Here is a 144,179-nt window from a genome sequence, read left to right as displayed (position 1 = left end):
AAACCGAAGAATACACGTTCTTTTCAAATGCACATGGAACATTCTCCAGGATTGATCACATATTAGGCCACAAAACAAGTCTCCATAAATTTAAGAAGATTGAAATAATACCAAGCATCTTTTCTGACCACAATGGTATGAAACTAGAAATCAACTATAGGAAGAAAATCAGAAAAGCCACAAATACGTGGAGATTAAACAAAATGCTACTGAACAACAACTGGGTCAATGAAGAAATCAAAGAATAAATCAAAAAATACCCGGAGACAAATGAAAATGAAAATACGACATGCCAGAATTTATGGGATACAGCAAAAGTGGTTCTAAGAGGGAAGTTTATAGCAATACAGGCCTATCTCAACAAACAAGAAAAATCGCAAATAAACAATCTAACAATGTACCTAAAGGAACTGGAAAAAGAAGAACAAACAAAGCCCAAAGTCAGTAGAAGAAGGGAAATAAAAATCAGACCAGAAATAAATGAAATAGAGACTAAAAAACCAATAGAAAAAGTTAATAAAACCAAGAGTTGGTTCTTTGAAAAGATAAACAAAATTGACAAACCTTTAGCTAGACTCACCAAGAAAAAAAGAGAAGGCACAAATAAGTAAAATCAGAAATGAAAGAGGAGAAATTACAACAGACACCTCAGAAATATAAAAGATTATAAGAGAATACTATGAAAAGCTATACGCCAACCAATTAGACAATCTGGAAGAAATGGACAAACTCTTAGAATCATACAACCTTCCAAAACTGGATCAAGAAGAAGTAGAGAATTTGAATAGACCAATCACCAGTAAGGAGATCGAAACAGTAATCAAAAACCTCCCCAAAAATAAAAGTCCAGGACCAGACGGCTTCCCTGGTGAATTCTACCAAACATTCAAAGAAGACTTAATACCTATCCTTCTCAAATTCTTCCAAAAACTTGAGCATGGGGGGAAGCTCCCTAACTCATTCTACGAAGCTGACATTACCCTGATACCAAAACCAGACAAGGACAAAACAAAAAAGGAAATTACAGGCCAATATCACTGATGAACATTGATGCAAAAATCCTCAACAAAATACTAGCAAATTGCATACAACAATACGTTAAAAAGATTATACCCCATGATCAAGTGGGATTTATTCCAGGTATGCTAGGATGGTTCAACATTCGCAAATCAATCAACGTAATACACCACATTAATAAAATGAAGAATAAAAATCACATGGTCATCTCAATAGATGCAGAGAAAGCATTTGACAAGATAGAGCATCCATTTATGATAAAAACTCTGAATAAAATGAGTATAGAAAGAAAGTACCTCAACATAATAAAGACCATATGTGATAAACCCACAGCTAATATCATCCTCAATGGTGAAAAACTGAAAGCTATCCCTCTAAGAACAGGAACCAGACAAGGATGCCCACTCTCACCACTCCTATTTAACATAGTACTGGAAGTCCTAGCCAGAGCAATCAAGCAAGAAAAAGAAATAAAAGGGATCCAAGTTGGAAAGGAAGAAGTGAAACTCTCACTATTTGCAGATGACATGATTTTATATATAGAAAACCCTAAAGAATCCACCAATAAAAATTTAGAAGTAATAAACGAATACAGTAAAGCTGCAGGATACAAAATCAACATACAAAAATCAGTTGCATTTCTATACACTAACAATGAAGTAGCAGAAAGAGAAATTAAGAATAATCCCAATTACAATTGCAACAAAAAGAATAAAATACCTAGGAATAAGCTTAACCAAAGAGGTGAAAGATCTGTACACCGAAAACTATAAAACATTGCTGAAAGAAGTTGAAGAAGACACAAAGAAGTGGAAAGATATTCCATGCTCTTGGATTGAAAGAATTAACATAGTTAAGATGTCCATACTTCCTAAAGCAATCTATAGATTCAATGCAATCCCTATCAAAGTTCCAACAACATTTTTCACAGAAATAGAACAAAGAATGCTAAAATTTATATGGAACAACAAAAGACACTGAATAGGTAAAGAAATCCTGAGAAAAAAGAACAAAGCTGGAGGTATCACACTCCCTGATTTCAAAATATACTACAAAGCTATAGTAACCAAAACAGCATGGTACTGGCACAAAAACAGACACACAGATCAATGAAATAGAAAAGAAAGCCCAGAAATAAACCCACACATCTATGGACAACTAATATTTGACAAAGGAGCCAAGAACATACAATGGAGAAAAGAAAGTCTCTTCAACAAATAGTGTTGGGAAAACTGGATAGCCACATGCAAAAAAATGAAAGTAGACCCTTACCTTACACCATACACAAAAATTAACTCCAAATAGATTAAAGACTTGAATGTAAGACCTGAAACTGTGAAACTTCTAGAAGAAAACATAGGCAGTACGCTCTTCGACATCAGTCTTAGCAACATCTTTTCAAACACCACCTCTTACCGGGCAAGAGAAACAATAGAAAAAATAAACAAATGGGACTACATCAAACTAAAAACCTTCTGCACAGCAAAGAAAACCATCAACAAAACGAAAAGACAACCTGACAATTGGGAGAAGATATTTGCAAACCATACATCTGACGAGGGATTAATCTCCAAAATATATAAAGAACTCATGCATCTCAACAACAAAAAAGCTAACAACCCAATTAAAAAATGAGCAAAAGACCTGAACAGACATTTCTCCAAAGAAGATATACAGATGGCCAACAGACACATGAAAAGATGTTCAAAATCATTAATTATCAGGGAAATGCAAATCAAAACTACAATGAGATATCACCTCACGCCCGTCAGAATGGCTATAATTAACGAGACAGGAAACAACATGTGTTGGAGAGGATGTGGAGAGAAGGGAACTCTCATACACTGCTGGTGGGAGTGCAAACTGGTGCAGCCACTATGGAAAACAGTATGGAGATTCCTCAAAAACTAAGGATAGAACTACCATATGATCCAGCTATTCCACTGCTGGGTATTTATCCAAAGAACTTGAAAACACCAATGCGTAAAGATACATACACCCCTGTGTTCGTTGCAGCGTTATTCACAATAGCCAAGACTTGGAAGCAACCTAAGTGCCCATCAACGGACGAATGGATAAGGAAGATGTGATATATATACACAATGGAATACTACTCAGCCGTAAGAAATGATGAAATTCAGTCATTTGTGACAACATGGATAGACATTGAGGGTATTAAGCAAAGTAAAATAAGTCAGATGGAGAAGGTCAAATACCGTATGATTTCCTTCATTAAGTAGTAGATAATAACAACAACAAACAAACACATGTAGACAGAGATTGGATTGGTGGTTACCAGAGGGGAAGGGGGGAGGGAGGAGAGCAAAAGGGATAATTCAGCACATGTGTGTGGTGATAGGTTGTAATTAGTATTTGGGTGGTGAACATGATGTAATCTATGCAGAAATACAAGTATAATGATGTACACCTGAAATTTACACAATGTTATAAACCAATGTTGCTGCAGTAAAAAAAAAAATAAATAAAAAACAAAAAAAATAAAATAAATTCTTTCCATGAATTGCATTCATTTAAGCCTTTCAACAACCCTATGTAGTGACTATTATCCTACCATTTTGCAGACGACCAAACTGAGTCCCATGGTGCTAGATAACTGGCCCAAATGATACACAGACAGCAAGTGGTAGATCTTACTTAAATAATGAGGAATCTGATTCCCGGGCCTAGGCTCTTTACCATTGTGTCTTTCTGTCTGTCACACTAGACACATCAGACCTGAGCCCATATATATTCTTGTATGAATAAGAATATTTAGCCATTGTTTGAAAGCCTTTTCCTTGTACATAAGAAAAAGAATGTGCACAGAGAATACTGCCATACATATCCTTGTAAATATGTTATTGACTCATTTTGTATATCTGAATACAAAATTATTTGCTGGGTCAAAACGTAAGCATATTTGTAAATTTGATAAGTCTGCCAAATGCCCTCTTGTGGACTCTTATCAATTTATAATCCCCCAACAATGTACAAAAGGTCTGTTTTCCATCTCTTTGCCAACAATGTGATTTGAAGCTCTTTCAGCTTTGCCAAATTAGTCAGTGAAATATAGTATATCATGGTAACTTAATTAGCATTTCTTTTATTATGGATGGTGTTGTTCGTCTTCTCTTGTGTATTAGAACCATTTGTATTTCCTTTTCTGTGAACCATCTCTTCATATGGTTGCCAATATTTTTCTATTGGAATGTATATATGTATATACATATATATACATCACTTCCAATAGCACTTTAATATATTAAGAATTTAGCATTTTGTCTGCAAATATTTGCTAGCTTTTCCATGTCACTTTGCTTTGTTTGTGCTGTTTCTGTTATGCAGAATAAAAATTTTTTTATAAAACCAAGTTTTTTTCGTCTTCTGAGTTTTCCGTCATATTTAGATTTTTCTCCACTCCAAGATTATGAAAATCATCTCCCATAGTTATATTTTATAATTTTAAGAATTATGCAAAGTTTCCCGCTCCCTCTGATTGATATAAACTTTTAACATTAGAAGAACTCACAAAAAAACGTTGGGGAGATCTGCAGCGCTGACCTGCTGTCTCACGTAGAAATGCTTAGCTGGAGGTGAGTCCCAGCCCCTCCTCTTTGGACAGGACCTGTCCTCCTCCCTTCGCCGTGCTCCCTCCCTTGCCCTTTGTGCTCACAAATGTGTGCCCTTTGTGCCTATATTCTAAGCACTGCTTCATGGGAGATTAAGCTCACTACTCCTGCATTAGATCCCTGTGTGAGGTTAGGGGTGGAAGGTCTGAACTGGTGAAAGAGCTGGGCTCTCTTTCCACAGTAGTCTGTTTCTGTAAGTTTTCACATTTCCCTCCTTTTTAACATAGTAATGTGGTGCTTCTAAAAATGGGATCCACACCCATATCTTGGGAATAGGCAAAGACATAATGCAAATGTAGTACATCTTTCTGATGGACACTTTGACTCTGAAATTGGTGGTGATGATGATGATATATAATTTAAAATATTGTTGCTAATGACAAGCATCAACTTAATTTGGAGGATAAATCAATATTTTAATGACTTTTTTTTTAAGATTAAAAAAAATCTAGCTACATCTCCAGGTCTCATTTATGTATTCATTCATCTCCGATGTTAGGGTTACTTAGGAGTAAAAGTTTGACACTGTTGAGTAATGAATTCTATAACAAGCCTAACTATAGGTAAATTGCACTGCCAAGTCAAGTCTTCCTGCACTTTATATAATCATCTTATTTCAAACAGCTGATGTTGGGCTGGTGCCTGTTAATTGAGTTTTCAGGTAAAAATGTGGTTACTTGGTTCCTGAAGCCAGAGGAGTATTTTGAATTAACATATTATGAATAAAGACTGTCTGTTAACCAAAAGGAAATATTTCTATGTGTGAGAAAAGGAGTAAAAGTGGGCGGACAAGAGGGGAAATTATGTTGTTTCTATAAGTCTTTTCAGAATTTTATTCAAATAATAGAGAACAGATTTATTTCAAACAACAAATATTTATTAAATGCTTAACTTGTGCCAGGAATGACTAGTTAAACAGAATAGAATAGCTTGAGTATTTAGAATCTGATGGGGAAAGAAGGATGGCTCATAAATAAATAATAACATTAGCCCAAAACACCATAGACTCTCTCTCTATATGTACCCCTCCAGGTGCAGAACATTTAAAATGCTGAATAAAATATATTTTAAAATAAAACATTTAAACAGCACAACTGAGCTGACAGTAAAAAAAATAACCCAAGGCAAGAAATGATGAGAAAGCACCTTTTCTTTCCCTGTGTGCATCTGTTGATACACAGTGGCCTAAGACTTGATTTTAATGGACTACAGCATGTAAATCAAGAGACAAAGCCTGGGTCCCAGAGAGGGCAGGAAGTCTGATTGGAGAACTCTGTTTAAAACAGGACCCTAAGGGGTGACGCTCACCATGGGCAAACTAGAAAGCCCAACCTCACAAAGGGACTTGACTGTCTTGGACTTTGTTCTGAATGCTATGAAAAAAGAAAAGAAAAAAGAAAAACTTCATCTGAGAATTCCTGCTGCAAGCCTGAGTTCACTTGAGTTTGAAAGCCATAATTTATTCTATCTGAGTGGTCTAACAAAATTTCAAGACAAAAATTTAGTGAAAATTGATCTTGGGTTGATAAGTTACCTGCAGGCAACTGGTGGAAGCAAACAAATCCTTTCTTGAGGAGTATACTTTAAACACAGGTTTCAAAGAATTTCCATAGATAAAGTCTAAGGAACATGAGCTCACAATAAAAAATTTTTTAAAATTACTAAACATACAAGAAAATTGGATACCATACAAGAGAGTCAGCAGAAAGCAAAGTAGAATCAGATTTTCAAGAACTGCAGAATCATCAGATATAGACTATAAAATATTTATATTTCATACATTTAACTAAATAAATGAGGATATTGAAGGGATTGTAAAGGAGTAAGAAACTATCAATATTGATTAGGCAGATTTTTATAGCAAAACCAAATAAAATTTCCATAAATAAAAAAATATAATAATTAAAATTAAAAAACTGAGTGGGTAAATAGCAAATTGAAAGCAGCCAACAAGAAAATTAATGAACTGGAAGATATCTCTGAAGAAATTACCCAGAAAATAGCATACAGAAATAAAAAGAAAGAAAATATAAAAGAAGTTAAGAGACATGGAGGATATAGCAAAAAGGTCCAACAAATGTCTAACTGAAAACCTGGAAAGATAAAATAGGGAAAATTGGAGAGAGATAATATTCAAAGAGATAATAGCTGAGAAGTTTCCTCAATTTATGAATAACTACAGTGCTTAGATTAAGGAAGTTCAAGGAATCTCAACTGGAATTAAAATGAAATCCCACCTGAACATATCCTAGAGAAACTGCAGATCACCAAAGACAGAGATGATCTTGAAAGCCATCAGTAAAAGAAAAAGCAACTGGAGAGAAAAGAAGGGTTATCTACAAAGGTGTGTTAACTAGATTGACAGCTATCTTCTCAACGGCAACAGTGGAACCCAGAAGAAAATGTAATAATATTCTTCAGTGTCTGAAGAAAAAATAATTGTCAGCATAGACAATTAAATATAAAATGGAATATCCAGTGAAACTGTCTTTAAGAATGACGACAAAATAAAGACATTTTTAGACAAAAACAAACAAGCAAAAAAAAAAAAAAAAACCTGAAGGAGTTTACTACCAATGGCTCTTCATTTATGAAAGTCTAAAGAATATCTTTCAGGAAGGAGAAAAATGAGCCCAAAGGAGCACCTGAGATACAAGAAGGAATGATGAATAAATATGACATACTTATGGGTAAATATAAATGAACACTGACTACAAAAAATAATTAAAAATCTAATTTATGGGTATATAAAATCGATACAGAAATAAAATCCTCAAATACCTAATACGTAAGTCAGAAGGCATGTGATCAATGTTCAAGTGCACTAAGGTTCATATATTGTTCAAAATGAAGGTAAAAATATCGATTAACCTCTACTTTTTAAAGTTAAATATGCATATTGATCTTTTCTAGGATACCAGTAACAGAATAGACATATAAAGTAAGATTTTTGAATTAGAAGAGGAAAATAGTAGAATGAGAGGGAAAAAGGCAACACTATTAAGCCAAAAGGAGGCAAGACAAAGGGTAAAAATTAGGAAGTTGGACAAAGAGAAAGTATAAAACAATGTGGTAAAAATTAATCCAAATGTTTCATTAATCAAAACAAATATTAGTAGACTAAAATTTATAGTCAAAACAAAGACTGTCACACTGGATGAACAAACCAAAAATAAACATCAATGCAGCAGGTTCAGACATGGACTATTTACAAATCCACATAAAAGAAGACAGAAGGTTGAAAGTAAATGGGTGGAAAAAATTATACCAGACAAATACGAGCTCAAGATGACCGGTATAGCCAGACTAATATTAGAGAAAATCTATTTTAAGGCAAAAGACATTTTGGAGATTATTATATAACGCTGCTGAAAAAGCTTCAAACCTTGATGAAATCACAGAAATAGACAAACCAACCATCATAGTGGGAGATTTTCAGACTACTCCTCAGGTCTTTATAGACAAGGCAGATGAACACTCAGTAAATGTCTACATTAACCAGGTCTAATGGACATATCTGGAACATTTCCCCAACCAGTGGAGAACATACAGAGGATTTACGAAAACTAACTTTGTTCTTAGACATAAGGCAATTCTCCACAAAAATTAAGAATGAGTGTCATTTAGACCATGTTATGTAAACAGAATGCAATTAAGTTAGAAATCCACAACAAAAAGATAACTTTAAGACATACTATAGGTCGAGAAATTTAAAAATACACTCCTAAACCTAAAATGAATCAAAGAAACCAAATGGAAATTAGAAAATTATGTGAAACCAGCATTTAATGAAATTGCTGTTTATGGAAATTTCTGTACAGTTGATGTTCAATTCCAGTTGGTGACGCCGTGTGGAAATGGGGCCCAAAGACACCAGAACTTCTGATTTTTTTCAAAGGATTCTGGGAACCTGGGATTTTTAATGGGAAATTTTCTGATCTTTACAATAGTGTGTGCGCTCTCCCCCACCCCCACTAAGACATTGGCAGGCCCATAGGTCATCTGTTGCACTTCCCAGTGTGGGAAGTGGGAAATCATTGAAAGTTTATTGAACTGGAGAATGACATGATCACACTGGTCTGATTCGAAGCACTCAAGGGATAGTAATATTTTATACATATATTATTTCATATATATTTTATTTATATAAAATTATATAATATATATTTAATTTATGTAAAATGTATACATATAAAATATTGTGTATATGTGTATATATGTGTATTTTAAATACAAATGAATCTGGCACAATCCCTCACTGCCACAGTTGACATAAGGTGTGTATCACTTGATTTTGGCACTTTATCACTTTCCCTTGGGTGCACAGAATCTCTGCAGTTTTTGCAGCCCGGGAAAATGAAGAAGGCCCGTGGTCCTAAGTCTCTGGTGATTGCTGTCACTGTCGATCCTTTGCTTTGATCGGTTAGATTTTGACACGTAGTAAGCATCTAATAAGTATTGGTTGTTTTTGTGATTATTTCTGAGCCCCATCAGTAAATAGATTTAATAATACCAACATTGTGTTGCTGGTCTGAGGTTGTCCGACACTTAGGACGGAGGTGATGACCAAAGGCTAGAGCCCTTTTTGAGTGTGTTGAATGAACGAATCAAGAAGCCAAGAAGATGGCCCGCTTAGTGGAAGGCCTGGGCTGGGAGGGCTGCTTCAGTACAGAAACCTCGATCTGTAGCAGAGGCAGTGAAGAAGGAAAAGGAGCAGTGTGATGTGGAGGCCGCTAAGATGGGACGTTAGTCTTCCCAAGCCTTCCTGTCAATGAAATTTCAGTTTGTGATGTCATCTCCGGAAAGGACTTCCCCGATCACCGGGTTACTTCCAACACATGGCCTTATTCTAACGATTTGGAAAGGATTTCTTGTAATCTGACATTTTCTTATTTGTTGATTTGTTTCCTGTTGTTCACATTCTGCTAGAGTAAAAGATAAATGCCTGTCTAGTTTGCTGCTGAGTCTCCAGAACCTAGAGACTTCTCTGCACACATAGGCTTTCCATAATATTAGTTGGCTGAGTGACTGTATACTCTAAATTTGCCTGAGTCCAGCTTTGCTTTTATTTATGTACATTACGAAAAGGAGAGTCCACAAATATCTGGATTCTGGCAAGATAGGAAATGCTAGTAGGGACAGATTAACAATTGCATTTACAATCCCCATCTCATCTCCAAATTCATGTTGGCCTCGAGGCCCTGGACTATAGTCCCAATCTCCTTTTGAAAAAGGTGAAGACGGAGGAACTCTTCTTGGAAGCTCCTTTTTGACTGAGGCTATTGTCTCCCTGGAGAACAGCACTCATTTCAGAATGCAGAGAGACTTCTAGATCAAATGGGGTGGTGCTGGCTGCAAACCAAATTCAACAAAATGTGAAGATGTGCAAATCTCTAAACTGTCCTTCCTTCAGGCTCAGATCAGAGGAGAATTGATAACAACTTCCTTTCTTCCATTTGATTCTGCAGCTCAAACAAAACTTTCACCCGTGCCAAAACCCTTAAACACAGAAACGTGGTGTTAAAGCAGTTTTGGCAGGAAAAGAAGCTAAATGTCCTCATTTCGTGATGAAACTCTTAGTGTTGTTATAAATAGTATATTCTACTGTTCATATAAGCCTTGATTTCATATACATTTACCATTCCAAAGTGCTTTTTCCTTTCCATTTCACTTTATCTTCGAACATTCTTAGATGTAAGTTATCAGCCCCATTTTAAAGGATACGAGAGCTATGGCTCAAAATGATTATATGCTTTGCCCGGGGGCAATTAGCTACTTATCAGAAGTCCTGGATTGTAATCTTGGCTTTGCTGCTAAGTAATGTTCCATGCTCCTATCTCCATCTGTGCAATCAGTCTCAAAGCTAACTCTTTCCTAAGAAATTGGAAGCAACCCAAAATCAGAGCAATTAAAATATGAATTTAGGGAATGGGAGGAAATACTCTTGGATTACTTGGTCAAAGAAGGCTACATTTTACAATTATCCAGGTATGTACTGATTATCACTGACAACATCATATGCAGTAATTAACAAATTACATTTTATATGGGGTATTATAGATCATAGTTATAAGGGGATAAAAATGATTCTTATAATTGTGTTGTGCTTTCATCTTTCCAAAGAAATTTAAAATTTATTATTTCATTTTATCCTTACAAATGATGCTTTGAATTCTGATAATATGGTATTTTTACCAGATTATAGAGTCAAGTGTCTCTTAATAACATTTGCAAACTACTGCAGAAAGCCCAAGAGGTTGCTTATGGTAAAAAGGAAGTTGAGTTGCCCTTAAAAATACCTGGCAGCAAATTAAAAGTGGGGAAAGAAAAATCCTACACATTCAAATACCCAGCTATCTAATTCCCTTGGGATTTCAGACCCTGTTCATAATAGTGAATCTTTTGGCATCAACTAAAACTGCAAGTTGTGTTTATTGTAGAATAGAGTGAAATGTCAGTGAGCGTTGTTGCTCTCACTTGTTGCTGGGATTAAGACCACACTAGTAATTAGCTATAACTCATTTGCCTCAGCAATTACCCACAATTATTCATAATCTCGTGGGTAATGGAGCACACAGTGCAGTTGGCCCATGTTACCTTTTGGGTACTGACCTCTTGGGTGAGAGGTCATCCCAGGCATGAGGAGGGATGGTCTTTCAGCAGAGTCAGTGGGTCTGGTAGACAACATGTGAAAATAATTTACTAGAGACACTATAAAGACATTATACACACAGGGAAAGCTTTATAATTTCTCTTTAAGTGAAAAAACAGAAACTATTTTTGACTTTGTTGTTTGAAAGGAATGTTCTGGAAAACAATATGGTGGACTTTCCTTGGAGTATGTAATGCAGACTCACTCTAGAAAGAAACCATGTATCTGTTCTGGGAAAACTACATGGGAGAGGGGAGTGTGACTGAGCCAAGAGCTCCTTGGGATGGAAAATTGTGGAGTCTCAGTCCACAGCCCTTTCAGAAGCAAACATACACTCAAACATCACTTTACCTTATTCTATTCAGAGCCCTAAAGGCGGCTTACAAAGATCTCCCTAGCAGGGTGGTAGATTGAAACGATGGGTTTCTAGGAATTCTGTCACATGAGGACGTGCTCATTTCAAGGCTTTAGTCTTTTTTTAGTAAGAGAATGAATTACTCCTGAACTAGTTGTCATAGCTTAGATTTATATTCTGTATCATAGTGGTTAAGTGTAGAGATTTATGGAGTGATGTAAAACTGTGTTCCAATCCTGGCTCTATTATACACCAGCTGGGCAAGTTGCTTAGTCTGAGTCCTAGTTTACTTTTCTGTAAAATGGGTAAAATAATAAGTACTACCTCACTGGGTTGTTGTGAGGAGTAAAGAGATAATGTTAAAGCTCTTACCATAGCACTTGGTATTAAGTGTGCCGTATATCCTTATTGTTGTTGTTAATGTCACTACCTTATAAAATGATATGTCTTATCCTATTTGTTCCATACAATCATCATCTCCATTTGACAAGTGAGGAAACTGAGCCCCAGAGAGGGTGTATGCTATACTGAAGTTAACACAATTAGTAGGTTGAGCCAGAACTCGGAACTCTGGTTGATCAAGTCTTCCATTCATAAGGCTCATGGATTCAAGATAATGGCATCAAATATATTCTATTGTTAACCAGAGCTCTATGCTTTCTCCACATCTAATTGTCAAGGAAGCAATTTTTTTCCCTTTAGCTCTTTCAGCTCTACTCACAACTCCTTACAAGCTACTCCCCTTTTTAGTTAGTGGAGCAGTGTGGTAGGCAGAATAATGACCCCACAAAGATATCCATGCCCCAATCCCCAGAACCTGTGAATATGTTAGGTTACATGACAAAGGAAAATTAGGGCTGCAGATAGAATTAAGGTTGCTAATCAGCTGACCCTAAAATAGGGAGATTATCTTGGATTATTATTGGGCAAACCCAATGTAATCCCAGTGATCCTTAAATGTAGTAGAGGGAAGCAGGAGAAGAGAGCCAGAGAAGACGTGACAATGGGGAAGTCAGAGCGAAGTGATATGAGAAGGATTCCCACTTTCACTGGCGTTGAAGGAGGAAGAAGGGGCCATGAGTCCAGGAATGAGGGCATTCTCTAGAAACTGGAAAACGGAAAGAAATGGGTTCTCCCCTAGAGCTTCTAGAAGTGAACACAGCTCTGATTTTTGCCCAATGAGACTGTTTTGGACTTCTAACCTACAAAACTGTAAGATAAATAAGTTTTTGTTGTTTTAACCGACAGGTTTGTGGTAATTTGTTAGAGCAGCAATGGAAAATGAATACAAGCAATGTCAAGTTTCCTTGTATGTGTCAGAATCAAGGATCAAATGCTAGTTAGTATGCATAGCAAGGGAAGATGGAGAAAAAAGGTGGTAAACTATGTTTTTGGTTATGTTGAATTCAAAATATAGCTTGCTTCACCCCCAACCTTTTGATTAAAGTCTTCTATGAACAATAAAATGTTAACTGAGCATTTGCTTAAGAGCACTTAGGTGCTAGATCTTCAGTAATATTTAAATAGATTATTTTATTTAGGTGTTTTTAGGGATGTTAATTGACTATACAATAGCTACCCTTTCTTGAGGGCTTTCTATGGTGTTCATTGAGGGCACTATGCTGAGAATATGAATACATTTTATAATTTAATTCTTATAATGAACCTGTAAGGTAGGCACCATTATCCCCATTTTGTGGGTTAGAAAAATAAAGTTCAGAATCCAAAGTCCCACAGCTAAGGTGTGGCAGAGCTTGGAATTAAACTCAGCTTATTTGATCCTAGAGCCTGAGCTTTAAGGCTCTTTATTATACTGACATCAGCCAAAGATGGCTTGCCCCTGCCAACTCACCACAGCATGCAGAACTAGATTCCCTACAGAGGCGCCACAGCATGGAGGGGAGAACTTGGCATTCAAAGTCAGTCACACTCAGTTTTAGATTCCAATTCTGCTTTTCATTAGTTTGAGACTGGAACTTTACATCTCTGAGTTTGCATTTGTTCATCCTTAAAATTCAAATGACATCCCCCGTACTCCCTGCCCCAGCCCAGATTGTTGAATGAATTGAAGATGGTCTGTAAAACGCCAGCTCACATGATGGTCAGAGTTATTGCTCTCTTGAGCACAAATGGTTTTTAAAGCTGCCTGATTACTTATATAATTGTTTTAAAGTCATCACAATATTCTAGTTCTCACTCCATTTTGTGTTTTGGAACTATAAATGTTGCTTTAGTGTTAGTCTATTTGTGGTTTTGATTCCATTAATTCTACTCATGAGTTTTGAGCAATTAAAGTATACAGGTTGTCATTCTTGCTGCAGTCTAGGTTCAAGGATAGTCAATGAACAATTTCTCTTGGCTTGGAGGTGGAGTTAAACCAAGCACATAAGAGACTCATGCAATGTAATCGAGGATTATGGTGGAAAAGTACAAGGTACTATGGAGTATCAAAGAAAGGGAGGAGCAAGCCCTATTAGGGGTGGTCCTGGAAGGATTTCATAAAGGAGCTGGTACTTGAGCTGGGCATTGAAGGATTTATAGTGTGTTCAAGGGCAGAGAGGTTTAAGAGGGCATGGGGCAGAAGAGACGACATGATCCAAAGTATGGAAGAAGTCAAAGTCCTCCAGGTTGATTGGAGATGAGGGTCAAGTTCTGCGGTAGGAAGATATGAGACTGAGAAGTCAAGTCTCGTGTAGTGAGGATTTGTAGGAGGAGCTGGAATGGTAGAGGGAAGTATGGCTGGGCAGCTGAGGATGAGAAGAATGAAGTGGAGGCCAGTCAAGATGCCTCTACTCCAGTATAGACCAGTGTTCCTCATGCTTTTTTTTTTTAATGATTGCTCCCCTAAGAAGCTTTTTCAGATATTTTTTCTCCTAATGGCCTCCTCCATGACTTTTAAAATACTACAGATATGCTGTAAATCTGTTTATATACTGTATGTGTATCTGTACTTTAAGCATAAAAGGAGATTTTAAAAGAAGATTTTCCCATCCCCCTAAGATCCAATTTCCGCCCCCTCAGGTGGGCCCCATTGAGAATGCGTAATATAGCAGAGGTAAGGAGAATCTGAATTCGAGGTAGGTGATAGAGCATGGAAGGTGGACAGAAATGGGAAGGCTTTGAGGGAGTATAGGTGACAACTCTTGCAAAAGAGGAGATGTGGAGAGAAGATTGGAGAGGAGCATGGACCACTCTTCTGAGGGGAGAACACTCGTACACAGCATGGTGACCTTCCCTCTCTCTACACTCACCCTCAGTGTGTCAACCTTCCTTCCTAGAAAGCTGTGGGTAGGTCCTCACCACAGAATGGAGGCTGAGAAGGTAATTCCCTAGAGAATCTGCAGAACTTCAGTGTTCTGATTTTGCAAGAAGAGGAATGGTTGTCCCTGGCCCACAACCTACCTTATAGATTCTGTCTCATTTTGTATTCATGGTCTAGGCTAATGGCCCATGGGAGGACTTCTTGGAACAACTGGTCACAGGTCAGTTTTCTTCCAAGCCCAGAGGGAAGCTCACCTTGAACTAGCTCAGGTCTATGCTTGGAATGCGTGCCCTGCCCTGTGCTGTGGGAGGGAGCATTTGCGGCAACTTCTCAGGGGTCCTGCTTGTGTTAGGGTGTGGATGGCTGAATGACACCCTTGCTTTCTTACCCTTGGTCTAGAATGCTCTTAGAACATTGAAGCTGACTCACACTAAAAAAAATAAAGTGCTAGAATGGGAAGCATTAGAATGTGTGTTTTAATTATTTGGATTGAGAGAGAGGGGCAGTGGATTGTTTTCTATTGGTTTTTCTTGGATCCATAGATGAAGTTGCAGCCCTGGTAGGTGCACTGGTTTGGTTGTAGGATAATTAGCCTGGAAATGTTCTGAACATTAGGAAAATTGTTGGTCTGGGAGAAAAATACACCCTAATCTGTATGTTTCTAATGTAGACTTTATTAAACTTGAATGCAGGAGACATTCTTTCTTGTACATTTTGTTAAGAACTGACTGACCCCACCCTCTGTAGTTATGAAATTGGGTGTTTCAGTTGTTTGTTACTGAGAAAATGTAGTAGGTAAGAAGTTTAGTAAACTAAGTGTCAAAAGATCTGATTTCTCATCTTGGCTTTATCACTTACCAGCTGTGTGATTCTGGGTAAGACATAACATTTTCTCACTTTTAAACAAGACACTAGGACTTATCCTACCTGCTTCATGTGACTGTGGTAGGGCTTAAATGGGTAGAGGCTGTACAGTTGTTAAGGGAAACTTTTCTTGCCGATTCAGTCTCTTCCAAGGCCCCCAAAGCCAGAAGCGATTGGGACCAACCAACGCCCTGGGCATGCTAACAGGCTGTGCGGGCAGCTTTTGAATAGGTAAGGGAAGGCTAGAAGATTGAAGGAAGAGCCCGATGGGGAGGAGTGAGAGTTGTTGACAGACGGGGTGTTTCTATCACCCATGGTGGAGGGAGGAAGTGCCCCAAGTGAGGAGGAACTCGAGAGAACCGTCTAGAAAGCTTGACTCCTACCCTTTGGAGTGTGGGGATTTGGGACTATTACCTGATTTACACCTGAAAAAAAATATTTGCAGGCTGTGGCTGAAGCTGCCGCAATGACAGAGAAAGGAGACAGGGCTGCAGTGGGAGGGGTCTGCATTCCCACTGAGGGCACAAACTTACATGCTTCCCTGGGCCAGTTGAGGAGCTTGTTGAAGGTGCCAGCCCTTAGGAAGCCAGTAGGGATGGCTGGATGCCAGGGGCTAAGGGAGGCACAAGAGGAGTGGCTGTGCATCTGCTCTGCCTGGCGCTTCCTGGGTTATGCCTGGGTGCTGGCCCCCATCCAGTGAATGACACCCCCTTCACTCCCAGAAATAAGCACGGCAGCTCAGATGATACATGAAACAGCTACCCTAGGCATACGTGGCAAGTCAGGAAAGGCCTCTCAGCGATCAGAGAATTACAAATGGGGGTTCCCACGGAGAGATCTCGGTGGGAAAGAGTCAGTATTTGGACACTGGGCAATTTAGAGAACCTAGTGCCAGATCATAAAAGTCCCAGTGAAGGAAGATGAAAATCTATAGAATCCATAGAATCTGTCATCTGAATCAGTCAGGGTTCCACCAGAGAAACAGTATCAGTAGGAGATAGAGAGTAAGAGATTTGTTGCAAGGAATTGGTTTATGTGATTATGGAGACTTGCAAAGCAAGTCTGAAACCTGGAAGGTCAGGCCATTAAGAAGGGCAGGCTGGACTCCTGGCAAGGGTGAAGGCTGTAGTCCACAGGCGAGTTTCCTCTGCTGGAAGCCGCCGTGCTGCTCTGAAATCCTTTCACTGATCAGATCGGGATCACCCAGATTGTCTACGATAATCTCCATTATGGAAAGACATGACTATGGACATTAGTCCACGTGTGTGTGTGTGTATATATATATATATATATATACATATATATATATATTTTTTTTTCCTGAAATTGGGATGCATCTTAACAGCAGTGAGTACATTTAGGAGATGATATCTTCCTTCTTTCCTCCCTCCCTTCCTTCCTTTCTCCTTCCTTCTTTCCTTCCTTCCTTCCTTCTTCCTTCCTTCCTTCCTTCCTTCCTTTCTCCCTCCCTCCCTCCCTCCTTCGTCCTTCCTTCCTTCCTTCCTCCCTCCCTTCCCTCCCTCCCTCTCCCCTTCCTTCCTTCCTTCCTTCCTCCCTCCCTCCCTCCCTCCTTCCTTCTCTTCCTTCTAAATAGCTGCTATTGAATCTATAGTGTATCTTACATCAGAACTGAGGGATTACTGCAAGTTCTCCTGTTTAATCCAGAATTCCTGACTTGTGTATGAGATTTTCCTAATGCAAGACGGCTTCTTAAGAATATATATTGAAGCATAAAACTGTTCCCTGATTTCTTTTGTGTTACCAGGCTAACAATTTCAAACCAAACTAGGAAATGGAAAGCTACATTTCCCCATCTTTAGCTATCTTTTGACTTATAAAGGCAGATTTCACCTTTTATGCAAAACATTTGCGCCTGTAGTGGATTTTCCTTTTTCAGTATGGCTCCAGAAAGGGAAAGGAAAAAAGCAGGTCATTTCTGTAGGAAAAATTGGAACCAAACTGACAACCTATCTATTAACTTTGCCTTTTCTGTTTTTTTTTTTTTTTTTGTGCAGTAAATGGTAGAACCAGATTTAGGTTCTTCAAATCTGAAAAACAAAATAATAACAATGGCAACCACCACAAAACATTCTCATTTTAGACAAGCTATGTACAAGTTTCTAACTTATGTGATTTAAAAAGGAGATTTAGAGTCCTGAAAAGATGGAGTTTCTAATGGAAAGGTTGACAGACCCTTAACTACAAGCATGTTGCCAGGCGCCACCATAATAAAAGGTGGCAAGGGTCCAGGAGTGCTCGCCGTGGCAGGCCTGAACTTTATTAAACATCTAACTAGAGTCTGCAGGCCCTGGCCAGCTTGTAACTCATTTCTGGCTGACACATTCCAGCTCATAATTAATGTAGTACTCATATGGTCCTCGATTTTTAGTTCTTTTCCTGTAAAACAGGACTGTTCCAAGAGACAAGGATGCACGTCACTGGGCAATAGGGGAAATCCGTAAGATTGGATTCTGTGGGTGCGTGCGTTTGGCTGGGATCTACAGGGAAGGGAAGTAAGTTCAGCTTTCTTCTGCATCCCCGCAAAGCAGCATACACATCTCCAGATTTTATTTCAGCCTCTCTTATCAGCCTCTTTCCTTATAAAATCTTATTTTTTCTTTGACATAGTAAGGCGTTGACCACCTCTTTCCCTTGATCTTACTCTTCGTGGACAGGTGGAGAAAGATGCAGCCTGTCAAATGGAATGACCGGAATGTGCACAGACTCAAACATTTTGATAATGGGTCTGCAACTAACACATTTCACGTTTGTCATTATTTCCTCTGTTGCTGTCCTGGATTGGTAGTGTGTGTGCTTAGCTGAGGTGGAACTACATTTCCCAGAATTCCCCACCTGCATAGATCCAGGTTGATTTGAGTGGGAGGCAGAAGTAGCATGCAGCAATGTTCCCCCGTCCCCCAACAAGTGGCTGCTCATCTCCCTTGTTGGTGGCTTCTCCAGGTCCGCTGGATTATCCTTCAGCTTCTTCAACTTCTACACCAAGTGTGTATTTTGCTCTGTGGATGAAAGGCATCAGAATCACATCATTTAATTTGAATTTTTGGAGAGACCAATGTGGATTTCAGTCTGTCCTTGTGGGTTCCAGCTCATTGTCAGGGGTTCCAGTTTGTCCTTGCTCTCTCCTCCTTCACCTCCATCTTTCTTTCCTAACTGCCTGCCTTGCTGACTTTAGAGCTAGTGCCAGACCCAACAACAACAGCCTTACATAGACTGTTTAGTCACCTAACTATGTAAGGTCAAATTCCCATGATAAGTCCCTTATTTTATATCGCTCTTAGCAATTATGCTCCTCTGATCACACTCTGCCTGATACAGTTGCATACCTCTTAACAAGCTAGCCCGAGAAGGGTGCCCAGGAAGTATTCCATCAGTTATTGTTACTGAGACAGACAGACCAGGCATCTTTATTCTTTTACAGCAGAGGAAACTGTGGGCAGAGAGATTCAGTGACTCGACACAGCCAGGAAATACCAGAGAGAGGATTTGAACTCAGACCTTTGAGACCATACCTCATAAGCCCTGAGTGAGCACCATATGTAAATTGAAACCAAAGAGGTGCATAATGTTACCAGGAATCATGGTCACATGAGGAGAGGCCACTTTCCATCCACTCAGGTGGCAAAAGTTTTGATATGAACAAGAGTCTTCTCCATGAGCAGAGGGAATTCTCATGAACTGCTGGTATCAACCAATATAGCTACTTTGGAGGATAATTTGGTATTTATTAAGATTTAAAGGATTCATATCCACCACCCAGCAAATTCATTTTGCGCTGTCTACTCCAGCATACATTTCCATGTGTGCACAAGGAGGCATTTTCAGAGATGTTCAGTGGAACAAATGAATGCTCATTAACATGAGTAGGACTAAAAGTATGATGGTACATCTGTAGTATGGAACAATGTAGATCTATATGCACTGATGTGGGAAGATCTTCATGAATATTGTGGAATGAACAAGAAGCAAATCACAGAATGACATGTTTAATAGAGTACAATTCATGTGAAGATACACAGATAAAACAGGGCTATGTATTTTCCATAAGCAAATGTATGTAAGTAAGAGCATTTTAAAAAATTGGCAAGCTAATAATGGTGATTAGAAGAGACAGGGAGGAAACTGACATTGGGAGTGATAAGGTTGAGTTTAACTTATGATGTTTTATTTCTTTCACAAATAAAATATACTCATATATGACCTGTGTAATTAATTTTTTGCTTAAAAATATAAAAGCAATATGTCTGAGAAAAGAGTTATAGACCTCGTTGAGTATTAAAAGAGGAATGGCATGTTTGAAATAATTTAGTTAACACTTTTCATTTTATAGATGAGGAAATTAGGGCTCAGAGACATGAAATAATTGACTGAAGGCAGAATGCAGTAAAAATTTGAAATCAGTTTGTCCAAGAGTTTCTGGAATTTTTTGTTAATAATCTCTGAAATACATTGATGAAACCAGAGTTTATCTAAGGCCATCCATGTGCGGACCTCCTGATCAAACCAGATCCAGCTTCGACGTCCATGATTTGGTCTTTTAACCACGTTGCCCAAGAACTTGGTTAAGATCATGCCAACAGCATGCTATCCTCTTTAAGTCTCCCAGTCTACTGCCAGTTCTGTGTTTTTCCAACATCTTCAACCTTCATCACCTCAGTAAGTTCACTTTCTCTGTAGCATGTCCAGGAGTAGTTCCGTCTCTGTCCTTGTTTAAGAAGGCCCATGTCTGCAATATCTCCCTAGAAGGCACAGAACTCGGAGACCGTTCCCTACAGAGCCACTCTTTAGATCAACAGAAATATGTTGGTGGTAAATTCTAAGAGTGTTCTGAGGTCTCTGGAAGGAGAGAATTGGGTTTTCTTCTACAAATATGATTGCATCTGGCCTTCTCAAGATTGCAAAATAACCACAGAACAGCCCAACAGGTTTGGCCCACAGCCTAATTCCAGTCTGCTTGTAGGGATCTTTTTGATAGAATCTAATAGTATCCTAACTTTTACTCATCATTTCAGTCCTATACATTATCCCTCATTCTAAAGGTCTTCTCTTAATCCCTGATCCTCACCCACCTCTCTACCTTAGGTGCCAGGCTCCAGATTACTGGAGAGACCACATTTGTGTTATAATGACCCATGCTGTGTTTTTCTCCTTCACTATATTGTGTGCAGGGGGAGAGTTAGGGCGGGCTGGGGCTGGTGGGAACTGGGTTCAGAGATGAGGGGCATTGTCTCTACCTTCCCTGTGGGTCTCAGGATCTTCTATTACTGTCTTTTCCGTACTATCTTTTTGTCATAGTTCCAAGAACAACCACGCAATACGGTATTTAAACAAAATTGTTTAAAAGATGCCACTTTTGGAGAATATACTCAGAACAATGACTTTCCTTGTTGCCCCCTATCTCTCCCTAGCTATGTGTCCACCTAGCAGCCTCTCCATCTTGGACAGCAAAGTCTTTCCAGGGCTACCATTTCCTTTACCATCCTTTCCTCAAGAAGAGGGAAAACCTTCATGGTTGCTGCCAGAGCAATTCTATGTTTCTCCTTTGAATCTGAGCCCTTCTCCTCAGACATAGTTCCAGCATGCAGAAATAAAGGCACTCAAGCAATTGTAACTGCCTACAGTTCTCACAAAATATTTTATTGCATTAAATATTTTCATAAGTTTCACTCTCCTCTCCAACAAAAATAAACACTTATTTTTTTCTGTGCCTCAATACCCAGGGGTGAAGTATTATGCTAGATGCCTTTTTTATCCTCTGAAAATTAGGAGGGGTGCGAGGTCGTGGCCTTGGCTTAGTCTCTGTGCTGAGTCTCAGATGAGCCAGAGTCTGCGGTTGTCCGGCAACCAGCCCCTCCAAGTCCTATTTATTTTAGGCTGACATTTCTGAGCTTTGGTTCAACAAGTATCAACATACACCACAGATGTTACTCATATTCTTCAACCTACTGAAAAGAAAAATACCCCAGCCTACTGTGTTACCGGAACTGAAGTAAACATTGGCGACAAGTATGGAAGAACTGACTGACCTTCTTGTTTAATATTTTTCCATTTCAAGTTCTTAATGTGCATCGTGTGAATCATCTAACACCAAAATGTCATGTTCCCCATGAGGTTTCTCTGCTAATTATCCAGCGAGTTTTGCCTTCACAGTCATATTTTGTGTGATTGTGTGTATGTGTGTGTGTGTGTGTGAATGTGTGTGATTTTCCGCCATCTTTATTGATTTTAATTGAGAAATAAAAATTGTATATATTTAAATTGTCCAACTTGATTTTTTTTTTTTTCTGAGGAAGATTTGCCCTGAGCTAACATCTGTGCCAATCTTCCTCTATTTTGTTTGTGGGTCGCTGCCACAGCATGGCCCCCAGCAAGTGGTGTAGGTCTGTGCCTGGGAACCGAACCCTGGCTACCAAAGCAGAGTGCGCCGAACTTAACCTGTAGGCCATGGGGCCAGCCCCTTGATGTTTTGATATATATGTACATTGCAAAATAATGGCCACAATCAAGCTAATTAACATATCCATTACCTCACATAGTTATCATTTTCTTTTCCTTTTTTTCTTGTGATAAGAACACTTACGATTTACCCTCTTAGCAAATCTCAAGTATATGATACAGTATTGTTAACTACAGCCACATTGCTGTACATTAGATCTCCAGAACTGCAACTTTGTACCCTTTGGCCAACTCTTCCCCTTCCCCCTCTTCCAGACCCCTGGCAACCACCATTCTACTCTCTGCTTCTACAAGTCTGACTATTTTAGATTCCACAAGTAAGTGCAATCATGCAGCATTTGTTTTTCTGTGTTGGGCTTATTTCACTTAGCATAACATCCTCCAGTTTCATCCATGTTGTTGCAAATGGCAGGATTTTCTTCTTTTATAAGTCTGAATAATATTTCTTGATTTTTTAAACGTCAAGGGTTCCATTGCTTAGTTCTTGGACAAATTTATTGGAAGATGAAGCTCCTGATGTCTTACTTATCCACCTGGTCCTCTGAGGTTTGATTTGCTATATTTATAAGAAAGAGAGATCCCACCAATGAAGTGAATGGGTATGATTTTCTGTAAGTAGATGATGGAGAAAGAAGAAAATTAGTTGGCATTTGATCAGAAGTAGCTTATTCTACTACTAGTAAAATCAATTAAACTTGTACAAGCATCTCCTGTGTGCTAGTTACTTTGGGAATAAAAACCATGAATAAAAGGTGGTCTTATTTCCCTTGAGGGGATATTTACATGCACTTGATGAAAATCGATAATTGCCAAGCTCTGCCACTACGCTGTTGGGCTCTGCACTGTCGGCAGCGTTAGGGGAGCCTGCTGTGTTCTGTCCTGTCTGTCTCTACAGACCCCATCCCTGAGGTGGTGCCCTACACTGAGCCCAGCCTAAACCTCTCAGGGAGCTGAGGACAGACAATCTCTATGCTGAACCCACAACCTCATGCCAGGAATCAGGACCACCTCATTCTTAAGATGACTGCATGGACTCACCACTCCAGCTGACCCCACAGCTCCTTGTCTCTCAAATCAGTGGTTCACAAAGTGTGGTCTCAGAACAGCGACATCAGCTTGGGAACTTGTTGAAAAAACAAATCCTCAGCTCGGAGCCCAGATCTCCTGAATGGGAAACCCTGGGGGCGGGGCCCAGCGATCTGTGTTTCAACAAGCTCTCCATGTGGTCCTGATGCCCTCTGAAGTTTGAGAACCACAGTCTTGAGCACTTTCCTGGGTAGAAGCCCTGCTGTCCCGAGTGCCCCAAACACAGGGCTTCCCCTTCCTTCCATCACACACCTAGGAGGGGCCAGTCTCCAGAAGGACACTCACATTTGCTCATGACCTCCCTAGCCCTTTCCCTCAGCCTTGTGATATATTAGTTTAGACATCTTATTTTACCTTAATTGTCAGATGTATGTATTTATTATTTTTAGATTTTGGTGGCCATTGACTGTGCTTTGGACTACCTAACCCGGGCTGGAAGCAAACATAATTTTGATGAGTCCAATTTTATCATAGTGCAGAAAACCTATTGTTTGAGCTAGTGTTCTCTCCAGAGGTTACTGCAAAGGATGTGCCAAGTAGCAGGCTCCAGGTCACCTGCCAGTTTTCTTCAGGAATCTTCAGTTATTTGAGATAGAATTTCATGTGTTTCCACCTCTGAGGCTAGTGGAGGCCAGTTATAGGGGCCTCAAATTAGTATCAGGTAGTCCACTTTCATCAGTGATCATGACAATGTTGTCACTGCCTTTGTTGTAAACAATCTGGTTGTTAGCACACCTCCCTAAGAGCCCTCGGAAGACAGCTTTGGTGTGTGAGAAAGTTCTCAAAGGAGAAGGGAAGGAGACCCTTATGAGAGCTCGGATGAGCTCTCCTGCTTTTCCGACCACCTCTAGATCTTTCCCTTTTCCTTTTCTGCTGGCTGATCCTTTTTGGCTTGTCCTTTAAAGATGGACATCCGGTGGGGCCGGCCTGGTGGCGCAGGCAGTTAAGTGCGCTCGCTCTGCTGCGGCGGCCCAGGGTTCACCAGTTCGATCCCAGGCGCGCACTGACACACTTCTTGGCAAGCCATGCTGTGGCGGCATTCCATATAAAGTGGAGGAAGATGGGCATGGGTGTTAGCTTAGGGCCAGTCTTCCTCAGCCAAAAAAGAAAAAAAAAAAAAAAAGGATGAGCATCTGAATTCCTCACTTCTGCCCTGTTCTCATTCTCCACTCTCTGGGAATACTCCTCCATTCCCACATCCACATCCCAGAACTGAATGTCCCATTCCCTGCCGGGTTGTCACCACAGGACCATCCTGTCAGAACCTCAACTTCAACATATGCAGCACAGAGTCATTGTCCCTAAACCCCAACTGTTTCTCTTCTCACCACCCAGTTTACATAGAGTGCGGAGCCTTCAACTACCCCTCTTGCTGTGTGTCTACCAGTCAGTGGATTGTGCCTGGGCACCTCCTATCTCTGCCCTCTCACCACTGCCCTACTTCAGGCTTCCTACAATTCTTGCTTTATTATTACAATAACCATTCAACTAGTCACCATCCCTCTAATCTCTTACCAAATTTGTACCTTCTCCACACCACCACAAACTACCTTTCTAAAATACAGATCATATTATTTCTTTCTCCTTGTTGAAACATACCATGGTTCCTTACTGCCCTGTAATTGAATAAAGTTCCACATGCTAAGAAGACATTCAAAGTCCCCTATGATGAGGCCACTTACCCTGCCTTTATGGCCATCTTTCCCACAGCATCTTGTCACATAACTTCCATGAAGTAGTTACAGTTTTCCAAGCCCCTTGTACATTTGTGTCTTCCTATTTTTTTCTTATGCTATTTTCTGCACATTACCTCTGGAAGCCCTTTCTTCTCTTGTCAAAATTCTTCTCATCCATTAAAGTTTACTGTAAATATCATTTGCTTCCACAGTGTCTGTCCCTCTCTCTGTCAGAGTGAATTATTCCATCTGCTGGACTTCCTGCTGCACTTGATATGCTGTAATAACATCGAATTAACCTTATTTTCCTATTAGCTTGTCTCGCCCACTAGATCCCTTATCTCTGGGGAGCCCAGATATCACTTTGTCCCCTAATTGCTTTGAATGTCTCCCTCTCCACTCTTTGGCTGGTGGAAGTATAAGGCCCTCCCCAGATTTCTGCCAAATGTAAGTGTATGTGGAGGATGGTGTGTGTGTGTGTGGAGTGTGGGGGTACTGCATTCTCTTAACTTTCTCTGCCTCTCTTGGCTTTGTTCACACGCTAAGTTTGATGGCATAACTTTGTTCCCAATAGGAAACAGCTTCTTTGGTTCCATAATGAGAGATGTCCTTATTACTTACACTGAGCCTTTGTGAATTTTTATAGGCTTTCTGGAAAAAGAAAATTGTTGCATGGAGTGGTTCTGAAGAAGACCACATCATTTAGTGGCCAGCCTCCCACCAGTGAGAACTCTTTTCCTTCCTCTCCCGTCTCTCCCTTGCTCTCTCTCAGACCTTCCTCTAACGGGTTGTCTGGTTGTCCGGGAGCTGCAGTTCACCTCCTTCCATTATGCAGAGCAGCTTCCCTTCCCCTCTAAGACCTGGGACCAGTGCTGCTTACAAGCCTCGCCTTTGACCTCAGTGCTTATCAAAGTATTTAACTTAACATTCACAGTTGCTTCTTAAAGGAAATCCTGGTATCAGCTGTTAAGATCTTAAAATTTTCTTTTTCTTGTTACATCTATATTATCACATTTTCTAGTATAATATTGCTAAGGACATTTGGAAAAAAAAATATTTGGCTTCCCACCCTCTGAACACTTTCCTATTTTGGGAGGAATTCCAGGATTAATGGAAGTTGATGGGGTCAGATATTGAATTTCCAGAAGGTCTTTGGGAAATGATACAAAGACAAGGGTTAATTAGAGACCATTTGTGGCTGCTGCTGCAGAGGCTGGTGTCCATTACCGTGGACTGGAGGGCCTGTTGGTGGAGTGGTGGTGACAGTGAGTTTCCATTGTCCCTGGTACTGCTGGATATGTCCTAATGACATAGTATCTGTGGCTGGATCATGGCCGCTCTTTCTCTTCCTAGGTTCTCTCCAAGTCTTGTTCTCCAGGCTTCTCATAGATTCCCTGAGCTACCCAACTCCCATCCAATGAGTTCCTTTTTCTGTTTAAGTTAATCAATGTCCGTTTCTGTTGCTGGCCAGCAAGAACCCAGACTGGTACAAACATTTTGCATATGGCTTTCACCTCAAGCTGTTTTTAGATGAGTATATTGGATACTTAAAATTACCAAAATTTTCAGTGATAGTCTTTCTTATCATTTGAGTACTATCAACTTGACCAACATTATCCCATATTTTTCCTTTATCCTCATGTTTTATCCTCTGTAGAGTTAAGACTAAAGCAAATTTTTTATTTGACTGTAAAAGGGCTTATTTTTTATTTAACTCTAATAGAAGTTAAAATGTCTGGATATTATTAACCCTGAAGATATACTGATTCCTGCTATTGTAGTTAACTCTAAGAGATGTGTCTGGGAAATACTTAACCTGTTTTCTTGAATGGAGCAAGACTGCTTCTAGACAAAGCATTGCAGCGAAAGTCCCACCGTCATTGGCAGCCATGAGTCATTGCCCCACTTCTTCCTAAGTTCCTCATTTTGGCAGGCCTGGACCACATGCTGTCCACAGCTGTTAAAGGGAATGTCTCTGAGCAACAAAGAGCTCAAAACTCTTGAGTTTAGAATTTTAATTAAGTGTTTCTTGTAGCAAGAGTTTTAAAACTGTGCTCTGCAGAGCCAAGGGGGTCTCATGGAGCCTCTTTGGGGATCTCATGGGGGGTGTGCACGAGGGGAGTGAGTAGGGCCAGAGTCTCTTCATGCAGAACAGTCTCTTTTTCTTCTACTTAAGAACTAGGTTTTCACACAAAGCAATGGACTCCTTTGAGAATATAATGGAACTATGGACCTCTCCTCCCTAGAAAAATGCACATACACACATAGAGAAATACTTTGCATATAATTTTAGGATGTTCACAGACCCTCTGATGGTCTTTGTGGATCTTCATTCCATAGGCTCCCAGATTAAGAAGCTATGAGAAGAGCTTTCTTAGTTGAAGGCTGCTTTTACTTAAGAAAGATAAAAAAGGGAAGCTACTGATCTATCTCTATTCATATGTGTTTAGGCTCCCTTAATATTTTGATATCCGGTCAATTCCAAACAGCTGCCTTTTCATGGCCCTTAGAAAATAGGTTTCATTTGCACACAAAGGTGCATATACAGCAGCCCTGCCCTTGGACAAAACCTGGCCTCTGTTTGCTAAGAAACGTTTCTCTGTGGAATATGTCTTCTTGAATACCCTTGTGCTGGAGACGACTCGACTTTTCATAGGAACAGGCTGGTGTAAGGAGCTCACAGTCTGGAAGGCCTCCTCAGGAGTCCTCAGACCCAAGGGAGCTACGGGATCTAGATAAACAGTAGAGGAAAAGCCAGAGAGAGCACCAAGAGAGCCAGGTATGGGGAAAGGAGGGAAGAAATATGGGCAAGTGCAGAAAGAAGGAAGAAATAATGAGCTTGACAAGGGTCAGAAACTAGCTAAAGCACTCTTTCCTTCCTCAGAACCTGTGCACATGTGGTTCCCTCTGCCTGGGCCTCTCAACCCCTCTTTTATGAGGGGGCTGACTCTCTTTCACTCTTTGTATCTTAGATGAATTGTCATCTCCTTTTCCTCACCCTCCAATATAAGCTAGGTTTCCTCAGTTATCTTTCCCCATAGAATTTAAAAAATTTCTCTTAAAGTACATATCACAATTTAAAATTGTATACATATAAATACCACACACATGCACACACATATATATACACACACACAATTTTTGAGGGTAAAAGTGTGTGTGTGTAAAAATAATTTACACATGAAATATATATGAAACATTGTGTATGTGTGTGTGTATCTCTTTGTTCATTGGCTCTCTCCCTATCTTCTATTGTGAGCCACCACAGGGGCAAGGAAGGTGTCTCTTTTGTGCTTGACAAAGAATACAATTGTTTAATAAATAACTGTTGAGTGAGTGAATGAACGAGTGGGTCTCTAGAAAGTCTTAATGCCAGGAAGTTGCACAAAGTATGGTTCTCCCTGGACTAGGGAAAGAGCCATGCTCCCCAATGGCCGCAGGATGGATGACTTAGACTCAGAGAGTGTAGAATTGGTGAAAGAAGAGAGTACAGATTTTTAGAGAAGACCTGGTCAGAACAAAGCTGAACTCGGGAATTGCTTTGTTCTGGATTTCTGTATCAAAACCCCAAAATGAAGACCACTCTAGTGAGAATATAGCCTGTTCTTGCTGGAAATTGCAGCTTCTGTCTCTAGTAGGGTCTGTACCTCTGAGAAGGGGTACAGGGAGGGAGAAGAGAGCAAGGCCACTTTCTGCAGTCCACAGTGTTGAGGGAGCAGCTCCTGAGACCTCTCACGGGGGCCGTGGAAATAGTCATGAAGGCGACCAAGCCTGCCTTCTCTTGGCTTTACAGGGAGTGGTCCCCGCACTTACGTGCAGCTCGTGGCATCGGCAGCCAGGAAAAGGGAACACTGTTGAGAATGAGTAAGAACTTCACAGTGAGCGTGCACTTTCCATCTTTGAAGTCTGCTCTTGAGTCTTGAATCTTCAGCCCTATTGACCCCAGTCAACACTTGAAAATGCGAGCATTCAAGGAAGGCATTCTGTGCTGCAAGTGAGAACTAGAAAATTTCCCTTTTGCTAGGACTAAATCAACACAAAAGGGAGACGAGGGCTAGAAAGGCAGATATTCCTCCTGAAATGGAGATGAGAGAATGGAATTGATTATATTTTGAAAATTTCACATTTTGTAGTGTCCTCCTTCCTGAAGTGTATTAACTTCCTTATAAGTAATGAGATGGATGACATATAGAAGGTACCAGCATCATGTTTTCTTAGTTGGAGTTCACAAGTTGACTCTTCTTGATCAGTTAGAGGGAAAATATGGCTCTAGTCTTTCCTGAATTACCTGAATATCCCAGAGAGTGATCCAACATTCCATTTCACTTTATGCTCTGTTGATGTTGCACTGGCAAACTGTATATATATTCTTTGCAGTAAAAACTTCAAGAATATTTGACTTTTAAAGGACCTTGAACTCAAGGAGTCAGAAATGTAGTTTTGAGTCCAGTCTTGCCACTTACTAAGCAGATGACCCTGGAGAAGTGACCTAGTGACTGGTATCTGTGACTAAAAAGGAAACATTGGTTTAGATGGTCTTCAATCTCCTGTTATAAGATTTTGTGATATTCTTTGTGAATCCAGGAATTTGTGTTGATGTCCTCCTATAATTTAAAGAAGAAGGAGGCTGACTAGTGAGCAATTTACCTATGTTTTCCCATTTACCTACCCTTGGGTCAGCACCATGGGAAAGGTGAATTACTCCTCATATGTTCTAGCACCCTCCCCAGGGAGGGCTAAGACCTGTTCAACAAAGGGTTTCAACCATCTTGATAAAACTTATGAGGAGAGGGGAGGAAGTTTATGTGTGTTTGTTGAGTAAAAAAAATGTATGGAAACTTAATCCTAGTCTAAATCCTAGCTTCCATGTTCAGCCTACTCAGAGAACGTGTTTAAGAGTTGAAACGGACAACTCCACTTAATAGAGAATTTCACAATGAAACCTCTTGGGTGCTGAAGCAAAGTCATTTATAGCACTGTTTCACAATTTAATGATGTGAGGGTTGAAGCCAAATTTATATGCAGAACAGATGGATCCACAGCTAACAGAAAGGGAAAAATTGCTCCAAAATAGACTTGTTAAATATTATTATCTCTGAATATAAACAGGGAGAAAATGCATTCTGTTTGGAACAAGCTAAAGATATCTTAGGATCTTTCGATTTCATGGTTGTTCCTTTCACACATAGATAAAAGAGCTATCAGTGATGGGATGCTGGCCAATCTGACAGTACACCTAACATTACTTAATTAACAAATTCAGCTATCTCTTATAAAGTGTTCTATCTGAAGACATTATCTCTGAGAGAGATATTAAGAAACTAAGGACAGCTGAGGAAGGGTGGACCAAGGTTGGCTTTTCTAATCTGTTGAATGGGTCAGTGACAAGTGATTTAGAAACCAGGAATTTCCCCCTTGCTCCTTGCAAACATTTTCTGACCTGTCTGTTCACAGATTCTTGAAATTTCTTTCCCAATGACTTCCTTTCATTTTACAATTAAAAAATGAAATATGAGACACAAGTACTTCTACAGATGTAGCACCTTGACTAAAGTTCTTACTAAGGAGTAAATGACTGATAGGAAAATTTGTTCTCAAAGGATGAATTTCAATGGGATAGCTGGAGAAGGTCATGTAAAGAGGGCACTGGCTACCCAGGAGGGTAGAGGGGGTGTAACATAGACCAAGGCTTGGAATGTTGATTGGGTTAGAGACAGGCAAATGTTACTTATCTGGCGTTTTTGCATAAAGCTTAGTTTTAGCTGATATGAGAGATTTGGATAATTATTAGATTTTGCCAAAAGCTGGGTCTTCAATAATGACTTTCAAGGAAAGATCTGACCTGTAAGATGTGATAACATCACAGTGTAATATATTAGGGACACTGAAAAGAAGCAGTGGTCCCAGATAGATACATCAACCCTTCAGTTAGTGTCAGAAATATCTGTTTTTAAATTACTCATTTACTCAACAGATCTTCACTGAGCACCTACTATGTGCCAGACACTTTTCTGAGGGTTAGAGTTACCAAGGTTAACAGAATACCCAAGGGTGCTGCTTTTACAGAGTTTACAATTTAGTGGGGGAAAATACCCAGATAATAAGTAAGTAAATAGACAGATAATGTTATTCTAGATCATGATAAGCTCCATCTACTATTGGGGTGGTAAGACAGAGAGTCCCAGGGGAGTGGGAGTGATCGAGTGGTCGGGAGGCACTTTTCTGGGGAGAAGGAGGGCGACCTGCCACCTGAATGGTGAGTGGTCAGCCACATGAAGTGGGCAGAGGCCATTGGGCATGGGCACAGCACTTGAAATGGCCCCAGGGTGGGACAAGCTTGGCTTGTTTGAGGGATCGGAGGAAGGCCGGTGTATGTGGAGGACAGTGAGCAAAGGGGAGAGAGGTGGGAAGTGGGGAAGTCAGCTGGGAGGGAGCAACCCCATGATTGGTCTATCATTTGGGTTTTACACAAAGTGATAGGAAGCACTTACAACTGGTTGGCTCTGAAGATGAAAAGGTGTGGATGGTTTAGCTCCTGTCTCATGGGTTCACCAACTGGCATGATCATTCCTGAGCCTTCTTGTTTGGCCCTTAACCAGGCTAAACATTTGCTGTGGTTCTAAGAAAGGAGCAACACCTAAGGGTGAGAGAGGTTAAGAGAGTCTGCGGAGGAAGCTACGCTTGGGCTGGTCATGCCAAGGGGAGAGTTCAGAAAGGATCCCACAAGTTGGAAGCGGGCTGCCCTTCGTGCTCTCTTAGTTTCCCTAATCAGCAGGACTCACTTTTCTTACCTTTGCCTGAATATACTTAATGCCTGAATATACTTTATTTATCTAGAACGCCCGTGCCCCTTGAGTGTGTGTGTGCATACATAAGTGAGTATGCGTGTATGAGTGTGTGTGTGTTAAGGCACTCTATACTCTTTGGAACCAAAAGAGATTTGTTGGGAAGCTTATCAATGTTTTCAGCTCTACCAGTGGGACGGTGGCCTTGTAGCCTAGCATAAGCTTTTTGGGGGTGAAAATTGTCATTTGATCTTAAATGCTTGCCCTGTTGGTCCTATAGACAGATATCTCTAGAATCTTTGCAGTAGTGGCGCCTGCTTGGCCCCATTCATCAAACATTTGCTGAGGGCCTGCTCTGTGCAAGTGCTGGGTGAGGCGCTGTCTCAGCAAAGATGGGCAATTTACATGTCTTGCTCTCAAGAAGCACATCTGCAACCAAAATCAAATATCCTGTGCCAGCTTATTCTGCATTCTCAACATCTGACATATGCTTTAGTTCAGGTCCTTCGACTTCCTAAAAGTCCATTTGCACATTAGCTCACTCCCATGCAATCCAGACTCACTGCCCAATTGAGAGAGGCTCCACGTTGCTCTCATGTAGCCACATCACTAGGAGAGCATGCAGGAGTCGGAGGTGCCGGAGTCAAGAGCTGGGTTTTATTATAATTCTCAAGTGGTCGTGGATAGCTAGAGCCTTTGAAATGGACACAGATTATTTATGGATGGAGAGCATTTAGAGGATAAAGTCTCGGGAATGAAAATCCAAGAGGAGAAATAAATGGGGAATGCATCCCGGGGAGACGAATAATATTTACTAGAGAACGTTTGTTTCAAGGCAGATTCCTATGTTTTACTACTTAGAGTGGTAATCTTCGTGAGAAATTTCAGGCTTCAAGAAAGGATTTGTGGAGGGAGTCTGATTTGTGAAATGCTACATCCTTGGCATCTGTTGGGGAAGGGGCTGAGTGGCTTCCCTGGGACACAGGATTCTCATATTTGCCTAAGGCATAGTCTCTTTCCTTCTCCACTTTTCTTAAGCTTTCTCTTTAGCAAATATTTTCTTAAGCATCAATTATGTACCTAGAACTATGCTAAGCAAAGGGGATACAATGATGAGCAAGTTATGCACAGGCCTGATGGGGAGACAAACATGAGGCAGTGGATTACCAAGTAACTCACTGATTTTACTTACAAGGAATACTACGAATGTGATGAAGGAGAAACACCTGGCAGTATACATTTGACCACCTTGATATGAAGATGGAAGCTTTCCTGGTTGTGTCCCGGTTCTGGACCCGAGCTTGTCTTCATTGACTCTGAGCAGGATCTGGTCAGGTTAAGTAAGGAGAACTGCATCCTCTGCTGCTCCTCTGGCCCTGTGGTTTTCTCCATCTCCATCTTTCTCATCACTCCCATCCTGCTCCTCTTAGTCCTACACAGACTGTGAACTCCTTTAGGTCAGAGATCGTGGTCTTAGCTCTGAGTACCAATGCTCTGCACAGTGACTGGTGCACAGCAGGTGCCGAATCAATGTGAGTTCCATTGAACTGCAGACCTTCCTGCTGCTTCTCTACCTCCGAGTATCGGCTTCAGCTGGGCAGAGGGGCTGTGGGTCCTACCCAGGTGTTATTCTTCAGTGAGGTCCTTCGTCGGGCACCCCTCACCACAAGGTCTGGCTGAGAGGCCTCAACAGGTGCTTTCAAGGTGAAGATGGCTGCTTGAGTGAGTGAGAAGGCTTCTGCTCCAAGCTCTCCCCGTCCTTTACAGGGTGAGGCAGGTTTTGTGCAGATCCTTTCTACCAGGCTCTCAAGGGATGAAAGATCTGGATGTCAACTTTACTCCTGAAGGGTGTCAGAATCAGACTGATGGCTATATCTCAGCCAGCACCTTCTAGATTCTCTCTGAGGGGACTCCAACATACCCAGATGGAAGATGTCAGTGTTTCATGGAAAACACAATGTAATACAATCTTAACTCTATATTCCCCCTGACGAAAAATCAGTTGTTTTTCCTTGCATTATTTGGGTCACTACTATCCACCCAATACTTCACTGCTGCCTAGAACCCAACTTTCTTCCCACCACTACTGGCTTTCCCTCCGTGCTCATATGTCCTACTGCCTCTACCACCTAAATGTATTATGCATATCTCCCTCCTCTCAATCTCTGTTACAGATTACTTAGAACAGACAACTGGTCACCCTGCCTCCAGCTCATGCTGTCCCCAGAGATATCTTTTCAAATTCAAATTTATAATGACTACCCTTGAGTGTATGCTTTCAGTGTAAAATGCAGAGACCTTAGGAGGGCCTAAAAAGCGCTTGTAATCTGATCCCAGGCCACCTGACTGTCTGTGTCCTGCATTCTCTCTCTCTTTTCAGGCATTCTCAGCTCCCATTATACCAAACCAAGTGTGACTCGGAACCATGCAACACTCTTCAGGCCTCTGTGACATCATGTGCTATCTCCTTGAATACCCCTTCAGCGTCTTGCCGCTACTTTCTCCGTGTCAGCCTTGTCAACATCTGCTTATCATTCAAGATCCAGCTCAAGCTTCCTCGCTTCCTCATAGTTCTCTCAGTCTTCCCTCCCATGCACCCTACCCCATTAATCATGTCGTCTTCTGGGACCCCATAGTTTCTGCATGACTCTGTTTTGCGGTTTATCACAGGTGTTAGAATTTTCACTGTCTGCCCTTTTGTTCCTTGCCTGTGTCTTGTTCAGGTTTAGGTTCCCAGAGCCTCACACTCTCCTTCTTATTCACTAAGTGACCTTGGACACATTGTATAACCCCTGTCTACCTCATTTTCAGTTTAAAGGGGCTAATAAGATCCACTTTGGGGCTGGCCCTGTGGCTTAGCGGTTAAGTGCACGACGCACTCTGCTACTGGCGGCCCGGGTTTGGATCCAGGGCGCACACCGACGCACCGCTTCTTCAGCCATGCTGAGGCCACGTCCCACATACAGCAACTAGAAGGATGTGCAACTATGACATACAACTATCTACTGGGGCTTTGGGGAAAAAAGTGAGGAGGATTGGCAATAGATGTTAGCTCAGAGCCGGTCTTCCTCAGCAAAAAGAGGAGGATTAGCGTGGATGTTAGCTCAGGGCTGATCTTCCTCACAAAAAAAAAAAGAGATCCACTTTATAGACTGTTATGAAAGGTAAACGAGATGACACATATAGCACAATGCCTGGCACACAGTAGCTAATAAATAGCATTATCTATTAATATTATCTATTAGCATAATATCAATACAGATAGGAATTGTCTTCTGGGTCTGGGTATGTCATCAGAAGGAAGGATTTCTTCTGTGCTTTGGGCTTGAAGTAGCATATTTAGAGGAGTGGGTACAAGTCCACTGTTACCATCAGCTGCTAAAGGGAGATTTTCACTAAGCGACCAGTGTGCATCCTGGAGAGAAGACAGACATGAGGTTTGACTGGGCACCAGCCTGGAGCTGCTGGTGTGGAGGATGTGGGGTGCCTGGAAAATGAACAGGCGCTGTATTAGTTGTGCCACCATAGGACTTTCAAACCAAGATGGATACAAACTGGACAGAATCATAAAAAATATTACATGGATATATTTGATGGATTTGAGTTAACTAATTGAATGGCCACTATGAATCTAGCCAAAAGCAGTTCAAAGTATTGTTTTGGCCTTAGGTTATTCAACACCCGTCCACCCCTCCATTAAGAGAGAAAGCTACTTTTATTTTGTGTAATCCCAGACACATGATCCAGTCTGGTGTGATACAGACTCAGTCCTCCTGGAGTTCGGTGAAAAGTGAGGTCAGCATGCACAGAGACCTGGGAAAACAAACTGATTTAAGGTACTAAACTGGGAAACACTGTTCCATATCCTTCTGAATGGAGTCCACAGTGGTGCTGGAAAACCATCTGGAGAAATGCAGCCCCAGGAGTAATAGCATGCTGTAATGAATTTGATTAAAAAGAGGAAGGAGAAAACCATGGTGTGTGTTATCCTGGTGCTAGGATTGGGGAGCAGGCAGCCTGCGAGTCGTGGTCCAGGGAGATTTCGCCTGGATTACTTTAAAAGTACTTTTGCAGAGCCAGGCAAATGAAAGTCATGTGTATTCATCAAGAAGACCTTCTCTTGGGGATATTTTATTTTCAGTGCTATAAAGAGGCAAAACCTCCACATTTTTTTTGTGTGTGTGAGGAAGATCAGCCCTGGGCTAGCATCCATGCCAATCCTCCTCTTTTTGCTGAGGAAGACCAGCCCTGAGCTAACATTTATTGCCAATCCTCCTCCTTTTTTCCCCTTTTTCTCCCCAAAGCCCCAGTAGATAGTTGTATATTATAGCTGCACATCCTTCTAGTTGCTGTATGTGGGACGCGGCCTCAGCATGGCCGGACAAGCGGTGTGTTGGTGCGCGCCGGGATCCGAACCTGGGCTGTCAGTGGCAGAGCGCACGCACTTAGCCACTAAGCCACGGGGCCGGCCCCAAAACCTCTGCATTTTTAATCTTCCGTGCAAGAACTTCTAAGCACTCGAAAAGCAGTGACGGAAAAATGAGATTGGATGTCTCAGAAATCCTGATAAAATTTAGGAACTTGTCCAGGCTCTTTGAACTTTTTGGCTGTGCCATTTTGGATTCTGTGTCTGTGGTAGTGTGTACATTTCTCAGGCTATTTCAGTGTTTTTATCAAAGGCTTGGCCAAGCCCCAGAGGAGCAAAAGTAACACTGAGACATTCAGTTTTGAGTGTGGGGATGTTTGAATACCCCCAAATTTCCTTGGGAGCGTGAGAGACATGCTGGGGTCACTTATTTCATCCAGGGGGGAAATTTTCTATCAACCGAAAATGCCCTTGAGGGATTTCAGTGGTCCGTCTCAAAGCTTCTCAGTCAAGTGGTGTCAGCCCAGCACAAAGGGTCTTGTCATAACATCATAGGATTAGTGGAATGAGACCTTCCACTTCAATATTTGGAGACTTCAGAAGGTTGAAACTTCAACTCAAGAAGCCAATGCTGCTTTGTACCTTTGGTTTGGACCATGGGAAACCGGGTTCAACGACAGATAGTCAACTTCAGCTCTTGTGATTCTCTGTATAGGCGTGGTGACCAGTCATGAAGTTTCTGGGCACCTGGTACATGTTTCTAAATGTGCCAAGTCTAGAAAGGGATGGAAAGGGGCTTTTATTTCCTTGTCCCACTTAATTTTGTGTGCCATTGGACACACGAGGGCAAGTGGAGTTGTTTTTGAGGTAATATGATTCAGGAGAGAAAAATATGCGTTAGTTATCTATTCCTGCATAACAAATCACTCCAGAATTTAGCAGATTAAAGCAACCAATAGTTATTATCTCACAGTTTCTCACAGAATTCTGGAGTGGCTGAGCTGGGTGGTTCTGGCTCAGAGTATCTAGTGAGGTTGTAGTCACAATGTTAGCTGGGGCTACAGTCATCTGAACGCTTGACTGAGACTGGAAGATCTGCCTCCAAGATGGCTGCTGCAGGAGGCCTCAGCTCCCTGCCACATGGGCCTCTCTAGGGGGCTGCTTGAGTGTCCTCATGACATGGCAGCTGGCTTCCTCCAGAGTGAACCGAGAAGAGAGGAAGAGCAAGAAGGAAGCTACAGTGTCTTGACTAATTTTGAAAGTCACACACCTTTTTTCGACCATATTCTCTTCATTGGAAGTAAATCACTAAGTACAATTTATTTTTAAGGGAGAGAAATTGATGTCCACCTTTTGACGAGAGGAGCACCAAAGAATTTGTAGATGTATTTTAAAACCAACACACCATGACCCTCAGAAGTCATTGATGTGGTTGTGAATCTCAAGTCTGCCACTTATTAACTGTGTCACTGGGGACAAATTGATGAGTCTCTGAGTTTCAATTTACTCATTTGTGAAGTGATGTCCAAAATATCTACTTTGCAGTGTTATTGATAGGATTAGAAATTATGCTTATGGAATACTTCAAATAGCCACTAGCCTTAAGTTGGTGCCAAATAAAAAGTAGATACGGTAATGATAATGACAATCATGGTGATGATGATGAACAACCTTGGGCAAGTGACACAGTCTCTGGGCCTCATTTGACTTATAATACCTACTTCATGAGACTATTGTCAAGATTAAATAATATAACTTTTGAGAAACCAGTTCCTAGCACAAAGTATATTAGTTTTCCTAGTCTTCTGGAGAAACACCAATGAGATGATATTTTAGTTGTTCTTGTTGCTAAAAAACATCATATTTAAAATGGAAACATTAGCTGTCATTAATGTCATAAGTACTAAAATTGCTAGAGCACACCCACTGAATCAGAGGGGACTCATACTCTAAAATCTTCTCATCTAGACAAAAGAGTTCCTCTCTCCTCTGTTAGAGGGACAATTTCCTGCAGGATTCTTGGCACTGATTGGTTTTCTGTGTCAGCCAATCTCTTCAGAGCATTGCACCTTGAGATGACATTTGTCATGCCCTCTTACAAAGAATGGTATAGAGGGGATCATAAAATACACACGTACACACACACAAATCTGTCATTTAGTGTGCCATTTAGTATATTGCCATCACCTGAATACAGTTGTCCTGTGGATGGTTATGTGATGGATATGAAAAGGGATGAAAAATATCAGAGTGAGGCATTTGGTGGCAGATGGTTTTTACTGTTTTAAAATGATGCTTTGGCTGGAAGGCAGGGGGACTTTTGGTGTGACAAGTAGGCCAAACAGTTGCCTGGTGTGGCGTAGCTGCCAGTGGAGCAATCAGATCTCAGACCCCAAGCTCGGAACAGTAGCAGGGTGGCCCAATCAGCACTAATTTTTTTTAAAAAAAACTAGGTCCCTTGCCTCCCAAGAACCATTTCATTGAGTTGTATTTGAGCAATTCCTGGCAAGGTTGCTCCAGCAAAGGCCTGTTTATACGTGGTAATTTCAAGGTTCCTGGAATTTAAGGTAAAGTTGGCAAAGCTACCATTAAGTTGAGGAGCAAGGGAAAGTAGTGTTGTAACAGTGACACAAATGTAGGAAGAACAGAGACCATTATCTTCATGTCCTGGGAAGACACTGCTTCCCTCCTTTCCACCTCCTATTAGTCAAAGGCAGGGTGGGTGGGGAAGGTTCCAGTTTTCACTGGAATGGGTTGTCAAAACTTTCCCCTCCAGGCTTGGAACACGTTCCCCTCTGAGCCGTTCAGCACGTTGTCAAACCAGTCTTTACTTGAAAGTCATATGGCATCAACATGAAAGATGTCACATAAGTGTGTCCCTCCCTCCCCCACTTTCTGAAAGATTTCAAAAATCTGGTACATCCTGCTTCTGGGGCCTGCAGAATGAAGGCTGCGGAGAGCAGGCAGTCCTGCAGGGGACGCTGCCAGGGGGCCAGAGACCCATGTGGAGAAGGTCTTTGGCTGGTTTCTGTAGAGCAAATGAAGGAGGAAAGCTATTGACAAGGGTATGGGTTGGGGGAGACAAAGCAGGCAATGGATAGCCTCGGTTTTATGGAGCTTGCAAACCTGAACTCAAATATTAAAAATGCTTTCATCAGTCTCCTTAATCCAGAGAAATTCTTTTTGGCTTAGATGGGAGGAAAAATCAGTCCCTTAAGGGGAAAGCAAGAAGAGAAGGAGGTAATAAGGATGTGAGTCAGACGCAGGGAATTGCTGGCAAATGCATTCGTTGTAGGAGGTGGAGGAGGGCGGCTTGCCGCCGATCTAATGTTGCAGACCGATGATAACGCTGGCCTGCTTTTATTGATTTCTCCCTTCAGTTATGAAAAGGCTGGGCTCCATTAAGTGGGGGAAAGGTGAGAGAGAAAGAACCATTTCTTTCTTGTTCACTTCTCCCTCTCTGGGGAATAAACGGCACTTGGGCTCCCAAGCTGTGTTTTTCTTTGGGTTTTGCCTTTTAATAGGGGTTGAAGAAAGTGGTTATAGACATTTGAGGGGAAATAAAGCCTGTGGTTTATTAACAGGGCTGGTTTTAATCAGCGGTGATTTGACTAGGGTAACATTAGAGCTACAACACTGATAACTGATACTATGATTTTCTATGCTTTTAACCCCAAACTGAAGGCTTGTGGATTCCCTGACAGAAACGCATTTGTTTCCCTGGCCAGGCTGTGGCCAGTGAGTGTTTTGTGAGGACAGCCTCTGATGAGGACGGTCTGGGGGAGGAAGGGGGCTGGGGGCTGGGGCAGCTTCCCCAGGGAGACTTCTCAGTTGGAATTCCAGCTGCTGAGGAGCAAACCTTGGAGACCCAGGGCTTCTTCAAGAGGCCATTGGCAGTGAGGGAAGGAGTGGAAGGCAGGTTCTAGCTCCCGTCTGGCCCCTCCCCGTCAGGACCCAGATGTTCAAGTATTCATGAGCACGTTTTCGCAGACCTGAGGAGATGTCTTAGATCGTGACACTGCACGTTTTCCAGATGTTATAAGTAATGTTGTTTCCTCCCTCTGTTAAGAAACTTGAAAAAGTCTAGGCCACTTCCCAGGCAGAAGGCTGATCTCCAGGGTAACCCAATGCTGTCCTACCCGGAACAAAATCTCCTGGATCTCTCCCACCCAGTACATTAGTTAGCATGGCCTCCCCAAATCACTGCCAACATCCCAACAAATTTACAGTTTGACCTGGAAAACCAAGGTCAAACTTCTGCATTAGTCAGCAGATATGGTTTCCGTATTTGCAGCTAGCATTAGCTATAGGGTTTCTGGGAATGTTCTCTGCAAGAATAAGACACTTTGTTTTCCAGGGTATTTTTTTAAAAGGAGAGACAGGCTCAGCATTTACCTTTCTACAACCGACTGCTTAGAAGACAAATAACATGATGCAGAAAGCTCCTGGAGAGACCTGTGGGGGAGGGCAGTGAGAAGATGGACCCTTCCCCTGGCAGTCCTCCTGATGCTTCTGTAATGCTCCATGTTCCTGTGTTTATATGTATACAAGCTACTCTTCCCAGCATAGAGACTGCTTTGGGTGTGTGCAGTTTCTTTCTTGTTCTCATGCCAGAGAGGCACTGACCAATCCCCTGTCTCTCCCTTGGTATTCCTGGTGAAATGGGATGGCATCCCAAGGTGACAGTGGAACCAGGCATGTGGCCAGGGAGGAATCTGAGAGTCTGCTCTGCTCTAAGTCTGAGTTGGCTCAGCTCCACCCATCCTGCACCCCTTGCTTCCTCTTGCCCCTCCCTCTCTGACCACATTGCCCTCATGTACTCTTGGGTAGGCATCTCCTGGGGAGGCTGCCTAGTTCACAGCACCAACTCCTTCTTGGGACCTGCCCCTGACTCAGAGGGGGAAGCCTGCAGAAGCCATGAATTACCACCCTTGATTGAGAAGCACATGCCCAGCTCTGGAGCAACAGAGTCTCTCTCTTAGGAAGAGGAAATCATAATTGGGAACCACGGAGACTAAGATGTGTTAGAGCTGAGTCTCCTTAATGGCAGTGTTTGAGAGCAGTAGTCACCAAGCATTTTTTCCGTTATACATGGGTTTAAAAAATGGAACACGTATTCCCAATATATTTATATTTATGTATTTATAGATTATATACATGTACTACTATTACTAGCTAATATCACAAGACATATTACATACTTAGGGCTTTTTTGTTTTTTTTTTCTGAGGAAGATTTTCCCTGAGCTAACATCAGTGCCAGTCTTCCTCTATTTTGTATGTGGGTCACTGCCACAGCATGGCTGCCAATGACTGGTGTAGGTCCAAGCACAGGAACTGAACCTGGGCCGCTGAAGTAGAGCACATGAACTTAACCACTAGGCCACGGGGCTGGCCCCTACTTAGGATTTTTTAAAAATGAAAAGTCAATATGGTCCCAGTAGCAACAAACACACCTAATGCCTGGATCTTGGTTTTTAATACCATTCTCCAATAAAAAGAAGCAGACTCCTCAGATAAATGGTTGATTCTAGGACTGGGGCAGGAAATATGTAAGACTAGTCTGGAGAGTCTTGTAGTGCCAGAAAGTAAGGAAGCACTCAAACAAAACAAAACAATACTGAAGGCGTGTCAAAGTGACACGGGAGCCAACTGAAAGAGCTCCCAATGGCCAAAGCTGGAACAATTTGAGCAACAAAGTAAATAAAATAATACAGTCATGTGTTGCTTAACGATGGGGATATGTTCTGAGAAATGCATTGTTAGGCGATTTCATCGTTATGCAAATAGCATAGATTGTACTTACAGACCTAGATGGTATAGTCTGCTACACACCTAGGTTACATGGTACTAATCTTGTGGGACCACTGCCATATATGTGGTCCTTTGTTTACCGAAACGTCATTATGTGGCACATGCCTGCATAGGGTTATAATCCAAAGCATAAAATAAATATCTATGAGTCCATACTGATATAAATAAATGATTGAATAAATAAATAAATGAGGAAGAAGAGGCAAATTTCATGTACAGAAGCATTCCAAATAATTTATGTAGATATTCCACTATATTCCAGAGGAGCTGGAACATGACTCCTTACTTCTTAAGTGTGGGCTGTGCATAGTGACTTCCTTCCAGAAGGAATAGTATGGAAAATGGAGGGGGGAAAAAGCAGCTTTACAATGCAAAGAAACTTGAGAATCACTACCTCAGGCAGGTGATCAAGGTCAACATCAACAGGGATAAGTCATGTTGACAGCATGTACCCTTGATGTGATGTGATGAAAAGACACTTTACCTCTGTGGTCTTTCCTTCAAAAATCCATAAACCTAGACTAATCATGAGAAAACATCAGACAAATCCCAGTTGAGGAACATTAGACAAAACACTTGACCAGTACTCCTCAAAACTGTCCAGGTCATTAAAACCAAGAAAAGTCTGAGAAACTGTCGCAGCCAAGAGGAATTGAAGAATAACAAGGAGATGCGATGACTAAATGAAATGCGATAGACTGGATGCCATCACAGAACAGAAAAAGGACACTAGGTAAAAACTAAGAAAATCTGAATTAAGTATGGACTTTAGTTAATAATAATGTATCAATGTTAATTCATTAATTGTAATAAATGTACCAAACTAAGGGAAGCTGTTAATAATGGGGAAACTGAGTGTGAGGTTTATGGGAACTTCCTATACTATCTTCATAGTTTTCATGTAAATCTAAAATTGTTCTAAAAAATAAAGTTTATTATTTAAAAAAGTACATATGGAATAAGAGTTGGGCTAAAACACAATTCTCTGTTGTGGGGGACTGTCCTGCGCATTGTAGAATGTTTAACAGCATCCCTGGCCTCTACCCACTAGATGCCTGTAGCATCCTCCCGGTTGTGACAATCAAAAATGCCTCCAAATATTGTCAAATGTCTCTTGGTGGGCAATTTTGAGAACAACTTGGCTTAATGAAAGACTTGATTGAGTGGGAGGGCTGGTATGGAATAAAACATTTAAGAACATTCTCATGGATAAAAAATGGCCACCCTAATTTTGCCAATGATGTGTGTGTGTGTGTGTGTGTGTGTGTTTATTTATTTATTATTGTTAGTTGGATTAGAGGATCCTAGACTAGCTGATTATTTATGGCTCTTTATGTTGTGTTGAGCTGGTACAGAGGGCAAGATGGCACTGTGACGGAAGTGAGGAAGAACAAATGACAGAAGACCTCAGGAGTGTGAAGAGCAAAGGAAAAAGGAGCAGTGAAATCGTAAGTTGTCTGAGTGTCTGATAGTGGGTGATGTAGCTCCTCGTGCTGGTATCAAACTCAATTAAACAGACATTTATCAAATGCTTGCTCTGAACCAGGCTCATGCCATAGCTGGGCCTCTGTGTAACCCCCTTTCACACGCCACCTGCTTCTCCCAGACTCATTCCTTCCCTTAAGGTTCTTGTGATGCTGTCTAGCAGCCTGGGACACCCTCCTAGTCTCCACAGTTAGGTCTGACTCCTCAGAGACAAGCCGCATGCTCAGGTCTTTCCCTGTCAATAAAAATGTCTGAGACTCCTTATCTCTGGCCTCTGCTGTATGAAGTGTATACACACACACATACACACACACATTATTATTATACACAATATATGCTTATTATTATATATGTATAATAATATACACAGTACTATGTATATAATTATATATAAAATTGCATATATATTCACACTATTATATCTATGTTTAATTTGTATATTTAATTGTATAAACTACATGGGTTATCTCTTTTTTTTCCAGTTTTATTAAGGTATAATTGACATATAACATTGTGTAAGTTTAAGATGTACAACGTGTTGATTTGATACTTTTATATATTTTGAAATGATTACCCAGTAGAGTTAACACCCTCATCATCTCATATAATTACTGTTTCTTTTTTGTGGTGAGAACACTTAAGACCTACTCTCTTAGCAATTTTCAAGTATTTAATACAGCATTATTAACTGTAATCATCATGTTGTATGGCAGATCTCCAGAACTTATTCATCTTATAACTGGAAGTTTGCATCCTTTGACCAATATCTACCCATTTCTCCCACCCTCCAATCCCTGATACCCACCATTCTACTATCTATTTCTATGAGTTCAACTTTTTTAGATTCCACATATAAGTGATAGCATACAATATTTGTCTTTCTCTGTCTGACTTATTTCCCTTAGCATAATAACCTCAAGGTCCATCCATGTTGTTGCAAGTGGTAGCATTTCCCTCTTTCTCATGGCTGAATAGTATTCCACTGTAAAAACCACATTTTCTTTATCCATTTATCCATTGATGGACATTTAGGTTGTTTCTATATCTTGGCTCTTGTGAATAATGACGCAACGAACATGGGAGTACAGATATCTCTTTGAGATCCTGATTTCATTTCCTTTGGATATATACCCTACGTGGGTTATTTCTGTCCTCCTAAATCTTACCCTTCTATGAGTCATTCCCCAATTTCCCCAATCAAAAGTAGTTTCTTTTTTTCTGCAAACTCCCATAGCTCTCCTAGTGCCCTGACAAAGGTACAAAGATCTTACATATCTCTTCCCTAATATATTGTACACTACCAATGTCGTTAGGGTGTCATTATTATCGTTGTTGTTGTCATTATTATTTTAATCTTTGTATCCTTTGTTAACCCAGTGCTCAAAAATTTGTTACTTAAACAAAAAGCTATTTTAACTAAGGTATAAATTACCTTTAATAAATTAATATGTTACCCTATCATCCTGTTGACATATTTGCATTTCAACAGGAACTTTCTGGGAAAACAATCCTGAACTTAGAAGAGTTGAGAGTGGGCATTTAAGGTATGAAGTCAGGTTAGTCATATTAATCAGGGGCAGGCTTCATTGCTTACTCCAAATTCCATCCTGTGAGTAAAGGCCTAACCTACTTACGCCTGAGACTTGCTGTGCCTTTATTCTTAATACATGGGGATGGAAGTTGAGGAACTGAATTCTTATGGAAAATACTCCTTTTAGACATTGTTTCTGTTAGCCTTTTACGTGTTACAAACAACTGCCAAACTTTGTGGTTTAAGATGACAACGAAATATTATTTTTCAAGATACTGTGTTTGGCCAGGCAGTTCCTCTGCTGGTTTTGCCTGGGGTCATTCATGTAGCTACATTCATCTGTGGGGGTCACCTGGGCCAGAGGGTCCAAGATGGCCTCACTCATGTGACTGGCAGATGATGCTGGCTTTCAGTTTGGGTACCTGGGTTCTCTCTCTCATCCTCCAGGAGTCTAGACCAGGTTCCTTAAGTGGCCGTTTCAAGGTGACGTTCTAGGATGGCAAGAGCAGAGGCTACAAAGTCTCTCTAGGCTAAGGCTCCAGAATCCATACAACATCAATTCCACAACATTCTATTGGTCGAAGCAAGTCGCAAGGCCAGCCCATAATGAAAAGACTGGGAAACAGACTCCACCTCTCAATGAGAGGAGCTGCAAATGCTTTGTGGCCCTACGAAATCTACCACCAACAGCTATGCAGCATCTCCATGATTCAGACCCCAATAACTGAGATTACCACCCAGAACTTTGCAGAAGTCCTCTACTTATTCAGCTCTCAAAGGGACAGAGGAAGGAGTACCAATGGTATGATTTCCTTGAAGACTTCTCTCTTTGCCCAGAGATAGGAGAGTTTGAGCTGTCTCATTTGTGTGGGAGAACTCTATCTTGGCTGACCACCATGTATTTCAGGAGAACTAACCACTTACCTCTAAGAGGTGGCGGGATACTTTCCACACTGCCAAACCGTTTCTCGCAGGTGGTGGCAACTTCCTAAAGATTGAATCTCTAAGCCTAAGAATATGAAGTAATGAGAAGAGCATCATCATAAAACTGTATTCTAAAATGCTGAGGTTATCTGAGAGGAACTCAGAGATGAGAGAGGGAAGATTCTATCATCCACAGAAAGTTGAACAATTCTCTCAAATATAGTCTTTTCTTTGCCCCAACAGTTTGTAATAAGAATGAGTGAAACGCAGTGAATTCCCTGGTCATGCCCTTCCACTCAAATATGAGGGAGCAGTTCATACAACCCTTTGCACAGGCAGGGAGGGCAAATGAGTGGTGAATTCACCCAGCACCTCATTCAGCCCTCACAGCCGTGCTCAGACGGATGAGTTAGCATCGCACAGCTGAAGAAACGGTGTCTGAGAGGTTAAGAAATTGCCCAATGTCTCGCAGCTAGTAAGAATTGGAACTGGAATTTGTGCTCAGTTCCAGGTCTGTCTGGAGCTAGACTCACCACCGCCCTATCTCCCAGGAGGATGTACACAAAAGATCTGCCAGATAGATCATGCCTTGGACAAAGGAATGCAAGAAACCAAGGACTTGGAAGAAAAGAATTCCAGAGAGTTAAGTGTTGGAGGCAATTTTTGAAATGGCCTTGAAGCACAATGTTACTCCATTCCTATCTTTAGAAGAAAGATCCGACAAAGAAAGAAGATTCAAGTAAAAGGGTGGAGAGAGAGAGAGAGAAGGAGTGGCTGCAAACTGAAGATGTGTGCTCCGGCCTTCAGGAAGGTCTCCGTGACCAAGAGGCATTTCCCATTAGCCAACAGGAAGTTCAAAACACTTTCTGTTGTGGTGTCCAGGCTAGCCTGGGTTTTCCAGCCAAGCATGTGATACAACTAGTGTAGTTTAGGGTGACCCTGGGAAAAGCTATTGGTTAATTCCACTCAGTTCAGTCTGGCATTGCATAGGGAAATCATTTATCTTCTTAAGTAAGACCTTGCGCTTTGCAGAGTACTGTCATCCTGTACAGCATATACATAAGTATTTGGGGACAATCTATTAGATATTAATTTTTGCCTTGTTTTCACATATGATTTTATGCCTTGTTTCACTTTGAATGGGGTTGTCAAAGACCCGTGCCCATCCCACACAGACTGGGAGGAAGCGGGGCCTCAGAGGGAAAGTCTAGTGGCTCCCTGGACACTGATCTCCAACACTGAGGCCTTGAAGGGGGAAGGGAGAGTGTCCCATTGCCCAGCCTGGGGCTCAGCTCCACACCTGGAGAATGTTGTATTTTTTGGCCTATCCTGCGTGCGCTCGTGACTGACTCACGATGAAGGCAGGGCCTGCTCAACAGCAGTCTTAGAAGCAGAAGCGGGTAGAGAACCCAGTCTCTCACAGACTAAAGGTCAGGATAACAGGGATTCTTCTCTAATGTGATGGAGGAGAGAAGGGAGTCCACAAATACTGACATCAGTTGTTCTGCTAGTCACGTAGGTGGGAACCTGGAACCAGATTTATCTGCTCTGGAAGAATAAGAAAGTGGTATATCTCTTATATTCATGTGTTGTGGGGAAACATAACCTATATATACATTTATATACACTCTCCTATGGTATTTTCTGATTATTTCATGTTCTTCAGTCTTATTTCTCTTGCTGAGTTCTTGGAGAGGCTGAGATCATTTCTTACGCTTGCATATTCCTTGGTTCTGGGCTCATAATATTTGCCTTAGTGGACATGTGTTGCTTTTGATGATTTCAACATATTGAAAGCTTATTAAAAATTATTAAAAGATTCTTAAATTTCCCAATTATTTTAACAAGAGGAACCAACCTAATAGCGCAGCTGAGGGACATCCTGCTCCTTCCAGCAGCTGGCATGTGGAGCTCAGCCCCGCCCTGAATTTACCATGGCAGGCGTCTTGGCACTCACTCTGGGGAGAAGCCAGCTGACTCGACACACAGACACCCCGCTGCCCTGCTGCAGTAACATTTGTGATCACGTGGAGAGATTTTTGTCCAGCGTTCGCCTTTAGGAAATACACTGCCCCATTAGTCCTGTCTTCCTCATTCCTTTCACTCCAGCTACATCTGATGGCCCCAATCCTCTAGAAATCGGCACCAGTTGCCTTGCAGCTTAGGATTCTTCTTTTTCAATGTGAAGGTTCTATGTGCTAGATTACGTTTATAGGTATGCTTGGTGTTTCAGCAAGGCAGACTGGGCTCTGCTGCTGTTTTCCTTTCTATAAAAGGGTGATGGGTGCTCGAGCACGTGTGGGTGGATCAGGGCTCCTCCAGCTCTCAGAGGCCACATTTCCATAGAGGGTGTTGGGAAATCATAGCTGTCAAATTGAGCCACTCAGGGTGATACTGAATTCTCCACATGCTCTAGTGTGTATGTGAGTGTGTGTGTGTTTGTGTAGGGGAGCTCAGAGTCCATTTCTCCACCTACTCTGAAAGTAATTGATAAGTAGAGATACAGAATTTTGGGGAGAAAGAGTTTTATAGCAAGTCCACACAGGCTGAATGTCTCTAGCATAGTTGATACCATCAGATTTGGAAACTGGGCTTTTCCATTTGGGAAGTGAGAAAGTAGGGTGGTTTACTTACAGGATGTGTTTTTTAAAAAAAATGTTATCTTTCTGTTTTCTAAGCACATAGATAATATATTTTTATTGTAGAAAAATTGGAAGAGCAAAAAATACAAAATTAAAACCACCTCTAATCCTAATATTACTATTTGTGTGTAAGATTATAATAAATACTACATATACGTGGTAGGCATAGTATATAATGTGATGTGATGTGTAACATATACAATATCATATTGCATTATATTACTACTTTTTCCTACAAAATTGGGGAAAAATATATATATAGTGTATCACAACTTAAGTGATATGTAATTTCAGATTCTCTTAAGTGTGAATAATATGAGTAAGTAGTTGATGGAAGAATAAATGAACGAACTCATACATTAATGAACAAACGCATGAACAGGTTCATTTTCTACTTGGTAGGGGAGGACTTACAATCCACCTGAAAATTTTAAACTAGAGGAAATCTGAGAGATTTAGACTAACTTCCTCATAATGAAATGGTATTCCACTTCATCCTGACCCCATCCCCAACACACACACACACACACACACACACATCATTTAAATACTAGCTCTAGTTTATCTCGCTGTGAACTTGTCTGGAATAAGAAATCTGGTTCTATAAACTTAACTCTCACAAATACCAGCAATGAACCCCTCCGTCTCTCAGTCTCTCTCTCTTATACTGCCTCTCTCTCTTTCACACACATACACACACATGCACACACACCCATCCTACCACCATCACCAACTTTCCTGAAGCATAAATAAATCACTCATGTGGGAAGCCCTTATGTAATTCCAGAGATTTCAACATTGCTTATGTTGGGCTGAATACTAGGTGTTATCTTTCTTTTTTTCTTTTTGGCATCATAATCTTTCTCTTCAGAGATAAACTATGATTTAATAAATAAAGCTTCAAATAAAAACCTGCTCAGTTCTTTTGAGGTCAACTGCCTCTGACTCAAGTGAATGCTAAATTGCTTTGAGACTTCAGCTGGACTCCTCTGCCTTCCAAACATTGCAGAAAGATAAAAAATGGGAAAACAAACATAAGTCAAAAACATATGAGATAAGAGTAAATCAAATCTCATTTCCCTCTCCTCCAATTTTGTTTAGAGGTTAAGAATGGTGCTGAGCAGAGAGGTCTGATGTGAATCCTGACTTTGCCTTGCTAAGCTGTGTGACCTTGAATATTGACCTTGACCTCTTGAAGTTCCAGTTTCCTCATTAATAAAATGGGGATAATAGTAGTCTTATTTTATAAGATTATTGTGAGGATTAAACAAGATAGTGGATGTGCAGCACTTAGAGCAAGGACTTTTAAATACTAAGTGTTAAATACTAAGCAATTATCATTTTATTATTATTATTATTATTATTAGTCTTTGCTTGGTGTCAATATTATTGGGCTAGCATTAACTTGAAACTAGACAATTGCATAATAAGCCACAGAATTCACTATAAATTTCCTCCTTAAATACTGATTTAATTTTTTTGGATCTTTAAAATGAATACAAACACGGATAACATCTATGAGGGGTTGGTGGGAAGCATTCAGACAATTTTCTGCTTATGAAAGGAATCTAATATGGTAAAAACAAATGAACACCCAATCAGACTTTCCTAGGATTTCCAACTACAACACATCGTGATCCATTATACTCTTTCGTCTCTTGGTTTGAGCACAAGGTCCAGATTATAAATTAATGGCCCTGATTGGCAAATTACCCAGTGCCGTCAACAGTCCTTCATGAGAGTGGTCATGAGAGAAACCTAACTCTGTTCAATATCCAGTTACAAAGGAGAATGTCAAAGCCGATGAGGTATGATGCTGTCATGGGATTGGGTTTTAGCACCATGAAACTGATCATCCATGAGTCATTTTTTGGCTCAACCACGGGGAGCCTCCCAGGAGCACTAACAGGATTTGCAAGTGTTCTGGCCGCACTCTTGGTGCTGCGTGTTCTGCCCAAACTGCACAAACCATGAGACGAGAGCAAGGGAGCCCAAGACGGATAGTATTTCAGCTTAATTCTCTCTGGTATGTTCAGAGCATCAGAGCGCGGGAGAACATTGTGTGGGTCAGTGTCTGGTGTTGAAGGAGACGGGGGGAGGAGACAAGACGGCACTTGGTGGTTTCACCCTTCCTCTGTCCACGAAGACATCCAGCTGGGCCAGAGAGCTCACCAGCAGCTCGTGGGAGAGGCGCAGGATCAGGGCTGGAGAAAGAGGAATCCTCCCAGGTCTCCTAAGAGTTTTCAAGGGATATGAAATAGACAAGAGAGCCAAGGAAGAAAGAGACCAGGGCCAGACCATGAAGTGCGTCCATCCCCAGTGCACACTTCACGGCTCCTCCTGAAGGTCTGTGACATCCCTCTGAGCCATCTGCAGCAAATGAAACTAGAGTTTTCCAGCAGACTGAGCTGAAAGTGAACCGAATGTGATAGCACTTTTTCTTCGCTCGTTTTTCTCCTTCATAAATGTGTCAGTTGTCCCCTGGCTATCTTGGTCTCCTCTCTCCAGCCTGCCAGAAATGGCCTTCTTTATCACAGGGACTCTTATTGTACCTTTATCAGTGTGACTAATCCCATAGTGGGCGTGACAGAATCCCCCGGGTCTTGTTCCTTTCATCACATCCTCATGTTAGTCAGGGATGGGATGAGTTCATTGCTTGAACTGGAGGACCGTTTCTTCATGGGCACACATATGTCTATTAGTGCTCTTGCAGCCATGTTTATTGTCAACCAGGAAATGTCAAATGGCTTATGCATTGAAGAGGGATAGCCAACCAGTCAGTTAGATATCCTGAGAGACTGGCATGACAGCCACTGATTTCCACCATGGCTTTCCAATGTGCCTTCACAGGTGGGCCACTAAACTTCTCTGGATCTCAGTTTCTGAAGGGAGTTGAGCTTGAATAATTGCTTGATATGATATGTATATATCACACATAACAAGGAATATATATATATATATATATATATATATATATATAACAACCAAGAAGTATATATACTTCTTGATTGAGGATTAAAGAATTATGATGTAAAGTCAAATTAGGATGTAAAGTCTTCCAAGCAGAGTGCCTAGTGCATAGGGTCTCAATAAGTAAGTGATGAGTGAGTTAAGATTTCTGTGCACATAGGCTCACATCCACTTAGGCCACCTCTGACTTATAAACCCTTGGCTGAGCTTAGTCCTTGTGCATGAACATAACTGAAGGGATCTTCCTTTGACCATGATTTGACCTTGTTGGCCACCTGACAGGGCTCCCATCTGGTTCCATGGAATGCAACCTGAGGATTGGAGGTTGAGGCAGTTCACTTGCATCTACTCAACACAAGAGTGAGAGCCCCTCCTCCCGCTGGTGCAACAATAGATGTGGATAATTTCCTGGCAATCTGACTTGCTCCTTGGAATGAGTTTTCCCGTAAGACAATGTGTTACATACTACTTGGTTTTTGGAGCAGTCCACAAAATAATCTTGCATGAGTCAGGGAGGAAACACATGGCACTCAAGTTGGGTAATTTAGGAGAGTTTAGTAAGGGGACTGTTTACAAAAATGTGGGCAGGATATAGAGAAATCACAAGGGATAGTGCAGGAGCCTGGAGAATGACAATGGGAAACTTAGGTGCCACCCCTAAGCCTGAAGAGGCAATGGGAGTAGTTATCAAAACTGGGAGGCAGAAGGCCTTGTGGGGAGGGCCACCAGCCAGGCCCCTTCAGTAGAGAGACACCACCAGATTTGCCACCTGGACAGGGAGTCAGGGGAGTCAACGTATCCACCTCATTCTCCCCCCCGCCTTGGGCGAACCCAAGCAGAAGCCAAAGGACAAGGGTGCCAGTTGATGCAGACCATTCAGGTCAGCCTTTTGGGATGGAGCAGAGTGGAAGAGAGCAGAGTGGGGATCCCCAATCATAACATGGTTTTCTAAAAGGTCCCAAGAACCCAACGACTATTGCTCCTTGGAAAATGCATTCCAAGTTCCAAACACATATTTGCTTAGCTTGAACACCACTTATTTGTCTCTCTCGTACACATATGTTTTGTGTATACATATACACATATGTGTAATAGTGCTGATACATGCATTAATATAATTAGGATAACCATTTAATTTAATTTTTAGAGTGAAAGGAGGGGGTGTTATTAATAATTATACTGTTGAACAGGTAAACTGTCACTGTTCTGGGCAAACTGGGACATATGACACTCTAACTAAAATGCAATGTGGTGGATTCTGTAAGGCCAAGTGAATTTTAATCTCATTACTTTATAATCACTTGTATGTATTGCATATACAGTAGTCCCTCGGAATCCATGGGAGAGTGGTTCCAGGACACCACCTGCCACCCTCCTCCCACCTCTCTCTGCAGATACCAAAATCCACGGATGCTCAAGTCCCTACTCGGCTCTCCTTATCTGCGGGTTCGTCATCCACGGATTCAACCAGATGCAGAACCCGCGGATACGGAGGGCGACTGTATGTTACGCTTGCTTGGCAAGCATTCCTCTCAGATAATGGGTGTACACGTGAGGTACAATGTGAGAAGATGTCAGTTAGGCCCCATGCTTCAAATTTCCCCGTTAACACAACTATTGTGTTGAGGTATTTTTTCCCATGGAAATAATGTCCCTAAGAAAGATTTTATATTAGGCTGCTTTGGCTGTTGATAACTTACTGGCAACAAGTTTTTTAAGTTCTGACCATCCTGAAGATGGTTTTCTGTGTGGAGAGGACACATGGAAAGATGAGAGCAGGTGGCTGAAAGGTCTTGAGTTGTTGGGCTGTCTAGGAAAACATCTTGTGGTCAGGGTGTCCCAACTCTAAACTACCTCCTGCCTCATCTGGTCCCTAAGGCAGCCTCAGCCCCACTTCTAGCTCCATCTGATTTATGATCACAAATCTTCTTTCTTTTAGAGACAACCAAAGCTCTGTTTTATGGGTTGTCTGTTAATTCCCCAAAGTGTGGGCTGTCCTCCACTGTGATCCTCAAGATGATTTTGAGCAGAGTTCAGATGTGTTATTAAATAACAATGAATCGGGCCGGCCCCGTGGCTTAGCGGTTAAGTGCGTGCGCTCCGCTGCCGGCGGCCCGGGTTCGGACCCGGGGTGCGCACCAAGGCACCGCTCCTCCGGCCATGCTGAGGCCGCGTCCCACATGCAGCAACTGGAAGGATGTGCAGCTATGACAGACAACTATGTACTGGGGCTTTGGGGGAAAAATAAATAAATAAAATCTTTAAAAAAAAAAAAATAACAATGAATCCACACTAAAAGAGTTATTCCCTGTAGCTGACACTGCTGCTTGCCTGGTGAACCCCAGCTTCTTCAGGTAAACACCCATCAGAGGAGGTGACCCTGTGTCCAATTCAGGGGGAAATACAGATTGCTCTAAAAAATCATGATAATCCCAATACTCTTACATTGGCTTACCAGAGGGCATGAGACCAGTTCTAGCCAATGACCCACAAGAGGGAGTGCTCTGGGGCTTCTGAAAGAGGTTCTTAACTTCCTGAGCCTGCTTCTTTTTTGGTTGAGTGGAGGTGATGATTTTGCCCAAATTTTCTCCTGCTGCAGCCTCTGGGAAGACTTGCATGACACCACTACGTACTTTTACATCTAGTGATAGCGTGCTTCTGGGAAGAAGACCCAGACCTGACTCTGTTAATTTTTCTTTCTCTCTCTCCAACCATTATTCTTTTCCTCATCACAACTTCTTACACTCATGCTACAACCAGCAGCAAGTCTTTGTCCTCCTAAGACAGCCCCCTGACCCTGCCTCCTCCTCAAGCTGCTATGCTTTACCCTTCCCAGCGCTGCCCAGCTTCTGGAGGGAGCTGGCTGTATTCTACGTGTTTTCTTGATTCCCATTTTCTCCTCAGCTCTCTGCATTCTGACATCTGCAGTCATGCCCCACTGGAACTGCTCTCGTAAAATTTGATGAACCTTTCCTAATCAACAGAGTCAATCACTTTTATCAAAGTCTTCCATTATTATCCTCCAAGCTTCTGCACCACCCCTTCTGAATTCCCTATGCCTTGCCCATGTCTTTGTAAATACAGAATCCTTTTGTTAAACCCTCCTAAATTACCCAGTTTGAGTATGCCATATGTTTCCTCCCTGACTCGTAAAATAGGCTTCTGTGGACTTCTCCCAGAAACTAACATTGTCCCATGGGAAAACTCATTCTGCTTACACCTCCCTTTCGAAGTTCTTCCTCCCTCCACTTCCGTGTCATCAATCTTATTTGGGTTTTCTCCTCTGACTCTGCCTGCTGCTCTCTCGCTGGCCCAGTTTCTTTCACGCAGACCTCAGCATTGATGTTCTGCAGGTTTCTGCCCCTGCCACTTCTCTACAGCTTGTCTCTGGGGTTCTCATCTACACACCCAGCTTCAACTATAGATTCCATGGGTCGATCTGTGGGGGTTATCTCTTCTCACTTCTGCCGGGGGGTCTAAGGAAACCTTAAACACAAAAGATCCTCAGTTAGACTCATTCTCTCTATCTCAGGCAATGACCTTCCATCCACCACTCATCCAGGCTGGAGACATCAGAGTTGTCCAGGACCCTCTTTCTGCAGCTCCCACTCGGGGTCCTCCAGGTTCCGCCCCTTCTCCTCTTATATTCTCTCATCATATTTACCCCTCAACATCTCCACTCTCATGCCTTCAATTAGATCCCTCTTCATATTTCACATGAACTACTTTTGTGGACTTCTAAGTGACCTCCATTCTTGTCCATCTTCCAAGTGGCCCCACTGTTACCTTCAACTTGGATTGTGTCTCCTGTTTTAAAATTGTAAATGCCTTTCTTTTGCTGGTGGAGAAGTCTCAGCTCCCTAGCATGGCACAGAAGGCTCTCCACAGTTTATTTGGGCTACTTTGCAAGGCTCATTTTCTACCATTCTCCTTTATTCATCAAAAGTGTTAGCCATAAAGAAATTCTAGCTGCCCCCTGAATGTACACTATGTACTTTTTGATGTGGGCACCTTTGAACATGCTAATCCTTCTTTCAGGAATGTCCTTGCCAAGTATCTCTTCCTACTTAATTTTCAAGGTCAAACTTAAATTGCTCTGGACTCCATAGGTCATGGGATAGAAGGTAGATGCTAGAAGCTGGGGTTCATGAATTGGAATTCTGCTGAAATGGGACCTTCAGCTAAATAATGGCTTTGCTGCTGTGTGCCATAGCTGCATAGTCCTGGCCCAGAGGACGGGCTCAATACTCTTAGTTGAATAAATAGCGAAGTTTTCTTCCTAGAGGCATTGCTGATCTTCCTACTGCCTGTGTCTGACCCTCCTGCTCCACAAAGGGCAGTTGGCCCTACTCTGTGCTAGGTACTGTCCTAAGGGGTTGGGTTATGGTGAGGAACAAAGCAGACCAAGGTCCCTGCCCTTGGGGACCTTACATTTTATCAGGGGGAGACTTGAATTCAACAACACGCATATCAAGTGAGTAAACTGCCTAACCATTAAAAGAGGGTAAATGCTAGGAAAAATGATAAAGAAGCACAGGAAGAGAATGAGGCTACAAAGGCTGGACGGGCAAGACACATTTCATGAAGATGACACTGAGCAAAACTTGAAGGAAATGGGGGTCAGTAATTAAAATTCTGCTGAAATATAATCTCATTTGGGTAATGTCAAGGATTTGCCAAGTAGCTATCTGAAGGAAGAGCATTCCATGTAGAGAGGGCAGCTGGAAAAAACTCTTAAGACAGAGTGTGCCTGGCACTGTCTGAGAACATGGAGGAAGCCAGTGGCTGGTGTGGAGTGAGTGGGTAAAGGGGCAAGAGATAGGAGGGGATTTGGAGAGGAGATGGGCATCCTGTGACCTTGGGCAGGGTCCCAGCTATAAAATCCAAGTGACCTCAAACATGTTGTTTGAAGATTAAATGAACCCCTACCAGGTAAAAAGAAAAAAAACAAAAACAGGCAAATACTGTAGATATCTGTTAAATATTAGTTCAGCTGCAGTAAGTCTGTATATGTTTTATAATAAGTGCTAAAGAGGAAAGATGATCTCATCCACTTGATACTACATTGAGTGTAGCAAGGTATAAACAGATCATTTATAAACTTCTGTTGTGATTCTCTTAATGAAGGAAAAAAGTTAAAACATCTTTAGCTCTGACATGAAAAAAAAAGATTAAATGAGATGACAGTAGAAAAAGTGCTCAGTGTGCTAACACAGCCCCGTCCAATGGAAACACCATGCAAGCCACGGCTGAGATTTTCAGTTTTCAGGTAGCCACATTAAAAAATTGTATTAAAAAAACGTGGAATTAATTTTGATAACATTTCATTTAACTTTGTGTATCCAAAATATTGTCATTCTATCATATGATCAATATGAAAAATTATTAATGAGGTATTTTACTTTTTTTTTGACAAAGTCTTCAGAATCTGTGTGTGTTTTACACATATAGCACACCTCAATTCCACTGGTCACAGTTTATGTGCTGAATAGCCCTGCATGGCTGGGAGCTACCATATAGGACAGTGCAGGTCTAGTAGATTTTTAATGCTTAATAAATGTCAAATGTTATAATTAAGAACAACAGGAATTGGGAAATCTGCTTGGCCCTGGTTTTGAGGGAGGAGGAAATGGAAACTTTGAAGGCATCAAATAAAGGCCGATGATCTTGTCTGCTGGTTTTCCTCCCTGCTCCTTGGCATGCCTCGCACAGCTGACCATCGTCAGATTTTTCAGCTTAAAGTGACTGTAGAGATAGATCCACGCAGGAAGGATCTAGGGCCAGCCTGTGGGTGACTTGAGGGGACAGGAATGTGGGCTCATCTGTCACCGTTGGCCCAGCTCCTACTGCACTCGTGTCTCACCACACCATGGATCAGCTCATCCAGGTCTCTGCTTTGCCTTGAGTCACACCCAGAATATCCAGCCGGGGGGTTTCTCCATGGAAGGTGTCTGGTTTCCAGATCTGGGCTGTGTTTTCAAATGACATTTCAGCACCTTTGAGAGTGCCGTCATGGCAAGAGTGATGGTATTAACTCAAGTGTTGGTACTGGGATGGCAAGGGCTCAGACGCCCGGCAAGCTGGCTGCTCAGAGAAGGGTGTTGGGGAAGCCCCACCTCTTCGCTATGTTTTTCCACTGAAGATTTAATTAAACCACTGCTGTGTCAATATTCTTTGCATGCTCTTCCCTTGGATAGAGACATTCCTGGGTCTCCAAGCATGGAATTCAGAGGGTAACTGGAACTCCTAGAAGAGAAAGCAGGCTCGGGAGGTGGTGTAGAATTACTCCCTGGGGAGGGCTGTGTGGCGCAGGGGTTCTGGGTGCCTCATGGTTTCTGATGATGTGGGCAGGACAGTCGCAGGCTCTGGACACAGCTGCACCCCAGCCCAGGGATAAGGGCCTCCACCTCTGCTTCAAAGGCCTCCGTCAGAATTACTTCACTTCCTTTTCTTCCTCCACCAGCTTCTCTTCCTCTCGGGAAAGAATGTCCAGTGGACTGGCTGGGGTTGCCCCCTTGGTTCCTTAGAACACAATTCTTAGCCCTTCTTCTGTTGGAGCAGCTCTTTATAACAACTTGAGCTTTACATCTGTCACGTCTCATCCTCTGCAGGGCTACAAGGGAGGTGGTGGCACAATCCTCATTTTTAAATGGCTGGGAGGAATTGAGAGGGTGAGTAGCTTGCTCAAGGTCACTAAGTCTCAGACTTGGGATTTCACTTGACTGATGCTTTTCAAAGTAATAGTAATAACCATAAAAATAATAGTGGCAATATGTAGTAGGTACCCAATAAAAGGAAGCCATTATTATTGCACAAATTAGATAAATGCATAATTGGCGTGTTGGCACCTCATCTCCCTGCTGCTGGGCCAGAAATGCTATCATTATACAGACTCACTTTGCATTTTAATGAGTAAAAGCAGATTCCCAAGGAAGCAGTGTCTCCTTCAGACGTTATTAATTCTTGAGTGACGGAGAGCCAAATCCCGAGGAAAGGCGACGGGTTAGGAACTGGAGTTAGCAGAGAATAGGTGGAAAAAAAAGGGGCACAGGCCACCAGGTAGGAAGGGTCCAACGGTGGATTCCCTCTCTTTTATTCTGCACGTGGCCCACTGTGGCAGAGGTGGTGACTGCTCACTGAATGTTCCACAGGCCCCCCTGCATTTTCTGGCCTACCTTGCAATTAGATTGGGTTACATGACTTGTTCTAGTCAATTGAAGTGGGGGTATTGTGTACCTCTCCCTGGCCAAGAGGCTGTTTATTTCCTCCATCCCTTCCTTCCCCTACCTTGGCGATCTTGGAGACCCCGTGCTCCAGAGGGCTGCACGGTAGAGGATGGCCATCCGAATCCCCTCAGACTTCTATATGATCAAGAAATTAAACTTTCTTGTTTTATGTGACTGAGAGTCCAGGGCCTGTCTGTTACCGCAGCGTGGCCTGGCCTTACCCCATGCTAACCGTCACACCTCTCCACAGTCAGTGTGTCTTCACTGGCCTATCCATGAGCCAGCCTCTGCTTCTCAGGAAGCAGAAAAATGGTGCTTTGGCCCAGGTCTGCTCTTCAGAACCCTGGAATGCAGCCATCCTGAGAGTCTTTTCCCAGAGGCAATAAAGTACTGCCAACATTTCTTCTGCCTCTTTGGCATAGAGCAGAGATGATTCCTCTGAGGAGGACAGAGACATTGTCTCAACGTTCTCTTGGCTTCCATGTCTTCATACTCTCCTGGTTTTCTTTCTTCCTCACTGGGGATCTTCAATTTCCTGCTGACCTCCTTCCCTTCTCCATGTCTCAACTTTAGGGCGCCCCCAGAGCTACATCCTGGGACCCCTTCTCTCTGGGGCCCTTGGTCCTATGCTCTAAAGACCATCCATATGCTGATGACTCTCATGTTTACATCTCCATCCCAGAGGATTAATTTATCCAGATGCTTCCTTGACATCTCTACTCTGAAAGACATTGAAAACTGGTGATGCCCATAAGAAGCCACAGATTCGCCCACCCCTTTCCTTTTGCCACGTCTCTGTTAATGAAACTACTCTACCTAACTGAGCAGACCTGCATCTGGGACTCATCTGGGAATTCTCTCTTTACTTTATCTTCCACAATTAATCCGTCGCCAAGTCCTCTCAAGTCTAGCTCCAAAATGTATATCCTGAATTTTTCCACGTCTCTCCACCTTCACAGCCACTGACCTAGTACCAGACGTGACCTTCTCTCACCCGGACTGAGCCTCTTGCTTGGTGTGCTTGCCTCCAGCCACTATGTCCCCTCTTATTCTTTTTGTAGCAGTGTAGGATATTATTTAAAAACATAAATCAGGTCACATCTCATCCTGCCTTAGATACCCAGTGGCTTTTCATAACACTTTGAACAATAATCTAAATACCGTGAAATATAGGTACCTAAAAGACCCTCCTTGATCTATTGTTGGTATCCTGCCTGTCCTCACCTCCTGCCCCTTTCTTTTTGCTCACTAGGCTCTAACCCACTGTTACTCTAATACCATAATCTTTCTCCTGCCTCAAGGCCTTTGTACCTGCTATCCCCTCTGCCTCCAGGGCTTCATATGGCTGGCTCTTTCTTGATGTTTAGGTCTTAGCTCAAATGTCACCTCCTCAAAGAGGTCTTTCCTGAACACTCAACATAAATGAGCCTGCTGATCCCCGCTCTCTCACTCATTACCCTGCTTTAATTGCTTCCCAGTGCTTATCATCTTCTGAAGTAGCGTTGTTATTTACCTGTCCAGTTACCACTGCATGAAGCAAGAATCTAAGTGCCATGAAAGCAAGGACTTTGTCTTTTCACCCCTGTATCCTCATCACCTACAAGAATACTCGGCATGTAGTTGATGATCAAAAATTACTTGTTGAATAAATGAGCGAATGAAAGTGTCTACTTGAGTTCAAGTCCCAATAATAGTCTGTAAGTTCACCAGCTGGAAGAAAGGACTTCACCTGGGAAATGTTGCCCTCACCCGGACGTGGACAAAAGGGACCTCTGTCCTGGGCCCCTTGCTTTATAGGGCCCTGCTCTGACCTTCCTCTAGCCTTGCTCCTCCTTGTCGGATGAGGACATCAAGGAGTTGGGATGTGCCCTCCCAGGGTGTAGTCTAGAAGGGGGTATGACCCTTCTAGACCCCCCTTCTAGAATGCCCCTCTTCTAGACCCCAGAATTCCCTGTCTGGTGACCTCAAGCTCATTTCCAGGGTCTACAAGGGACTCTTCCCCGTGTCTGTCCTCTCAAGGCAGACAGGGGTGCATGGACCCAGGCCTGGCAGTGGCACGGGAGCAGTTGTGTGGGTTTAGGTGTGGACAGGTCTTAGACGTGCAGGCAGGGGATACACTCACTCCTTGTGCTGTGGGATGGAGTCTGGGGTGGCAAGAGAGGAGGGGCAGGTGGAGAGCTGAGGGCTGCTTTTCCCCATTGCCAGTTTTAGCATGGAACACCAAGGAATTTGAGAAATCTGCATTGAAACCTGGCCTTCTGGATCACGATGAAGGGAGGAGGATAGATTATGCACCAAGCAGTTTGTGAGCTTGGTTTATACCTTCTAAGGATTTATGTGTGGCCTCCATTTGGACTCTCCTGAGCCTGCAAATGCTCCAGGCAGGCCTGCTCAGGTGTGTGGAATGCTGACTTCCCTTGCAAACATAAGTATAAGACTGAGTGGCAGCCCGGGAGCAGCCCCTTGGTCGGTGAAGCAGAGGGACCTCCCTAGGAAAGAGCCAGGGACTCAGTAGGATGCAATAAGCCGTGTTCCTTTCCCACCTTTGTGTTTTTGACATTCCCTGCTTGCTTTCCCTGTGGTCATTAACAGAATTAATGGTGAAGGATTTGTGAACAAGTTAAATGTCCTGTAACAGAGAATGAGATCAGTAAATTAAGTGAATATGTCCAATGTGATACTCTATACCTTTTTTTTTGTGAGGAGATCAGCCCTGTGCTAACATCCGCCAATCCTCCTCTTTTTTTGCTGAGGAAGACGGCCCTGGGCTAACATCTGTGCCCATCTTCCTCCACTTTATATGGGATGCCGCCACAGCATGGCTTGCCAAGCAGTGCGTCAGTGCGCGCCCGGGATCCGAAACAGCGAACCTCGGGCCGCCACAGCGGAGCGCGCGCACTTAACCGCTTGCGCCACAGGGCCGGCCCCTCTATACCTTTTAAAAACATTTTAGAAACATACTTGGCAGCATTGGAATAATAACAATAATAATCATAACAACAATAATAATAATACCAGCTCCCCCTTCTTGGGCGCTGGCTCTCTGTCAGGCAGTGTGTGCAGCAGCTCACCTCACCATCTCATTTAGGCCTCAACCATGTGGTGGATTGTTAGTTCAAGGTATCAGCGAGGGAACTGTGTTTAGGAGAATTTAATTATCCCAGAGTGTGTGGACTAGGGAGCTGTTCTCTGAGTCTCTTGAACTGGACCCCCTCCCTAGGAGAAGGGACATCTGAACCCTTTTTTTAAATTGAATATAATTGACATACAAGGTTTAATAAGGGTAAAGTGTACAATGCATTAATCTGGTACATTTATATGTTGCAATATGATTACCACCATAGCATTAGCTAACAGCTCTATCACATCTCATAATTGTCGTTTCTCTTTTGTGGTGAAAGCATTTAAGACCTAGTCTCTTAGCAACTTTGAAGTTTATAATACAGTGTTGTTGTCTGTAATCACTGGGCTGTGCATTAGATCTCCAGAACTTATTCATCTTCTAGTTGCAAATTTATATCCTTAAACAGCATCGCCCCAATTCACCCACCCCTAGCCCCTGGTAACCACCATTCTACTCTCTATTTCTACGAGTTTGACTCTTAGATCCACATATAAGTGAGATCAGACAGTATTGTCATTCTATGTCTGGCTTATTTCATTTAGCATAATACCCTCAATGTCCATCTGTGTTGTCGCAAATGGCAGGATTTCCTTCTTTCTTATAGCTGAATAATATTCCACTGTATGTATGGATACATGCATACCTTAGGGTTAGTCATGATTCACCTATTTGTTTTTCACTCTCTCTGTAGGTTCCCATTTTTATTCTCCTTTTCTCTGATACTGGTTGTCAGCTATTGAGTTCCTCCTGGTGCAGGGACCAGGAGGTGGGGTAAATGGCTTCTCCCATGGTCCATTCTTGGGGGAGCATTGTGAGACAACCTGGAACTTCCATACCACCTGCCTGAAGTCCTGCTGCAGCTCTCCAGCTTGGTGTGCTCAATGATTTGATCTCAGCTCCTGTCCTGTATTGCCTACCAAGTCCCTTCAGTATGACCAGGGCTCAGGCACAGGATTGGGGAGGGGGGAGGGGACTAGGAAGTGAAGAAAAATGAAATAAGACATATATAAATCAGGATGCATAGAGAAGGATCTGAAAGGATCTAGACCAAGGGATTAACAGTAATTATCTTTGGGTGGTAGAACTATGGATTCTTTCCTTTTTTTTAAAATATTTGTATGTATTTTCTACTTTATTCTAAAAAATATGCATTTTTTGATAAAGAAATTTTGCGCTTGTCATCAGGGGAATGAGGGAGGGTAGAGACAGAGGGGTGGCCTCCTCTTAGGTGGTTGGTCTTGGGCCCAAAGGACCCTAAGGTATAGAATAGGGGCAGACAAAAGAGGGAGTGATTCACGGAGAGGTGCTGGTTGAGATGTGGAGAGAGTGGGCATTTGGTGAGTCCCTGTGGGCCAAGCAACACCAGCCTGCCAGCAGCCAGGCCTGTGAGGAGGCCCCAGCACACACCAATAAAACCACAACAGGATGTCAGCTAAAGCACTACCTTCAGTGAATGAACAGAGGCAAACATGCTTTCTCCTTTAAAACAGTTTTGCCCCTCATGAACATAAGCAGATCGCTGCCGGAGATAGCGTGGGAACCAGCTGGCACTCAGGCAGGTCTGTTCTGCCATTTTGCAAACAGGCATACCTATTTGGAAGTTCAGTGTTCACCCAAGGGGGACTGGACATCAGGCAAGTCTGATGGCAAATTGATACTTCTCTACCCATGGGCCATGGTCTATTATCCATTAGGATGATTTGGTCACAAAGTGTTTTTTAATGGCCTGGTTGTTCTGCCATAAGTTTCCATCCCTACAGCTGCTCACCCTTTGTACAGAAGGACATTCATGCACAATCGTGGTATTTGTGTTTCCTTTGTTCTTTCCATGGAGCTCATTACAGAGTCTGGAATGTGGGATCTCTTCCCTTATATCTGTCTCTGACAAATGTAAATATAGAGCAAGAGGCAATTTATCTCTCTTCGATGCATTTCAGCAGGCTTCTACCACCATGCCTCTTGATTTGTTCCTAGGAGGGTGTCCCATGGACCTTCCTGTAAGCCTCTTGTCAGCTGTGGACCTCTACGTGGCTCTCCCTCTGTCCCTCTAGCCTTCTGTCATTGGCAACAAGAGAAGCCAGCCATGGGAACCTGTCATTTTCCTAATTTATTTTTTAATTTTTCTTATTATTATGTCCAATGGGCAAAAGGCAAGATCAATAACTGACAGTAGATGGAGAAATGAGACTAGAATGGTTTTGCAGTTTGGATTCACTGAAGTGGAAGCTGAGACAGAGTTTGGAGTGCAGGGTATTTATTAGGTATCAACATTTGTGGTGGAAGAGAGATGAACTGTGGTGCAGGCTGGACAAAGTCTTGGCCAACCCACTGGGGAGTTCTGGAAGGTATGTGGCTCCAGCAGAGCTGTGCTGCAGAAGGGCAGACCACCCTTGGGAGGTTGTGACCTTAGGAGGCTCTGTGTAGGTGAGGCAGACCCTCCAAGGGCCAAGGGCTGTCTGCTGACCACACTCCCAGCAGTGAAGACAGCAGTTCTTCCCCTGAAAGCGAATCTGGGGAGCCCGCTCCATGTCCACCACAAATGGACCACACTGGGCCGCCCAACCAGATGTTTGGACTAACAAGACAAGTCAGTTAAGGTGAAATCCCATCCCCTTTACACAAACACCTCACGTCAGTCCAGGATGGACTCGTTTGACAAACTTACCCAGTTGTTCCGGTGTTGTATAGAACCACTTCAACCCGGACGGTTTTGTTACACTCTAGCTACTCTAGGCAACGTCTTAATAGATGGATGAGTTGGAACTATATAAACCTATTCAGTAACCCAAACATATTTTTAAAAACTAATGCTTCCTCTGTTCTGCATTGCAAATTAACTTTAAAGTTACCTACTTCATCAAGATCCTATCGTCATTATTGTCACCATCATCTGTATCCCTATCAACAACAACAACAAAAGTAGAGTAAAACTCAACATTTGTGCTCTCTAAGAACTCACCTCTAAATTCAAGAAAACACATGAGTGCTGCTCTCCCCGTGCTCTTCTCCTTCTGTGGACCCTCCAGTGGGAGGCTTGAATGTGCGGCTCCCGCTCTCCTTTGGATAATGTTTCCCTCAGATTAGCAGAAACTCCACTCTTCTTACTTATTGTTTCTATTCAGGTTCTCTGGGAGCCTGTTCCCCTTCCCACGAAAGTTGTCTGGCACTTTTGAGGGGCAGTGATTTCAGGTTAACTTGGTTGTCTCCGTTTTCAGTGCAGGAAACATCCGTGCTCTGAGCTGTGCTTGACACTGTGCGGGAGACGGACGTGCAGATGGGGTAAAGGGAGTGTCTGGCCCTCAGATTGCACCTTGTCAGGCAGATCTATTTGAGGCTCTTTCTAATTAGATAACTAGTATGTAAGAATTGTAAAACAAGCAAAAAAAGAGGAAACTATAACAAAGAAAGAGAAACCATTCAACTTTCGACTAGAGAGAGATATAGCCTCTATTCGATTTTCTGGTACCTGTTGTGAAGGCACATGTTCTAATGCTAAGGGCATAGACCCCAATTTCCTAGATGTGAATCCTATCCTACCACTTGTCAGCTCGTGACCCTGGTCGAATTGCTTGTCTCAGTGTTCTCATCTGTAGCATGGAGATAATACAAGCGCCTCTGTCACAGGGCTATGATGACGAGTAAAGGAGTCAGTATTTGGAGAGTACTTAAAAGAGTAGTCGACTTAGAGTGAGTACTATATAAGTGTCAAGAAAGTAGTAAACAAATTAATAAGCATATCCAGAAACACGTCTCTGTGCACATAGAGGCGATCCCACCAGTCCGAAGGATCTGCACTCTGCTTTTCAGTGTGTGCCAATAATCTTCAGATCTCTTGCCAGATCAAATAGTGCCAACTTGCATTAGCTTTTTAGTGACAGTGTATTATTCCATTTTATGTATGTACCATGCCTTCAGTTTTTCCTTGTTTGTACCATGATACACATTGGTGCAGTGATCCTCCAGATGCACATATCCTTTTACATAATTTTTTGATTATGCCCTTAGGTGGGAGTCCAAAAAGTGGCATTGCTGAACATGAAATTTTATGTTTTGATACACTATGTCAAATCGCCTCCTGCAAAAATTACGCAGGGTACACTCCCGGAAACAATGCTGTAAAGTGCGTGTTTTCATCATCCTCCCCACGGTGAGGATGGTTGATCATCTTTTATTTCCGTTGTGTTATATAGGAACAACATCAGCATTGTGTTCATATGTGGATCTCTGACTACAACACAGTTGATATCTTTCTCATTAGTTTATCATATTTTGCCTTCTCTGATTATCTGTCCATATTCTTTGCACATTTTTCTATTATGATGTGTATCAGTTAAAGTTATGTTGCAAACAATAGAAACTAATTTAAGCAAATGGGAAATTGATTTTTTAGGGTATGAGGTGACTCATGGAATTGACAGGAAGGCTAAAAAATGAGGCTCAGAAAATGGGCAAGGACAAAAGGAAGGACAGGAAACAGTAACCACAGCCAAGGTCATGGGGGAGGGCGGTGGTGAATTAAGCTGCCACCAATGGACACAATTCTTCCCTCACTAAACTGCTGCCAAGGGTCACTGGGCTCTCAAACTGCCCAGTCAAGGAAAAGGCCCACTATGGGATATCTGTCTTCTCCTCATTGGTTGGTACTAGTTCTTTCTATATTTGGAGTATTGATCCTTTGTATGTCTTCATACATGTATGTCTTGGAAAAATTTTTTCTTCCATTTGTATTTGACTTTTAACTTTCTTCAGAGTGGTTTTGGCCATATCAAAATTTTAAATTTTCTTTAAACAACTATAAAACATTTTTCAGGTGCTCATGTTCTTGTGGTTGGCCCCTAAATTCTTCCTTTTTAACCCCAGATTCTTCCACAGCATCAGATAGTTCCTATCTGTGGTAGATTGTTGCAGTAATGGCCACCAATTTCTTCATGGCTCATTGTATTCATCCTTGGCTAGTCCCCTCCCAGATTAATCAGTACTTGCTGGTATGACTTGCACTGGCCCAATAGGACAACAGCAAATGTGATGCAAGCAGAGGCTTAAAAAGTACTCACACACTGAGGTTTGCTCTCTTGGAGCCCTGCAACCTACAACACTAAGGAACTGGGCTAGCCTGCTGGATGATGTGCAACCCATCGAGCTGATGGCAGAGATCATCCAGGCCAGCCCAAACCAGAACTGTTCAGCTGACCCATATAATTGTGAGAAACTGTAATTGTTTGATATTTTATGCCCCTAAGTTTTGAGGTGGCTTGTTACACAGCAAATGCAAACTGATACACTGACTATGCATACAACTCCTTCAAAAATTCTATTAATGATAACAGCTCCCAGTTTTTTCCTGACTATAGCTTCCCAAACTATACAACCTGCAGGAGAGAATAACTCAGGACCTAGAAGAACCCACATGTAATTCAATGTCCTCTACAATAGACTTTCTACGACATTCATTTCCTGGAAGCTCTTCTTAGAAGAATGACACTGAGATCAGTTCTCTCTCACTAACTTAAGAAGAATTTGCATTAGGTGATCCAAAGGCTCAGATATTCAATCCTGCTTCTATTTTTTGAAAAAGGTAGAATAAAAAATATCCATTTTCATTTGTTGAAAGGCTCATGGTGTGCTCAGGTCTCTCAAGTTGTAGGGGGAATTCCTCTGGCTCCCCTAGTCTCTTCCCAATTATCTCCTCACCCCAAAGCCATGCTTGAACTTAACCTCTGGGGTGACAAATATCCATCCCTGGTCCTTCTTATCATCTAAAGTTGTCTTTGCTCTGGTCTGAGGGTTCTATCCACAGGAATATCAGGCCCGTCAGTTACTCAGCCCAGCTTTGGGTGCAGTAACCCGGGGAGGATAATGTGGGGTCAGTCTAGCTTACCTCTTCAACATCAGTCTTGAATTCACCAACACTCCTCAGATTGCAGGGCTGGGAAAATGCCTTTCGGTAAAATCATAGAGTGGTAAACGTTAGGGACCTTTGGATCCACGTAATGTAGTCTCTGTGCTCAAGGACACAGACTTGTTAGTGACAGAGCTAGGGCTAAATTACTTAAGCTGTTTCCTCCACCAGCTACATATCAACTGCGTAATATGGACATGTTGGCAGTTCCTGGGGCTCCGTCCTGGCCCCTTTTCTCACTCTGTGCTCTCACACCAGGTGAACTCATTCCTTCCCTGATATGTAAGATCCGCTTAATGCCCCTGACTGCCAATTTATGCTTGTAAACTCCAGACTCATGTATCTAACTGCCTACTCACCTATCTCTCTTTGGACATCGTGCAAATATATCTGGATGTTACCCCATGTGCAGTTGGAGAGGGTTGTAACAGTAATCATGATATGATCTGGTTTATATAATTAGAAGATTATTCTAGGTGCTGTATGAAGAATGAGCTGGAGGGTAACTAAAGAAAAAGAAAGAAAATAATTCAGGAGCTGTTAGAATAGTCCACGAGAACTCTTGGAATAGTCCACATAAGCGGTAATAGTGGCCTGGGTGAAGGGCAGTGACATGGGGCTAGAAAGGGTAGACCAGTTGACAAGTAAAAGTTTTGTTTTGGACATGCTAATTCAAAGTCCTCACTGTGCCCAGAAGGCCCTCATGACGCTGCCCCTGCTCCCCTCTAACTGCACCCTCTCACAGTCTCACCCTTGGTCTCCCATGCCCTGCCCTGGGTCTCCAGTGATGCTGTTCCTCTGCTTGGAAGCACGCTTCCCTCTCTTCCTCACACTCTAGGCCTCAGCTTAAATACAATAGCCTCCAACGAGCCTTTTCTGATGACTTGCTCTTCTCTGAGTCAGTCTTTATTTGTTCTTTTCATAGCACTTATTGCAATTTGCCCTTCTTTTATCAATATGTCCTTTTGCCCAAACTCATTTATTGTCACTACTCTGTAAGTATTCTGAGAGCAAAGCCAAATCTGCTTGCCTACCTCAGTATGCTTGTTAGATGAACCTCGGAAGTCATCCTGCCTCCCAGCACCGGCTTATCATTGCAAAGCAGGGTCTCAGACCTCAGCTGGAGGGTTTTCTTTTCCCATTTGACCTTCATAGACAGAATATTCTTTTCTTTCTGCTTAGAATTCTGCTTTCTTTTCATATAAATACAGGAATTGGAGGGCTTGTTTGGCAGGAGCTATGCTCCTGGCTTATTTACTTTACTTTAGAAAGAATGCAGATGCTTAGTAAACTGCCAAAGCCCATAGACTTATCTCCATGCGTGTTTTGAAAATAGCCATCCATTCTTTCTAACCTCCTTCTCTGTTCATTGCTTTGGAGAGTCCCAATTCAAGGAGACAAGTTAGAATCATTGTTTACAACACTCTGAGCCTCATGGTCTTTAATGACTGACCCCGAGCCTTTACTTTCATAGATGTAAGCCATATAGATAAATCAGAATGGAGCAATACTGCAAGAGAAAGAAGGGTTTGAAGAATCCCCTGGGAAGAGTCCATTTGCTGGTCAGCAATAATGAACTTAAGTCACGTGGTTTGTCCCTTCCCCAGAGGGTGAGACCGTGGAGGCAGGGGGATTTGCAGAAGAGTCTGACTCTGTACTGACCTGGTCATCTACTTGGATAAATTCCAACCTGGCATTGCTTCCTTTATTATATGTATTTCAGATTAGTCCTAGAGGTGATATGAGCCAGAGAGGCTCAAATACATGGGTTTTTCAAACGGACATCATTTTCAAAAAACAAACAAATCCCCGAGTTTCTAGAAGCAGGGTTCTTCAGTGTGCTCCTGAATATGAGAGCACAGCCTGAAGGTTCGTTGAAGAGTTCCTAGGGCTGTGACTCTTTGTGAAGCTGAGAGGGAGGAAAGAATTGGAGAACACAGTGTCTATAAAGGAGATGAGCGAGTATCACACCATGAAAGAACTCTTCCAAAGTGAGAGGGATCGCCCCTCCCAAAGTCCCCATTGAAGACTTTCTTGAATTTTTCCAATCTGCAGGATACACAACATACGGGTTTCATCTGTGCCAGATCATAAAGTCCCACGAGTCTGTGTCTGTGAAGCTGCTCTGTTACGAAGTGCGCCTATGGCCATGCACCATATTTTAAATACTTATCATTGACACACCTTAAAAAGTAGGAAAAAACTTTTTGAAAGTCCAAATAAGTGTTTTCTTAGCTCAGAAAATAGGTGACTTAAATCCGGCCCTGTCTACTGCCTTGTGCAAGAAACTCAACCCCATTTTCCACATTTTAACGCAAAATGTGTTTTCGAACATAGGTTGCCACTGGCAAAATAAAGCAGCACAACTGCCCAGGCAACCCGATTTCACTTTAGCCATTGCTGAGGTTGGCCCGGGCTCAGCATCTACACTGGTGCGGCACACCTGCAGCCCGGGCGCCTGCTCCTCCCTGAGTTCCCAGGCAGCCCTGGGCAGGAGGCACGGAGAACAAACACTCTGTTTCCCGGGAAACCTCCCCAGCCCTGCCCCAAGGCCAGGCCTTCCTCTTCCTCTCTTGTCACCCTGCTGGGAGCCTTTGGAGGCCGGCCCATCTTCGCATCTTCCCACCACAGGGAGCAGTGGATTTGAGACATGGTTTGTCTGCTTCCCAGAGGAGGAGGATTTACAGAGCCTGGTTTTGAGGTTGTTTGGGGCTGGGGACCATTGAGGATCTTCAAGCTGGTAGAGCCAATTGTGCCCACCTCGTCAGTTAGCCTGGGATAAATGCCACCCTGGGTTTCCTTCTGTTCACGTAAGGAAAATAATGTCAGAGTGCAGGCTGAGGCCCCAGCAGGAGAGCTGACACCACGGAGACGATTCATTAGCAGATGCTCTGCCGCACTTCAGCTGTTCTCACTGTCACAGTGACATCGCTGTGACAGGGAGATATTTGTTCAGGTGATGGGGCCAGAGTGGGCCTTGGGCCAGACCTCGCATCCCCGGGGACCACCCTTCCGGCTCTGAAAGGCATAGAGTCTCCACACTGGCTTAATCCTGTATCCTCTCAACCCGAAAAATCTGACCAACTTCTCTCAATGACACTTTGAGGTTCTGGCAGCTAGAGCGACCTCCCTCAGAGACACTGGAGGCCAGGCGCAGACCACACGGGCTGGGTTGAAAACCTGCATTTGAAGGTCCACCCCGCAGGTGGGTCTTCTTGCCTTTCTCCGAGTGGCGAGTCACCCTGCTGGGGTGGAGCGTCCTCGTGACCCGGTGGTGGTCTTGTGTTAGAGCTGCTAGTCTCCAGAGGGCTGACACTCACGCATTTGCAATTGATTTTGTCAGCTCACTGAATTATCTATCCCTGGTAAGGCCTCTCAGATCTTCAGGAATTTTTGAAGTTTTGAATTCCCAATTTTTGAAGTTCCCTGTATTTAGTAAAAGGAAGAAACACCAAATAGGTCTTAAGAAAAACTTATGAGAGCCAGCCCTGATGGCCTAGTGGTTAAGTTCAGCGTGCTCCACCTCGGTGACCCAGGGTTCGGTGGCCCAGGGTTCGGTGGCCCGGGATGGTTCCCAGGCGCGGAACCACACCACTCGTCTGTAGGTAGCCATGCTCTGGTGGTGGCTCACATAGAAGAACCAGAAGAACTTACAACTGTACACAACTATGTACTGGGGCTTTGTGGGGGACAAAAGAAGAACAAAGGAGGAAGATTGGCAACAGATCTTAGCTTAACACAAATCTTCGCCTGCAAAAAAAAAAAAGAACAAGCTTGTGATATATTTTAAATGTTCAATCTACTTGGTATATTTCCAGAATTGTAGGATATCCCTAGTTAGAAATGACAACAAAGACAAAATCGGAGACCTCATGAATGTGAAGATTGGCCCGAACAGTTACTCTGCCCTCAGCATCTCCCCGTCAGACTTCAACCTGCCCTTCCCCTGTGCGCTGTGGCTCCTGGTCTAGACTCTTGACGGGCACTTTGGTATCACCCAACTGAGTGGTTCCTTGGGGGCCTAGAAGGTTGAAGAGGCCTCTTAGCCAGTATCTTGGGCTTTACTGTTAGAGGCTGATGACTTCCCTGGTAAGTTTTTAGCCAGTGGTGACTGCCATTTCCTCTTTATTTTGTTTTTGAGATTCCTATTTGCTAGGGGAGCAGGGACACCAGGGGCAGCCCCATCTCAGGTGTTCTCTTACCCAGATCCTGCTATCCACCACTCCAGGTTCTCTTGAGACTCCAGGGAAAGAAAAAGAGTCTTCTCTTTGGCGACTACTCTTCATAAGAACAATGAACTCACCACTGCGGTGGTCTTGGAATTTCCTGACAAAGAGTGATTCTAGAAAGGATGATGGCACAACACGCTTTCTATCTGCTCTCCCGTATGTTCCCTTGTGGTTAGGCAGGTCACGTGACTAGTTCTGATCAATGGGCTGGAGGCGAAAGTGGTTTGTGTCATTTCTAGGCTAACGTGTAGAAGAGTCAGAACATGACCCTTCTCAGCTGTATCTTCCCCGGATCTGGAGATGTTTTAAGTAGTAGAGCCTGGTTCCTGCAGAGTAAAACCGCCCGCCCTGCCATATACCTGAACTTACAGCAGAGTGAGAAATAAACTTTTAGTGTGCAAAGCCTTTGAGATTTCAGAGCTCATTTGTTACTACTGCATAGCTTAACCTATCCTGACTCATACAACATGTATTCTAAGTAAATTTTATTTAAAAAATTGAACTTAAAATATTTAAAATACCTCATGTATGCATATTACTGTGTAAGGGAAAACATACGATTGAAAAGTTTTGGCTCATAAAATTCTTTTGTGCAAGAAACAAAATAAAGCAAAGTTAGCATCTATTTTTGTCTTTGTATGTATTAAGCACATGATAAGATTGTTACCCACTGTGGGTAGTGGGATTAGGAGTGTGTAAATCAAATTTTTTCTGCAGTGAATGAAGCTTGAAACAGTCTATGTTCCAAGGAAGCTCAGAAGAGTGGGAAAAGGCCTAGAATAAGAATCAGGAGATTTAGAGGCTACAGGATATTCAGGATTGCTGTTGGAATCGAGGCTTAATTCATCCTCCAGGATCCTGCCTCACTTATGCAGTCCCACACTGCTCTGTCCGCTTCTGAACTGCTATGGCAGTGGTCATCTGTGCTTCACTTTAGTTATATTCTGTCTCACATTGTTCATCCATTCATTCCACAAGTAGTTGCTGAGCCTAGAATGGGATCCCATGTTAGGTGATGTGGACTCACAGACCTAAGGCAGCCATTAGAGACCTCACAGTCTAGTGAGAAGTTCCCTTACAGTCTACTCAGAGATTCAGAGTTGTTTGGTTTGCTCCTTCCTTGTGGGGGAGAATTATGCCTTTCATTTCCCATTTATCTTCCACATGCCCTGGCGTGATGCTGGCAGTGTGGAGGTTGTTTCGTAGACAGTTGATGCATGTCTCCGCTGGGCACACTCATCAGCCAGTGCATCTCTCTTGATTTTTGTTAAAACCCATTCCCAAAACAAAATGGTTTTCCCGGTTTTAGTTCAGATCCATTCACCTGTCCTGGATTACTATGGTCTGCTTTGGGTGCTTCACGCTGTGTAATTCTGGCAAAGTCGTCTTCATTTTCCATTCCTAAAACTTGCCCAAGGACAGCCAGGTTTTGCATTTGATAGCAAGCAACTGTGTAAACTTGTACATTTGGTGGGAGTAAAGGCTGTGAGGTGGAAAAACACCCAGCGGAAATCTGACCTGCACATGAATATGTTCTCTTCAAGTGCCATTAGCACGAAAGGCAGCATTTTGCGGGAAGACCATCTCAAGCATCCTCCTTTTCTTCATCACTGACATTCAACTTGAAATGTATTCCTTCCGTATACAAGTCAGAGCAAGACTTTTCCAAGTGTCAGCATCACAAGCTCAAGCTAGTTCTTGGCAGTGAACTGGGTTTCCTTTTGCCCCTGGCAGAGTGTTAGTAACCAAAGCACAGCTAGCTGAGCAGAGCCACCCCAGTGGACTGGGGCCTCCCCAGGGGCAAAAGAACATCTCGGTCCCAGGCTTCCCAAATCCTCTAAAGACATCTACCCCTGGTCCCGAGGGGTTCAGGGTGTGCAATCAAGGATGACACAGCTATATCCTTTTTTTTTTTTCCACTTTTGTGGGGCAAAGAGCCAGCTTGTTCCCTGCAGCAGAGAACAGCAGCAGGCAAACAGCCAGAGCTTCTCAGCAAGCTGTACCAACAAGACGCAAGAGACGGAGCCCAGCAGAGGAGGGCGGCTCACGGGCTGATCATGCCCAACCCCGTCCAGTAATTCTTTGCAAACTCGATGCTAATCAATGCCACCCAAGGGCACCAGATGTGCCAAGAAAGACCTCTTGCACCTTTGGCTGAATGTGGCTTGAGACTGGCATTTGGTGAGAATATCTGTTGTTTGCAGGCACTCCAGACTGCTGAATACAAAAGTGACTCTTTTGCTATTGATAAATAATGTGACACATGATTCCCCCCATAGAAAGTGTGCAAATCCTTAATTATGAGAGCACTTTCTCAGGGGCACATTAGAATATTATGCTAAATTAAGTTATCTTCACCTTTGCCAAGGCTTTTGTAAAACTGCACAGTAAGCTGCCCTTAGAAGTTTCTGCTTTTGTTTGTAAATCATCGGTTCAACTTGCGCTAAGGTTTCCAGGAATTAAAAAGAAAAAAAAAGTCCAGAAAAAATTACACAGAGTGAGACTCCTAAAGTAGGTTTTTCTTTTTCTCCTTTTGGTGAATGGGTCACAAGACTGCAATTCTAAACAATCTTCTCACAATTAATTCTTGAGCTATGCAGTCCAATTAGAACAAATGCTTCCTTTCTGGTTTAATTAGAGATGAGTACGCGCCTGTGAGCTTATTTGTATAAAATAAGTGCTCATTAAACGAGGTTTGGACCAGGTTCAGCTTGTTAGAAAGGCCCTGAAAAGGGAGATTTCTCTCACTGTCTGTGGCCCCTTTAACCCCTTAAATACCTCAAATGAACTTCTTAGATGTGAAGAATATAAAGAGCATCTTTGCGGAAATCTGGTGAACTTGGAAGAGTGGATGTGCTTGCTGGAACTGTTGGTAGACAAGCCCATCCTCTCATCTGTGCAGACATAGCATCTTCCTCTCCACTTCCAGACACTGTAGGCAGGAGATCAAGTTGTGTGTCTGATGAAGGCCACTCTGTTGTAGAAAGAACAGGCTTCTGTTGATGTGTGTTCCTTCAAGTCTCACTGCTCAGGTGCTAGCCTCCGGCTAGCAGCAGCAGCAGAGTCACCTGGGAGTTTGTCAGGACACCGAATCATGCACGGGTCCCTATCCCAGACCTGGAAGAATCTGCATTGTAACAAGATCTCCAGGTGAGTCTTGTGCACATTACAATTTGAGGAGCACTGGTCTAAAGGCAGCAAGTGATGGGGATTTGATTTTACAAGACAAAGGGCCCTTGGGAGCCCCTGAGAGTGCCACTTCACTTGAAGAGAAGCCAGCCCCTCTCTACGATGAGGGGATTGCCACTTTGTCCCCTCAACCTCTCTGCTGAAGACTCAAACGTGTCCTCTCCTGTCTCATCCTCTGGTAAGCTCCCCGGACTAGAAGGACCCAGGTCAAGGGGCAGCCCCTCTCGGTATCTGTGCCTTGGGCCTCTTACCCACCCCTTCGGTGTGTTACTGAGCCGCTGCTGTGTGTCAGAGACCCCGCTGGCTCTCTGGTTGCAGGGGGAAAGGATTCCTGCCCTCGAGGGGCTCCCATTCTCATGGACTGCTGCTGGAGGGAGAGGGGGATGAGTAGGAAAAGTCACGGGATCCCAGGCCTACGATGCCACCAGCGACAGACTGGTCGTGAGGTCCAACGTCAGAAAAGCCACACTTCCTGGGGATAGGGAGCCTCTGCCTTTGTGGAGAAGGCTCCATTGTGTAGTATCTTGACATGTGCCAGGAGACAACTTCCAAGACGGTCTCTGTGTTAAAGAGAACTTAACTTGCTGAGCGTAGGAGCCACCTGGATTTACTATTCTGCTCAGCAAGAGTTTGTCCATTTTTTTCTCATTTATTTTGTCAGAAAGTAAACCTTTGGTATAACAACATGTCAGCGTTAAGAAAGTTACTAAAAGCCCCGAGGATCTCTGTGTTCTCTTGTGTTGTTCAGTCCTGGCACTTTCTTCAAAGAGCCTCGGGGGAGAAAATATTCGTATGCTCCTGCGTGGTGCCTGAACAGGGTTGAGCAGGGAGTAGCAGATTTAAAATTTCTGTCCTTCCATCCCAGACTTTGAGACTAATGTCATTGCTAATCAGGGAACATTGAAGGAGCCCAGACCAGCAGGTAAGTTGTCATGGGTGAGCCTTGTAGCTGGCCCTGGTCCGACCTGGTACCCTACTTACTGCTATTGCCCTGGCGATGGACCCAGCCCTGCAGCCTCTTAAGGCTGTCTCGAGGCCGGGGCAGGACCACAGATGTCTCTGCACGGCCTCAGCTGCGTCTCCCCAGCCCTCAGCTCCAGCATGTGGAATGTCCTGGCTCTCCCATTCCTGCTCCCACTTACCTTTTGCTGGTGAAATAGGAACCTGGAGGAAGACCTGGGAAGGGAGAAGGGAAGGAAGCATCACTCCCTCTCAGTAAGTACGATTTCCTTCAGACCATGATGATCATGTTATATACATCAGCCCATCTAATGGGGATGGGATGGTGGAAGGAGATGTGCAGGGGGCAGACTAAGCTGGGCTGAGATTAAATCTGGAAGGGTCAAGAACAGGGAGCTGGGATCAGGTAACCATGTAGCTTGGTTTTGGGAACTGAGATCAGGTAACCACGTGGTTTGCTGGAAACCTTAAACACAGTTTTGAAAAGTTCAGTCGGAGTTCTGGCATAAGAGTTTAAAAATAAGTTTACTATTTTAAAAAATCATATAAGCAAAATATGTTCAATGTTTAAAAATAATAAAATAAAATTTTAAATGATCAAACATTATTCGTTAAACTACCAATCTCAACACTTTGGTATATTATGCCCCTCTGCATTTTATGTAGAGAGATATAAACATAGAGATTTAGAAATTTAGATATAGTATAAAATGGAGTCAGTGCCCCTACTCATTTGTGTGTGTTTTTTCGTTAGTCCTACATCATGAAACATCTTCTACTATATCACTTTAAATGACTTCATAGTTTTGTATCAGTGATCGGGGCAGATATTACAGTTATTGCAGCTGATTTGCTATATTGGATATTTGTGCCATTTCCCCTGTCTATCTATCTATCTATCTATCTATCTATCTATCTATCTATCTGTCTATCGCCTATGTATCATCTATGTTTTACTATCTTAAACAGTATTAAACTATAGTCTTATAGTTAAATCTTTGTACAGATCCTTAATTATTTCCTCAGAATAAACATCTAAACATATAATTGCTTGGTTAGAGGGAATTTGTGTTTTAGGAATTTTGAATCATATTGCCAAATTGTCCTCCAGAAAGCTTGTACCGGTTTGTACTCCCTTGTGAGAAACACCTTTCTCACTCTAGCCAGTGGTTTGGGGAAAAAACTCAGTGGTTTGAGGCCAACAATCGGAGTTAACTTGCACCATGTTTCCACCCAGATCCCTCCTGGGCTTTCCTTCAACAGCAGGTAGGATGACATCTGGGCCTTCGAGAGCCTAGAATCCAGAGGATGGCATCTGGAAGCCTTGTTCTTACGGCCAGTCTGCCTGACTTGTGGGGTGAATTAAACAATGGACCCTGTGGCTCTGGAGGGGATCTGGTGAGAGTCTTTAGTTATCTGTGATATCTGGGTGTGAGCTAGGGGCCCCTTGGGGTCAGGAGAAATGACACAAGTTCCACAACCGCCTGAGAGGCCATTGAGGCAGTTTCCAGAGTGAAGGGTGCCGAGCAGAGTGACTGTGGCCCATCTCCCTGGAGAGCTTGGTGCGTGCTGCTGCTGAGAGCCACCGCCACAGATGGCAAGGAAAAGTGCACCGTGTTTGGGAATGGGAGCCATGAAGGGAGGAGGACCAACCCGACCAGTTGACCAGGGCGTGTGGCTGCAGAGTGAAGAGACAAAGGAGAGCTTAACTTAAAAAAGTAAACTCTCAGGGAGATGCATTCACAGACCCCCCAAAAGAATGTTTAACTAAAATATGTTTTGCAAATTGAAACATTTAACAGAAGAATTGATAAAGAGAATAATCGCTGCTGATGACTAAATTAAACATCTCATAAAGGAAAAATGCAAAAGAAAGGAAAGAAAGAAGGAAGGAAGGAAAGAAGAAAAAAAGAAAGAAAAAACGATGAGTGAAATTAAAAGAGACTTGGAGAATTAAGAAGACCTTTTATACAATATTGAGGAATTTCAATAGGAAAAAGAAATAGAGAAGTTATAAATACACAACAAAAGAAAACATTTTGAACTGAAGAAAACTTTTGAAATAGAAAGTATTCAAAACAAATGTCATGTAAGCTTTATAATAGTATACTGGTAATGATGATGATAATACAGACCAGAGCTGGCCCATAGAATTTCCTGCAGTGATGGAAATGTTCTGTGCTGTGCAGTACAGTAGCCACTAGCCACACGGGGCCACTGAGCTAGTAGTATGACCGAGGAGCTGACTTTTACATTTTATTTAATTTTAATTAATTAACATTTACATTTAAATAGTCATATGTGGCTAGTCACTATCCCATAGGACGGCTTAGATCCAGACATTTCATGGTGGAATTTCTGAAACACAAGCATCAGTGTGAAAGCTCGTAAACTTCCAGACATCACCAGTGCTTACCTTTGTAACACAGAGGATAGATTAGTTTTGGACTTCTCATCTGCAATACTAGAAGTTAAAAGAAAATAGAAGCACATTTACAAACTATTAAAAGAAAATATGTGATTAAAAATCCTCTATTCTGCCAGGATATCATTCTTATGTAAGAACCAGAAAAAGGACATTTTTAGATATGTAACTATTCAGAAAGTGCAACACTTTTGTCTGAAGAAAGACTCAAGAAAGTACTCTGAAATATGAATGAAAGCAGAGCAAAGATTTACAAGCAGGAAAGATAACATGTTCAAGAAACTTTGGTGTGTAATGAATCTTACAGAAGAGATGATGATGTGACTGGAAACTGATTTAAATATTAAATGAAGTTTCTTCAAACACAAAATATTAGGAAAATCAATAATACTAAACTGGTACAACAATAACAGCAAAGCAATATTATCTCTGCACATAGAGAAGGTCTTCTTTTATGATTTGTGGGATAGGGACAAAGACTGATTTGGTCATTGGTTAGAATAAAGCTGTAATAAATTTCAAATAAGAGAACCTTTATAGATCACATTCTTGGACCATAATCCTTTACCCCCAAACTCAAAGCTTTTCTAAAAAGCTTTAACAAAAAGATGTCATCCAAACGCTTAAACAGTTGAAATTTTAGAAACATGCATCTAAATACCCTCCCATATGAAAGAGTAAATAAAGACTGGATTTACAAGTTATATGGAAAAATTAAGATGAAAACTTAGAGGATACAACCAAAACTATGCTGGGAGGAAAATTTATAACACACAGCCTTTATTGTATTTAAAAAAAATTAGACAAAGAATACAAAAAACAAAAGGAGTTAGAAAAAAAAAACTAATAAAAATAAAACAAAATAATGAAATAAAAAAGAGAAAAACAGACAAATAAAATAAAAAATTAGTTTTTTTAAAAGACAAAATAGATAAAACCACAGAAGGATATGGAAAACAGATAGAAAACAAAAATACATTAAGAATGAAAAATGAGAGGGCTGGCCTGGTGGCGTAGTGGTTAAGTTCACACATTCCACTTTGGCCGCCTGGGGTTCGGATCCTGGGTGCAGACCTACTCACTGTTTGCCAAGCCATGCTGAGGCGGTGTCCCACATAGAAGAACTAGAAGGACTTACAACTAGGATATACAACTGTGTACCGGGGCTTTGGGGAGAAAAAAGAAAAAGGGGAAGATGGGCAACAGATGTTAGCTCAGGGCCAATAGTCCTCAAAAAAAAAAAGAAAAGGTATTCCCTAAAAAAAAAAAGAATGAAAAATGAAGTATACTGATGGATACTATAAGGAAAAATAACTATAGATGGATACTTTATGCAACTCTACAATAACACATTTGAAAAATACTGGAAATTGATGATTTTCTAACAAAATATCAGGCAATAAAATTGGCCCAATAATGGTAGAAAAATAAACATACCAAAAATCTACCTAGCGTTGTTAATTTTCATAGATAATATCCATTTTATATTCAAAGAATAGGCAATCTCTATGTTATTAAAATGTTCTGGTTTACAGAAAATTATGAAAATTTCCCCAATTCATTTCATATCTATCATAACCTTAATATCAAAATTTGAAAAAGATAGCACTAAAACAAAAATTATAGAACAAATGGGGCTGGCCTGGTGGTATACTGGTCAAGTGTGCACTCTCTGCTTCAGCGGCCTGGTGTTCATGGGTTTGGATCCTGGCCATGGACCTACACACAGCTGTGGTGGCATCCCATATACAAAATAGAGGAAGATTGGCACAGATGTTAGCTCAGGGACAATCTTCCTCACCAAAAATATATATATATATTATAGAACAATAAACATATGAATAAGATTGCAAATTTTACATAAGAAATTAGCAAATAGAATCCAGCAATATACTGAAAGAATGAACATTACAGCATAACCCAGTAGGGTTTATAATCCAAAGAATGGTTCACCATCAGGAAATCTAGAAACATAATTCTTAATTCATTTAAAGGAGAAAAATAGAATGATGATATCAAGAGATTCTTAAGAATCACTTGATAAAATCTGACAGATGTTCTTTATAAAAACTCAACCTTGGGCCGGCCTGGTGGCACAGTGGTTAAGTGCACACGCTTCTCTTCCCAGGCCTGGAGTTCGCAGATTTGGATCCTGGGTGCGCACCGACACACTGCTTGTCAAGCCATGCTGTGGCGGTGTCCCATATAAAGTGGAGGAAGATGTGCATAGATGTTAGCCCAGGGCCAGTCTTCCTCAGCAAAAAAGAGGAGGATTGTCACTGGGTGTTAGCTCAGGGCTGATCTTCCTCACACACACACACAAAAACAACAACAAAAAAACTCAACCTCAGCTCAGACAGAAGTAAACTGAGTAAATATGCTGAAGACTATGAGCAAATACATGAAGTGGTAAAATTCTACGACCATTTCCAATAATTCAAGGACAAGAGAGGGTGCCCACTATCACCCCTCTTATTCAATATTGTTGGAAGCTTCTAGAAAATTAAATCAGCAGAATGTATATTAGAATTAAAAATCCTCAAAATGATCTTTGTTTTCAGAAAACATTAATGTATTTCTAGAAAGCTTGAAAGATTATTAAAAAAACCATTTATATTTATAAGAGATTTTGATAAAGTATATGTAATTGTATATATATATGTATATACAGTATGTATAGTATATTGTGTATATAAATATGCAAAATCAATAGTTCTTTTTTCTGATAACACAATAATTAGCTAGAAAAGGGAATAGGGAAAACTCCATTTACAATAGATATAAAAGCTATAAAATAACTTGGAATAAATTTAATAAGAACTAAAAATACTATAAACTTTACTGAAGGACTTAAAAAAAGGTAGAAACAAATAGAGAACCATACAATATTCTTGAAGGAAAGACTTTCTGTCTCAAGTCTTGACCTTCATGAAGTCACTGGTTACATGGAAAGCATTTCCCATCGGAATCCCTCCTCTTCTGTTATGGGACATTAAGAATCATACTTCTTGATTTGAAATATTCATGAAATTACAAATGTGTAAGAATTTCTAATAAAAATTTGAAAAAGGAAAATACCGAGGGGTGGCAGAGAAGACTTGCTGAGCCAGATGTGAAAACATGCTATAAAACTTCTGGAATCAAAATAGTATGGCATTGCAATGAGGGCACAGAAAAGCTAAGTGAACCGTCAGGCTTCTTGGAAGAGGTAGGTCTGGAGGAAAACTTAAATGATGGGAGAAAGACACACAGAAATTTTTTCAAACTGGTATCTGTGAATATTTGCGGGGGTCTGACAATTCTCTCTGCAAACCTAAAATGTGTTTTATTTTCAAAATAATGGCAAAAGTAAACATAACCCTATTCTGGGTCATCTGACGGCTAGTGATAACTAATAATAACTAAGGACTGCCACAAAATCTCCATGCTGTATTTGCATCTGCAGTTGTACTGATGATAAGGAGCACTGATTTAATAACAGTCCTGTGCTGGGAGGAACAGAGGCAGATTTAAAACATTGATGATGTGTTTTTGTTGAGTGACAAATGCCAATGTGGCCCAATGACAACAAAAGTTGACATCAGTTCGAACAACAAGCAAGCTTTAAGTCTTCACGTGACGCACAATATTCTCGGTGGCACACCCACTCAGGAGGCCCTGCCCACGAGCCTTGAGTGCCCTGCTCACTTCTGACCATGACTTTCTTATGGGAACACACTGGGTTAATCTGAAGTTTAGTGGTTTTGTGGCTTTATTTGTATTTACTTTGTAAAGCAGATTTAGTTTGACACTTGTAGAGTTATGAGAATAAGGAGTTTATACCTGGTATATGCTTGTGTATTGTACTAAAACAATAACTTAAGTAAAAAAAAATAGTATAGCCCTGGCACAAGAATAGAAAAACAGATCAGTGGAAAGATCAGAGGCACTGAAGAGAGTCCAGAAATAAAGATATATGTGAACTAAATATGAGATTAAAGAGCATTTTATTTCAGCGGGAATTTATTTCATTTTATTTCTCCAGGCTGTGACAAACAAAACTGCACCCAGACATTGTCAGGGAGTGGAGAAAGGAAATTGTCCCCAGTTGAGAACCATCGGTTTAAACGTACTGAAGACTTCAATATAAAAAACAAAAAAACTTCACCATCATCATCAGAAATATACCAGGCCACATTCATAAGAGAAGGCATGACTACATTTTCAGTGGTAAAATACAGTTAAACTATCTTATATCTAGCATATGGGACTGATACATTAAACCGTGGTGCTTCCATGCAGTGGAGTATTATGCAGCTACTAAAAAGCTTATAGCCCACTGAGACAGAATCTATGATATATTCCAAAGTAGCAAGAGGTTTGCATTTTTTTTTAAAAAAAGGGAGAACAAAAGGCCTTATGTATGTGTATGGGTAAGTGTGTATAAATATATATTTTGCACGTTTGTATAAGTGTTGAGGACGTTTTGGGGGGGTCACAAACCACACTGCTAACCCTGGCCACCTTGAAGGAGCAGAGGCATGACTGTGCAGCTGGATTTGGATGGGCCAGAGGAGACTCTCGGCTTTACTTTCATTACTAGTCTACTGTAACAAGCCCATAATGATTTTGTACTATGAAAGGAAAAGCCAGTGGAATTTATGTAGATCAAAGGCCTAACAATCAAGGGGCAGGGTGGAGGGGCATTTTATGGCTCAGTGTGCTAAGTGCTGTAACATAGTGACGGATATATTTTGGGGGGTAGTATGCGGTGGGTGGTGCAGTGGGTTTTTGGTTGGGCGGGAGGTATAGCAGGTGGAAGGGTGGTTGCCAAAAAGGTCTGTCTGTGTCCAGATCCCTGGAACCTATGAACATGACCTTATTTGGAAAAAAGGTCTTTGCAGATGTAATTAAGTTAAGGATGTTGAGATGACATCATCCAGGATTACTCAGGTGGGCCTGAATCCAATGACAAGCATCCTTGTAAGAGAAAGACAGAGAGAGGTTTGAGCTACACAGAGGAGAAGGTGCTGTGGAGAGGGAGGCAGAGGCTGGAGTGATGGAGCCACCAGCCAAGGAACGCCTGCAGCCACCGAAGACTGGAAGAGGCGGAGAACGTTTTCTCTCCCAGAGCCTCTGTAGGGAGCACGGCCCAGCCAACAGCTTGACTGCAGACTTCTGCCCTCCAGAACTGTGAGACAAGACATTCCTACCGTTAAAGCCATCCACTGTCTGGTAATTCATGTCACAGCAGCCGCAGGAAACTAATATACGGAGGCTAGTTTCTTTTTTCCAGAATGGCTGAGGGAGCCTTCATTAGAAATGTGGCTCTTGTCTTGTACCTTAAATGAACTGGGAAAGGGAGGGAAGCTAGTCTAGGTAAGGGAACAGCATGAGCAAAGGCCCAGAGGCCTATCAGGGTGGGGGGGTTAGTGTGGCTAGGGGCTTAGGTGTCTTTAATGGTTAGGGCAGGGGGAAGGTGAAGCATCATGTTTTCTCCTGATCTTTTTAGCTGGAGGAGCTAATTCACAAACAATTTAAAGATATTTTCTGAAAGGATTGAGCAAATTCCTGTCAGAGACAGAACTCTGGTACAATCCACCTTCAGTATCAAGTTGACCGGGGGAGATCACAGCCCTGTAAAGCCACAAGGAAAAGAGACCATGAGAAGTGACTCGCTGTATTCAAAATGCAGCAGCTTGTTGGGTCTTGAGGGCTCCGTTCTCAGCCAGTTCGCTCACATTCCTAGCGGACAGCTCGCTTCAGCATCCATGTAATCCCTGCCAGAATGGGAAGCCCCCAAGCTAGGTAGAAAACAAAATATTTTCGTCATTTGACATGATAGAGCGTGTGGCTCTTGAGTAAGAAGAACTGGCACAACCATGGGCGTGTTCGGTCTCATCCCATCCACTCCCTCCCCAGTGGGAACAAGTCTCCACCAGCCAGCACAGCAGAGGGGGTCTTCTGGTGGCCTGGGAGGGGACAGAAACCATGCCCTTCCTTTGTGTACAATATGTGGCCTTGCCTTCCACCAGCATGGATTCTGCCACCTGTTAGCAGAGTTTTTGTTACAGGTGAGGTGCCTTCTCCTTGATACCCTTAGAAATACCCAAGTGGGGACTTCTGGTGGTGCAGATTGAGACCAAAAGGGAATGAGCTTATGTGCCAGAAACGCTTGCGGATGTATGGTTGAAACATTTGTTTCACAGGACTGGCACTATAAATAGAATGTGGATCAGCAAGAAGGCAACAGTTTGCATGGGTGGCCTTGTCTTCGTGGCAGAGATATTTCCCGGAAACACGCACCCACTGGAGCTGGCTCTGGATCCAATGAAGCTGCCAAGTCATCAGTGCGACATGGCTCACAGCTGCCCTTATGCCAAGCCCTTCCCCTCACTGTTCAAAACCCATCTGCATCATCTTCAGAAACTTCCGTGGGATGCTGGGGGCTCTCATCCACTGGGGGTATGCCATGCGTGTGAAATCCTGTCTGTTCTGTGGATGGTGGAGGGTGTATGTGTGTGTGTGTGCAGAAAGTCCCAACCAGTGGGAGTTCTGCTCCCATCAGTGACAAAAGCACGGGGCCTTGGCTGTGTCCCAAGTGAGTGCTATGGGAGTTCTCACTTGTCCCCCACACAGAGGAAGGAAGATTCCTGCCTACTCTTGGGAAAGACTGAAAACTTGGAGCGGGGCAGGACAGACACAGAGTGGGGTTTCTCTGGTGGGTGACCAGGAGTAGAGTGGAAGCGGGGTGTGTGGAGCAGTAGGAGTAGCTGGGGAAGGAGGAAGGGAAGGTCATCTGCTCTGTCCTGTCCCCTGCTTGTAGCCACCGTGGGCCAAGCAGAGGCGGAGGTGAGCAGGGGAGCCAGGGAGGAGAAGGTAGGAAGCCAAAGTGATTCTTCAGCCCCAGCAGCCAATAAACTGGCAAGAGAAAACAAGGTAAGTAGGAAGACAGCACTTCCATGTGACAGAACGCCAGCTTAGCAGAGCAGTGCAAGGGCCTTGGTCTAGAAGCTGGTTGTAATAAAACTTGCACATGGTTGGGAAGAACCCAGGGGCCTCATTTGCTGTGCTCCCCAAACATTTGTTTCCCATCCCGAATTAGAAAATAGTGAAGGCACTGTGTGGGCTTCTCTGACATCCACGGTCCCTGTCAAGCCTCCCAAACCTTAGGTCCATTTTGCAAAAGGGGGAATTAAGGCTCAGAAAGGTGAAGTCACTTGCTCAAGATCATAGAGCAGGATCACAAACCCAGGGCTTTGGTGACATGCCCGGGCAATAGCATAGGTCCCTGTCCTGCTCTTCTTGGGAGGGATGGATATATTCTTAATGGCAAAAGGGGTTCCTCTCCTTTTGTGGCACAAACACTGAGTGCTTATTTTGTCCAAGAACTAACAATCACTAAAATACATGATCTCATTTGCTCCTCATGACCCTATGAATCAGATCTTCTTACCCCGTTGTCTGGAACAAACTGAGAAAACTTCTCCCAGCAAAGTCACTCGAGAGCCAGGATTCAATCTCAAGCATATCTGATCCCAAGGGCCGTGCTCTGGTCCACCGCACGGTACTGCTTCCCTAGTGGGAGGAAGGCCCCACTCACTGCCCGCCCCTGTGTCCCGTTTGCAGCTGGCTTTGCCCAGGAGAGGAGCTGCGTTGCACCCCTGCAGCAATGCCCATTACTCATCACTCAGTGGCCTCCTGGGCCTCCCAATGATTAAGTCCTTAGAACTTCCCCTTGGCCCGGGTGACATCATTGCATAATTAAGGTGACTGTGATGCCCAACTGCATGCACCAAACAAAGGTCCCTTGTTTTGAATTATCATCCGAGCTCTCCTTGAGTGAGACTGAGCTCCCAGTGGTAATTAGAGAAGACGGTTTAACCTGGCTAAATGAGAGCAGGGCTCGGGGCAAAGTGGCAGAGTGGCAGAAAAGGAGACTCCTTGTCAGCTCTTAATTTGCCGTGGTAGTGAGGGCACCAATAAAAGATAATAAGGGGTGGGGTTACCGTGGAAAGAGGAGGGCTCAACACTTGTCCGAAGCCTTCCTTTTATGTAATTTTCTTGCCAAGTAGCTAAATATATATTTTTGTCTCCTTTTATTGCTCAGCGGACCCTTCGATGGAGCTACTACTAAGTGGTCACATGCCCCGAGGTTGGTCGTGTCTACCCAGAGCATCATGCTAATGCACACAAATTCTGCAGCACAAGCTACAAAGGTTCCAACCAGCTTTGCCACTTACTAGCTATGTGACCTTGGACAAGTTGCTTCAACAACCAGTGCCTCAGCTGCTACATCCATAAAATGGCAATAAGGATACTAGTACCTGTCTCAGAAGGCTGTTGTGAGGATTAAAGTGGGTCAATACGTGTTGAGTGTGGAGGACAGTGCCTAGTGCATAAGCACTGTGGGTTTGTTAGGGTTACCTTGAAAACTCTCTCAGCTATCTTTGTACAACTCGATAGTGTCTTGCATACAGCAAAGGTTCAATCAATGTCCCTGCTCTCTTAGCAATGTTCAGTATTCTCACCACAAAAAGGAAATGGCAATTATGTGATGGGCTGGAGGTGTTAACTGTTGCCCTGGTGGTAATCATTTGTGATACATAAGTGTATCAAATCAACACATGGTGCACCTTAAACTCACACAATGTTATATATCAATTTTATCTCAATAAAGCTGGAAAAAAATTGTTTTTCATGTCCCTTCATCACATTTTCTCTCTCCCCCTCTTCTCTCTTTTTGTCCCTTTCTCTCCACAAATAAGGGCTCCATTTCTACGTTCATACAAGCTAAGGTGAAATGTGTGAAGACCCACCAGCATGAGATTACGATAAGTGAGGAAAGAAGACGGCAGTGGCTGTTTCTGTGTTCGCTCCCTCCCTAGAGGAGAGGTCCCTCTCACATGCTCAGCATTTACCTTTATCTTTTCTATAACATCTTTTGAGTTCTTTTGAATTTCAGCTACTCATTTGTGAATTTTTCAGTTTATTGTGTGTTCTGAAACCTTTTAAAAGCCCTTTTCTAATTCACCAAAATTCTAGCCATTTTAGGATTCTTTGACTAACTTCTCTAATAGCACAATAGTGTTTATTTCTTACAAATGTTAACTATTTATATAATTTATAAGACTTCGTGTTGGTTGATATAATTTTATTAGCTTTGGGAGATACCTGCAAAATTACATTTCTCTGACTTTTAATTCTCTTCAGAGAAGCAATTTAAGAAATTGTTAAGGAACATAATGGGATTTGTCCTATTATGAATATATTTACTCTTCAGAAAAGTATATTTTAAAATTTCCATGTAAGGTTAATACCCCATTCACCATAAATATAAATCTCTGAGGATCTGATATTGCATGACAATTAAAAATGTTAAAATTTGGCTACTGTTAGAAAAACAAATTTAAGAAAAGGCCTTGGTGAAAGAATGGGGGAAAAAAACCAAATTGGGAACAATAAAGATGATATTTGAAAAGATATGAAAAGAACTACAAAGAGGAAAAAGGATCTCCTCACAGGTAAAAGGAGGAAGGCTGATTCACCCATGAACACATCCAGAAGTGGTATATGTTCAGATTTGTCATTATGTTCAAGAATATATTCGTGACTATATTTACCAGATTATGGGTGACTTTAGAAAATTCAGCAAATTGGTCCTCCGGTGACATGATCACATGGTGAATTACTGCCATCCTTTTCTAAATTCTGTTACAGAAGAAGTCTCTACTTGCCTGTCTGTTACTTGAGAGGAGTTTAAGCAGAAACAGAGTAAATGACTAACGGTTGGAGACGTGTAGAGGGGCCTCCACAATGAATTGATAGGAAGGCAGGATTATTTCTAGTGAATATCTACAGTGAAGAACAGATACGTACAGGAGAGTGTACAAGTCTTGAATGTACAGCAGAATGTAACTTACACCCGGACCAGGACATAAAACATCACCCGCCTTCCAACAGAGCGCCTTGCTCCCCTCCCCGGCGCTGGGCTACCTCCCCCAGAGTGACACTGTCCTGTCTTCCGTCACCACAGATCCGCTCTGCTTTTATGTGTATATTTTGAACTTTATATAAACAGAATCGTACATATGAACTTTGTAGTGCCAGCTCCTTTTGCTCAGCATAACGATGTGAGATCTGTTCATGTTGTGTGTGGTTATTGTTCTTTTGTTCTCATTGTCTAATATTCCTCAGTAGGAACATCCTGCAATTGATCCATTCTATTGTTGATGCATATTTGGGTTGTTTTCAATTTGAGACTATTACAAAGAGGGTTGCTCTGTACATTCTAGTACGTGTGTTTTGGTGAGGATATGTACACATTTGTTTAAATGATTTTGAAGATTTCTGCAAAGTTTTAATTGACTGACTTTTTACTTTGACTTTATACCAATTTGTCGGCTTTACCTGGGAGTGGATTTGCTCAATTACAATGTATGTGTACCTTCAGCTTTAGCAGATGTCCCCAGTTTTCTAGAGTGGTTCTATCAGTTTACATTCTCACCAGCAGCGTGTGAGTTCTAGCTCTTCTATATCCTTGTCAACTGTTGGTATTATTATGTATCAAGCACCTTTTCATATGCTTATTTACCATTCTGACATTTTATTTTGTGATGTGCCTATTCATTTCTTTAGCATATTTTAAAAATTGGATAGTCTGTCTTTCCCTATTGATTTGTATGAGTTATTTATGTATTCTGGATACAAGTTATTTTGGTGGCACATGCGTTGCTAGCATATTCTCCCACTCTGTGGCTTTCCTTTACTTCTCTTAACAGTATTTTTTGACGAACATATGTTCTTAATTTAAAGTAGACCAGTTCATCAATCTTTTCCTTAGCGGTCATTACTTTCTGTGTCCCTAGGCTACAAGATTTTAATGTCCCTCTCAATGCCAAAATTCTGTGACTCAGTGACTCCCTTAGTTTTCCATGTGTTCCTTCAGCTCAGGCTCTACTAGTTACACCTTTCCTGTTTACAGGAGCAAAGAGACACACTCAGGTTGCACAGTCATGAGGAGGTTATGTGCCAGGATAGGTGGGGACTGAAGGAAGATGGCACAAAGAGCCAGCCGTCATGCAGCCTGGCGTCAGGGAATGTGGGACATTGTCCAGGAACTGGAATGTCATTCTAGGTACAACACTGAGCTGTAACTAGCTGGTCCTGGAGCCTCCCTGCAGCCAGTGTTCACACCCCCTACCCTAACCCGAGTCATCGTTGTGACTCACTGTTCTCGCTCTCTGTTTCTCCTGCTCACACACTATCTTTTCAGCACCTTGTTTCTCTCTCTGCCTCATGACTTCCTCTTACTGCCTTCACTCTGTGAATCTCTATTTTAAAATACAGTGTATTAATAGAAAATTGGAGGTATAGTAAGGCCAACAGATGGGGAGATGACAGCCATTGTAAAGAGAGTTTGTTACTCACAGATCCCAGAGGAGGGGGCAGGCCGCGCCACAGGGGCCACAGGGAAGCACAGGGTTGGTCAGGAGGTGGAGGGAGCGAGGAAAAGCATGGGCATGCACCTTTCCTGTGGTTTCTGTGAGAAGGAACGGGTGAGGCAGGGTGAACTAGGATCGTCTTGTTTGAATGATTTCAGCATGCTCTGGGGCACAGGGGCATCCCTAGTTGTCTGGTACCCAGTCCGGGGTGACAGGACAGGTGGACAGTGGCCCTGAGTGTGAGAGCCCCGTAGAGGAGGAGGGTGGGTTGTGGGTTTGTATTTGAAAAGCCTGCTTACAGGCAAATTGTTTTCTATCTCTAGCAACTGGCTAACCAGGGAGGGCCAGTGCCTCCCAAATGAGTAAGGCCCCAGAAGTCAAAGGATCAGAACACAGAAAACACGAGACACAGTTACTATAGTCTCTGGCCTCTCTCCCCTCCTGAGAACTGTCAGTGTCCTACCATAACTTACATTCAAGACACTCCCCACGGGATGCTGAGCTGTCCAGCGAAGCCCGTCTGCTTCTGAGCTGAGCTCCCTGACAGCCCCCACCTGCCAATAGCTGACCGCCAGGCTGGGGATGGGAGCCTCATGAGGATCTGCCAGGCAGGGCCGGAGTGTTGCCCTCCTGCGGTCAGCCTTCCTTGGAGGGCACTTTCCTCCCCCATATCTACCTGTCTAAATAACTCCTGTGCCTTCAGGCTGAGCTCTAGTCTGCCTCACTGCTAAGCTTCCCAGATTCTCTTCCAGGCCCCCAGCCGTGTCCAAGTTCCCTCCCCTGAATTTCCAGACTGTTTTTTTCTGTTCTTCTCTCATGGAACTTTTCGCTTTCTGCCATTTGATATTTGTTGTTTGTGATCTGCCTTTATGCCCTTTAACAACATGCAGGCACCCAAGAACGTGGACTGGGTGACTGTGTCTTATCAGTCTGGCCTTACCCCTTCCTTCTCTGACCCCTAGAGTCTAGCACAGTGCTTGGTGCATCAGCGTTCAGTGAGCTCCTATTGAATAACAGAAACCTAATATTTCAGGTTAAGACCCCACAGACACAGCCCCTAAAACAAGGATTCAAGGACAAGTTGTCTACTTGGGCAATGATCCCCAGAAGCACTGGTGGGAGGTAGGGAAGGAGAGAGGGGACAGAGGGGAGCCGCCAGGCCAGTGTGGGCCAGCGAGCTGTTTACCCCTGAGGGCAATGGGGGCTCAATCCTTCTGGCACTTGGTGTAGGACACAGCTTGGAGTCGTCCCACCTGGATTACTGGTGCATATGTCACTGGACGTGGGCTGCCCCTGGGCCAGTTAACTCCCTGACACATAGCAGAGCCTCCTCATGTGGCTGCAGCAGACCCTCCACAGGATCCTACAATAAGAAACCAAGCCATTGACTTGTGAGCACCAATGGGTTTTGGATGGGGCACCGAGGTATCTGCTATCCAAGTTGTAAAATAAAGGTTAAATAGCCACAAGTCCTAAAATCTAGGTACCTACAACTGTTGGCCAAGAGATAGAAAGAAAAGGGACAGATTTAAAGACATTTCCTCGCGGGGAGTGTCCAGCTGACATTGGGGGTAAGTGGCTGATATCCTCCTGGGTCTCCCACATTTTCCCATCCTATGCCTGGCTCCCACAGCTGGGAACAGCTGGCCTGCATCCTGGGCTAAGCTGTCTGGAAAACCATGGTATGGCCAAGGCATGCCTCGGGAGAGGCGTGCAGGGGGCCTCCCAGCTGCCACGTTTCATGCGAGCCCTCCCCCTTCTCCAGGCAGCGACATTACCCTGAGGACGCCGCTGTCATCTTCCCCCTCGCTCAGAGAGGCCGCGTCTCCCCTTTGGGAGCGTGTTCACGACCATTTCCTCCTTGGAAACATCTGTGAGTCCCAGCCCCAGGCTAGGTCAGCCTTTTCTTATTCTGCTCCGACTCTGGCTGCACAGAGGTAGGGCCTGCTTAGAACCTCCATCCAGAGGGGCTCAGTGAGGTGGAGAATGACACACTGTGGGTAAATTTAACCAAGGCAAACAGAAATCAAGATAATATGGGCTCCCCCGCAAAACCCAGTTTAGGAGACCCACATTAGAAAGGCAAATGAGACAGGGTGGGAATGGGATGAAAAGTGGAAAATGTGACTCTGGCCTCTCTGGGGTCTGGCTTGAATGCAAATGTCATCACTTCACTCAGCGTACATGAGCATCTCAGCAAACTTCCATGTTTCAGACATTATTGAATTTGCCAATTTATACTTTATATTTTGAACACTTTTCTGGAATAATCTGTCAATTAACATATACCAGATTCTTTTTTTTTTTCCCATTAGCAAAACTCTACAAAAATGTTTCCCAAACCCATCAGTTCCCCCGAGTTTTCTAGTAATCACAAGCAGGGCTCCCCATGTGTCAGCGACTGCAGTGTTCCATAACATTCCAGCGCCCACAAGTGTGATCACTCCCCGGGGATGGAGCTTGCCATTATGCTCTGGCCACAATCCTAGACTGGGACGGCCAGATACAACTGTTGAGTTGACAAGGGTATTTTTTTTTAAATAGAGCGAATTGATTCTAGATTCTGTTTTAAATACAGTAATGTGGTTAAAAGAAAGAAAAAAGAGCTGACAAAAAGGGTACCGCAGGGAAGCTGGAATAACGTGGCAAGAACACTGGCCCTGGAGCTCATCCCAAAACCCTAATGAATAGCATCGTGACCTTGGACAATACCCTCGACATCGCTGACTTCAGCTTCCTCCTTGTCTGTAAAACTGGACCACATTCCAGCTCTAAAATTCTTACAAACATGTAAATTTTCAAAATACACAGATATGGATATCCTGATACACTTTGGGTGAGGAAAACAGTGCCTTATGTGATAAAGAGATACTTAGTGGACTGAAAACCAAGTAATACAGATGAGGCAACTGTACGGGGAGGACATAACACTGCTCGATGATGTCATCTTTCAAATCTAATAATTGTATATTTTTATAGCGTTTTATGAATTGCATTAGCAAAACCCTGAAGCAGAAAATGCTGTTCCTTTGAATCAACTTTTAAAGATTTTTCTCCCTATTCTTTCAGGTGTCTGAATAATAACTTCATTTTGTTACAAACCTCTTGTCTGTCAGTATCACTAATTCACACACCAACCCATCGGAGCGGCGTTCTTACACCCCTTCTCTCGATGAAGCATTGAGCTGTGGAGAGCTTGAAGACCTTGCCCAAGGTCACAGAGCTGGTAAGTAGCAGTGCTGAGATCCGAAACCAGCATCCGTTTCTGTCCACACGTCAGCAGCGCTGTTCTGGTGAGGCTGAGAGAGACACTCAGAAAACAATGCCTTTCCTCTCAAATGCAATTGAATTCTTTCCAATGTACTTGGAAAGTACTGTGAAACAGTACACACAGAAACATTCACAGGAATGTCCTGTGAAAAGGACTTTCTGAAATACCAAGGTGGGATTGAAAAGATATCTTTGTCCTCAGGAGAATTCTAGGGCGGGCAGGCTGTATGAATTATGGGTGAGCTTATCCCCAACAAGAAGGAAGGCTTTCGCTTGTTGGGGTGCTGGGACTCCTGTTAGAGATAGCACGGGCTTGTCTGAACAATCGTGATTGAACCATTCCCAAAGGGGTTATTTTCTCAGAGGTCCTTCATACTAAGCTTTAAGCTTCATCAAATCTCATCAACTGGTACATTGATTTATTGTCTCTCTTTTGCATTTGGCTTTCCAAGATTCCAAGAACAGATTTTGCAATGACACCAAATCAGTGAAATATTTCTCACTGAACTCAAGTATTCATGGTTTCGTCTGAAGCTAGAAACGCATTAAGCGATTCTGAAATCACCATCAAACACCAAATTCTATTCTGAGTCCGTCCCGTGGCAAGGGAAGAGTGACACAGTTTGCCAAGTCTCAAATCCATCCCACAGGGCCAGCCTGAAGTTGGGTCCCGATTCAGTCTTGTTCTTGTTTTAATTTGTTTATTTGTGGTGGTGACTTGCTGCTTCTAGGACGCTCCCATTAAAAAAAAAATCTCCGAAGACATCAAAAAGTTCTGACAAAACAACATCTTGATGATTTAAGTGTAAATATGTCAGAGACATATGGTTTCTGTTATTCCTGAAATAACACATGGGTTTAAAAATCAAGGGGAAAAGTGTTTGGTAAAACACATTGAGAGCTTGGCTAAATGTTTTTTAAAGACAGGTTCGGAAGCCTGAAGGGGAAAGCACCACGAGGGGGACAATTCCAGGCGCTACACCTCTCCCTAGTTTGTTTCTTTTCTTGATCAACCATGGCACTTGTGTTGCCACCAGAGCACTGATTTATCTACCATCACAAGAAATTTATCTGGCAAGTTATGTTTTGGTGAATGAGTCTAGGTCCTGATCCTATCCCTGTTTACTAGGATAATGTTAGTTTTAGGCAAGTTAATGCATCTGAAAAATGGGAAAATAATATATCTCATAGGATTGTATCTCCCAGGATTGTTGTGAGCATTTGGGCTATTACATGTTGACTGCCTGGCATATAGTAGATGCTTAATAAGAGGCAGCAATTAAAATGATCATTGTTCACTTGAAAAGTGGTGATGGGAGGATGGATAAGGGATTCCAGGATCAAAATTGTTTCTAGAGTATGAGGAATCCATGGGACCACATGAGACCCTCTACCCACTTCCCCAACCAGTGAAACAATTGTTGGGGGGATAGAGTGACTGTACCAACTGCTATGAAACAAAGAAACAAGGACGAGCCCAATACTGGGAGGTCAGAATAAAATCAGTCTCCACTGACCAACTCACAGAGGCACTTGTTCCTCAAGGCACACTTTTAAATGGCTTTTTAATTTAAGGATATTCCTTTTATCCTGATGATATTTGAATTACATTTTTTTAATTCATGAATTTTTAACAGCTTTATTGAGTTATGATTAGCTTTACAAAAACTGCATGTATTTAAAGTGTATAAGTTGATAAGGTTTATACAACTGTGCAACTATCACCAAAATCAACATAGTGAACATATCCATCACTTCTAAACGTTTTCTCTTGCTCCTTTGTAATTCCCTTCATGCCACATCCCTAGGCAACCACTGAAGTGTTTTCTGGCACTGTAGATGAGTTTGCATTTTCTAGAAATTTGTATGAATGAAATCATAAAATATTTTCTCTTTTTTGTCCGACTTCTTTCACTCAACATTATATTTTGAGATTCATTCTGTTGTTGTGTATGTCAATAGCTCACTTCTTTTTACTGCTGGATAGTATTCCATTATATAGATATACCGTAAATTGTTTATCCATTCACTTTGATGGCCATTGGGATGGTTTCCCGGTTTTTTTTTTTTTACTATTACAAATAAAGCTGAAATGAACATTTGTGCATAAGTCTTTGTGTTTACTTTGCTCGTGGTAAGTACCTAGGAGTGGAATGGCTGGATATTTTTTTAGGTGAATGTTTAACTTTTTAAGAAACTGCCAAATTATTCTCTAAAGTGGTTGTACAATTTTGCATTCTCAGTCGCAGCATTTTAGAGTTTCAATTGCTAGCCATCCTTTCAACGTTTGGTATGGTCAGTCTTCTTCATTTTAGACATTTTAATAAGTATATTTTGGTAACTCATTGTGATTTTAACTTGCATTTCCCTAGTGACTAATGATGTTCATCATCTTTTTGTGTGCTTGCTTACAATTCCTACGTCTTCTTTGGTGAAGTTATGTGCTCAAACCTTTTGCTCATTTTTTAAAAAACTTGGGTTCTTCGTTTTCTTATTATTGAGTTTTCAGTGTTCTTTTTATATTCTAGGTACAATTTCTTTATCAGATATATGATTTGCAAATATTTTCTTACCAATCTGTGGCTTGTCTTTTTATTATCTTAATAATGTCTTTCAAAGAGCAGAAGTTCTTCACTTTGATGAAGCTCAATATATCACTTTTTTCTTTTATAGATTGTACTTTTGGTGTTGTGTCGAAGTAATCTTTGCCTAACCCAGAGTCATGAGGATTTTCTCCTCTGTTTCACTCTAGAATTTCTATAGTTTTAAGTTTTACATTTAGGTCCAAGATCTATTTTGGGTTAATTTTTGTGTATGGTATGATATTTGGATCAAGGTTCTTTTTTGTTTATCTTTGCATATGGCTATCTAATTGTTCCAGCATCGTTTGTTAAAAAGACTATCCTTTCTCAACTGAATTGTCTTCGTACTTGTGTCAAAATCAGTGGACTATATATGTGTGGGTCTATTTCTGGACTCTCTACTTTGTTCCACTAATATATTTGTCTATTTTGACACCAATACCGCATTGTCTTAATTAGTATAGCTTTATAATAAGACTTGAATTCAGGCAGTGCAATTACTCCAACTTTGTTCTTTATTTTTCAAAATTGTTTTGGTTCTTTGAGGTACTTTTCTTCTTCATATGAACATTAGACTCAGCCTGCCAATTTCTATAAGAAGCCTACCGGGATATTGATTAGAATCGTACTGAATCTATAGATCAATTTGAGGAGAACTGCCGTTTTAAAAGTATTGAGTCTTCTGACCCACGAATAATGTATATCTCTCCATTTATTTAAGTCTTCCTTAATTTCTCTCAGCAATAATTTGTAGTTTTCAGTCTATAGGTCTTTCATGTCTTTTGTTAGATTTATTTGTAAGTATTTTATATTTTTTATGCTATTATAAATAGTATTTTTTTAAATTTCAGTTTCTGATTGTTTATTGTTAGTATTTACAAATACAACTGATTTTTATATAATGATCTTGTATCCTATAATCTTGTTAAATTCACTTATTCATTTTAGTAGTTTTTTAGTAGATTCCATAAATTTTCTATATAGATATTTATGTCATTTGTGCATAAAGACAGTTTTACTTATTCTTTCCAATCTTGGTATCTTTTGTTCATTTTCTGGCCTTGTTGCATTGGCTAGAACCTCCAGTACAATGTTGAAGAGAGATGTGAGAGTGGACATTTGTCTTGTTCCTGGACTTAAGGAGATCACATGGAATCTTGCATCATTAAGTATGATGTTAGCTGTAGGTTTTTGTAGATGTCTTTGCTCAGATTAAGTATGTTCCTTTATATTCCTAGTTTGTTGAGAGTTTTTATCAGAATTTGTTGTTGGATTTTGTCAAATACTTTTTCTGCATTGATTGAGATGATGTAATGGTTACATTAATTGATTTTCTAATGTTAAACCAAACTTGCATTCCTATCATGATGTATTATCTTTTTAAATATATTTTTGGATTCAATTTGCTAAAATTTGTTAAGAATATTTGCATCCGTATTCATGAGAAACATTGACGTATAATTTTCTTTTCTCATAATGTCTTTGTTTGGTTTTGGTATCAATATAATGCTGACCTCATAGGATGAGTTGTGAAGTATTTTCTCCTTTCAATTTTCTGGAATAATTTGTCTTGCATTGGTATTATTTCTTTCTAAAATGTTTGCTAGAAGCCATGTCGGCCTGGAATTTTATTTTGGAAGGTTTTTAACTGCAAATTCAATTTCTTTCAAGTATATATATATATATATATATATATATATATATATCATCTTGAATGAGGTTTGGTAATTGTGTCTTTCAAGAAATTTGTTCATTTCATATAAATTTTTGAATTTATTGGCATAAAGTTTTTCATAGTATTTCATTATTATCATTTTAGTATCTATAGAATTTGTAGTGATGTCACCTTCCTCATTCTTGATATTGGTAATTTGTATCTTTTCTCACTTTTTTGCTGATCAGGCTGGCTAGAGATTCAGCAATTTTATTGATCTTCTTTTTTTTTTGTTTTTTGGTGAGGAAGATTAGCCCTGAGATAACATCTGTCACCAACCCTCCTCTTTTTTTCCTGAGGAAGAATGACCCTGGGCCAATATCCATGCCCATCTTCCTCTACTTTACATGGGACGCCGCCACAGCATGGCTTGACAAGTGGTGCGTTGGTGCATGCCTGGGATCTGAACCTGTGAACCCTGGGCCGCCACAGCAGAGCACACTCACTTAACCACTACGCCACTGGGACGGCCCCGATTATTGATCTTCTTAAAGAACAAGGTTTGGGTTTCATTGATTTTCTTTTCTTTTTTTTTTTTCCCTAATGGAATCATACTATATGTTTGTTTCTTTTTTGCTGAGAGAGATTCACTCAGAGCTAACATCTGTTGCCAATCTTCCTCTCTCTTGTTTTTTTCTCCCCAAAGCCCCAGTACATAGTTGTATATTCTAGTTATACGTCCTTCTAGTTCTTCTACGTGAGCCACCAGCACAGCATGGCAACTGACAGATGAGTGGTGTGGTTCCGCGCCCAGGAACCGAACCTGGGCCGCCAAAGTGGAGCACACCGAACTTCAACTGCTAGGCTACCAGGGTTGGCTTGATTTTCTTGATTATTTTTCTGTTTTCTATTTCACTGATTTGTACTTTATCTTTCATTATTTCTTTTCTTCCACTTATTTTGTGTTTAATTTGCTCTTCTTTCTCTAGAGACTTAAGGTGGAAACTCATTTAACTTTCTTGTTTTCTAATAAATGCATTTTAGTGCTATTCATTTCTCTCTATGTACCATTTTAGCTGCGTCCTACAAATTTGATATGTTGTATTTGTATTTTCATTCTATTCAAAATATTTTCTAATTTTCCTTTTAATTTTGTCTCTGACCCATGAGTTAGTTACAAGTTGGGATTAAAATGTAAAGGCAATTGAAGGAGAAGGAATGAAAATACAGGAAAGAAAATATTCTTTTTGGGGTCCTTGTTGGGCTTAAAAGCAGTGCTAGGTGCTTTTACAATATTGACTTAACCACTGCAAAATCTCCATTCTAAGATATGGAAAACTGATGCTAAAGAGACTTATTAATGAGCTCAGGTTACATAATAGTGCCAAATGTAGAATTGGACCTCATGTCTACCAGTCTCCAAAACTCACACTATTTTATCTCCTTCCCACATTTGGGGTGACAGGTAGCAAATCAGAAGATTGGGAGAGCATGCAAATCAAGCAATCTTACCTCATAGTTTTTCCTAGAATGGGCTTTGAACTGATTCCTAAGTAAAGCAATTGTGACACCTAAACTCTGCCCTTTTTGCAGATTCACAAAGCTCATAGTCAAAGCAGATAGAAACTACAGTTCTCTTGTAATTCACTATGGTTGAATACGGCATTGAAAGCAAAACTCCCACTCTCATTCACTGACTTGTAGAGAACTGGTAGAGATAGTGACCCACATCTGGAGATACATTTTGTGTGACCGTGGTGATAATGTGGCTGAGGAACAGAGAATGGAAAACAGACTGTTTCTTTTAATTAAGACTCTGATATTTCTATTGTGTTTTTACTGGAAAGTTGATCTAATCTTTCCAGTCCCTCTCTTTTTTGAAGTCACTGATCTAGATATTCCTGGTCAAATAGAAATGTTATTTCAATATGGGATAAAATGAAAATGCTGTATTGAATTAACAGATAGAATAGAGGTGTGGAGGAGTTTATCAGGATAGAGCAACACATCCAAGGCTCAGTATCCTTTATGGAGAAAAGAGAATGTATGCAACGAAAAGCACGAGAAAAAAGAAGCTGTTCTTGAATAACATATGCCAAAGAGTCTGGCAAAGAACCTCAAATAACTGGGAACTTCCCATGGCATGTTTTCCTTGCCCAACTTGGAGAATTTCTGAGTTGACGATGTGTCAGTGCTCCTCATATCAGCATTCTGTGACCCCCTTTCTTTGCTGTTTTCTTGTTGTGTTTGCCCTTGTACATTCAGTTCCGATTAGGAAGGGGAGAGAGGGGGCTGCGTACTGCCAGCTTAGCCCTATAAATATTTGTACAGTGTTTACGACAGATCTTTTCCTGTTATGAAGGAATCTGACCTTCATTAAAAATATGGAACTTTTTTAATGTGATGCCAAAACATCAGAAATAACAGCAGGGATTGCCGGTGATTTTCATATATTTAAAGATGCAAATTCCTACTCGAACAAGCCAGTAATTATCACAGCTATGATTATTTGCTGGGAAAGTGGTCAGAGGGTAGAAAAAAACCACAGTTCCTCTTTCCTTGTTCTAATCGCCATCTTACTCCAGCATTCTGCAAGCTGGGCTGTTTAATACTCTCACTTCATAAACCAACCGTGTGGCTTTTCCTTACATTCAGTGAGGCATTCTTCTTCCTGATGTTTGGAACACCAATTAAACCACATACAAATAACCCTAAATGTCAATGTTACATTGTTTCTCATAATCTTTTTTCATCATTAAGATGGTATAAATGTGTGACACTTGGAAATCTGCATACAGGTATCATAAAAAATTATAACACAAGTTCTGGAGTTTTCTAACTGGCCACATCCTCTCCCTCAATGAAAGGGTTAAGCCACTTTGACTTCCCTTAGGTATATTAACTTATTTTAGGCTGAGGCATGTGGACTTTACCCCACGCGGCTGACATATTGCCTCTTTAGAATTGTTGGGATTTGGATTTACCGTGACTTCTGTTTGCAGGAAAAAATATATATACATGAGATTGATGTTCTTCAGGGTTCTCAGGGTGTAGAACATGCAAATTGTAGAAACCATGTGCACATGGTCACAATAGAAGTTACTTGTGTTGTAGACCCAGGAAAAGAGAGCCAGAGAGCTCTGACCAAGGACCCATCCAGGTGGCATTCATTACCCCTACTTACCACGGGTCAGGACTGGAGCTTAGGGTCTCAGTTCTGTCTGACGTTATCAGCACTCTGAGAAGGGACTCAGTCTGCAGTGGTAGACTCACAAGAAGAGTGTGGATGAGAATGAGTTATAGTAACAAAGCCAATTTATTACTTTACATTTAGAAAAGTATGGCATATAACCAGAAGCACTCAAAGTCCTAATGGTCAATGCAATCTTTGGTTGATAATCAAGGGAAGAAACAGAAATATCAAGGGTGAATAAGGAATAACACCGTGTACCCATCATCTCTCTGCAGAGTGGGTTTCGAAATCTGCAGTTCAGGCTTCCCTTTGTATGATGCTTAGACTTGCATTGTTGAGTTTTCCCCTGGGGCTCCCTATTTTCTGTTTTCCCAGAAGACAGTACCATTTTGACTGCCATAATCTTTCTTCAGAACGTTAACATTTCATCACGTTATGGTTAAATCCTGCCTGGCTTGGGAGTCATTCTCTCAAGGGACTGTGAACACCCCTGCTGTGATCCATTGTGTGTGGATGTGACAGTTTTTAGTTTCAGGGGATGATATTATATCCTCACTTCCAGGTTCTTGGAAATTGGGGCTCACTAAAATCCCCAACACTTGCAAAGCAACCATCGTAACCAGTTTATAGAGATACCTCGTACCCTTGAACTGCAGATATCCGCACATCACTTCTTCAATAAAATTAACAATTAACTAATAGTCAATGTTAATACAAGTTCTGAAGAGTCCTACAAGTGACAGGCATGTGTCCGAAGGAAACACCTAGAGAAACTCTCACACATCTGCTCCTGGGGACATGCATTGTGTTCATTGCAGCAGAGTTTTGTTACAACAAAAATTGTAAACAACTTAAATATCCACCAAAAGAAGAATGGATGAAACAGCCCCCATAAAATAAGACAAAGAAAACCAACAATTAAAATAAGTTAATCAGCTCTCATGTATCAATATAGATACATCTATAAAATTAATGCTGAGGAAGAAAAGTCAGTCAGAGAAAGGCATGTACAGTGTGAGACCATTTCTGTGTTTTTAAAACTTCCAGAACAATACCATAACTAGTTTATGGAAACATACACATGTGGTTAAAAAAAAAAAAAAAACTTGTATAAAAAGTATACCCAACAATCTCTCAGGATTTTGGCTTCTTCTGGGAAACTAGGGAAGTGAATAGGATTGGGATGGGCTAAAAAGGGCAATTTGACTCTATCTACAGAGATTTATTTTTTAAAAATGTGGTGAAATATAGGGAATGTTAATAGTTATATAAATCTAAGTGGCAAGTACATGTGTTGTTCTTATAATTAGATTCTCTATTTTCTTTATTTTTAAAATATTCCATAGTAAAATTTTTAAAAAGAAAAAGAAATTTATATTCCCTGGCATGAAATGTTCTCCAAGACATCTTGTTAAGGGAAAAACCGATCACAGAGCAATATATATTGTTTGATACAACTTATAAAAAAACATGAATATAGAAGTGCATATTCATGTGTACAAGTGTACATAAAGTTGTAAATACACAGAATAAGGTCTGAATGAGGAGTCACCAAGTTGTTACTTGTAGTCACCTGCTGGCAAGAGAGTGGAATTGGGTGAGGGTGTGGGTCAAGGTGTGCCTTGACTCTTTTTTTACTCCGTATACTTGTCTAATTTTATAAAATGTACATGAAACGTGTTCATGTATTACCTCACAATTTAAAAATTAAAATGCAAATCCATGTTCCTTCATGGAAAACAACAACAGTGACGCATACATATTCCACAGACCCCAGACCTGAATCTTTCTGGAGAATTCCAGGAATTTAACTCAGACCCAGTTGTTTCCAGATCACGGAGACCGGTATTTCTCACTCCCAAGATCCCCAAATAAAGGTTAAGTTAACATTGTCTCACCAGCTCTTCCTAGGGGTGAGGGGAAAGGTTGAAAAGACTGTGAACCCAATCAGGGACCAACCAAGCAGAGCACAGGGGAACACTGGAGGAGACACTGGTTTAGGGTTAATTAGTGTCCCCGAAGACACCTGAAGGTGCTAGGTCCTCATGAATGAGTGCACTGTTCTAACAGAATTTCAGAAGTTTGCAAAAGCCCAAGAGGTTGCAGGGTTATCTTCTAACATGGGATGCCCTCTGCCTTCACTTCCTTCTTGAATTTCCTAATCCCTCAGGTTGATTATCTCACCCGTCCATCTGGGAAGACCCAACTTCTGTTTCCTGTGCTCCTGGCTGCCACAGCGGATGCTGCAAGGGGGCATCAAGCTGAAAAGCTGTGGGCCATGTTGTCTCACCAGAGATTTAGTTGGGGCCTCACACTGCTCAGCATGTCCCCGTGCTATTCACGCCACAGTGCTCTCCTACCTTCTGTAGTGGTTGTTTCAAACTTTCGGCACACCCTTCAAATCTTACCCTCAACAGACGCCCTCAACTCTTTCTTCACAGAGAGAAAAGACACTAGCCAAGCAGTCTTCAGTTTTCCAGCAGCGCATTAATACCCACCTGCACCTGTGTCCGTGTTGCCCCATCTCTCTCCTTCTGCCACTGTCCACCCACACTGTGCTCCCTCTCTAGCCATCCTGCCCACTTCATTAAGAACATACACTCCTCTCTCCTCTCACCTGCATCTTTGACATTGCCTCGCTGCTCCCAGCAGCATTTAAACACACTCAAATCTCTCATCTTTGACCAAAGGATCCTCCTTGAACCTCATTCACCTCCATCTGGAACTCTTCCTTCGCCTTCATAGCCAGACTTTCTGTACCACACCAGTTCTCTCCCCAGGTTATCTCGTCTGCTTTTTTTCCTGCGTGCACCTCCATTCTGCTGTTGCACTAGTTGGAAACCGTGGGATCTCAACCCAGCACCCCTTTCATCACCAGTTCTTCTCGCCCTGTCCCTCTTCAGTCCTCTCAGCCCCTTCCAAAGGAAACTCCATCCTTGACCATGACCATTCTTTGTCACCTTAGAAGGAGCAGAGTGGGCCCCAATTTTATTATTGAGGCTAATGGCGGTGCCCAGAGGCAGGTCAGTCACCAACATTGACTCGTCGGTGACTTCCTCATTAGCTACCTCAGCTAATGTGGTAACGATGACTTAATTTTCTACTGAAGACTAATAGCCTCGTATCATAAAAAGAAAGCCTGAATTCTGCCTTTGAACATGACTTTAACCATCTTCCTTGTGAAATAATAATCCTGGCATTATCGTTCTGAGGAATGTTGATTCTCTCCTGAGCCCATACAACTGACCCTCAAATATCAACCCTGACGGAAGGCTTTTCTGAGGCGACAGTTGTATCTTGCTCACCACAGCATTACAGCTCTCCTCTGAGCATGCCTTGTGCTCTGATTAATTGTTTCCACATCTAACTCCTCTGTCAGATTGTGAGAGGGACCATCTCTTCATGCCATTGGCTTTTTATGCTTTGGCAATGGTTCTGGACCTTGGGACGATGGGGGGCTTACTTGGAATTACCCCATAATTAGGGCTTGTAATTGGATGAATCTGGATTCAGATCCATTACTGACTAATTGTATAATCTGGGCAAGGAGCTCGTTCCCCCGAGTCTGAGCTTTCTCATCTTTAAACTGAGAAAGGAGTCATTCCTACAGCAAAGGTTGCTGTAAAGGTGTCTGGTCCATAGCAAATGCCTGAAAAATAATAGCTATTTTTAACTATTATGTCTATTATGACTACTAGGGACACAATAGGGTTAGGGCCAGTATATAACCCTGTGATATTGCCTTTAGTTTCCCCGTGGGGAGAACATAGTTGTTTCTTCAGAGGTTTCAGGTGAGGGACCCCGTAATTGCCCCATAGGCTGAGATCCTGTCATACATCAACTTAATCTGTGTTATCTGATCATGCACTGAAGCTTTAGCATAACCAATCACTACACTTTCCAAGTGCAAACTGTTCTTCAGATGAAAAATCTTTGTCCTGGCCAACAGTCTCATGGCCATGTAATAGGAGACCTCGGTTCAGCCCCCGTGGGAGGTGGGAGAGGGTGGCTTGGATGTTGAGCGTTTAAAGGATCCCAGGATGAACAGAAATATCATCTGGAGAACAAATTTTCTGTCCTCCCACTGATTTTCTTGCCTTTCTTTTTACTCTTCTTTTCTTTTTTTGTTTTTGGTATGTGGGAGAGAATAAAAGGAATAAAGGAGGAAAGACAGAAAAAGAAATGTGGATTCTCTTTGAAGGTCCTCAGAAGCAAATCCCCTAATTTCTGGGTTGCAATGGGATCACATTCCACTCATCAGCGGGCCAAGGGGCTCGCTAGACGACACTCACTAGCACGGGTAGGGCGAGCATGAGGGTCAGGGCCAGGGTCTGTAAAAAGAAAACAATGGCTCTGGGCTCTGGGCTCTGCTGTCGTAGCCTGCCCAGGCCTCTACAGTTGGGAGAAATGCTAGGAAATTGGCTCCCAGACTTTTCAATTTTACAGATTAAGAAAATTTTTAAAGTGAGAAAAAGTTGAGAACTACAGAAATCTGGAAAGTTTTAAGGTTTTTATGAAAGTTTAAAACAACTACTATTTACAATCACCACTGTTTAACAAGAGAAGAACATTTTAACACCAGAAATGAAGTAAGGATTTATTCTTGGAATAAAGGAAAGTCTTTTTCAGAAAGTGGAAACTGCAATTTCAACCTTACTGGTCTTTTTCTTTCTCTCCATTCATCCATCCATCCTCCATCTATCTAGTTATCTAGTTACTGTACTACTTCCTACATATTAGTCTGTGTAATACTATACTAATTTTTCCCATTTTTCTGTGAATCTTTCACTATGAACTAGTATCAGTCCTCAGAGCAGGATTTTAGACCCATGCCTTGGAGGTTATCTATTATAAGCTTAGTTTAAAGATGAATATTCTGACGCACAGAATTAAGTGGCGAGTCTCTCATGGTCACACAGCTAGTGGCAGATCAGAGCTGGGGCCAGTCCCCACAGTCCTCATCCTACCACTATGTGCTCCTGCCGATCTCATCACTAAGTCATCAGCATGGGGCACGGCCAGCACTCAGGTATCTGCAGCAATGGGGCTGCAGTCCACGGTCACCCCCAGAAACTCAGTGTAACCGTTTTAGGCACCCTCTTGTTAAATCCCAGTCTTGTCCTCACTGATCTCACCCTTTTCCTACCCTCACCTCCCCAATGCTGGCTCTGTTGGTTAAGGGTGCCACCGCATCTCCAGGGTTCATCTTGCTGCTCGCTTTCCCCACCCCTCAGAGACACCAAGTCTTGTCAAGACCACTCAGAAATGTCTCCTAGGCCTTGCTACTCCTCCTTGGCCCCGCTGCTCTCGTTCATCATTCCTCTGCAGGACTGTCGCAGCAGTTCACTCGTTGGTCTTCCTAGCTTCAGACGCTTTTTTTTCTACCTGTTCTTTAAACAAAACATCAAAAACAAGAGCAAAAAGAAAATAATAGCAGCAGCAGCAGCACACTGTAATGACTTCCCAGTGTTTCCACTAGCAAAATCTCTCCCTGCCCTCCTCCCTGAGCACCACGTCTGAGCTTCCCCCAGTTACTGGCTATTCCAGGTAACGGGCTTCTGAGCCTCTGATCACGCCATTCCTTTTGCCTGGTATGCCCTTCCTCTCATTCTCTGCTTTAAAAGTCCCCCCTCCTCCTTCGCGCTCACTTCAATGTCACTTCTGATGCCACTTCATTTCCTTCCTTTCCAGCAGAATTAGTTTCTCCTTCCCCTGTGCTCGTATAGCTCTTAGCACACCTTTATCCCTTAATCCTTGAGTGAATATTATGGGATATCACGGTGGGCTGTGTATTCCTCTCCTACAATAAATTGTGAGCTCATTGAAGGTAATTTTGGGGGCCTTCTCCATCACTGCATCCTTCCCAGCATCTAGTTCTGCACCTGGATCCAAGTGGGCACTTGACTAAAATTAGTTGAATGAGTGAATGAAAGGTCTAAAAGTATCTTTTTAAGGAAGTACAAAAACAGGCCTGGGAGGATCTATACACTGGATTTAACCTCTGGATATTTAAGAATTGAGTAGAACAGATTTGAAATGAGAAACCTGGTTGGGCATGTGGGGGAATGTTCCCAGGCTAGAGCTTTCCTTCTGGCAGATAAAATACAGAAACTCTCCATTCCGGGCATGAAGCAACTTTTGTCAATGAGGCCAAAATATTCACCTTGATTTATTACAAGTTCAAAGACTCTGAGACAATCCACCTTAATCCTACACTAGTCTGTGTTTGATAAAATGAAAATTAATAACTAACAACTGACAAACTAGATTTTTATATCAAAAGCCTTTTGTTTTTCTTTTCTAACAAATGTTAAAGAATAATAAAGAGTAAGACATTTTGATGCCATCTAACAGAGATGACCATGCTCACTGACAGAGAGAGCCAGGGGACTCTGCATGGTTTGGGGAGGCAAAGTGGGAGAGTAGCTCTACTTCTGTAATTACTCTTTTGCAATCTGATTAGATTATATCATGAGCAACTTTCAAGATAATGCTCTTAAAGATCAAAACCAAACACACCAATGGAAACCAGTAGAAGACCTGGGTTCCAATCTCACTCTGGTATTGGGTATCTAAGCATGGTCAGATCACTTAAATTCCATTAGCTTTACTGTCCTCTGTAAAAAGGGGATAATGACAGCACATCCCTCAAAGGATCATTTTGATAACATTTCTTACCATAATAAGATAACATATGAAACACAACTAGCTAGTGCCTACAAAATAGTAGGCACTCAATAAATGCTATATTCATTTTCATTTAGCATAGGTAAGACAAGTTGGGTATAAGTCACAGGGAAACATCCTAAGGTCACAAGTGAACTCGAGTTGAGTTAAATAACAATGTAGGCAGAAAAGACATGCAACTTTCCTGGCCTGGCCTATAAAATCCTCCCTCGTAAGGTGGGTTTCTCTGCTGTACTTCTCTTCCCCATCTGCCAACCACATAGAAAGGATCCAGCAGAGGGGTCAGAAGCTGCAGGGAATGATGAAGCTACAAGACGGAGCAAGCCTGGGTCCCTGAGTCACCACGTGGAAGGCTGCCTGCTCAACTGTTATGAGAGCAAACGACAAACTTCCCCCGAGACCTGGGGTGGTTGGTCACAGCAGTTAGCCAACCCTGAGTGAGGCAATCCTGAAAACATCACTGCTATGATGCTCTGCACTTATAAAATCCTCACAGAGCATTTATTTCCTGTTTTGATATTTGTGTTCCAAAAAGGCAAGAAGAAGCTGGAGAGGGATGAGAAAAAATTAGTGAACGTGTTGGGAAAAAAATGAAAAACTTGTCCCTCCAGAGATTTCATTTAGAGCAAAAGGGCCACAGGCAACTTTATGATACAAATCCCTTCCCTTTCTGGCACATTTGGACCCGCCTCTGGACACCTGTTCCAAGTCTGCCTCAGTGGATCTCAACCATGACTGCACATTAGAATAACCCAGAAGCTTTGAAAACTATCTGATGCCCAGACTTCACCCCCAGTTCAATTCAGCTGTAATCACTGACAGTTCCAAAAGTGCATGCCAGTTTGAGAATCCTGGATTTAAGCAAATCATAGCCCATATCTTTTTACGTCTTAGATGGCGGAGCCATAATATTGAATAGATGTTTGCTCGGAAAATCAGACACACTAGAAAACTCTTTGGCAGAAGTGGATTGTGGAAAGGGTTTGGGTTTGAAACCAGGTTTGCTTTGCTGCTCACTAACTGATGACCTTGAGAAAGTTCCTTTATTGCTTTTGACCCTCTGTTTACTCAGCTATAAAATGGAGATTCTAAGTATAAATTCCAGGGTTGTGAGGAGAAAAATGAGCTCAAGTGTGTACAGCTGGAAACAGAAGAGATACTCAACAAATGGGAGTTATTATCAGGCTTTGTATTTATAAACAAAGAATGCCAGATTTACAAGTGTTGCCTTAAAAGTGCTGAAGAAAGATATCCTGACGAGATTCTGCACAATAAGCAACATTAAATTATAATTAACTGAACAGTGTTCATCATGATTATTTTAGGATATATAAAGTACTATTGACATTAACTTTACTGAGTGTGTTATCTTTATTGCTTTAATTTAATGGATATAAAAATATTTCTAAGGATCCCTAGAGGCATTGGGCTGCAAACCCTGTTTATCCACATGCTCCTGACTTCTTCCACTCTGAATTCTCCTTGCAAGTGCATCGCCTGTCAGTTGAGAAATGAACACTGCACTTTTTTTCCACAAAAGAATGGTTTTAAGATGAGGGTTAACCGAGTCAGTCAGCGTTTGTCAGGCAGATCTTTGAGAAATACGGAGATACGTCCTGATGAGGATCCTGAAGAGGACCGAAACCCTGGCCCTGTGCTCCAGGAGGTGGCAAGCTCCAGGGACTTGTCTCGTTGTGGATGCTCCGGTTGTTCTTTTGTTTAGTTTTATGTCTTTACAAAATGGCAGCCCATGATGCAAGTCAGTGTGTGATCAGTGTCAAAGGAGAGGTGCAGATGATGGGTGCGGCAGATGTCAGAGAAAGGTATTCATTTCGGTTTTGATGATGGGGAGGTTATCCAAAGGAAAGATCCTGGGGTTCCACACCGGGAAAAGGAGTCTAAGAGGGAAGGGCCCGGGCGTGTCTGGAGGAGAGGAATAGGACCAATTGTCAGCAGTGCAGGGAGGGTTCACGGGGAGGCCACGGTGGGAGGTGAGACTGTTTAGGCCGTTGGGGCCAGCTTGTTGAGGGTACTGAATTCCAGACTTCTCTTTGCCTCAAGCTACATCTTCACAGTCCGTGCAAGACCCTATCTTGCTTCATTTCTTCCTTTGTATCCCCATCCCACGCTCCCACCCAGCCGCCTCACTCCCACCCTGCCGCCTCACACCCACCCTGCCACCTCACTCCCACCATATCAGTCTAAAGTGTTTCAGATGTACCCTTTTAATTTGTATGTATTTTTACAAAATAGGACTTGTTATTTTGTAGCAGATATTTTAATTTCTGAACATGATATTATGTTATATGTCTCATTCTGATTCATATTTTTTTCACTCAGTGCCATCATCTTTAAGATCTATCCATATTGCTACCTGCACATCACAGATATTGCTTCCAAATGCTGCATAGTATCCCACACTGTGCACCCACCACATTTTACCATCCCAGTGATGGCTGCCTAGTTTGGCTCTGCTTCTTCATCACAACCTTCTTACACGACCTGTGTGAGAACTTCTTTGGGATATATACCCAGGAAATTAATGGCTGGGTTATGGGTACTCAGATACTTAATTTAAATAAGGTTTCCAGAATGGCTGCACCAGCTCACCCACCTAGCAGCAGGACATGATCCCCACTAAGACTTGGTGACATCCAGCCTTCTAAGCACTGCCAGTCCTATAGCTGTCAAGTGATATAACAACGTTGTTTTATTTTGCCTCACTAAACACTAATGAGTTTGAACATCTTCATATGCTTAGCCTTTGGGGGTTCCTCTTTTGTAAATTACCTATTCACATCCTTTTTCCATTGTTTTTCAGGTTGCTGTCTTTCTTTTTCCAAAAAAAGTTCTTTGTATAATCTAGGATAGATCCTTGCCACTTCGAGTACGATCCCTGCTCCAGCAGCATCAGCGTCATGTGTTAGAAATTCAAACTCTCAGGCCCCACTCCAGACATACTAAATCAAAACCTGAATTTTGACAAGATCCCCAGAGTCATATGTTCATTAAAGGTTGAGAACCATTGGTCTGTATCTATGCTGCCCAGTAGGGCAGTCACTTGCCTATTTAAATTTACATTAATTAAAATTAAATTTAAAAATTAAATTAAATTAAATTGAAAATACAGTTATTCAGTCACCCTAGCCACATATGGCTAGAGGCTACTGCCTTGGACAGTGCGGATATAGAACCTTACCATCACTGTAGAAAGTTCTATTGAACAGCACTGGTAATTATGTAAAAACCCCATGCCAGTTTTTTACATTGGAAATATTTTCTTCAGCCTTTTTTTCCATCGGAGCTGTGGCAAGAAGCCTGAAGACAGGGGAGAAAATTAATGGCAGTGGGGTTTGGTGTTTGTGTGGTGGGCTCATGTGTTGGAGGGAAACAGCAGTAGGTGCGAGGAGCTGGATGAAGAGTGCTCACTACATGCAGACAGCAGGCCGGAGAAAATTCCATGAAGGTAGTGATGCTGGGAATAATATGTTGGCCTAGACTTTTTCAAAATTCCAAATTTGCTTTGGAATTATACTTTATGTAATTTAATCTCACCACAATCTGTGGGGCAGGATAGCAATGATTTTCCCTATTTTTCACAGACCAACCAGAGATGCTGAGGTGTTGTTTGAGGAATAGAAGAAAAGAGAGGGATGAGCTAGTCTGCTTGCCTATAGGAACTTCAGTAAAGCAGGAGATTGGGATGGACAAAAGGAAAACTCTCTTATCAGGAGAGAATTCTGAGCTGGATGACTGAATGGAGCTGGGGAATCCCTCTTTCTAGGGAAGGCCAACAAGAAGAAGAACAATAGGAGAAGCCAGGAGAACATATTTTGAGCACTTACATGAGCGTGGACCCTGCTAGGTACTTTGTTCACCTGGTTATTCTTATCACAGCACTGTGGGGTCATGGTCCACCCCCACCCACACATGAGACCACTGAGGCTCACAGGCCCTAAAGCTGTGACTGGCTCCAAGTGCTGTGCCTTTCCCCCTGAGCTATTAATTCTAGAAGCTTTGGAGATCATCTGATGACATGGGTCTGGACCAGATGATCGCTGTAACTCTCTTTCATGTCTATACTTGAACGTGTTCAGCTCAGAAAGGATTTCACTTGGAATGAGATAAAATGCAGAGATATAAGACTTTTAATGGGTCATCTAGCTGGCAAGCCCCTTTGATAGCTCTTCTGTCAAAGCTGCCTGGGTGGAAGACAGATTGGGTATTTTGACATCATATGGCATTGTCATTCTGGAAGTCCTTGGTGCTTCCACCAGAACACTCAGCATGGTAATGTGACTTCCCGCTTGGCCCCAGAAGCTGGTGGCTTTGAAAGCAGAACGATATAAATTATACCACCATATAATTAGGACCACAGGGAGAACTTGGGTGTGATATCATGTGAAACTTGTCCTAAAGATTGAATGCAAATCCACAGGAAGCCTCTCTTTCTACCAGCAAGGCTTTAGCCACCAGACAGAAAATGTGCAGAAATGAAGAACCATGAGAACCTCTCAAATGGGAAGAAACCACTTGTTGGGTGAGAGTTTTTTAGGTAAGAATTTGTCAAAGAGAAGGTGATTCAGGAGGCTAAGGAGGAATACCGGAATATTCTGGAATACCAGAATGTGGTTACTGAAAAAAATCATTCCTTATGCAAGCTTTTAATTTTGAATCCACCTTGGTTATAAGTTGATAGGCAGCAGAATGAGCCACACACCTCAACAAAGTTCATGTCTCCTAAGAAAGTGCAGGAGAAAGTTGATCAGTGGAACCCTTTGTCATCTCAATTCTGCCTTCCTACACTTGTCATCATCTACTCGTGTTTTGTAATATTTACAACACAGTGTCATGAAAGGGTTGGAAACACATTTATACCAAAATGTAAATGATTAATAAAATGTCAATATCTTAGCATAGTTTGTATTAGGAACAGAGATCAAAACCTGAGCTGAGTCTTATTCAGTACTGAACTAGAGTTTTTACAAACATTTATTACACGCCAACTTTGAGCTCGTGTTTTTGAAGAGGATGCTAAAATGGATAAATTTATGTCTCATTTCCTAGGATTTCAGAGAGTGTAAAGGGTCGTGTTGGTATAAAAGCATAAATTACTCCAGCATGATAGAACGTCTTAGATTAGAACCAAACGCTGTGAGTAATTGGTGGAACAAATTAATTCTAATTGGGAGGCTGGAAGGGTAAACTGAGTCACTTTAAAGGGTACTTCAGGTTTAAATATGCAAGATTTAAATATGTATACTGGGGTGAAACCCGTTGCAGGCAAAGGGAACAACTTAAATAACATTTTAGTAAAAAATGATGGCAAATATGTGCGGAATAGGAAAGATGAGTAATCGGTGACCAGCTCGTAGAAGATATGAGACAACGCAAAGACAGACAGTGGAGCAAAGGTTAGGCAGGGATTGTGTAATTGAGGGCCCTGAGTATCAAGTTGAAGCTTTGTTCCATGTGCTACAGGGAGCCACAGTGAGTCTTCAGCTGGGAGGGATGGGTTCTCTTCCAGGGGACTTTCAGGCCTAAGAGTCAGTAAATCAGGGAGGATTTTTCCAGGTGGAAACTGGGTGCATATTTCAGGCTTTAGCCCTAAAAGCACATTCTATTAGGTATCTGCTCTGCTAAATAAGTTCTAGAACATACAAATACTAGAATAAACATCAAGATATGATGGAGAGAGATTTGTCTATTATAGAGCATAGGGAAGGGTACTTGTTCAATCTAGACAGGAGAAAGTGTCTAGTTAGATGAGGGATCAACACATTTGACTGTGTGGATCAGGAGAGAAACACATATTCTTTCCTGCTTTCTGGATGCCTTCTCATTCCCCACAGAGTCCGAACATGTATTCTTAGAGGTCTCTTTCCCTTCTCTCAAAAGAACAGCTGAAGAACAAGGTGGAAGTGACTGGGGAGTATGGGGTGGGGAGAAGCCGAATGGTTGCAGCTTAGATATGCTGGTTATGCTCGGATATCAGACAGTTCTCTTTCTTCTGCCCAAGTGGAGCTAGGGGTCAATGTCCCCCAGAGTCCAGCCATCAGGCAGCTGAGGAGCAAACGCAGTCTCCAAATCCGGCTGCACATTAGAGTCACCCAGTGAGCTTCTGGAACTGCCATGGCCAAGCCCCATCCCAGACCAGCGACATCTGAAAGCTCCCCTGGTGACTCCAACTTGCAGCCATTGTGCAGTGGTCCTTCAAGTGTGGTCTCGACCAACAGCATTGGCATTCCCTGGAAACTTGTTAGAAATGGAAATGGTCAGCCCCACCCTAGTTCTGCTGGATCGGAAGCTGGAGGTTGAGGCGTGGGCAGCAATCTGTTTTCAAAGCCCTCCAGGGGATTCTCCTGGAGGACCTCTGGAATGATGGAAAGATTTCCCAGTTTGGATGCAGAAGACCTCAATCAAATTCCTAGTTGTGCCTCTTTGTCAAGTAACTTAATATCCGTATACCCCAGATTATCTGTAAAAGGAGGCCTTTATTTATTAATCCAGATTTCCTTGAGTGCCTGGCAGGCAGTGGGACCATGAAGATGAGTTTAACATAACACCTGCTTTCAAGGAGCGCATAGCTGCTTCATGGAACCCATATGAATGGTTTCCAACTGTGGTGTCTAATAAGTACACTTTTCCACTGGTAATACAAAGCAGAATTTTATCTCACTTTTAACCAAAACCAAGTTGGGCTAAAATCATCCAAGATACAAGCTAGGGTCCCAAGGTCAACTCCTCCAGCCTGTCTCAGGATGTCCGAGAAGCGAGTCACAAGTGTAATGACACGTTTATATAACTCTGTGGAACGTGACAAAACAGGAAAGTTTTATAGCCCCTGATTTAAACATGTGAAGACTGAGGCACCAAGATATGGAAGACATGGAATGCTCTGTCTTTTCACCACTCTAGAGCTCTCTAGAGTGTTCACGGTATTCGTCCTTGGCTTTTCAAGGTTGAATTGCACCTTTCCAACAAGGAGGAACTAAGGGTTGCCCCATAAGAGATGATCTCTTTGTCCTTTGATTATTCTGGTCTAGGAGCATGTTATGGGTTGAACTGTGTCCCTGTCAAAAGGTATGTTGAAGGGTCGCCTGGTGGCGTAGTGGTTAAGTTTGCGTGCTCCACTTTGGTGGCCTGGAGTTCGTGGGTTTGGATACTGGGTGTGGATCTACACACTGCTGTCAAGCCTTGCTGTGACAGCATCCCACATCAAAATAGAGGAAGATCAGCACAGAGGAAGATTGGCAACAGATGTTAGCTCAGGGCTGATCTTCCTCACCAAAAAAAAAAAAAAAAAAAGTTCAAGTCCTAGTACCTGTGAACGTGACTTCATTTGGAAACAGGGTCTTTGCGGATAGACTCAAGTTCAGATAAGCTTGTTAGAAAGGGCCCTAATCCACAATGACTGGCATCCTTATAAGAAGGGAGACTCGAACACAGAGACAGGCAAACACAGAGGGAAGAGGATGCAGAGACGGGCAGCATGGAGGCAGCCATGTGTCGACAGAGGCGGAGACTGGAGTTACACTACCATGAGCCCAGGAAAACCCATGGCTGGAAGAGGCAAGGAAGGATCCTCTGCTGTAAGCTTTTGAGGGACATGGCCCTGCTCACACTGTGAATTCAGACTTCTAGCCTCCAGTACTGTGAGTTAACAAAGTTCTGTTGTTTTAAGCCACCCAGTTTGTAATACTTGGTCATGTCAGTCTTAGGAAACTAATAAAGAGCACCTCTTAGCTATTTTTTGAGAAAGTCTTATCTTAGAACTGAGCTGGGAATGTAACTCATAGGTGGAAAACATACTGAATCGTCTTTTCAAAAGAAAAACATCCAAATAAAAACAAATCCAAATAAAAGCATCCAAATAGCTCATTGACCTCCAGAAGCTACAGCATCCTTTGAGTATAGAAGAGCTAACTAACCATCCTTTGAGTATAGAAGAGCTCCATCGTGATGTAATTTGAAGGGTGTCAGAGGCCCCTGTGCTCCTATACTTTTCTTTTTCCGTTTCCTACCATGAGAGATTTATCCTTTGGAGTTAAACATAGTCCATGTCTCACCTCCCTTTTAAAATGCAGAAGATTGTTGAGAGGGGCACTCATTAAAGAATTAATATCTTGTTCTTTGATTACTGGGGAAGGAGGTAAAGAAAGGGCCCTGAAAATGAAAAAGGGGCCAGGAACTTGAGAGGGAACCTGGAAGTGAAACTCTACCTTACTCTCCCCTCTTGTCCTGGGCTAGTCTTACATATTTTAGCAGGAACTTCAGCTATGTTTTAGTAACCTAATTACTGTAGAAATCTAAGAAATTTCAAATGCGTGTTTGCCGTAATAAAGAAGGAAAGGAGTCGTTGTAGGTTATCATGAGACTGTTAATCTTGCCTTCTTGATACGCTTCTTTCCTTTACATATCTGTGAAAAATAATTCTTTCCTTCCCAGTCCCAAAAGAGATCTAGAGCAACACTTCTTCATTGCTAAGGAGATTGTGCTCAGAGTTTAGAAATGACAACCCAAGAGCTCTTAAAGGTGGAGGAGGGCAGACATTTGTTATGGAGTTGGCTTAGGATTCTATCTGTTGAGGCTCTTTTCAGGGTCAAGATAAATTTGTATGAAGATAAAAGCAGCCCAGTTGGCAGAGATGAGAAGATGCTTGTTTCTCAAAGGGATTTTGAGGCTGGTGACCAAAGAACTGCTCTTTCATCCCTTCCTAAAGGGAGTTTCTGACAGCTGTCCTCAAATCAATTGTTTCCAAATATTTATTGAGTTCAGGTTTTACTCATAAAATATTTCTAATCAGGAAATACAACTAGATATCATCCAAATTTAATTTTAGAAGTAAATTCCACGCAGTTGAGTTCACATCTCATCTATTGACTTGCTCCATCAGAGAGAGAAAAAAAGAATATGAAGTTATATATGTTTTTTGAATTGAGACCTTTTGTGCAAAACATCTCATGATCAGGTCACAGTCTCTACAGGGTTAGGTTACTCACACAAATGAGTCAGTTTTCAGGACCACAGCAGAGATAAGGGAGGGATATTTCAGGCCAAAAAGAAAAATTAAGACATAGTTCAGCACTATGGAGGAGAAAAATGAAATCTAAGAGAAAAATTCAGCATGAAATTAAAGGAGAACCTGACTATGATCCCATTTCCCCATCTGAGCCCAGAAGATAAAAACTGTAATAAATTCATTCATCTACACCCGCTTTAAATATTGGAGCTGATCAGCAGTTTCACTGATGTACAGCCAGACTTTGAAGTCTGTCTTAGCTCTCTGGAATTCGACCAGCCACTTTCCAGACCATGTAATGTATTGCAGATCCTTCCACATTATGCATTCCAGATGGCCACAGTAATTCTTTGTGCGTTTTCTCCTTTCTTATTTGGGTTACTGGGGTAATTTGGGAATAAAGGGTGCATGCTGCAAAGTGAAAATTGACATACAGTTATTGCCCTGTGCTGCTCAGATGATGATGGATATTAAAGAAACTGAAAGAGTTAAAAATATATACAGTGACTGGAGAGTGGTGGAGAGAAAGGACGGAGAGAAGTTTTTTAAGCGGTTATTTCTGCTGCTTGCTGAGTGAGGGGCGCTGGCTGTGTTGAAGCACTAGTTACTGCTTCATGACTGTGTGGGGGTTGTTACTAACCATTCTCCCTCCCTCTGCTCCTTCAGCCAATGTGCCAGCACCTTGACCTTGACATTAAGCGACCATATGATTTATCCACACACCAGGATAGGTCTGAGAGTGAAAGGGGTGCTATTAATAATTCCACTTGGGTAATGAGCTTAAACTTCATTTACAAATAAGGACATGTTCACCCAACATCGAAAAATATCCTTCTAGGAGGATGCTGAGCTGTTTAAATGCTGGTTTTATTTAACTCAGCACTTGTTCAGTGCGAAGAGGCTGCCAAGTGGCTGTTGACCCTTGGGTTTGTGGTGACTGGACTCTCCAGGTCCTCATACAAAGTCAACACGTGCAGTTAACAGGCAAAAAGTGTTTGGTCACCAGACGGGCTCTTTGGCCTCAGCTGCGCTCAACCTGGCTTGGTCCAGCTTGCCCTGAGCTGATTTATGTGGCATCCTGTGGCTGTGACTGAGGGGGCCTTCGGGTTGTTTCATTGTTTCTATTCAGACTGGGAGAGGAATCTGTGAATGAAGTGAAATAGCGGCATGTAACCCTTTCTAGCAAAGGAGACAGTCTATTTTAAAAATAATTTTTAAGGCTGCATTTAAATGTCTCCACTACAAATGCCACGTGTGCTTGAACCGCTGCTGTTCTCCTCCAGGAGTCTCCCTTTGGTGTACCACCACCGCCTCACTCAACCTTTGCTGGACATCTGAATCACCTGTAGACCTTATTAAAATACAGATGCCAGAGCCGCATCCCTGGAGATCCTGATTAAATAGATCTCACAACCATCTGGAATAATCCACAGGAGGTAAAACGCCTATAGAAATCAAGTCCCCTACAATCGTATCTCTCATGTTCTCATAAAATTCTCCATCGTGTCCATGAACACATCGTTCTGGAAACCTCACAGGCTTTCCAGTTTCAAAGCAGGGAACGGCTCCCTCTCCACATCCTCTGCATGAGCTACTCTCATCTGGTGAAGAGAGATAAATCTTGTTATCTGAGACACCAAACAAACTCTTGCAAGCGTCCTGCTGCTTTTCCATGCAGTTCTCATCCGCAGCCCTGGTGGCGAGGCCTTGCACACAAGGGCAGTGTTCTCTGCAACGAGGCAGGGAGCTGAGGAGCGCCTGCTCCTGAGGGAGCGGCGGCTTGCGTTTCACAGACGCAAGAGGCTCCCAGATTTGGAGCAGGCAGCAGGAATTTTGGATTTGGAGCCAAACTCCCAAATATTCTAGGGCAGCGCAACAGAAGAAACATGGATATTTATGTCTGTGTTTTCTTTCTCAGGCAAAGACATGGACAGATAAATCTCACAGAAACATTTCACTTTTCTGGAACACTCAGGAAAATCAGACCTGTGTTTATTTGCATGAAGACCGCCGTGGTATTCAGATGCACACCCAGTCAGAATACACTTTGCCATGTAAAACACAAGCCCTTTGGAATATTTTTTGTCTTTTTTTCTGACTGTAATAATATCATATTTTTTTAACACTTTGAAAAAACAGAAAAAGGATGACAAGAAAAGCAAACCACCCAGAGGCAGACCTTTCAGAGAAAATAAATGTTAATATTTTAGAGTATTGCCTTCCAAGTTTTATATCTTCACAGCACATGCGTCATAAAATGGGAGTCGTAATTAGTCTACTGTTTGATAATCAGGTTTTCATTTGATATATTTTGAGAATTGTTCCATATTGTTAAACATTATTTGAGCACAAGATTTTTTGAAGTTTTTCATTTTTTCAGCTGCACTAGAAAGAGAGATTAAAAAAAAAAAAACTTGCCTGCCATTTGACATTTAAATTGTTTTCTTTTAAAAAATGTTTATATATGGCCGCAATAGATGCCTTTAAATTGAAATTGTTTTTTAACATAAGTGACTGGTGTCTCACAGATCCTGGGGCATGTTGCCAACTTGGAACCTAACAGTCCTGGTGGACGGGCTTCCATGAGGACAAGTGCTTAGAGTGACAAGTCTGTATGCTGTAGGGGAGCCACAAAATCCCACCCAATTCCCCCAGAAGGGTTGAGAACTCACTAATCTATCCTAACCTCTCTGACCGTGGTTGCTTTTCCAGATTTGCTGTAATGACAGGGGCTGTGAATTCTAGGAATCTAGGAAGAACAAGGTTTGTGGTGGATGGGCTTTTTCTTGGTCTCTCAGTGGCTGTCACCATCATTACCTATGTCCCCCTTTGAGGGAATAACAGAGACAAGAAGGGCCTTCTGTGAACTAGAACCTGGACAGAAAAAGAGCATTTTCCCATTGGCATCTTCCTGTGCCTCAACAATTTACAGTACAGGAAACAAGTCCAATGAAGGGAAGTGACAACGTAGTGTTTTCTTAACTGTTGTGGTCTGAGCCTCCAATTATAACTACAGTCTATGCCCTTGTCACTCTCAGTCAGCAGCCTCCCTCCTGCCCCTACCCCAGCCTCTGTGCCTCAGCAGTACTCACCTACTGTCGAGCTCTCCCTCCCCCACCTGCTTTCTCCCACCAGACTGCTCTCTCTGCCAGGACCACGCTCCATGCCCTCCTTCCCTCCCTGGCTAACTTCTGCTTGCCCTTCAGGTCTCAGCTTACACAAGGGCAGAGCTGAGGAAGCACAGACAACTGGGGACTGGCACTTCGAGGAAGCTCCCCCAGCAATACCAGGGCTGGCAGCTACCTTTAAATTTGGGGAACCAGCTGCGTGGAAATTGAAAACAATCTGCTATTAAGAATTGCAGGCATTGTTATCTGGCAGGAGGTAAAGACTCACATGCTTCTTGAAGGCAGACTGTCCTTTTGTCCAGGGAAACCACCCCGGGGGGCACTTGGTAGACATGTGCAGAGCCGGGGTCTGCACGTGTTGTGAAGAGGCCGCTCTAAGGTGCTGACACTGCTGTGGGGGTGAGAAGGCCAAAGGTCTTTCTAGGAAGGAGGCGAGGAAGCATCTCCGTACACTACTTTTATTTTCAGGTTGCTTTTGGAGAAGTATCATGATAAGCAAGATGTCTTCGTCCCACCTTGACCTCGGAGCTAAGTCAGGGCCTCTGTCGTTAGAGAAAGACCAGAAACTGAGAGGCTGTTTGCACGGGAGACTTGGTGAGACTGTGGGCACCACTGGAACTCTTTGGAGCCCAAAGGGACAACTCTCAGTATCTCTGTGATACCCCACAGATGATATGTTCTGACTGGTTTTTCAGGTAGTAGGGAAACCGTTGCCCTTTTGGTATTTATTGGATTGCAAGCAACGGTACCAAAACTTCCTATTAGTGCCAGTGAAGTTGTAGCTAATTCTCTTGGATGTCTAGATAGACAATCATACCACCTGGAATCGATGATAATTTTCCTTTTCCTTTCTTCTAGTTATACATCTAATTTCTATTTTGTGCCTTTCACAATGAAAGAAGCCACCTTACAGCCAAATCAGGTGGAATGATTAACATGCTGTTGAGTTGCCCAGGAGCTGAGGGAATGGGGGATTCGAGAACAGAGAGGGAGAGAGGAGAGACAGAGGGAGCAGCTCAGACACCCTCGCAGCACTTTAGGAGTGAAGCAATGTGTCCTCAACTAAGATAATGGATACTAACTGGAAAACAAAAACTATGTGCGCACACACACATACACGCATGTGTATATTTTAGATGCCATATTGCATGGTTTTGGTGATGTGGTAAGTCAACAGAAGAGACTCTCGGGCGCCCAGCCTGAAGTATGGTGGTCTAATTAATTGTTAGCAGGAAATTGTTTTTAGTAGACAATGAAATCATTCATTTATCTGTAAAGAGGTGATAGGAAGTATTTTAATTAAAATACCCAGTTTACAAACACATTTAATACTGTGAATTTGAGAGAAATTCACTGTTAGTTCAATTTTTACTGTTCCTTTGTGGTCTGAAACGTAGCCCAGCTGTACCCGAAATCTGTTAATTAGCGTGCGCGTGGAGCTCTCCAGCCTCCAAAGCCACTTTACAGGTCTGTGATCTCACTCGGGTCTCACAACAACCCTGCAGTACGTGTCAGAATAGAAAATAGCGTCTGTGTGGCGCTTGACAACCGCCAACACTTCTCCCTGATACACAGTCACGTACCTGCCTTTGGCCGGTGACTTACAATCCGGCCCCACGTGGCACCACTTGCCGTTCTCTGGACACCATGTGTTGTTTTGTGCCCCCATGTCTTAGCAGCTCTGGTTTCCTCTGGTGAAGTGCCCTTCCCTGCCTCATCCAGCTGCGGATCCCCTGAAACATTGAGGAAGGCCCTCCCTCTCTTCCCCAGGGGGACCAAAGAGGTGGGAGGTGGGGGAGTGGGGACAAGCACGGGCAGCACGGTCCTGGGGAGGGAAGGGCTTGGCTCAGCTGGTGACGGCTGCAGGACTGGTGGGGTCACCCTCCAGTTTGCTTAGGGTGGCCCAGGCTCAGGCCGGAATTCAGAAGGTGTTCACTAAATATTTGAAAAATGAAAGAATGAATGAATGAACTCGTACGTGACAGGAGAGGCCAGATTAACTCAGGTGCCTGGATGGGAGAGCCCTGCTCAGGCACAACTACAATGCACATGGTCTCATATCTGTTCTTATGTGAAGTGGAATTTAGAACCCAGGGGCTCTGCACCTTTGGGTGATTTTTGTCACTTTCTAAACCGTGGGCCACACGCGAGAGTGGGACTGGAGCCCACGAGGCAGAGGTAAGCACCTTCGAAACGCTCCTGGATCCTGAAGATGGCAACCCACTCAACTGTTGGATAGTCAAAGTCTCTTGCTGTGTCTCTCGTCTCTCCTCACGCTGCCCCTGCAAAGACAGAGGCACCGAATTTGTCTAGAAGTCTTCATCTCGCCCAGCTGGTATCAAAGATCACACATTACGGTTGGCTTAACTAAGAGCGTGTTTTTCCTTCATAACCTTCCTAGGTGCCTACGTGGCAACATCACTGTCAGAAAATACTTTAGCACTTTGTTTTTAACCACCCTGTTTGCAAATAAAAATTAGGTTGACACGACTTTCTCCTGGAACGTTGTTTACATTGTACTTTGCCCATGAGGAATGTTTTGAATTCGAGCAAATTAAGCACTCTCCAAACGTGGTGTTTAAAATAATAAAGAACTCTCCAGAACATTTAAGCGGGGCTGGAGGCTTTCCTGACAACACCTTTGATTCACCAGCTGTTGCCATGGAATTTGGCCCCAGAGCTTCAGTGTGCTTTTCCTAACATTCGTCTGGCAGACGTCGCTAGATTCAGTAATAAACTTCAAGTCCCAAAGAGGACCTTTTCTCTCCCTATGACTTGCTGGACAGGGAATGAAGTTGTCTTAGCATCATTAGAGAGAGGCGTTAGCATTAAACAAAGCCATAACGATATCCCTTAAAATAGGGTGCCTCTGTCCCCAGGCTGTTAAGACTTCCCAGTTCACAGGGGACAGTACTTTGGAGTTCTATGGAGCAGCGGCCCTTGAAAAGCAAAAAACAAGAGAAAAAGAATAACTCTCACCTGAAAGTTTAGGAGGGTGGCTTTGTTTTGCTGGAGAGCTGTTTATTTCAAAAGTGAATGAGACTATTTCAGGGGAGGTCTTGCTGCCTCCTGGAAGGCTTCCTGAAGAAACGTGTCATTGTGGTACGGAGCTATCATTGTTCTGTGCGTGTTATTTCATAAAGTCCTGGGACTTCTTACACTGAACCTCCATGATAAAGGATCATTTTATTTTATTTTATTATTATTATTTTTTTTGAGGAAGATCAGCCCTGAGCTAACATCCGTGCTAATCCTCCTCTTTTTGCTGAAGAAGACCAGCTCTGAGCTAATATTTATTGCCAATCCTCCTCCTTTTTTTTCCCCAAAGCCCCAGTGGATAGTTGTATGTCATAGTTGCACATCCTTCTAGTTGCTGTATGTGGGACGCGGCCTCAGCATGGCTGGAGAAGTGTGCGTCCGTGCGCGCCCGGGATCCAAACCCGGGCAGCCAGTAGCGGAGCGCGAGCACTTAACCGCTAAGTCACGGGGCCGGCCCTAAAGGATCATTTTAAACATGGGTTGGGAAGAGGGGGTGAAATACTTGTTACTTCTGTGCTCTTTTCAAAACACTCTTAAAATTATTATTTTCTTTTAAAAAGTGAGAGATAGAATCATTTACTATCTCAGATTTAATGAAATTAAGAATTTATAAAAGTGCTAAATTCTGCCCAAATTGGTTTGTATATGGAATGCAATTCCAAAAAATTTCCAGAGATTTCTTTCTTTTTAACTTGGCAAATTGATTGTTAAGTTAATCTGGGAGAATGAGTTTATGAAACTAGTTAAGACAATTTTGGAAAAGAAGATAATAAGGGAACATTTGAGTTATCAGATATCAACAGATATTATAAAGCTATAGTGTTTTGAAAAGCATGCACAAAATAGACCACGTATTTAAAAAGAAAGTGTTCAGAAGCCATCTCTGGTGGCTACAGGAATTTAATATGTGACAAAGATGACATTTCAGATAAGTGAGGAAAAGAATACACTATTCAATTAATGGTATTGTGACAGTTGGTTAAACATTTGGAAGCAAAACAAAGCTAATAACACCATAAACAAGTATACATTCTAAGTAGATTGAAGATTTTTGTATTGAAAAGAAAGTAAAGCAAAGGAAGGAAAAATAGGGAAGGATCCATAACGGTATCCATCACATTCCTGATGTGGGTTTTATGTGGGTGAGTATGTGCGTGTGCGTATGTGTGTGCATGGATGCCACTTGTGTGGCATTTTTGCCTCCTTATTACTCTGAGAATGATCTAGAACTCAAATATAAACTTGACATTCCCCTGTTTGAAATCCTGCCATAGATCCACACCACCTGACTTAACATGATGAAATATTGAGCCCTGCCCAATCTTTGCAGTTTCTACGCTTGTCATTTTCCCATGTACCCTCTACGCTTCAGTTATGAGAAGTTCTCCGTTTTTGAACAAGCGGCCGCATCCCTTGCCTCCATGCCTTGTACATGTAATCCTCTCTGTCTGAAATGATCTTCCCTCCCTCCTTCACTTGAATGGCTCCTATTCATCTTTTATGGCTCAACCAAAACATCACCTCCTCCGAGAATCCTTTGGTTATCATCCCAGGTGTATTAGTCAGGGTTCTCCAGAGAAACAGAACCAACAGGATTTTTGTTTATTTATTTATGACCTATAGGACTTGGTTCACACGACTGTGGGGGTTGAGATTATGTAGGCTGGAGAGCAGGGAAAGCTGGTGGTGTAATTCCGTCTGAGTCTGAGAACCAGGGCAGCCGAGAGTGTGAGTCCCAGTCTGCGTCTGAAGGCCTGAACCAGGAGCACTGCTGTCTGAGGGCAGGAGAAGATGGGGGTCCCAGCTCAGGCAGAGAGAGCCAGTTCTCCCCTCCTCTGCCTTTTGGTTCTATTCAAGCTCTCAACAGACTGGAGGATGCCCACCCACGTTGGTGAAGGCATCTTCTTTCTTCAGTCTACTGATTAAAATGCTAATCTCTTCCAGAAGCATCCTCACAGGTGCTCCCAGAGTTAATGTCTCACCAGCTCCCTGGGCATCTCTTAGCTCAGTCAAGTTGACACACAAACTGGCCATCACACTAGGCAAGCTTGGACCATCTCCGTGATGCTGCAGCACGGGGGTGTCTCCACTAGCGCTTAGTCAAGTAGGTTATGACTGAGGACTCATGAAAGTTGTATCTTGATACGGTAAATAGAGTAAATTTTTCTCATAGGAAACAAATAAAATAGGACGGAAGGATATAAGGTACACAGTACAAGTTTTCCTCTTCCCCATCCCACCTCTCTCCAGTCCCACTTCACAGAGTTAACTCCTGTTAACAGTTTCGTGTACCTCTTCACAGAGATTATCTAAAAGCATTGAGAAATAGAGCCACATGTCTTGCTATCCTTTCCTTACACAGATGGGATCATAAAGTATATACTGTCCAACATCTTGCTCTTTCTATAATTATTATTTTTTATTTGTTTGTCTCCCTGAGCTGTCACATAGACATTAGCGTGAAAGACAACACCCAGAGTTGTTCAGTATACAACCTGCATAACTGTACACAGCAATCCAGCTAAATTGGGAGCCCTTAAAATACAAAGACTGTGTCTATCATTTATTTCTATATCCTTATTGCCTGCTACAATTCCTGGTATTATAGAACTTAACGAACGACCGAAAATTTCTAAATATAACATCTTATATCCTCTGGCCTACTAACATTCATGGTCACATAAAATCCTCAGTTCTATAATATTAACACAGTTATGAATATATCCCAGGGGGTAACCTCTTTTCCAAGCCATCAATTAAACTGGGTGGCTATTAGAACTAGTCCTCCTCTTTGTAATAGATTTAGATCTATGTTAAGTAGAAAAGGCTTTTGGGTTCAACTACTCCAATCATTTACGTCTGTGAGCTAATTTTACAGATGAGGACATCAAAGCTCAGAGAGATAAAGTGTCCTGCTCTTGGCCACAGGATAAATTAGTGATTGAGCTTAGAATTCACTCTGGGAGTTTGCACTCAGAGACATACATCCTATGTCAACCCCATGAAGATGCAACATGGAAGAGTAGACAGAACAGGAGATATTTGGGTAAAACTGTGGGAAATGCTAGAAATTCCTTGGAGAATATGGTGCTGTATGATTGCAGAATTACGCCAGGAAGGCGGCTTTATCATTTAGGATACTTTGGGCTGCAAGTAACAGAAAGTGTAACTCACACTGGGTTAAACAAGAGGGGACTTCGTTGACTCTCCTAACTGGAAATCCCACAGCAGGCTGAGCTCTGGGTTTGCTTCATCCAGGGGCTCTGGCCCATTTCTCTGAGAGTCCCTTGGCAATGCCTTGCTCTGTCTGTTGGCTTCATCCCTGGGCTGGCCTTCCTTTTGGTAGCAAAATGACCATTGCTGGTTCAGGCCTCATATCTCCACCCTGCCAATTCAGGGGAAAAGAGAATGCTTCTGTCCCAGCCTTCCCAGAAAGCGTCCTGAAAGTCTCCTGGACTGCATCAGCTTAGGTGGCACACCCATCCCTGAACCAATGACGGGGGCCAGAGGAGAACACCTTAATCGGCTTAAGCTGGTCATGCTCTATTCCAGAAGCTTCCCCCAAACAGAGACCACATGAGCTGGGGGAAATGGGGGTGGGTGCAATACCAGGTTCTGGGGGCTGTTAGGAGATGGAAGGGTAGAGGTGTATGCCAGAGAGACAAGCAACATATCACCCATGGATCCCGAGCCTCGCCAGGAGAATGCTCATGTGGTTCACAAACCAGTCTAATCAGCCCAATGACGAAACCTCAGGGTTTTCTCCATTTCTGTCTTTTCTTCTGCCTATCCCACCTCCACTGGACTCTGTCCCACTGTCCCCTTAGCTCAGGGATCACAAGCCCGTCATCCTTCTGGCACCATCGCCATCCCCATCCGGGCATTCTTCCCCAAAGAGAAGGAGAGTACATGCTTGTTTTACAGTTTTCAGAGAGGACTCAAAGCATAGTTCCTTGTGCCCCAGCGTTTCATGAAGTTTTTAAGGAATCTTTCAACTTTTTCTTTATGAAAAGATTGGAGGAACAAATCTGAGGTCAGACACCTTGCTAGTCAAAACTGACTCTCTTCTCTAATGTCCAAGTCTTTGTCACCAACCCCACTTGGCTGCCTGGAAACTTCTTCCTTAGGATGAGGGCTTTTAACAGGGGCATCCATAAACTTGAATGGGAAAAAATAATCTCTCTTTTCAGTATCTAGCTGAAATTCAACTACGAATGTAAGCAACCAACCCCACTTGTAAGGGCACCTGTGACTTTGTCACCAGTGGAGGTCTCCGATACCCACTTCTCATCTCCAGTTCCTGCAGATGTCCGGAACTACTGCCTGTGCTCATCAGCACTTCGCAATCATGGTTGTTACTAAACTCACTGTTGGCTCTGATTGTTTAAAGAGTCAATAAAGAAGCACACATATTAATAAGTTAATGACTATTCTAGAAATATTACAATGAATGCATTTTAACATAATTGATTGCCTTGGTAATCCAACGTATTTTGCTGAATTCATTTAAAAGCATTGTTCTGAAAATTTATCCATAGGTTTCAGCAGACTACGGAAAGGCTCCGTGGCTCAGAACAGATGAAGGCCCCACCTTAGGATGCTTGTTCTCTGCAGACATCACAGAACTCGTGTACCGGTTCCATGTTAATTTTTCTTTCCATCAAGCAATATCATAATGTCTTCAGTGCTATAACTTCAGGATCTGATTCTCCTCCCTCCCTGCCCCTCCCTATACTTTGCTCTCTTGCTTCCCCAAGGGAATGGAGTAGACAGGGCCCCTTTGCTATGTGTCACTTGCCACGTTACCAGGGCCCCAGAGAGCAGGAGCTTCCTGTTAGCGAGGCAGATTGGTGCAGCAGACACGGGCCTTCGTGGCCCCATCCTACTCTCTGGCCCCCGATGAGCTCCTTTCTCCTTCCCAGCTAAGTATTAGTCAAAATTATTCAAAAGCCCAAATGCCATGGTTTCCTTCAAACTGTTTTGAAAAATGTGTTTCTTTACTTCTCAGCAATGTGGACATTTCCCCCCTCCCTACAATTTCCTTTTTATAACTAAGAATCAGGGGAAAAAAGTCATCTACACATGAATCTAACATGGTTGATGATCTAATTCCTTTTGCCCCATATTTCCAGAGTTCCTGTCTCTTTACGTATTTTCCCTCTTGCTTACTGTTCTGTTACAGATTTTCCTGCCTGTTTCTGAAACCTCCCTTGCCTCACTCTGTCTCTCAGCCCTTCCACTGTGTGTTAAAGAGAATTTCAGCGTTCAAATAAGAAAGAAACCACCACACCGACATGTCCAAATGCTTATCACTGTCGCGGGCAGCACTTTTGTATAACAATTCAAGCTACGTCCTCCGTTTAGACCTCGAATCATTTATAAAGGCAGGTCCCTCCCGACGACGCGGGAGAGAATGGCTGGCTGCGTGGGTGGTCTGGGGCACTGGAGCCCAAACTCTGAGGGAACAGATGACATCATGGATTCACATGGCAACTTGATGAAGCTGCAGTTCAGCTCCCCCGAGCAGTAGGCCCGACCTGCTCACATTCTCTCTGCTGAAGCATTCAATGCCCGAGAGTCACAGGACAGGGACACTTGGAAATGATATCTTTAAACTTGACATTCAAAAAGATTTACAAGCATTAGCAGGATGCTTCTGAAACTATACATTTTGGCCAGGGCAGGTGGTGGGAGGAATCATCGCACCCGACTGATTTTGCAAACTGGCACACCAGTCTCATGGCCTGCCTGAATTGCTAATTCTGTTTTTTTTCTCCCAAAAGGACTGTTACTGGTCTTTTCTCAGACTCCTGTTAGGCATTCTGGGCTGGCACAGAGGGGAACAAGGCACGGACCCTGCAGGAATTTTTCTGGGATGAGGTTTACGGGAATACAATTAAATCAGACATACGGAGAGTTTCCACCAGATTTCAAGGTGATAGAACACCTGCCCTTCACAAGTGGTCCTGAGTCTCAGCCCAGAGACCCACTGAACTTTCTGCTCTTCATGGGCTCTGGCCAAGATGAGTCTGAGGTTGGCTGCCTTAGGCAGCATCGCGCTTTCTCCATGATGCTTGTCAGCTATGACGTGCAGGGCCCATTTCTTCTCTCTGAACATCTGCCCTGTTACAAGCAATTCCTCTTCCTTCCCTAGCTAGGTATTATCATGTTAATAAGCAATATGTTAGTTACGTTTGGCTATTTCCTCCAATAATAGCTATGTCTTTCCCCCAAAATTAAATAATTATAGTTTCAAGCTGTAATCATTTCAGAATACCCTGGCATTTAAGTGCTTGGTGGATCCAGCCTACCTGAGTTTAAATCTTGAATCTGTCTCTTAATAGTTCTGTGATCTTGGGCAAGCTACTTAACCTTCTTGTATCTCAGTTTTCTCATCTGAAAAATGGGATCATAACAATTGGTATGTAACTCGTAGTATTGTTTAGAAAGCAGATGAGTTAATACATATAAAATGCTTAGAATAGCAGTTAGCATATGGTAAATGTTGAGTGAATGTTAGCTATTTTTATTACTCTTAATATTGTTATCATTTTCTTATTTGCGATTGATATTTTCTGTCATTTTGGCCATTTCTGTTGAAATCATCTTCCTTTCGTTCACAGCACCTTGTCTTGATAAGAAACGCAAGACATTCCAGTGTAAAAGTCTAAAACTCACCTGATGTTCATCCCCAACTGAAACTGGACACTGCTCCCGAGTTCCAAATAGGAGGGAGGCTTGGGAATGTCTGAAGGAGATTTATTGCTGTTTAAAAGGGAGCAGGAAACTGTCGTCAGCAAAGGAAAAACTTGAGTGTCTTTTTCTGACCCACCACAGCATCTGAAGCAGCAAAGGGACTCTGTGGTCCTCAGGAGGCCGTGCAAGGACACACCGCAGACTGCTGATCCCCAGCTGCACCCAAGCATCCTCTTGTGAAATAATAGTACTCTGCCATCCAGTGAGAGTCGTCTGGCTCCCTCAGGAAAGCCGCCAGGAAAAATGGATCAGCAAATCTATGATGCTTTTCTAAACCTCGGTACCTGGAATATTCCCCTCTAACAGCGTTTGAAATGATTTTTCATGTAGGAACTTGAATGAGAGTCAGATGGGAGCAGGAGAGATTAGAGGTCAAGAGCATGCACGGCCTTTGGAGACCAATAGCTTCAGCTCTCAATTCCAGCCACCTGCCTACTGGCTGTCCCCTTAGGCAAGTCACTCACCATCTCTCTGCCTCAGTTTTACCACCTGAAAAAAAATAGAGCAGTATCTACCTGCTAGGGCTGTTCCGAAAGGCTGAGACAACGGACGAGTACAAAGACATCGCATTTAACTAGTGTTTACTACCGTCAAGTATGGGGGCAGTTGCTTCTTTCTTTTCTTTGCTGCTTCAGAAGGAGTGAGTCATTGCTTCTCCCCTTTCTCTTGAGAAAAAATGAACTGGTTTTTCTGTGGCTAATGACTTGGGATTTGGTTTCAATAAGTTATAAGGTCTAGTGAGAAAAGAGAATATAGCCTTGGGAGTGAGGATGAAGATGGTGCAATGGTGGGAACCTTCGGGGATGAAGGATAGGGTGGGATAGTGGGGAGAAGGACAATCGTGGGTTCTGCTGCCTGGGATGGCATCCTGGGGAGTTGTCCATGGGAATAGGGGCAGTGCCAGGGGAGGGCTTCGAGAGAAGGATCACAGGGAGGACCATGGTGGGAGTTTTCATCACCAAGCCTCCATGCATCCTTTCTTTACGGATATTTGCCAACAGACGATTTCATTTTTCATTGTTGGCAACTGAACAGACTATTTGATGGGAAGAGATGCCCAGCTAGGCCTGCAGATTTTGCTCTGCTGCCTTCCTACCAGGCTTGAGTGTCTGGCCCCTTGTTAGCTTTAAAGGGCCTTTGGTTGCTAAATGGAGTGATGGGACAATCTCCTACACTCACACTAGGTAAGGCCAAGGCTGGGATGACCCAAGTGACCATTGACCACTAGCGGGGACAGTGGTCTGTGAACCCCACGTTACACATGGAAGGCCCTTGGCACACTGCCAGACGCTGAAGACAGCTGTCACCATTGTTCTTCCTAGTGTTGGGAAAACCTTTAAATGTGATTATAAATGCAGCTTGTTTTTATTTATTTTTTTTAAGTGGCTACTGGAAAGCAGTTCTCTGAGGTAAAGCATCACTTAGATTCTCACCTAAATTTCTCGGCAATTCCATTATCCTTGGGGCTTTTCCTCTTGAATATAGGTATGTGGTTGTAGTTACTTGCCTGAATATTTGTAGATCTCATTCAGACTTCACATTTCACCACTTCGTCCTTTTTGAAACGTCTGGATAGAGTTTCTTTGTTTTTATTTCATTTCTTTATTTTTTCGCAGACAGACTCCTGTTGGAAATGAAAGCCATGCATAAACTTCTTCTGAAGAATAGTCCTCCTTTGTCTGAGAAGGACATCCCCTTCAGGACACACAGGGAGTGTCCAGAGAAGATGGCAAGATGTGACGGCCAGATCATGTACATGTTCCGTCCTGTTTTTCCAATCACTTTTCTTTGCATTCTACACATCTCTCTAGCAAAGCCAACACCTCATTTCTAGAATTAGGTGAGGGAATAATTGTGCAAAATAGTGTATTAGTTATCTATTGCTGTGTAACAAATCACTCCAAAGTTAGCAGCTTATAACAGCAGACATTTATCATCTCACAGTTTCTGAGGGCAGCTTATAGGGCACCCTTTCTGGATGGTTCTGGCTCAGGGTCTCTCCTGAGGTGGTAGGTTACTCCACCAGGAGCTGAGCTGCTTTCAAGCCCACTCCTGGGGTTGTGGTGGGTCTCAGTTCCTCACAGGCTGTTGGCTGCGGATGTCAGCTCCTCACTAGATGGGCTTCTCCATAAGCTGCCTGAGTGTCCTTGAGACATGACATCTGGCTTCCCCTAAAGTGAGTGTTCTGAGAAAGAGCCCAAGATGGAAGCCACAGTTTTTTATAACCAAATCTCAGAAGTGATGTACTATCCCTTTTGCTGCATTCTATTGATTGCACAGACCAGCACTGGTGTGGAAGGGGTTCCACAAGGTGCAAATACCGAGAATCAGAGGCCACTGGGGGCCACCTTGGAGGTTGGCTACCAGCAAGTCTTTCATATTTTCAACATGGTTCTCCTCAGCACACACGCACACACACACATACACACACACACTTCTTCATTATTTGCCACTAAATCATTTTCTCAGTTTTTAAAAGTATCATCATATTCACTTCTGTTGGCAGTTTTTTTTCACTGCAAACTTCAAACTCGTTTCCTATAATTGTTTATTTATTCAACAAACAGTGACTCAAAACACACAGTGTTTTGAGCACAAAATAGAATACCAGGTTAGCAACCAAGACAAGAGCAGGGCAGCATACTCTGATGGGCATATGTTTCCTCTCCCCTGTGGACATGATTATCTATCGCTTCCATGCGAAATTGCACCATGTCCAGTCATACAACATCCTCTCCCCACACTGGAGTCCACCGTCTGATGGAGGACACTTGCTAAGGGCTGTCGTGAAGGGAACTGGGAGAGAAAAGAAAGGGGGCAACACCATATGGCAGAGGGAAGCCAGGAAGCTGCAGACACTAGGATTAGGTTGAGGAGTTCCCTTGTGTCTCCCCACACAAAAACACCCGAGGTATGTGATTTTCTCAAAGTGTCTCTTCATTTCAGAAAGACTTTTAGACCAAGTGATGTTTCCTGTGGTTTAGGGTCAAATTCACATTGCAACCCCCTTATATACTTTCTATTTTTTTCTTCTCTCAGCCATTTTTTATAAAACCATGCTCTCAACACTGCACCACAAGAAATAATTTAATCCAACATGCTTGTTTTATGTCACATCCAACATCCTGAACTCATTTTCTTTAAAACCCTCCTTCCCATCACTTCTTCTCCTCACTCCTCCTGCCTTGGTTTGGTTAAAGATTCTCTAGGTAAATTTTTGTTTATAGTTGGCAAAGAAGGCAGAAGAGTAACATCCACCACCTCAAATCAAGTTTTAATCACCAACAAAGGAAATTCAACCAAGTTATCTAGGTTTTCTTTTTTACCCATCTTTTTCTTGGTACCTCTCCCACTCTCTCTTAGAGTAGACACAGAGAGTAGTGGTGGTTGCCAGGGGCTGGCAGGAGAGAGAAATGGGGAGTTAGTGTTTAATGAGTATAGAGTTTCACTTTGGGAAGATGAAAAAGTTCTGGAGATGGATAGTGGTCATAGTTGCACAACAAAGTGACTGTACTTAATGCCACTGTACACTTAAAAATGGTTTAAATAAATTTTTATATTGTGTATATTTTACCACAATTAAAAAAAACCAGAAAACTTGCTTTAGTTTCCATGTGAAAGAAAGTGTGAGAGCTTAACTGTGAGGTTTGAAGTCACTGGTAACTGTTCGAGTTCTGTGGCAGTCACCTGACAGAGGGCAGCTGTCCTTCTACTCTTCCAGCACCTCCATTAAACAATTAGATGGGAATGAAAATAATTAAAATGTCATGTGTTTCGTTGCAGGCTAGACACAAATTCCCCAGCGTGCTTATTAAGGTGTCCAGAAATTGGGCCTTAGTGTAGGAGACAGGAGGAGAGCATGGCTCTAGTCCATCTTAAGTCAGCATTGCCCAAAGTCTAAATCAGGGCTTTGTAACTCTCACTGCAATCCAAATTAGCTGGGGAACTTGCAGAACCCACGAAAGCCTGAGGTCCCCATCCTCAGAGAATCTTATTTAATTGACCTGGGAGAGAGCCCAGACATCAGTCTTTTGAAAAACTTTCTCAGGGAGTCTAACGTGCAGAGTTAAGAACTACTGCATAGAGAGGACATACACTAAGGTGTAACACTATTGGTTATCTTTTCTTCTGGATCTTAAGAAAAGAATAAGTTCTATCTTTCTCATTAGGTAAAGCCAAATCTTTATACTGTAGATGTCATAACTGGGACAGGCTCAGTCATAGACATGAAACAAATACCAGCCCACGATTTACCTATGCTGAGATTTCAGGGGGATGTCTGGAGGAAGGAGGAAGATGCTCAGAGTGAGCAGAGCTGGGGGCTGAGAAAGTAGCATTGCTCCTGCACAAGTCCCTCAGGGGCCAGCACATCAGAGCAATCGTGAAGAAAACTCACTGCCGTCCCCTGAGACTCATCACGAAATGATTCCTCGGGCAAAGGGAATTTCCCAAGTCAAGAAGGAGAAAATAATCATGTTCTGGTGAGTCCTATTTGTGCCAATTTCATTTCGTGATGTTAAGATGCACCATATTTTATATATAACTAAGAAAGGAAAAAAATATAGTCCCTATTGAAATATAACAGAACATTTTCAGATCACTTAGATTTATTTAACACTTATTGAAAGAGCTCTTTCAGACTTGTTTAGATAGAGATTATCGTCTCATATCATTCTTGTGCTTACACGAGAAGAAGATTTTAAACCTTCTTCACATACAGAGTATGATCATCTGAATAATTTTTTGACTCCAAGCTGTCAATGTTCACGTTTTTCTACACACAAGGTTGTCCTCTGGGCCATCAAGAGGAGAACGTTGGTGATGCAGAACTTCGTAAACAGGGCTCCACTATTGTCTCCAAGACTTTCAAGTCTCTGACACACACTCAGCAAGATTCGATGCTCACATTCCTAGTCTCCTCTGGAGGTGTCAATGGAAGGAATTCAGACCACCGCTGGAACTCATATTCCTTCCTCAAACGTGCTTAAATGTTTGGTTGACTGAAACATCGAGATCTTTGTCTAGTCGCACCATCAGGAATAACCAAGTTTCCAGGAAGGGCAACGCGTGGGCAGGCAATGGTGGCCATGCCCAGCAGTCTTCTGGCTGCAATGATTATGAGATGTTGTCAGCAGCAACATGCATCTTGATTTCAGGGAAATAAAAACGTGAAAGGAAATGTGTGTTTCAAGTTGACAAAATATGGTATTAATATCCACCATTAATTGAATGACTATTGTGGGTCAGATATGATTTTAAAATTATAGAGGTGATATAATTCACTCATATAACCTCAAAGGTGCACGTTATTATATTATTTTATAGAAGGGTAAACTGAAGTTCAGAGAGGCCAAAAAGCTCATCCAAGCCATATTGCTAAAAAGAGGCATCATCAGAATTCGTACTAAGGGCTGAGTAACCCTGAGACCTGTGTCTTTCCACCAGACCATGGTGCCTAACACTTGCTGTCAGTGGACAGGGATATGGGAAATAGGAAAAGGAGGCTGCAGGGTGCCAGGACCACACCCAGCCAGCGGGTGCTCAGGATGGGACTCTAGCCCCCGCAGGGCACTGGAGGGCCAAGGAAAATGATCTGAAGAAAGTGGGTGCCAGGAGAGAGACTGCAGTCCATGCTCATCACAGGTGACCCCAAGCTCAACTCTCTGACCCATCAAGCCCTAGCAAGGAGTGGTCAGGACTGGGCCTGGCTGAAAGGCCCTTGTGGGAGGTAAAGGCCAGCTTAGAACAGGGAAGATGGGCTGGGGGTAGAGACACCGACTCATTTTCTTGGTTTGTTCTGTGGCACTGGATGACAGGAAGATCTCCATTTAATGTGGTTGAAAATTACTTTGAAGGAGCAAGAAAACTTTCAGGCTTGTCCTTCACTCTGACTCCCCCTGGCCAGTAAAGAATTGCCATCAGTGGTCTGAGAAGCAGACCATGCTGAGTGTGGTGAGGTGCCGACGAGGGACCGTCTGGTTTTGTTCAGTAGCTTAAGGAAAATTGAAAATTAAGAAGACAGACAGAGCTATTAATGCTGTCACATTATATGTGCAGATTCTCACGGAGAATGAGAAAGCCCCTCATCTGCACTTGAAAACTACTGGAGGAGTCTCGATTTGGTTTGAATGCTGGGATGGAAAAGGATCCACCTTAACTCCATTCTTGGTTCTTAAAGCTCCTGGGAAGGCAGTAAACGTGGCAGATTAAGGATAAGGAAGGATGTAAAGACAGCGGAGCTTCAGTTTATGAGGTTCTTCCCTTCTGTTTCTACTCATTGGAGACTGGATATCATCTGCTTAACAGAAGAACGAGAGAAAAGAATAATTTAAAGTCCATTGATAATTATAATACCTAATATTTACAAACACTTACTGTGTGCCAGGCACTCTACTTGTTCCTAAAAGCTGTGTGAGGTAGATATTATGATAGTCCCCATTTTACAGATTTGAAAACCGTGGCTCTGAAAGATTGAATAACTTGCCCCAGGTTATATGGCTGGGAATGAAGAGAGGCGGGATTGGGATTAGAACTCCAGCATCTACAGTCTCAGTGATATCACATATAAACTCAAATATTACACATTGCAATTATTTTCATTACAACTTCTCTCCTGAAAATTTATATTTGCATAGCCTTTTAAGCTATTCATAAAATCAATGTGATTTATTATAAGTTTGATGAGTTTTTACAAATAGATATAACTGTGTAACCACTGCCATAATCAAGATATAGGACATCTACATCACTCTAAAGAGTCCCATTATACTACTTTGCAGTCAGTCCCCAGGAACCACTACTTTCTGTCACTATAGATGAGTGTAGTCGTTTCTAGAATTTTACACAAATGTAATCACGCAACATATATTCTTTTGTATCTGGCTTCTTTCACTCATGACGTTTGTGAAATTCATCCATGTTGTTGAGTGTAAGTGGTTCATTCCTTTTTTTTGCTGAATAGTATTCCAAGGCATGGATATACCATCATTTGTTTATACATTCACCTGTTGATGGACATTTGGGTTGTTTTCAGTTTCTGGCTATTTTGAATAAAGTTGCAATGAACTTTTGGTACAGTCTTTGTGTTTCTCTAGGATAAATACCTAGGATTGAGATTGCTGAATCATATGGTAAATATACGCTTAACACACACTTTTTCTTGATGAGAAACTGCCAAACTGTTTCCAAAGTGGTCGTCTCCTTTTACATTCCCACCAACAGTGTATGAGAGTTCTAGTTTCTACAAATCCTTGCCAACACTTATTATTTTAATTTTAGCTATTCTTATTGGTGTGTAGAGGTAATTCATTGTGTTTTTAAAATTTGCATTTCCCTAATAACTAATGATGCTACACATATTTTCATTTGCTTATTGACTGTTTATCTTCTTTTCTGACATGTCTGTTCTACTTATTTGCTCCCCCCCTTTTGGCACACGTGTGTGTGTGTGTGTGTGTGTGTGTGTGAGAGAGAGAGAAAGATCAGCCCTGAGCTAACATTCTATGCCAGTCCTCCTCTTTTTGCTGAGGAAGATTGGCCCCGGGCTAACACCAGTGCCCATCTTCCTCTACTTTATATGGGACGCCGCCACAGCACGGCTTGACAAGGGGAACCTGAGAACCCTGGGTTGCCGAAGAGGAGCACGTGCACTTAAGCGCCATGCCACAGGGCCAGCCCCTGCTCCCCCCCTTTTAAAAAAAAATGCAGTTGTCTTTTTACTTTTGAGTCATAAGAGAAATTTATACATTCTGAATTTAAGTCCTTTGTCAGATATATGCATTGTGAATATTTTCTTTGACCCTGTGGCCTGCCTTTTCATTTTCAAGAATCAGAGATTTTAAATTTTGATAAAGTTCAGTTTATCATATTTTTCCGTTTATGTCTGTTTTTCCTTCCCTACTCTAAGGTTGCAAAGATATTTCCCTATGTTTACTTCTAGAAATTTTACAGCTTAAGGTTTCACATTTAGGTCTATGATCCATTTTGAGTTAATTTTTGTATATGATGGAAGATATGGTTGAGGTTCATTATTTTCTTTTGCTAGTGGTTCTATCGCCATTTGTTAAAAACACAGAGCACAATCTTCACAACATTGACTTGCCTTGGCACCTTCATGTGGGCCTATCTTTGGACCTCTTCTCTGTTCCATTGATTTGTTTGTCTGTCTTTATGCCAACACCAGGCTGTCTGGGTTACTATGGTGTTATGATAAACCAGAACATTTTATTGTTTACAAATGCCTTTTGCAGGCAACAGTAGTGTCCCAGCTCCTCTGTTTCCTCATAGGATAGTGATGACAGATGATTCATCCCAGGTCACACAACTAGGAAATGGCAGTCAGAAGCTGACTCCTGGGCTAGGACTCCAACTGCAGGGCTCCCACCCCCAGCAAACCTGTCTCCTAGAGCCAGAGGGGAATTCTGTAGTGAAACTGCAGGGTTAGAGTGAACTCTTGCAGCTGAAAGCCTGGAATTCTGTTTAACAATACCCCAAAAACTTCAGTCAGCACTAAAGTGGAAATCATGCACTAATTGGAGTTCAACGATGCAGATAATATGGAACGGAGTACGCTGTCGACAGAAAACTCACTCCAGCAGCTGAGGCGTTTCCTCTACATTTCAGCACTAGCAGCAGAACACAGAACAAAGAAGGTGAGAGAGGGAAGCTGTTGGGCAAATGGTGTTCCAGGTACCTATGCATTTCGTGTCTACCTGCCATCTTCTTTCCTGATGCCATCTTTGAAAAGCCCAGACCACTGCAGAATTCATTGTTAATGGTTTTCATTATAATAAGGCTCACGAAGAATTCTTGTGTGCTCCTGGGTAGGGGAGCAGTTGGACCAGCAACCACTGCTAACAAGTGTCCATGAACGCACCCTCAGCTTTGGGAGGAAAGTCATTGTATTCCTACTCCTTGCCATTGGCCTAAACATTACATTTAGCTAAATGGTTTAACAAGTTGACACTGCTTAATAATTAACCACAGCAACTGAGAAAGAATCCATTTTTTCCTTCAATGTTTAATCTTGAAAAGAAATGGCTAACAAAAAACATTCTGTTAAGGAGATACAGTTAGGATTGATCCTAGTCCCTGAAAAAAATTCTGTTATATCATTGTTCTATTTTTAGGCAATTAAAACAAACAAGAAACTCACCTATTTACAAGTGAATGATCAAGTTTCTCTATAAACATCTCATCAACGTAGGTAGCCTTTAACTTCAAAATTAACTCAATAATTCTATTTAGTTCTGGTTTCAAGTAACCAAATCCTTGGGAACACCATGGAAGGAGAGTACACAGGACTCAACTCCACTATTTTTTTCAGAACAATTTGATATTTTCACTATTTATGATGCATAACACTGCTTCAATTCAAGAGTAGACTGTATGATGAGTTATGTAAATTAAAGAATGATTCCAAATGATTAAATTCTAAAAAGCTGTTTGAGAAAATTAAAGAAAGGCAAAACAGGAGAAATTTCAAATTCAAAGATCAAGGATCATAGGGTTTATTTTTTTCTGTTTTAAAACGTCAGGTTTTAATTGACTCATTAACACATCCTATGATTTAAAAGGGTAAAATCTTGATGAGGAAGATGCCACAAAGGACATCAACAGAGAAGGTTCTGCACACATTGTGAGACCATCAGAATGGGAAGGACGCAGCTCATCCTAACTTCCCATTTTACAGATGAAGAAACTGAGGTCTGGCCTGGTGAAGTGAGGACAACCTAGGTGTCCCATGCTGAGTGGGCAGAGGGGAATTTCAGGCAGGGTGGAGAAGGAATTAATAGGGGGAGGGAAAGATGTCAAGTTTAGTGAGTAGAAATAAAAGGAGTTAAGTTTGCAAATTTAGGGAAAAGGGTACCTCTTCTGTGCTTAGTGGAGAGACAAAAAAAAACAAGAAAAAAAGACTGTAGAATGTTTTGTATTTTTGCAACTAAAAAAGCAAGGTGAGGGGCCGGCCCAGTGGCATAGTGGTTAAGTGTGCACGCTCCACTTTGGTGGCCCTAGGTTCACAGGTTCGGATCCCCGGCGCGCACCGATGCACCGCTTGTCAGGCCATACTGTGGCGGCATCCCATATAAAGTAGGGGAAGATGGGCGTGGACGTTAGCCCAGGGCCAATCTTCCTCAGCAAAAAGAGGAGGATTGGCATAGAATGTTAGCTCAAGGCTAATCTTCCTCACACACACACACACACACACACACACCCACACAAAAAGTAAGGTAAGCCAAGAACACAGTGGGCATTAGACCAACTAGGGTAAAGTCTTTAGCAGTGGTCAGACCGGGCATAACTCACCTCTGGTCATTATGTTATAACAATAGGTTACATTATAATAAAGGAGAAAGGGCAATGTAAAGTGAAGTTAAAGGTTGCTGTGGTGGAGCAACATTTGCCTTACTTAGCTCCCTGCACCTTGGGGGAAACCCAGGGAAGGAGTTTGGGAGGGCTCTGTGCCAGCACAGAATGAGATCACAAAAGGAAGAATTTGACTGATGTATAAAAGAGTGGACTTGAGCCTATGATCCAAGAATTTTCAGGACTCAGCCCACTTGCAGATAGGTGGGGCCGTGTGGTCTCTTCCAGCCAATGGACTGTGAGTGCAAGTGCCAAGGTGAGACCACAAAGCCCCCATGTGACTTCTCAGCTATCTCTTCCTCTTCTGAGGGGATCATGGAGCCAGGAGATAAGTCAGGAGACATAGAATTAAAGAAGCCTGGATTACTCTGTCTCCAGTTAAGGTGAGTTATCCTCAAGAGGCAGCAGACCTACAGTGGACTTTGCATGAAAGAGAAATAAACACTATATATGAACTCACTGCAATTTGGGGGTTATTTCTTACAGCAGCATGTGCCTCGCCTGGCCTGACCAGTACAGTCATCTCCTATAGCTGCATCTCCACACTGTCATGCCCATTCTACTTAGTGGCATCACTGCCTGAAAGGAGCCTTGGTTTGGAAATTGCAGTCCATTTTCCAGCTGATCCATGTAAGCTGATTTGGGTGGAGCAGTTGTATAAGCCAGAAGGGTTGGTCCCATCAAGAGTGTGGTTGTGGATATACAATCATCCTACATTTCACTTTGTGAGGTCAGGGGTAAAAGTCATGCTTTGCTGAAAACAGGAAAGTTCATGATGACTTGGGACTTGGATGAAAGAAAAGACATTTTGAGAATCTTTAGAAATCTTTGAAATTTGCTAAAACTGCAAGAGAAATAGCAGGAGTCCAATGTTTGTGCAGTTCATGCACTGAGGGAAGCTGGCCTGGCAGACTAGGGGAGGAGAAACCTGGAGGAACCTACACGGAACCATGTCTGGGGGTCTCTCAGACTTCCTTCCAAAGTGTGCAGTACAGAGGGTGGGAGGAGTAGCTCCACAGTGGAGAAGCTGACAACCACTCCCTCAGCCAGGTGCTCAAGGCCAGCATCGACAGTCATAAGCCATGTGCCTAGCACACCCTTGATGTGATGTGATGCACATGGCACTTCACCTCTGTGGTCTTCCTCCCAATCACTGCAGCCTCAGTTTTACCATGATAAAAACATCAGGCAAGTTCAAATTGAGGGACATTCTACAAAACGCTTCACCAGCACTCCTCAAAACTGTCCAGGTCATCAAAAACAAGGAAAGCCTGAGAAACTGTCACAGCCAAGAGGAGCCTAAGGAGATGTGACAACTAAATGTAATGTAGTATCCTGGATGGAATTCTGGAACAGAAAAAGGACATCAGGAAAAAACTGAGGAAATCAGAATAAAGTCTGGATTTTAGTTAATAGTAATATCGATTCATTAATGATAACAGATGTATCATACTAATATAAGAGGTTAATCATAGGGTAAACTGAGTGTGAGGTATACGAGAACTCTCTGTACTATCGTCTCAATTTTTCTGAAAATCTAAAACTGTTCTAAAAAAAGGCTATTAAAAAAGAAAAAATAAAAGGTAAAAAATTAAAAGGCTTTTGCCTGAGGTGGTCTCCGATGACGTGCCCCAGTAATGGCTGATAGTGAGTTTTCCTCTCCTTCGTGCATTTTTCCTTTCTGAAACCAGAGCTGAAGTGGAGATTTTGTGCTATGTTGTGCTCCTAGAAGATCTGCATTTCTTTTCTTTTTATTGAGTTTATCTTCTCTGCAAAAGTTACCCAAACTCATTTTATTTAATGAAAGTCAAGTGGACATAGTTAAAAAGAGAAGGGAAAGGAAAAAAGTTATTAATTTCAAGAGACAAATATTTGTATCCCCCTTTTTCCACAAAGGAACCTGGAGCCTGCAGAGGTTAAACAAAATATCTCAAAATTGTAGGTGTCACAAATGGCACAGCCAGGGGCCTCAGCCCAGGAGGTTCTGCTCCAAAACTCCTCTTTTTCCACTCCCTGAACCGTACTCACATGGACAACATGTGGTTGTCGTTCTATTCCCAGCAGTGCCAGCCCAGGAGGATGGTAAGTCTGGCTGGGAAGTCACTCTGCGAGTGGCCGCTGTGAATGAGGGAGTGGAGTAGACACTAAATAAACAAATCGAGGGCCAGGGCTTGACAGACTGAGCCATTTCCTCCCTCCCACAACACCCCATCCCTCGGCCGCCCAGCGCCTTGTGATTTGCCTCCGCTCTTCTCGGTGCTCTTTTCAGTCTCTAGGGTGATTTTCTAAGTTTTATGTCTTAAAATTTGTTTACGTGAACTCACACATCTGACAAGCAAAACTAGAGGGGCCCTGGGCGAAATGAGGCTAGTGTAGAACTCCAAACTCTTGGCCCCTCCTCTGGCACTAAGCCCACTGCCCCGAGACCCCTAACACAATATTCCATCAAGAACGTCTGGTCTGCTACATTCAAGAACGTGGGGGTAGAGAGAAGGGGGTGGGGGGCTCGCACTGAGATCCTTCCAGGTCCTGTGCAGGGAGCTGCCCTCACAATAACCACAGGTGCGAAAATCCACGTGCAAAGGAGAAGGCTTTTTCAATCCTTCAGGAAGGCAACATGTGGGTGACCAGAAGGCCAGGTTTTGTTCAGGAGCAGATTGGGTCTTTTATTGAGTACCGCCAAAAGAACATGATCTAAGGACTCACGTAGAGGTTAGAGACCCCATTCAGGTGACGCACAACAGGGAGGACCTGCAGACCCAGCTACTTAAGCAGGGCCAAGGTTCTCACAGTCTTCTGCAGTCTTTGCAGTCCTTGCACTTTTTGGCTCAAGTGGCAATTTTCATCTTTAACTAACCTTGGAGTTGGTGATGAGTTTGTTTCGTACCTCTTGCTTGGGGTCATTGGTGCAATCCTAACCACCTGTGAGAACCGTTTGTGCAAACCTCGATGTTTATCAGCCAGTCCAGGTTTGTGGGGAAGGGACATCGAGAAAAAAGAGGGAAAGGAAAGAAAGAAGATGAAGGTAGGGGGTGAGGGGAAACGGGGCACTCTATCCATCTATTTTAGTCCTTTCACAGTTAACTAAGTTCAGTAGCGGACTTGCATCTGTGAAATGGAAAACATGCATCTGTGAATGCTAGATGGGAGATGCCCACACTTAGGGAAGGAGCAAGCCTCACAGAGGGCACAGAAGACATATCTCTCATCCCAGCTCAGCGCAGAGCTGTCTCGATGGGGCAGGGCAGAAGGAGGGTCTCCCGTCTTTCAATTAATTTCTGTCTTTCCCTCCTTCCTCGTGTCCCTTCCTCCTTCCCCTTCTGCGCTTCTCCCCTTCTCTTCTGCCCTTCCTTCCCCTTGCCCTCCACCTTGTCTTGGTGCCTGTGCTTGATTTTGAGTTGTTAAATTAATGATGCAACCTCAGGCAATTCCTCTAGATTAGATCTTCTCCCCGGTCATCCATGATATCAACTTCTATATTTCTCATTTTTATAAAATAAAGTAAATAAAAGACGAAACAAAATTAAAAAATTTAAAAATCTTTAAAAAATAAAATAAAACAAAGTGCCCCCACATTTCCTTAGCCTCGTCCCCTCTCCTCCCTGGCTTCCTTGTTTCTCTCTGCCTGGCAACCCCTGGCGCCCATTCTTGGCCTCCATTTCAGCAGAGCTGTGAACATCGTCTCAGTGTCGTCGTGAAGCCGTGGCCCCGAGTGCTCATCGGGAACCTGCCTTTGGAACCCAGCCTCCCACGTCCAGCTGGGAGGCCTCTCCTCAGGGGATGCTTGTGAGGCCCTGTTCCTGGGGGCACGCCACGGGGGGCTGCAGCCAGCGTGGGGGTGACCCTGCCCCCTCTGGAAGGAAGCTTAGGGGAAAAGAAGCCTGAGAGAACTCCAGCCCGAGACCCCTTTTTCCAGTTATTCTCCCGTCCCCTGCAGAGCCCAGGACATCTGTCTGCCGGAGGCTGGGGGGTAACCCGTGTCCTGAAAACTCTGCCTTTGCTCCGTCCTCACCGACATCAAGGCCTGTTGCCCTGCGTCAGGTGTGGCTAGCGGAAAGGAAAACCACAGAGGGGGGGATGGCGGAAGAAAAGCTTCAACAAACAGTGCAATTAACTAAATGGCAATAAATAATAATTTGAGAAATTAGATATTTTGTGGTTGATTTTTATGGCTTTTAAAATACTATAAGTGGTGGCAAAAAACCCTCCCACATCCAAAACCACAAGTCACATTTTGGTTGTGGTTTTTCATTCTCCACAAAATACAAAACACTTGGAAAAGATCATTTGAACTGTATTTTCCCCACAGAGGTTGAAATTCTCCACCTTTCAATAATCCCTGGACAATTTACACGTCTTTCTACATTGGAATCAATGTTGCTGCTTGAAGACTTACCCTGGTAATATTAATGTTGATTTATAAAAACACCTTACAAGGGCTGGCCTGGTGGCGCAAGCGGTTAAGTACATGCGGCTC

The sequence above is a fragment of the Ceratotherium simum genome, chromosome 20, assembly GCF_057802395.1.
Source record: "Ceratotherium simum simum isolate JZ-2026a chromosome 20, ASM5780239v1, whole genome shotgun sequence".
In the NCBI taxonomy this organism is placed as follows: domain Eukaryota; kingdom Metazoa; phylum Chordata; class Mammalia; order Perissodactyla; family Rhinocerotidae; genus Ceratotherium; species Ceratotherium simum.
The sequence above is the reverse complement of the archived record's forward strand: the minus strand, read 5'-3'. Positions refer to the sequence as shown.